This window comes from Protopterus annectens, chromosome 11.part0, assembly GCF_019279795.1.
Source record: "Protopterus annectens isolate FY-2018-M chromosome 11.part0, PAN1.0, whole genome shotgun sequence".
In the NCBI taxonomy this organism is placed as follows: domain Eukaryota; kingdom Metazoa; phylum Chordata; order Ceratodontiformes; family Protopteridae; genus Protopterus; species Protopterus annectens.
The window spans coordinates 34,559,104-34,703,282 of NC_056745.1; the positions used below are offsets into that span (position 1 = coordinate 34,559,104).

General features: G+C 40.3%; 1 protein-coding gene across 1 annotated transcript; it reads left to right on the top strand.

Annotated features, from left to right (window-relative positions):
- Positions 1-23,277: 23,277 nt before the first annotated feature.
- Positions 23,278-106,787, top strand: LOC122815148. The gene is made up of 2 exons (XM_044087403.1): positions 23,278-23,528; positions 105,360-106,787. Exon 2 carries the CDS (start codon positions 105,376-105,378, stop codon positions 106,513-106,515), a length of 1,140 nt encoding a protein of 379 aa, XP_043943338.1. The 5' UTR covers positions 23,278-23,528; positions 105,360-105,375; the 3' UTR covers positions 106,516-106,787.
- Positions 106,788-144,179: the final 37,392 nt, after the last annotated feature.

Sequence of the window (144,179 nt, forward strand, 5' to 3'; positions counted from 1 at the left end):
AAAACAAAACATATCCAGTGTCAGTATGTCTTCATCTATGAATACAAGAAAACAAAATATATCTAGTGTCGGTATGTCTTCATTTGTGAATATGACAAAACAAAATATATGCAGTGTCAGTATGTCCTCACCTGTGAATACGACAAAACAAAACATATCCAGTGTCAGTGGGTCCTCACCGGTGAATACGACAAAATAAAACATATCCAGTGTAGGTATGTTCTCACCTATGAATACAACAAAACAAGACATATCCGGTGTCAGTATGTCCTCACTTGTGAATACACCAAAACAAAGCAAATCCACTGTCAGTACTTCCTTGCCTCTGAATATGACAAAACAAAACATATCCAGTGTCATTATGTTCTCGCCTATGAATACAAGACAATAAAACATATCCAGTGTCAGTATGTCTTCACCTGTGAATACAGCAAAACAAACCATATCCAGTGCCAGTATGTCTTTACCTGTGAATACAAGAAAACAAAGCATATCCAGTGCCAGTCAGTCCTCACCTGTGAATACAACAAAACTAAACATATCCAGTGATGGTAGTTCCTCAACTGTGACTACAACAAAACATATCCATTGCCAGTATGTCCTCACCTGTGAACACAACAAAACAAAACATATCCCGGTGTCATTATGTCCTTACCTGTAAATACAACAAAACAAAACACATCCAGTGTCACTATGTCCTCACCTGTAAATACAACAAAACAAAACATATCCAGTGTCAGTATGTCATCACCTGTGCATACAAGAAAACAAAACATATCAAGTATCAAGATGTCCTCAACTGTGAAAACAAGAAAAAAAAATCCAGTGACAGGATGTCCTCACCTGTGAATGCAACAAATAAAAACATATTCAGTGTCGGTATGCCCTCCCCTGTGAATACAAGAAAAAAAAAAACATATCCAATGTCAGTATGTCCTCAGCTGTGAATACAAGACAACAAAACATATCCAGTGTCGGTATGTCTTCACCTGTGAATATGATAAAACAAAATGTATGCGCTGTCAGTTTGTCCTTACCTGTGAATAAGACAAAAGAAAGCATAGCCCGTGCCAGTACGTCCTCACTGGTGAATACAACAAAACAAAGCATTTCCAGTATCAGTATTTCCTCACCTGTGAATATGACAAAATAAAACATATCCAGTGTGACCTGTGAATATAACAAAGCAAAATATATCCAGTGTTAGTATGTCCTCCTTTGTGAATACAAAAAAACAAAACAGATCCAGTGTCAGTATGTTTTCCTTTGTGAATATAAAAAAACAAAACAGATCCAGTGTCGGTATGTTCTCACCTGTGAGTACAAGAAAACAAAACATATCCAGTGTCGGTATGTCCTCACTTGCGAATACAACAAAACAAAGCAGATCCACTGTCAGTACATCCTCACCCGTGAATACGACAAAACAAAACATATCCAGTGTCATTATGTCCTCACCTGTGAATACGACAAAACAAAACATATCAAATGTATGTCCTCACCGGGGGATACAACAAAACAAAGCATATCTGATGTTACTATGTCATCATCTGTGAATACAATAAAACAACACATATCCAGTGTCAGTATGGCCTCACCTGTAAATACAAGAAAACAAAGCATATCAAGTGTCAGTATGTCCTCACCTGTAAATACAAGAAAACAAACCAGATCAGGTGTCAGTATGTCCTCATTTGTGAATACTAGAAAACAAACCATATCCAGTGTCAGTATGTCCTCACATGTGAATATAACAAATTAAACCATATCCAGTTTCAGTATGTCCTCCCTGTGAATACAAAAAAAATACTACATCCAGTGCCAATATGTCCAAACTTGTAAATACAACAAAACATATCCAGTGTCAGTATGTCCTCAATTGTGAATACAAGAAACAAAAGAAATCCAGTGTCAAGATGTCCTCACCTGTGAATACAGGAAAACAAAAGAAATCCAGTGTAAGGATGTCCTCATCTGTGAATTCCAAAAATCAAAACATATCCAGTGTTGGTATGTCCTCATTTATGAATACAGCAAAACAAAACAGATTCTGTGTCGCTATGTTCTCACCTGTGAATACAAGAAAACAAAACATATCCAGTGCTGGTATGTCTTCACTTGTGAATACAACAAAACAAAGCATATCTGATGTTACTATGTCCTCGCTCGTGAATATAACAAAACAAAACATACCCAGTGTCACTATATCCTCACCTGTGAATACAAGAAAAGAAAACATATCCACTGTCAGTATGTCCTCACCTGAGAATACAAGAAAACAAAACATATCAAGGGTCAGAATGTCCTCACCTTTGAATACAGCAAAACAAAACAAATCCAGTGTTAGGATGTCCTCACCTGTGAACACAGGAAAACAAAACATCTCCAGTTTCAGTATGTCTTCCCCTGTGAATACAAGAAAACAAAACATATCCAGTGTCAGTATGTCCTCACCTTTGAATACTAGAAAAACAAAACATATCCAGCATCAGTATTTCCGCCCCTCTAAATACAACAAAACAAAACATATCAAGTGTCAGTATGTCATCACCTAAGAATACAAGAAAACAAACCATATCTGGTGTCAGTATGTCCTCACCTTTTAATACAATAAAACAAACCATATCCAGTGCCAGTATGTCATCGCCTGTGAATAGAAGAAAATAAAGCGTATCCAGGGTCATTATGTCCTTACCTGTGAATACAAAAAAAAAAAACATATCCAGTGTCAGTATGTCCTCACCTGTGAATACAAGCAAACAAAACATATCCAGTGTCACCTTGTCCTCATCTGTGAATACAGCAAAACAAAACATATCCAGTGTCAGTATGTCTTCATCTATGAATACAAGAAAACAAAATATATCTAGTGTCGGTATGTCTTCATTTGTGAATATGACAAAACAAAATATATGCAGTGTCAGTATGTCCTCACCTGTGAATACGACAAAACAAAACATATCCAGTGTCAGTGGGTCCTCACCGGTGAATACGACAAAATAAAACATATCCAGTGTAGGTATGTTCTCACCTATGAATACAACAAAACAAGACATATCCGGTGTCAGTATGTCCTCACTTGTGAATACACCAAAACAAAGCAAATCCACTGTCAGTACTTCCTTGCCTCTGAATATGACAAAACAAAACATATCCAGTGTCATTATGTTCTCGCCTATGAATACAAGACAATAAAACATATCCAGTGTCAGTATGTCTTCACCTGTGAATACAGCAAAACAAACCATATCCAGTGCCAGTATGTCTTTACCTGTGAATACAAGAAAACAAAGTATATCCAGTGCCAGTCAGTCCTCACCTGTGAATACAACAAAACTAAACATATCCAGTGATGGTAGTTCCTCAACTGTGACTACAACAAAACATATCCATTGCCAGTATGTCCTCACCTGTGAACACAACAAAACAAAACATATCCCGGTGTCATTATGTCCTTACCTGTAAATACAACAAAACAAAACACATCCAGTGTCACTATGTCCTCACCTGTAAATACAACAAAACAAAACATATCCAGTGTCAGTATGTCATCACCTGTGCATACAAGAAAACAAAACATATCAAGTATCAAGATGTCCTCAACTGTGAAAACAAGAAAAAAAAATCCAGTGACAGGATGTCCTCACCTGTGAATGCAACAAATAAAAACATATTCAGTGTCGGTATGCCCTCCCCTGTGAATACAAGAAAAAAAAAAACATATCCAATGTCAGTATGTCCTCAGCTGTGAATACAAGACAACAAAACATATCCAGTGTCGGTATGTCTTCACCTGTGAATATGATAAAACAAAATGTATGCTGTCAGTTTGTCCTTACCTGTGAATAAGACAAAAGAAAGCATAGCCCGTGCCAGTACGTCCTCACTGGTGAATACAACAAAACAAAGCATTTCCAGTATCAGTATTTCCTCACCTGTGAATATGACAAAACAAAACATATCCAGTGTGACCTGTGAATATAACAAAGCAAAATATATCCAGTGTTAGTATGTCCTCCTTTGTGAATACAAAAAAACAAAACAGATCCAGTGTCAGTATGTTTTCCTTTGTGAATATAAAAAAACAAAACAGATCCAGTGTCGGTATGTTCTCACCTGTGAGTACAAGAAAACAAAACATATCCAGTGTCGGTATGTCCTCACTTGCGAATACAACAAAACAAAGCAGATCCACTGTCAGTACATCCTCACCCGTGAATACGACAAAACAAAACATATCCAGTGTCATTATGTCCTCACCTGTGAATACGACAAAACAAAACATATCAAATGTATGTCCTCACCGGGGGATACAACAAAACAAAGCATATCTGATGTTACTATGTCATCATCTGTGAATACAATAAAACAACACATATCCAGTGTCAGTATGGCCTCACCTGTAAATACAAGAAAACAAAGCATATCAAGTGTCAGTATGTCCTCACCTGTAAATACAAGAAAACAAACCAGATCAGGTGTCAGTATGTCCTCATTTGTGAATACTAGAAAACAAACCATATCCAGTGTCAGTATGTCCTCACATGTGAATATAACAAATTAAACCATATCCAGTTTCAGTATGTCCTCCCCTGTGAATACAAAAAAAATACTACATCCAGTGCCAATATGTCCAAACTTGTAAATACAACAAAACATATCCAGTGTCAGTATGTCCTCAATTGTGAATACAAGAAACAAAAGAAATCCAGTGTCAAGATGTCCTCACCTGTGAATACAGGAAAACAAAAGAAATCCAGTGTAAGGATGTCCTCATCTGTGAATTCCAAAAATCAAAACATATCCAGTGTTGGTATGTCCTCATTTATGAATACAGCAAAACAAAACAGATTCTGTGTCGCTATGTTCTCACCTGTGAATACAAGAAAACAAAACATATCCAGTGCTGGTATGTCTTCACTTGTGAATACAACAAAACAAAGCATATCTGATGTTACTATGTCCTCGCTCGTGAATATAACAAAACAAAACATACCCAGTGTCACTATATCCTCACCTGTGAATACAAGAAAAGAAAACATATCCACTGTCAGTATGTCCTCACCTGAGAATACAAGAAAACAAAACATATCAAGGGTCAGAATGTCCTCACCTTTGAATACAGCAAAACAAAACAAATCCAGTGTTAGGATGTCCTCACCTGTGAACACAGGAAAACAAAACATCTCCAGTTTCAGTATGTCTTCCCCTGTGAATACAAGAAAACAAAACATATCCAGTGTCAGTATGTCCTCACCTTTGAATACTAGAAAAACAAAACATATCCAGCATCAGTATGTCCGCCCCTCTAAATACAACAAAACAAAACATATCAAGTGTCAGTATGTCATCACCTAAGAATACAAGAAAACAAACCATATCTGGTGTCAGTATGTCCTCACCTTTTAATACAAGAAAACAAACCATATCCAGTGCCAGTATGTCATCGCCTGTGAATAGAAGAAAATAAAGCGTATCCAGGGTCATTATGTCCTTACCTGTGAATACAAAAAAAAAAAACATATCCAGTGTCAGTATGTCCTCACCTGTGAATACAAGCAAACAAAACATATCCAGTGTCACCTTGTCCTCATCTGTGAATACAGCAAAACAAAACATATCCAGTGTCAGTATGTCTTCATCTATGAATACAAGAAAACAAAATATATCTAGTGTCGGTATGTCTTCATTTGTGAATATGACAAAACAAAATATATGCAGTGTCAGTATGTCCTCACCTGTGAATACGACAAAACAAAACATATCCAGTGTCAGTGGGTCCTCACTGGTGAATACGACAAAATAAAACATATCCAGTGTAGGTATGTTCTCACCTATGAATACAACAAAACAAGACATATCCGTGTCAGTATGTCCTCACTTGTGAATACACCAAAACAAAGCAAATCCACTGTCAGTACTTCCTTGCCTCTGAATATGACAAAACAAAACATATCCAGTGTCATTATGTTCTCGCCTATGAATACAAGACAATAAAACATATCCAGTGTCAGTATGTCTTCACCTGTGAATACAGCAAAACAAACCATATCCAGTGCCAGTATGTCTTCACCTGTGAATACAAGAAAACAAAGCATATCCAGTGCCAGTCAGTCCTCACCTGTGAATACAACAAAACTAAACATATCCAGTGATGGTAGTTCCTCAACTGTGACTACAACAAAACATATCCATTGCCAGTATGTCCTCACCTGTGAACACAACAAAACAAAACATATCCCGGTGTCATTATGTCCTTACCTGTAAATATAACAAAACAAAACACATCCAGTGTCACTATGTCCTCACCTGTAAATACAACAAAACAAAACATATCCAGTGTCAGTATGTCATCACCTGTGCATACAAGAAAACAAAACATATCAAGTATCAAGATGTCCTCAACTGTGAAAACAAGAAAAAAAAATCCAGTGACAGGATGTCCTCACCTGTGAATGCAACAAATAAAAACATATTCAGTGTCGGTATGCCCTCCCCTGTGAATACAAGAAAAAAAAAAAACATATCCAATGTCAGTATGTCCTCAGCTGTGAATACAAGACAACAAAACATATCCAGTGTCGGTATGTCTTCACCTGTGAATATGATAAAACAAAATGTATGCGCTGTCAGTTTGTCCTTACCTGTGAATAAGACAAAAGAAAGCATAGCCCGTGCCAGTACGTCCTCACTGGTGAATACAACAAAACAAAACATTTCCAGTATCAGTATTTCCTCACCTGTGAATATGACAAAACAAAACATATCCAGTGTGACCTGTGAATATAACAAAGCAAAATATATCCAGTGTTAGTATGTCCTCCTTTGTGAATACAAAAAAACAAAACAGATCCAGTGTCAGTATGTTTTCCTTTGTGAATATAAAAAAACAAAACATATCCAGTGTCGGTATGTTCTCACCTGTGAGTACAAGAAAACAAAACATATCCAGTGTCGGTATGTCCTCACTTGCGAATACAACAAAACAAAGCAGATCCACTGTCAGTACATCCTCACCCGTGAATACGACAAAACAAAACATATCCAGTGTCATTATGTCCTCACCTGTGAATACGACAAAACAAAACATATCAAATGTATGTCCTCACCGGGGGATACAACAAAACAAAGCATATCTGATGTTACTATGTCATCATCTGTGAATACAATAAAACAACACATATCCAGTGTCAGTATGGCCTCACCTGTAAATACAAGAAAACAAAGCATATCAAGTGTCAGTATGTCCTCACCTGTAAATACAAGAAAACAAACCAGATCAGGTGTCAGTATGTCCTCATTTGTGAATACTAGAAAACAAACCATATCCAGTGTCAGTATGTCCTCACATGTGAATATAACAAATTAAACCATATCCAGTTTCAGTATGTCCTCCCCTGTGAATACAAAAAAATACTATATCCAGTGCCAATATGTCCAAACTTGTAAATACAACAAAACATATCCAGTGTCAGTATGTCCTCAATTGTGAATACAAGAAACAAAAGAAATCCAGTGTCAAGATGTCCTCACCTGTGAATACAGGAAAACAAAAGAAATCCAGTGTAAGGATGTCCTCATCTGTGAATTCAAAAAATCAAAACATATCCAGTGTTGGTATGTCCTTTCTATTGAATACAAGCAAACAAAACATATCCAGTGTCAGTTTGTCCTCAACTGTGAATACAACGAAACAAACTATATCCATTGCAAGTATGTCCTCACCTGTAAATACAACAAAACATATCCAGTGTCAGTATATCCTCACTTGTGAATACAAGAAAACAAAACATATCCAGTGTCAATATGTCCTCACCTGTGAATACAAGAAAACAAAACATATCCAGTGTCAGTATGTCCACACCTGTGAATACAAGAAAATAAAACATATCAAGTGTCAAGATATCCTCACCTGTGAATACAGGAAAACAAAAGAAATCCAGTGTCAGGATGTCCTCGCCTGTGAATTCAACAAAGAAAAACATATCCAGTGTCACTATGTCCTCCCATGTGAATACAAGAAAACAAAACATATCCAATGTCAGTAAGTCCTCAGCTGTGAATACAAGAAAACAAAACATATCCAATGCCAGTAACTCCTCAACTGTGAATAGAAGAAAACAAAACATATCCAATGTTGGTATGTCCTTTCTATTGAATACAAGCAAACAAAACATATCCAGTGTCAGTTTGTCCTCAACTGTGAATATAAGAAAACAAAACATATCCAGTGTTGGTATGTCTTCACTTGTGAATACGACAAAACAAAATATATGTAGTGTCAGGATGTCCTCACCTGTGAATACGACAAAACAAAATATATGTAGTTTCAGTGTGTCCTCACCTGTGAATTCAACAAAACAAAACATATCCAGTGTAGGTATGTTCTCACCACAGGAAACCAATACAACAAAACAAGACATATCCAGTGTTGCAATGCCCTTACTTGTGAAAACAGCCAAACAAAGCATATCTAGTGTCAGTATATTCTCACCTATGAATACAAGAAAACAAGACATATCCAGTGTCAGTATATCCTCACTTGTGAAAACAACAAAACAAAGCATGTTCGATGTCACTATGTTGTCACCTGTGAATAGAACAAAACAAAACATATTCAGTGTCAGGATGTCTTCACCTGTAAATACAACAAAACATATCCAGTGTCAGTATGTTCTCACCTTTGAATAAAAGACAATAAAACATACCCAGTATCAGTATGTCCTCACCTGTGAATACAGCAAAACAAACCATATCCAGTGCCAGTATGTCCTCATCTGTAAATACAAGAAAACAAAGCATATCCAGTGCCAGTATGTCCTCACCTGTGAATACAGCAAAACAAACCATATCAAGTGTCACAATGTCCTCACCAGTGAATACAAGAAAGCAAAACATATCCAGTGTTGGTATGTCCTCACTTGTGAATACAACAAAACAAAGCATATCCACTATCAGTACATCCTCACTTGTGAATACGACAAAACAAAACATATCCATTGTCATTATGTCCTCACCTGTGAATACGGCAAAACAAAACATATCCAGTGTCAGTATGTCCTCACTTATGAATACAAGAAAACAAGACATATCCAGTGTCAGTTATGTCCTCACCTGTGAATACAGCAATACAAATCATATCAAGTATCACAATGTCCTCATCCGTGAATACAAGAAAACAAAACATAACCAGTGCCAGTATGTCCTCAACTTTAAATACAAGAAAACAAAGCATATCCAGTGTCAGTATGTCTTCACATATAAAAACAATAAAACAAAACATATTCAGTGTCAGTATGTCCTCACCTGTGAATACAACGAAATAAACTATATTCATTGCCAGTATGTCCTCACCTGTAAATACAACAAAACATATTCAGTGTCAGTATGTCCTCGCTTGTGAATACAAGAAAACAAAACATATCCAGTGTCAATATGTCCTCACCTGTGAATACAAGAAAACAAAAAATATCCAGTGTCAGTATGTCCACACCTGTGAATACAAGAAAATAAAACATATCAAGTGTCAAGATGTCCTCACCTGTGAATACAGGAAAACAAAAGAAATCCAATGTCTGTATGTCCTCACTTGTGAATACAAGCAAACAAAGCATATCCAGTGTCAACTTGTCCTCACCTGTGAACACAAGAAAACAAAACATATCCAGTGTCGGTATGTCTTCACCCATCAACACGACAACACAAAAAATATGCAGTGTCAGTATGTCCTCACCTGTGAATAAGACAAAACAAGACATATCCAGTGTCAGTATGTCCTCACTTGTGAAAACAAGAAAACAAGACATATCCACTGTCTGTATGTCCTCACCTGTGATTACAAGAGAACAAAACATATCCAGTGTCAATATGTCATCACCTGTGAATACAAGAAAACAAAACATATCAAGTATCAAAATGTCCTCCCCTGAGAATACAAGAGTACAAAACATATCCAGTGTCAGTATGTCCTCGCCTGTGAATACAAGAAAACAAAACATATCCAGTGTCAGCATGTCTTCACCAGTGAATAAGACAAAACAAATCATATCCGGTGACAGTATGGCCTCACCTGTGAATACAACAAAACAAAACATTTCCAATGTCAGTATATCCTCAGCTGTGAATATAACAAAACAAAACATATCCAGTGTCACTAAGTCTTCAGCTGTGAATACAACAAAACAAAACATATCCAGTGTCGGTATGTCTTCACTTGTGAATACAACAAAACAAAACAGATCCTGTGTCACTATGTTCTCACCTGTGAATACAATAAAACAAAACCTATCCAGTGTTGGTATGTCCTCACTTATGAATACGACAAAACAAAGCATATCTGATGTTACTATGTCCCCACCTGTGAATACAAGAAAAGAAAACATACCCAGTGTCACTATGTCCTCACCTGTGACTACAAGAAAAGAAAACATATCCAGTGTCAGTATGTCCTCACCTGAGAATACAAGAAAGCAAAACATATGAAGGGTCAGACTGTCCTCACCTTTGAATACAACAAAACAAAACAAATCCAGTGTTAGGATGTCCTCACCTGTGAACACAGGAAAACAAAATATATCCAGTTTCAGTATGTCCAAACCTGTGAATACTGCAAAAACAAAACATATCCAGCATCAGTATGTCCGCCCCTCTTAATACAACAAAACAAAACATATCAAGTGTCAGTATGTCATCACCTAAAAATACAAGAAAACAAACCGTATCTGGTGTCAGTATGTCCTCACCTGTGAAAACAAGAAAACAAACCATATCCAGTGTTAGAATGTCCTCACATGTAAATACAAGAAAACAAACCATACCCAGTGTCAGTATGTCCTCAGCTGTCAATACAACAAAACAAACCATATCCAGTGCCAGTATGTCCTCACCTGTAAATACAACAAAACATAAAATATCTTGTGTCAGCATGTCCTCACCTGTGAATACAAGAAAAAAAAAATCATATCCAATGTCAGTATGTCCTCACCGGTGAATAAAACAAAACAAAACATTTCCAGTGTCAGTATGTCCTCACCTGTGAATATGACAAAACAAAACATATCCAGTGTCACTATGTCCTCACCTGTGAATATAACAAAGCAAAACATATCCAGTGTCGGTATGTTCTCACCTGTGAGTACAAGAAAACAAAACATATCCAGTGTCGGTATGTCCTCACTTGCGAATACAACAAAACAAAGCATATCTACTGTCAGTACATCCTCACTTGTGAATACGACAAAACAAAACAAAACATATCCAGTGTCATTTTGTCCTTACCTGTGAATACGACAAAACAAAACATATCAAATGTCAGTATGTCCTGACTGGGGGAAACAAGAAAACAAAGCATATCCAATGTTACTATGTTCTCATCGGTGAATACAATAAAACAACACATATCCAGTGTCAGTATGGCCTCACCTGTGAATACAAGAAAACAAACCATATCTGGTGTTAGAATGGCCTCACATGTAAATACAAGAAAACAAACCATACCCAGTGTCAGTATGTCCTCAGCTGTTAATACAACAAAACAAACCAGATCAGGTGTCAGTATGTCCTCACTTGTGAATGCAAGAAAACAAACCATATCCAGTGTCAGTATGTCCTCACATGTAAATACAATAAAATAAACCATATCCAGTTTCAGTATGTCCTCACCTGTGAATACAAAAAAACATACTATATCCAGTGCCAGTATGTCCAAACCTGTAAATACAACAAAACATATCCAGTGTCAGTATGTCCTCACTTGTGAATACAAGAAAACAAAAGAAATCCAGTGTCAGGATGTCCTCACCTGTGAATTCAAAAAATCAAAACATATCCAGTGTCAGTAAGTCTTCAACTGTGAATAGAAGAAAACAAACCATATCCAGTGTTGGTATGTCCTTTCTATTGAATACAAGCAAACAAAATATATCCAGTGTCAGTTTGTCCTCACCTATAAATATGAGAAAACAAACCATATCCAGTGTCAGTATGTCCTCTCCTATGAATACAATAAAACAAAACATATCCAGTGTCAGTAAGTCCTCAACTGTGAATAGAAGAAAACAAAACATATCCAGTGTAGGTATCTTCTCACCACAGGAAACCAATACAAGAAGACAAGACATATCCAGTGTCACAATGCCCTTACTTGTGAAAACTGCAAAACAAAGCATATCTAGTGTCAGTATATTATCACCTATGAATACAAGAAAACAAGACATATCCAGTGTCGGTTACGTCCTCACTTGTGAATAGAACAAAACAAAACATATCCAGTGTCAGGATGTCCTCACCTGTAAATACAACAAAACAAAACATATCCAGTGTCAGTATGTTCTCACCTATGAATACAAGACAACAAAACATATCCAGTGTCAGTATGTCCTCACCTGTGATTACAAGAAAACAAAACATATCCAGTGTCAGTATGTCCTTACCTGTGAATACAACAAAACAAAACATATCCAGTGTCAGTATGTCCTCAACTGTGAAAACAAGAAAAAAAAATCCAGTGTTAGGATGTCCTCACCTGTGAATACAACAAAGAAAAACATATCCAGTGTCGGTATGTCCTCCCCTGTGAATACAACAAAGAAAAACATATCCAGTGTCGGTATGTCCTCCCCTGTGAATACAAGAAAAAAAAACATATCCAATGTCAGTATGTCCTCACCTGCGAATACAAGAAAACAAAACATATCCAGTGTCGGTATGTCTTCACCTGTGAATATGACAAAACAAAATGTATGAATTGCCGGTTTGTCCTTACCTGTGAATAAGACAAAACAAAGCATAGCCCGTGCCAGTATGTCCTCACCGGTGAATACAACAAAACAAAACATCTCCAGTGTCAGTATGTCCTCACCTGTGAATATGACAAAACAAAACATATCCAGTGTCACTATGTCCTCACCTGTGAATAAAACAAAGCAAAACATATCCAGTGTTGGTATGTTCTCCTTTGTGAATACAAAAAAACAAAACAAATCCAGTTTTGGTATGTTTTCCTTTGTGAATACAAAAAATCAAAACAGATTCAGTGTCGGTATATTCTCACCTGTGAATACAACAAAACAAAGCATATCCACTGTCAGTAAATCCTCACCTGTGAATATGACAAAACAAAACATATTGAATGTCAGTATGTCCTCACTGGGGGATACAACATAACAAAGCATATCTGATGTTACTATGTCCTCATCTGTGAATACAATAAAATGACACATATTCAGTGCCATTATGGCCTAACCTGTGAATACAAGAAAACAAACCAGATCAGGTGTCAGTATGTCCTCACTTGTGAATACAAGAAAACAAACCATATCCAGTGTCAGTATGTCCTCACATGTAAATACAATAAAATAAACCACATCCAGTTCCATGTCATCATCTGTGAATGCAAAAAAATACTATGTCCAGTGCCAGTATGTCCAAACCTGTAAATACAACCAAAAATATCCAGTGTCAGTATGTCCTCACTTGTGGCTACAAGAAAACAAAAGAAATCCAGTGTCAAGATGTCATCACCTGTGAATACAGGAAAACAAAAGAAATCCAGTGTCAGGATGTCCTCACCTGTGAATTCAAAAAATCAAAACATATCCAGTGTCAGTATGTCCTCTCCTATGAATACAAGAAAACAAAACATATCCAATGCCAATAAGTCCTCAACTGTGAATAGAAGAAAACAAAACATATCCAGTGTCGGTATGTCCTTTCTATTGAATACAAGCAAACAAAACATATCCAGTGTCAGTTTGTCCTCATCTGTGAATACAAGAAAACAAAACATATCCAGTGTCGGTATGTCTTCACTTGTGAATACGACAAAACAAAATATATATAGTGTCAGGATGTCCTCACCATGAATACGACAAAACAATACATATCCAGTGTCAGTGTGTCCTCACCTGTGAATACAACAAATCAAAACATATCCAGTGTAGGTATGTTATCACCACAGGAAACCAATACAAGAAAACAAGACATATCCAGTGCCACAATGTCCTTACTTGTGAAAACAGCAAAACAAAGCATATCTAGTGTCAGTATATTCTCACCTATGAATACAACAAAACAAGACATATAAAGTGTTGGTTATGTCCTCACTTGTGAATACAACAAAACAAAGCATGTCCAATGTTACTATGCCATCACCTGTGAATAGAACAAAACAAAACATATCCAGTGTCAGGATGTCCTCACCTGTAAGTACAACAAAACAAAACATATCCAGTATCGGTATGTCCTCACCTGTGAATACAAGAAAACAAAACATAACCAGTGTCAGTATGTCCTCACCTGTGACTACAAGAGAACAAAACATATCCAGTGTCAGTATGTCCTTACAAATGCGACAAAACAAAACACATCCAGTGTCACTATGTCCTGACCTATAAATACAACCAAACAAAACACATCCAGTGTCAGTATGTCATCACCTGTGAATACAAGAAAACAAAACATATTATGTATCAAGATGTCCTCACTTGTGAATACAAGAAAAAAAAAATCTAGTGTCAGGATGTCCTCACCTGTGAAACAACAAATCAAAACATATCCATTGTCGGTCTGTCCTCCCCTGTGAAAGAAAGAAAAAATAAACATATCCAATGTCAGTATGTCCTCACCTGCGAATACAAGAAAACAAAACATATCCAGTGTCGGTATGTCTTCACCTGTGAATATGACAAAACAAAATGTATGCACTGTCGGTTTGTCTTCACCTGTGACTAAGACAAAACAAACCATATTCTGTGTCAGTATGTCCTCAGGTGTGAATATGACAGAACAAACATATCCAGTGTCAGTATGTCCTCAACTGTGAAAATGACAAAACAAAACATAACCAGTGTCACTATGTCCTCTCCTGTGAATATAACAAAACAAAACATATGGAGTGTCGGTATGTCCTGTCTTGTGAATACAAGAAAACAAAACAGATCCAGTGTCGGTATGTCCTCACTTGTGAAAACAACAAAGCATGTTCGATGTTACTATGTTGTCGCCTGTGAATAGAACAAACCAAAACATTTTCAGTGTCAGGATCTCCTCACCTGTAAATACAACAAAACATATCCAGTGTCAGTATGTCTTCACTTGTGAATACAACAAAACAAAACATATCCAGTGTCGGTATGTCCTCACTTGTGAATACAACAAAATAAAACAGATCCAATGTAGGTATGTTCTCACCTGTGAATAAAAGAAAACAAAACATATCCAGTGTCAGTATGTCCTCACTTGCGAATTCAACAAAACAAAGCATATCCACTGTCAGTACATCCTCACCTTTGAATACGACAAAACAATACATATCCAGTGTCAGTATGTCATCACCTCTGAATACAACAAAAGAAAGCATATCCTATGTTACTATGTCTTCACCTGTGAATACAGCAAAACAAACCATATCCAGTGCTAGTATGTCCTTACCTGTGACTACAAGCAAACAAAACATATCCAGCGTCGGTATGTCTTCACCTGTGAATACAGCAAAACAAACCATACCCAATGCCAGTATGTCCTCACCTGTGAATACAAGAAAACAAAGCATATCCAGTGCCAGTATGTCCTCACCTGTGAATACAACAAAAAAAAAACATATCCAGTGTTGGTAGGTCCTCACCTGTGAATACAACAAAACATTTCCAGTGCCAGTATGTCCTCACCTGTGAATGCAACAAAACATATCCAGTGCCAGTATGTCCTCACCTGTGAATGCAACAAAACATATCCAGTGTCAGTATGTCCTCACCTGTAAATACAACAAAGCAAAACACATCCAGTGTCACTATGTCCTCACCTGTAAATACAACAAAACAAAACATATCCAGTGTCAGTACATCCTCATCTGTGAATACAAGACAACTAATTATATCCAGTGTCGGTATGCCCTCACCTGTGACTACAAGAAAACAAACCATATCCAATGTCAGTATGCCCTTACCTGTGAATACAACAAAACAAATCATATCCAGTGTCAGTATGCCCTCACCTGTGAATACAACAAAACATATCATATCCAGTGTCAGTATGCTCAAGTACCAATTCTACGCATCCAAGTAACACCCTCACATCTCCTAAGAAAGAAAATGATGTATAACCATGGCCATACCTTCTGCAGATGCTTGTGTCCACTTAAGCCGAGAATTACCTATAAGTAATAGGTAGAATACATATATACAGTACTTTGCCTGATAACTGGAAATGCCACAAAATCTAAAGGAAGGTCAACATATCTAGGGCATCACTTGTTGAAATTCTTTGTGGCCTTGCCATCTCAGTGCCAGTATCCAACACTGCACTGTCAATTCTGTAGAGTTCTACTGCCTTTGGTAGAAGCCAGGAACACCTCCCTCTATATGATGTGTGGTACAATATATGGCCCACCACCTGTAACTCTCTGCTCCAGCAACATGTCTTCCTCTCGAGTTTATATCACGTTATCAAAAGATGAAAATAGTGAACGCTATTTCATTGTACCTAAAATATCTAAACCACATAATATCGAACATTCAGAACAGCAAATTTTTCCCTTGAGGAAAAAATTTGCTATTCCGAAACACATACACACAACACAAACACACCTAAAAAACATCAATACTCACACATACACTTATAATCCTATAACTAACCATACACTAAACTATACATACACTACTATCTATCCACTTACCTTAACCCAAACCCTAATCTAAGGATGGTCACTATCGCACACTCACCTACCCACGCCCTAACCCTAACTCACTTAACCCGCCCTAACCCTAATTCACCTAACTCGCACCCTAACTCACCTAACTTGTGCCCTAACCCTAACTCACCTAACCCGCGTCCTAATCCTAACAACCACACAATTGCACACTTATCTGAACTTCCACCACAATGCTGAAAATAGCGAAGCCACAGAACCTGCCAACGGAATTCTTTCCCTAGGAAAGAATTTGGTGTTCTGCAGCTTTGCTATTTTCAGCGTTCGCTCAAAACGGGACCATATTAGAATCTTCGACGTTTTAAAACTTCGATGTTCTGATATAGACCCCTCCTCACTGTCTGAATGGCTGCCTTTTACCCTTTGACTGCTTTCTTTACCTTTTCCATTGACTCTGACATATACTCATGTTTCAATACCATACTATGCCCAAAAAATATACAAACCAACAAACAAAACACAATATGCATGCCAAGACTGAGAATATAATTCAAAATAATCTTTGTGTATTGATTGATTGCTTGACAGTTGTTGGAGAAGAACCAGGATATCCTGCAGTCATCATAGGATACTGGCAATCTATGTCCAGTACCAAAATGATGACAGCTTTGTTGTGCACTACAGTTGCAAATAAAGCATAGCTGTTGACAGTATTGGACATTCTTTGATGATTTTTTTCTGTACTTATTCAAGGATTTTTACTATAGCAATGCAAACGTCTGGGAATTTCAAATACCTCTGTGAGGTATATGTCAAGTCATGTCATACCTTTCCATTTGTAGACTGCCACATGTCCCACAATTCATGTCATACCTTTTCTGTTTATAGACTACCACATGCCTCACAAGTCATGTCATACATTTTCCATTTGTAGACTGCCACATGTCCCACAAGTCATGTTATACCTTTCCCATTTGTAAACTGCCACATGTCCAAGTCATATTATACTTTTCCATTTGTAGACTGCCATGTCCCACAAGTCATGTCATACCTTTTCCATTTATAGACTGCCACATCTTACAAGTCATGTCATATCTTTTCTGTTTATAGACTGCCACATCTCACAAATCATGTCATGCCTTTTCCATTTGTACACTGCCACATGTCCCACAAGTCATGTCATATCTTTTCCATTTGCAGACTGTCCCATGTCTCACAAGCTATGTCATACCTTTCCCATTTGTAGACTGCCACATGTCCCACAAGTCATGTTATACCTTTTCCATTTGTAGACTGCCACATGTCCCACAAGTCATGTCATACCCTTCCCATTTGTAGACTGCCACATGTCCAAGTCATGTCATACCTTTTCCATTTGTAGACTGCCACATATTCCACAAGTCATGTTCTACCTTTTCCATTTGTAGATCGCCACATTTCCCACAAGTCATGTCGTACTTTTTCCATTTGTAGACTGCCACATGTCCCACAAGTCATGTCCTACTTTTTCCATTTGTAGATTGCCACATATCCCACAGGTCCTGTTATACTTTTTCCATTTATAGATTGCCACATGTCTCATAAATCATGTCATACCTTTCCATTTGTAGACTGCCACATCTCACAAGTCATGTCATACCTTTACCGTTTATACACAAATCATGTCATACCTTTTGCATTTGTAGGCTGCCACATCTCACAAGTCATGTCATACCTTTCCCATTTGTAGACTGCCACATGTCCCACAAATCATGTCATACCTTTTCCGTGAATAGACTGCCACGTCTCACAAGTCATGTCTTACCTTTTCCATTTATAGACTGCCACATGTACCACAAGTTATGTCATACTTTTTCCATTTGTAGACTGCCACATGTCCTACAAGTCATATCATACCTTTTCCATTTGTAGCCTGTCACATGTCCTAGATAAATCTGGTAGTATCCCTATACTAGGGGTGCTCTAGTGGATCCCCTTTCTAATGCTCTGATGTGCAACAGTCAAGTGTGGGAGCTCTGGTTTCAGCTCCCTTGAAGGACAATATTTTTTCTTCATTGAAATTCATCTGCACATGTCCTATATTGCCCAAGTGTTTTAAGTCCTCTAGCACTCTGATGTCTGATCTGGCTGACCTTGTCAGTCCACAGTGAATAATCTGTCATGCTGATTGCAGTGTTGTATTGACACCTGTTCTGATGGTATAGATGACATTCACAGTATTGTACAAGTCCCTGCTGACATTGCTCCAGTGCAGATTGTTACACCACATTAGTTTAATATATCCTGAATATGACACACAATCTTACAAAATGCTACATTGTCACGGCATCTTCTCTGCTCTTTCTTTCTGCCTGGTGTTATTTTCTTACCTCCCCTACCAGTTTTAGTTGTTTTTGTTTGTTGATTCTTTATTAATTCTGAAAACTCTATTCCAGCCTCTTCATCTGTGTTGTCTTACCTTCCATTGCAGATTTCTGCATGCACAGCTGTGATGCTGTTGATTGCAGCATTATATTATATCATAGAACTGTGCATGCAGACTCCCAACAAGTCTTGGAGATGCTTATGAACACCCATTGAATACCTCTGCCACTTGTGTTTTGACATGCACATGTGGTGCCTTACCAGCTCTGTGCTGAAGCTGTGATGTGGTGCTCTGCTTATGTACACTACCCCAGCCCTGGCTGCATGCATACTAAACAGGCACTGCTGCTCATTGCATTGTAAACATCTACAGTATTAGCACACCTGCATTGTGCCTAAGCTGTTAAAGAATCCATTGACATGATTTCTTGTTTTATCCTGGCAGGGTCAAACCAGATACTATAGGTAGACAATGGATATTGATGCTGTCTGTGGATGAAATTGTCTTGCTGTTCTACTTCTGGCTTTGCAGGAATAATGTGTACTTGGATAATGCAATAAATCTGGAATACAAGTTGTGTCTACTGTTTGTATAAGACAAAAATAGATAAAATAAACCATTGTCTTTTTATTAAAGTCAACAAACTGGCAGTAACTTTGAATGAAAGTGGGCTGTTGTCATTTGTTTAGTTTGCACAGTTATTAAGCTGCATCTTTGCCAAACTAATTTGTGTATTTGAGTGATGCAAGTTAGAATTTGTGTGGCTATTGTCTGAGTAAAACAGTGTTAAGATAAAAATAAAGCTCTCAGCTCTTCCTAATTTGACAGACTGTCACTGATTTTGTCTCATATTTTAGTCTGTTCCTTACAAAGTTTGTAGTTGTCTGGTAAGTTGTTAGGAATTGCTGTAAATATATATTGACAGACAATTGAGTTTGAGACGTTATATCCACCAACATTGTATGCAATAAGTGGCTATCTTTTTAGATCTGTGCAGGATGTATTAGAAGCAGCCATTCACTGGCACAGTAGTGCAGTGAGTCGTGTTGCCATCATACAGAACATGGTTTTGTAGTTAAGTTCTTTGCTGTAATTTCTTCTTTGTGGACTCTGCATATCCATCCAGTTTCTGAGAGGATTTTGTTTAGGTGATCTATTTTTTTTTACCAACACTTCAAAGACATGTCAAAGGTAAGCTGAAGTGCTTCCAATTTGCCTGCAAATAAGCATATACTGTGAGCTGTCATGTGTGTGTGTGGGGGGGGGGGGGATTTCATAGCTGAAAAGAAACAGCTGTTTAGGGAAAACTCAACAAATATCTGCCCAGAGGCTCTTGTCTATCCAACAGAAACAACACCATTATGGAATACTGGAGGGCTGTAGTTCGAATCCCAAATGAGATGCGATACTTCTTTACATTTCTATGATTTTAACAATACCTGAGGCACAGGACTTTCTCTTCATTTTTGTGTGACTTCTCCACTTTTGAAATTTTCTAATAAATCTAAAATTGTAGGCACCACTGACTTTCCTTATGAATATTTATACATGCATTGTACTTACTATGTTAGTAACCCACTTTGTATTGTGTTTATAGTGATTATAGGTAATGCAGAAGTTTAGTGGGCTACATAGTTTGTATTTTTCCGCTGTTCATATCTTCAGTACCACAGTCCCTATATGTCATTATAGCTTGTATGTTCTATACTGTTTGTCATTTCTCTACCCAATCCCCTCTGAAAATGGGCATCATCCAGTACACTTAAATGGGCCCCAAAATGTAAACCAATCAATGATTCACTCACTCACTCACTCACTCACTCACTCACTCACTCACTCACTCACTCACCAGGTATTCATCAGTGGATCAGCTTCCTTTTGGATTTGGATGTCCAAGTTCAAGACATTTTCTGGGGTTATTTCCCTTGAGCAGTCAATCTGATACCTGCAGTTTTAGTTTCTATAGTATATATATATATATATATCTATATATATATATATATATTTATATATATATATATATATATATATATATATATATATATATATATATGTGTGTGTGTGTGTGTGTGTGTGTATTATTGTGCGGAGTTGCCTGTCCTATGCCCAATCCTCCTCTTTTTTCACATGGGTTAGGAACCAACCTTGGTGAAGTTACACAGGGTTTTGCATCACTGAATAAATGGTTGGCTTTGTTATTTGCTTGATGTAGTTTTATGTTAGTGCACCTTTACAGTGGGAAGCACAGTGCTGCAGGTACTAGTATTGTCACCCTCACAGGAAGCAGTTTTCTGGTTTGGTGCTTGGCTAAGGTGCCTTCCTCTTCTCCCTGTGTTCATGTGGATTTTCTCCAAGTACTCTGGTTTCCACCCACATACCAAAAACGTGCAATTGGTAGATTGGGAACTCTAAATTGTTCATAGGTGAGAGTGTGTGATATGGAAGAAAGGTCTGGCAATCTACTTCTATTGCATACTTGCCTAGTAAAGTGTGAAAAGCATTGGCTAGTCATTATAGGAGTCATGTATGTATTAATGAGATTAGATGAATAGATGTTTGTATTATGTGACTGTTATCTTGAACTGGCTCTTGGTAGTGTGGTTCATAGGATTACTATCATTGTAGTATGACTCAAGAACTGCACTTTATGATATCATATGGAAAAACTAACAAAAAGAGTCAAACCTGGCCAGTTCACTTATTTTATTAACAAATTAATAAATGAATTTGAGTACCTTGGAATGCTTTTTATATTCCGTAACATAATATTGTGCACAGAGAGTGTAGGAATTCTTCTCTGTTTTTATTCCTCTGCATTGCTGGTCTAGTATCTTGGAATGTGGCCCATAATAGCAAGAAAATAAATTCAAGTTAATTCAAAAGCACTTAAACCAGACAAATGAATCAGTGGGAGAAAAACATGAAAACTCCAGTCACCAGAGTTCATGAAACAATTAAACAAAGAAAGGTACATTGCAGAGAGGTGGACTGAAGATTCTGACTCGATCTTTTAATGTTACCCTATCTGCATTCATGTTTACTATGTTCTGAGTTTGCCATTTTTGTATATAACATTGCTGACTTACAAAATGTGATACATTTTCTGCTCTTTGGGCTTGGGTCATGGCTGGAGAGGGTCAAAAGACAAATGTCCACTTACATGGGGTGGGAGGTTGACATAATGGTTAAGGTGTTTACCTTGCAGACACAAGGTGCAGGGTTTGATTCTCACATGAGGCAACTGGCTAGGCTTAAAATGGCCCACAAGGCAATTAACCTAGTACTAATCTATGAACATGTGAACAGAGTCAATAAATAATAATCAGAGAAATGTGAGTAGGATTTGTTAGTCTGAAATCAACTAAAATGTGTCTGAAGATGGGAGTGTACATGTTTGCACCCACATCAGATGTCAGTGGTAGTTGTGTCTGTTGACATTAATCAGTGAAATATTAAGTACAGTCATTTCACAATCTTTTGGATTAGAAAATAATAAAGCTTTAATCTGCATATGGTCAGTGCAGTAAACACTGCGTGCTTGCAGGTCCTTCTACAATGAAAATGTTACATCTTAGACTTCACTAGTTAGCAAACCCATAGCTGTTTTCACTTAGAAATCATGGGTGTTGATTATTTCTTACTCAAAAAAGTATTTTTTTTATGTTTCACAAAACTGAGACAGTAATTCAATACATTTCAATAATAAATAATCTGCAAATATTTGTTAAACAAGAAAAAAATAATTATGTATACTATTTACAAAGGCCTGGAATAAGTTTTATCATAATCATATTCGTAGTAAAAGAGGTGCTGATTTAATTTCTCTTGACCATCCATCATAATTCTATTTTTAACAGCAAGATTCCACAGAGAGCACAAGTGAAGCTTTACATCGCTCTCGTCTGTTCAAAAGCCCCCTTCCACCTTCTATAATTCTTGGTTACTGCATCAATAACTTTTTTGCTGCTAAGATTAATTATTCAAAAATGATTTTTTTATTTGTTTATTTATTTATTCATTAGTTGTTTTTTGTTAAGCAGCTAGGTGGACTCGTCAGCTGGTCCCTTTCAGCTAGTATATTGTCAAAGAGCTTACATATAGACATCACTAAAAAAATATATTCAAAACTTATTAATAGTACTGTATCAAATGACTGCTTTCAAAATTCCACTTTGTAATTACCACAAAGCTCAAGACATCAGATTTGTTTTATTTGGTGTACTTGTACATATTCACAGACAGAGAGAAATGTAAATGAAATACTGTTATATGGCAATTGAAAGAAGAGAAAATAATTTACAGCACTTGTGCTAATCTGTCATACTTGGGCTGAGTTATTTCTCTTGGTTTCAGATTACTTATGGAGGAGTTCACTTTCTCTATGCCATTCCCATCCCTCGGATCATCTGCATGAATTATGTTACTCTGCTGTACATCTATAAATATATTAATCAAAATGTTTCTGTTTTCGCACTCTAAGTTGAGACTTCTTTCCACAAAGGATTCATTGCAGCAACTGTAAGTAGCTATTATATTCTTTCACTTAAACTTCTGAATGTTTAGTCTGATATGAATGTAGAGTTTCAGTAAAAATTATAAGATTTCCTACCAACATATGGAAGTACAAATTAAAAATAAAGAAATACATATTGAATTTCTGTCTTTCTTAAATAAGAGTTTGGTATGTCATTTTTCTGTGGACAGCCTGTCAAAATCCTTGCTTTCAATAACTTACATATCAGCCGTTAAAAAAAAGAAAAACAAATCTGTATGTTGTGTGGGAATCTATGACAATCTATAGTGAATTCATGAATTGTTCCATGTCTAATGAAGTTTAAATATTTTTTTGCCTGCTATGACTCTGTAGAAAACAAGATGCTCATAAAAGATGGCTGAGAGATAGTATTGTAATTCTACAATGAGTTACGGACTAGATAATAACTCACACTACTGAAACAGAAAATACAGAACGGAAGCAGAACATTGCACGTTTAATGCATGTCACATGCTATAAGGCTGTGAATACCTATAAGTGCATGAAATAACATAAATGCATGTTCTTGAAGCTTTGGCATAATTGCAAAGTGGAATCCTAAACTCAGTCGTTATACTATGTTATCTAACAATATAGAATAATTAATTGGAGAAGCAACATGTTATCATTGGCTTAATGACAAAGATGATGAACTGTAAACATAGGGGTAAAAAGCTTCAAACATAAATTTTTTTATGAACACTACAGGACTTTGTTGAGCTTCCCTGTAGATCTTGATGTTCCTTATTGAATATTTTCAAACAACAAAAAGTGTAGCCAAGCTTGTATTATGTACACAACTGTGTAAACTTTTGGGAAAAGTTTGTTCTTGTTCGTGTGTGTGTGTGTGTGTGTGTGTGTGTGTGTGTGTGTGTGTGTGTGTGTGTGTGTGTGTGCTTTCTCCATGATATGTGTGTGTGTGTGTGTGTGTGTGTGTGTGTGTGTGTGTGTGTGTGTGTGTGTGTGTGTGTGTGTGTGTGTGTGTGTGCGTGTGTGTATGTGTGTTTGTGTGTGTGCATTCTCTATGGTATGCCTCTCTAATGCCTCTCAACTTGGAAGGAGACAGAACAGAAAAAGAGGGAAAGACAGTGGTGGCCCATGTCATTGGCTATACACCACTGAACATGTTATACTGAGTTAACAAGGGTCTTATGAAAGTTTGTGAATGGGTACCAGAGCACAGACCTCACCTCATAAAGTTTGTGTTGTACAGTGACAGCATGAGGGTCCTTTGGTAAACTGATAATATTATATGGTCTTAAAACTAGCAATAGCAGAGGACGTCTGTGAAGAAACACACACAAGAGAGGCACTAGTGACTTTGCTTTGACAATCACTGTTAATCCCCCCTCTTTTGCCCCACCTACTCTGTAACGTATGACATAGTGCCTTTGCCTTTCATTAGAATTTACTCTCATTGCAGACTTGGAATGTATAATTTTCTCTAATTTCTTCCGATATTCTAGTCACTAACAAACCACTCCAGCATTCTGGTTACAGTACTACTTTCTTGATTAACATTCTAGCCATATACATCACACTTCCACCTTCTCACAGGTCTTTCAGCCTGATTCCTGTTCTATCATATCCCCCCCCTTTAATGTTTCATATTGTAGCTATAATGCACACATAGCAAGGTTGAATTATTTTCAGTTGAATTTACTGTAAATGTCACTACGTGTTTTATTGGGTTTACCAATGACTTGTCAAAATAAACTAATTTGATATTTAAAAATCAATTAAAAAAATCAATCAAAAACACAAAAAAAAATCTTTTGTGAACAGGGATCAAGCCCCCCTGCTCTCTTGTATGGAGGCTCCTTCCTCCCAGATTACATATACTAACACCATGATCACAGCACTGAGGAGAAAAGGGCAAAAAACCCTTCAAAAGTGCAGTGGTAGTTCATACTATACAGCACATCATGATAAAATCCACAGAAACACTACATTTTTACATTAAAGAACACCAGCCATGAAGTATCGGCTATCAGTTTTGCTTATGTACAGCTTTGTAAACGTTTGCTTTTGTACAGTCACTTTATTTATGTTATCTGCCTTATTGGCCTGGCTCATATCTGAGCGGTGTCTTTAGCCTTTTGTATCTAAATAAATAAATAGCAAAAAATTAACCTTGAAAGGAGCCCTTTTAGTGCAGCTGTTTGGCAAAAGGCTTTCTCCAAACTAGATCCTGCCTGATAGAATAGTTGTCCTACAGAAATTAGGTAGAAAGACTCTTCGATCCTTTCAAAATAACTTCAAAGATTTTATTTTCAAAGAATATTAATGCAACACTTGTGCTGTGTAATGTTGGATGGTTCTGCAATGAATAGTCAACTCTTACAAAGTTGACGATCTAAAATACCAAAACAATGACCAAAACACACAAAGGTAAAAATTATAACTTTAAACAATGGGAGCCAAGCCCCACCCCAGACCCACAAATGTGTATGTATCAACTCTATAGTTGTAACAACTTGGAGAAGAGAGGGATCTCCCAAAAGAACTGAATCATTGCTGGTGCACATTTAGAAATCACTTCAGCAATGATTTCCAAACCCAGCCACTGGGGATGCACAAGCCAGTGCATCTGTTCATGCCGGTCCCAAGCCTGGATAAATGGGGAGGATTACATCAGGAAGGGCATCTGGTGTAAAACTTTCACCAAATGACATATGTGGGCAACAAAACAGATTTCCATAACAGATCGGTCAAGGCCCGGATTAGCAACCACCGCCACCAGTACTGTTAGCCAACAGGGTGTTGGTAGAAATTAGGCTACTGTTGGTCAAAGGAGAAGAAGAAGAAGAGGGGGATGGTGAAGAAGTGTAAGGAGATGAGGCGTATGGTGAAAAGGGAGGTGGCGAAGGCTAAGGATAAGGTGTATGAAGAGTTGTATGAAAGGTTGGACACTAAGGAGGGAGAAAAGGACCTGCACCGATTGGCTAGACAGAGGGACCGAGCTAGTAAAGATGTGCAGCAGGTAAAGGTGATAAAGGATAATGAGGGAAATGTACTTACAAGTGAGGAGAGTATGTTGAGCAGATGAAAAGAGGACTTTGAGGGGCTGATGAATGAAGAGAACGAAAAAGAAATAAGGTTAGAGGATGTGGGGATAGTGAATCAAGAAGTGCAGCAGATCAGCAAGGAGGACGTAAGGACAGCTATGAAAAGGATGAAAAATGCAAAGGCTGTTGGCCCAGATGATATACCTGTGGAAGCATGGAGGTGTTTAGGAGAGATGGAAGTGGAGTTTTTAACCAAGTTGTTTAATGAAATCTTGGAAAGTGAGAGGATGCTTGAGGAGTGGAGAAGTGTTTTGGTACCAATTTTTAAGAATAAGGGTAATGTGCAGAGTTCTAGTAATTACAGCGGGATAAAATTGATCAGTCACAGCATGAAGTTATGGGAAAGTGTAGTGGAAGCTAGGTTAAGAAGGGAGGTAATGATTAGTGTGCAGCAGTTTGGTTTCATGCCAGAAAATAGCACTACAGATGCGATGCTTGCTCTGAGAATGTTGAAGGAGAAATATAGAGAAGGTCAGAAAGAATTGCATTGTGTCTTTGTGGACTTAGAGAAAGCATATGACAGGGTTTCCTGGAGAGGAGTTGTGGTACTGTATGAGGAAGTCGGGAGTGGCAGAGAAGTATGTAAGAGTGGTACAAGATACGTATGAGGGTAGTGTGACAGTGGTGAGGTCTGCGGTAAGAGTGACAGATGCATTTAAGGTGGAGGTGGGATTATATCAAGGATCAGCTCTGAGCCCTTTCATATTTGCAATGGTGATGGACAGGTTGACAGATGAGATCAGGCAGGAGCCCCCATGGACTATGATGTTTTTAGATGACACTATGATCTATAGCGAGAGTAGAGAACAGGTTGAGGAGACCCTAGAGAGGTGGAGATAAGCTGTAGAGAGGAGAGGAATGAAGGTTAATGGGACTAAGACAGAATATATGTGTGTGAATGAGAGGGAGGATAGAGAAATGGTGAGGATGCAGGGAGTAGAACTGGCAAAGGTGGATGAGTGTAAATACTTGTGATCAACTGTTCATAGTAATGGCAAGTGTAGAAGAGAGGTGAAGAAGAGAGTACAGGCAGGGTGGAGTGGGTGAAGAGTGTCAAGAGTGATTTGTGACAGACTGGTACCTTTAAGAGTGAAAGGAAAGGTCTACAAGAGGGTAGTGAGACCAGCTATGTTATATGGATTGGAGATGGTAGCATTGACAAAAAGGTAGGAGTCAAAGCTGGATGTGGCAGAGTTAAAGATGCTAAGATGTGCATTGGGTGTGACGAGGATGGACAGGATTAGGAATCAGTATATTAGAGGGTCATCCCAGTTTGGACGGTTTGGAGACAAAGCCAGAGAGGCCCGATTGCATTGGTCTAGATATATGCTGCGGAGGGATGCTGGGTATATTGGTAAAAGGATGCTAAGGATGGAGCTGCTAGGTAAGAGGAAAAGAGGAAGGCCTAAGATAAGGTTTATGGATGTGGTGAGAGAGGACATGCAGGTGGTTGGTGTAACAGAGCAAGATGCAGAGGACAGGAAGAAATGGAAACAGGTGATCTGCTGTGGCGATCCCTAACGGGAGCAGCCGAAAGAAGAAGCAGCAGCAATGATCTCCAATGGAAAGCAACGATCAATGTTTTGTTGTTTTTATGTTTCTTTCTATGGGTAAATAAATCTGGAGGAATTTCAACTCAACAAACCATGGAAGAATCCTACTGAATGGGGAGTTTATACTTTACTTTGCTTAACATGCAGCATTGCATGGTACAATGTGGAATAATAACTAAGACAATCAAGATCGAAAATACAGAAGAGTGACTCTCAAACACCGCTCTTCTCAAACACCGCTCTTCTCAAACACTGCTCTTCTCAAACACCGCTCTTCTCAAACACCGCTCTTCTCAAACACCGCTCTTCTCAAACACTGCTCTTCTCAAACACCGCTCTTCTCAAACATCGCTCTTCTCAAACACTGCTCTTCTCAAACACCGCTCTTCTCAAACACTGCTCTTCTCAAACACCGCTCTTCTCAAACACCGCTCTTCTCAAACACCACTCTTCTCAAACACCACTCTTCTCAAACACCACTCTTCTCAAGCACCGCTCTTCTCAAACACCGCTCTTCTCAAACACCACTCTTCTCAAACACCACTCTTCTCAAGCACCGCTCTTCTCAAACACTGCTCTTCTCAAACACCGCTCTTCTCAAACACCGCTCTTCTCAAACACTGCTCTTCTCAAACACCGCTCTTCTCAAACACTGCTCTTCTCAAACACCGCTCTTCTCAAACACCGCTCTTCTCAAACACCGCTCTTCTCAAACACTGCTCTTCTCTTTTAAATTTCTTTTTTGCAGGGAGAGAAAACACCCTCCATCCTGTGATGTAGGAAGTGAAGCCCTCACACCCAATAACTTATATATACTATCTCCAAGATCACTATACCACAGAGAAAGGTTAATATAACAAGAAATGTATCTCCGACTTAGTCCATGCATGTCCAAGTCTTTGTATATAAATTGCTATGTAAACATTACACATTTAATTTCTTATTCCTCTATTACATTTAATGTATTGCAATATGTTGCTTTTATATTTTGTCCTGTTGTTGCTACTCTCTATTCATGTTTTATTCTATGTGGTTTCATCTCACAGCTGCTGACAGAGCCCAGGATGTGGCTGAAAAGGTCCTATCTACTTAACTAAACCAACTAACTAACTAAAGTGTTAAAGTCAGCTGTTAAACTGGATTGTCATTATATTAGTTTGTCAGTGATTTTGGCTTACCTTTGGGTATTCCATCAAAATCCATCTTTTGTTGAATAAAACTCCATTATAATGTATAAACAACCAACCAACCCACCTAGCCCACTAAGCCCCTACTACAAGTTAATCTACCCTATAATGACTACCTAAAACAGTAGCCTCACTATGAATATAACATTACCTAGCATTCTTTATCTTAAATGTATATATTGTAAATAGCTTTTCAACTATCCTCCTTCCCTTTTCTGGGGAAGATTCTCTCTATTGGCAATGTTTTGATGCTATTAACTAAATAATCCTCACTTCTCTTCCTGAATGAGGATGTACACATTTTTTATCCTGAGTGGTGATGTATACACCCCACCTTCTCTAGTTCTTTTCTGACTGTCTCAACTTGATACTTTTTAAATAATGCACTTTCCACCTACATTCACCCCTCTATGCAAATTTGTGTTAACAAACGTCATTCTATAACTACATCCAAATGAATAACTACAGTCAAATGAATAACAACTGTTATTTTACAACCTTACTCTCATCATCTAACTCCTCGGTGCAACTAATCATCTGTCTCAACTTGTCCCAATCCTAATACAATTGTATGTATAAATATAACATACAAATATATGTTTGCAATACATGTTGCTATTTTCTGACTGTACCCTAATATGTCTTACTATATAATATAACTTTTTGTTTATTGTCACTGTGTATTATAGATATGTAATAATACTTAATTGCTTATTGTTACTGTGTTTTTGGAGCTTTTCTCCCCAGGCCTCCACTAAAAACGGGCTCGCTGAGCCCAGTGGTCCTCCTCGGTCATCAAACTAGAAATAGATAAATAAATAATATGCATGGTAGCATCCTGGCTTATCCACACTTACATTAGTGCCAAAGGTCTGCACTTTAAACAATTTACCCAACGCACAGCCAGTAATATTGACATATTCCTACCATATTAGTGGAGACTGTACAGACAAACAGAGATAACATCTGACAAAAGTGAGACAGGTGAGTGGACACTACCCTTTCATTCCCTGCATACCCCATCAGGCTCGGCCAGTTCCAGGGTCACTAATTTAATACCATCCTCATGGACTGTCCCCAGGATTTTATCGCTCTACACTACAGAGCCACCTGTGGAATACTGTTACGTTGAGTAAGGCATTATTTGTCACAGGCTGTGTTAATGACCACAATTTTGACTGACGTGATGGTGATGCCATTTCATGTGGCTTGATTATCAGACTAAATGCCTGTTTAAAATTACAAGGATACAAATGAAACAGTGAAGTTACAACATCTTTCAATTACAGTTGTCTTTGTCTATTTGAATAGAAAGTAATTTTGAAAATAGTAAATTTTTGCACTGATGTTATAGAAATATAAAACCATAAATTCTAATGCTTTGCAGATAAATGACACACCTACTCTGACAATTTCATTGCCTACTGAATAAAATAGTGATACAGAGAGAGAGCAGCTCCAACAGACACCTGAACCACTATTCAAACCCAGTCTGTCTGGGCTGTAGTCAGGGCTTTATTTGTCTATGCTGACAGAGCTGCCTTATAATATAGCAATTTGGGTCTATATTATGTTGCCAAAATGGCAAAACAATGAATGCCATTTCAGCAACACATAAACAGTGAAATACCACTAACGCGAATGGCCAAGTCACCAATTTTTTTCCTAGGGAAAAAAAAAAATCGCTTGACCGTCACCATGAAATTGCCCTCTACCCCACTGTAGTTTGATGTCAGAGTTGGTATATTTAGTTGGGGGTGTGTGAGGGACACAGCCAACCACTTTGTAATGATTTAGATGATGTGTCGTGTCTGGTTGGTCTACTGATTTTTTTTCCCTAGGAAAACAAATCGGTGAGCTGGCCGTTCACGTCAGTGGTTTTTTGCTGTTTATGTGTAGGTGAAATGGCATTTGCTGTTTTGCTGTTTTAGCAACATAATATAGACCCAAACTGCTATATTATAAGGCATCTCTGTCAGCATAGACAAATAAAGCCCTGACTACAGCCCAGAAAGACTGAGTTTGAATAGTGGTTCAGGTGTCTGTTGGAGCTGTTATTGGTGGATTGGTGTGCCTGTCATGGTGATAAGTGGGAAATGCAGGGAAGCACGATGCTGAAATCCTTCAAAAGATGGGTCTTGATGCAGGGGATGACCATGGTGTGAGCATTTGTCCACTAAGCCACATATATGGTAGCCTTTTCTGGCACATGGGATGATGCACTTGCAGAGGGAAAGCATAGTGTCTTCTGCAGTGATTCATTTTGCACATTCCTTGCCCAGAGAGGGATTAGTACTTACAATGTATGCCCTCATTACAGGGATGCTGGTGGGGATACAAACTACACTTATGGTTACCTAAATGATGATCCCCCTATTGTCTCTCACTCCTGTGATTGGAGATACTTTTCTCCTTCTTTTTCTTTCGGCTGCTCCCATTAGAGGTCACCACAGCGGATCATTTGTTTCCATTTCTTCCTGTCCTCTGCATCTTGTACTGCCACACCAGCCACCTGCATGTCCTCTCTCACCACATCCATAAACCTTATCTTAGGCCTTCCTCTTTTCCACTTACCTGGCAGCTCCATCCTTAGTATCCTTCTCCCAATATACCCAGCATCCCTCCTCAGCACTTATCCAAACCAACACAATCTCACCTCTTTGTCTTTGTCTCCTAACAGTCCAACCTGAGCTGACTCTCTAACATACTAATTTCTAATCCTGTCCATCCTCATTACACCCAATGCAAATCTTAACATCTTTAACTCTGCCACCTCCAGCTCTGACTCCTGTCTTTTTGTCAATGCCACTGTCTCCAACCCATATAACATAGCTGGTCTCACTACCCTCTTGTAGACCTTCCCTTTCACTCTTACTGGTACCAGTCTGTCACAAACCACTCCTAACACTATTCTCCACCCACTCCAACCTGCCTGTACTCTCTTCTTCACCTCTCTTCCACACTCACCATTACTCTAAACTGTTGATTCCAAGTACTTAAACTCATCCACCTTCTCCACCTCTACTCCCTGCATCCTCACCATTCCTCTATCCTCCCTCTCATTCACACACATATATTCTGTCTTAGTCCTGCTGACCTTCATTCTTATCCTGTCTAGAGCATATCTTCACCTGTCCAGGGTTTCCTCAACCCATTCCCTACTCTCACTATAGATCACAATGTCATCTGCAACCATCATAGCCCACTGGGACTCCTGTCTGATCTTGGCTGTCAACCTATCTATCACCATTGCAAATAAGAAAGGGCTCAAAGCTGGTACTTAATCTAATCCCACCTCCGCCTTGAATGCATCTATCACTCCTACCACAGACCTCATCACTGTCACACTGCCCTCGTATATATCCTATATCACGCTTACATACTTCTCTGCCACTTCTGACTTCTTCATACAATACCACAACTTCTCTATAGGCACCCTGTCATATGCTTTCTCTAAGTCCACAAAAAAACAATGCAACTCCTTCTGACCTTCTCTACACTTTTCCATCAACAACCACAGAGAAAACATCACATCTGTAGTACTCTCTCCCAGCATGAAACCGTACTGCTGCTCACTAATCATCACTTTCCTTCTTAACCTAGCTTCCACTACTCTTTCCCATAACTTCATGCTGTGACTGATCAGTTTTATCCCTCTGTAGTTACTACAGCTCTGCACATCACCCTTATTATTAAAACTCTGTACAAATACACTTCTCCACATCTCAGGCATCCTCTCTCTTTCCAAGATTTTGTTAAACAATCTGGTTAAAAACTCCACTGCCATTTCACCTAAACACCTCCATGCTTTCACAGGTATGTCACCTGGGCCAGCAGCCTTTCCATTCTTCATCCTCTTCATAGCTGTCCTTACTTACTCCTTGCTAATCCATTGCACTTCATGATTCACTATCCCCACATCATCCAACCTTCTCTCTCTTTCATTCTCTTCATTCATCAGCCCCTCAAAGTACTCTATCTGCTCAACACACTCTCCTCATTTGTGAGTACATTTCCCTCATTATCCTTTATCACCTTTACCTGCTGCACATCTTTCCCACCTCGGTCCCTCTGTTTAACCAATCGGTACAGGTCCTTTTTTCCCTCCTTAGTGTCCAACCTTTCATACAACTCACAATATGCTTTACTCTTAGCCTTCGCCACCTCTCTGTTCACCATATGCCTCATATCCTTGTACTCTTGTCTACGTTCTTCATGTCTCTGACAATCCCACTTCTTCTTTACCAGCCTCTTCCTCTGTATACTCTCCTGTACTTTCTCATTCCACCTCCAGATCTCCTTGTCCTCCTGCCTCTGTCCAGATGTCACACCAAGCACCTTTCTAGCTGTCTCCCTTACCACCTCTGCTGTGGCTGGCCAGCTATCTGGTAAGTCTCCACTGCCACCCAGTGACAGTCTTAACTCTTCCCTGAACTCCACCTTACACTTATCCTTTTTCAACTTTCACTATTTGATCCTTAGCACTGTGAATGTCATTACATGCAATTGTGGAAGACTTAATTGTCTGCAGACACATAAGCAAAAATACAAAAACTTTATTTATATTCTTGACTTCTTTTACTGTTTAACCATTTTTTCTACACATAAACTAATCTAGACATGCACTATCCTTTCTGTGAAGGAAAATAAAAACTCCCACAAGTCTCTTCTGACTCACTCACTATCTAGCATCAGGTTGCATCCACATCTGGGTGTTTCAAACAGATAATAACCAGGTAGATTCTACTGCTGACAAACATGAGTCATTTAAACATTTCTATCATTATTTCTGCCTTGCATTTTAAGCTTTTGTTAGGTTAGTTTTCACAGCACCTTACAGAGATGTGAACCATTTTTGCCACTTTCCTGGGACCTGTTGTTCTCTTCTTCATGCTTCTAAATAGATGGAATCTCTAGAACTGTAATGAATATCCAGATAGTCACACAAGTCATGTGCTTCCTAGGGGTCCACACCAGAACACATGAAGTAATCCACACCAAATAAGTCAGATGGTGTCTTAGCAGCATTTTATACAGAGGATAATGTTTCATTTCTTTCTGTGATACCTCATGTTGTCCATCTTAATATTTAATTAGCCTTCACCAAAGGTCTTTCACATTGCTTCCATACATTTAGACCGTCTGATCCTCCTTGGTCTCTTTCATTGCTACTAACATATCCTTTATCTGTGAACTCCTTTTATATGGGCTCCCACTTGAAAATGTTGGCAGTTGAAATGCTGAGTGATGACATGCCAAAAAAAAAAAATTAAAACTGCAGAAGATTGGATCTCAAACACCGCTCTTGTCCTTTAAACTTCTTATTTGCTTGCAGGGAGGTGAGCCCCCCTGCACCCTGTCATGTGGGAAGTCAAGCACCCATACCCAAGAAATTATATATACTAACGCCAAGATCACTATACCTCAGAGAAAGGGGAATGCAACAAGAAATGGCCATCTCTAACAGCATATATAAGTCTAGTTTTTGGCTATTCAGTTTCTGCATTAAGGGGCTCTCTATAGCAGGTCCCAACATTTCAAATGGTTGCATCTTTCATCGATTTTGATTGTCAGATGTAGCATGTTGATTTTTTTTTTTGTATTGAAGTCAAGCTGCAAGGTTTTAGACCATTGTTCCAACAATAGTCGTCTCTCATCATTTTATACTAACTTGGGTACTGTCTTTGTCCAATTTCTTCTCATATCATTTGTGGCATCATCTTGTTGCCTAATTTTATGTCAACGTCAAGACAAAAAAATCTTTTCAGTCTTTATTTATATGGCTGCGAAGTGGAAACAAAGGTTCATTTTCAGCTGACTCACAGGTCAATGTGAAGAAGGTATCTAATAATATCAGAAGGTATATAATAATATAAGGAGGTATATATAATAATATCAGAAGGTATATAATAATATAAGAAGGTATATACAATAATATCAGAAGGTATATAATAATATAAGAAGGTATATAACAATATAATGATATCAGAATGTATATAATAATAACAGAAGGTATATAATAATATAAGAAGGTATATAACAATATAATGATATCAGAATGTATATAATAATATCAGAAGGTATATAATAATATTACTAATGGAGAAAAAACACAGCTGAGGCCGAACAGTTGTCTAGCGCTTTCATTCCATTATTGTTGCTAGGAACTTCATCAGAACTGAAAAAAGTACATAGCCATGCTCTATAAATATGCTGTATACAGGAATCCATAATTTGCATATGATGTGATTAGTGGCCAATGGCCAAAGATTTCTTTTCACAATACAAAAGAAGAATTCAAACCAATGATTATGTCCTCATGTTAATACAAAGGCCAAGGAAAATGTTTTCAATTCTTACCAATAGTCATTGTGATGTGTGTGTTATAACAACTTTTGAAACTAACTAAGAGTGAGTTGAACAAATACTTAATACCATTGATTTTTTACGATGTTATTGTGTTTACTTTTAACTGATAGTTATATTTCCAATTAAACTAGAAGCTGGAAAATCATAGGACTGACCCTGTAATAGTAGTGGAACCATTGCTTATGTTCTATCACTGTTTAAGAACTAGTGTAGTCAAAACAAACAGTCAGTACATGTTAATTTGCCCATCTTAAAGCACATTTAATGTTCAGAGAGTCATTAAGTCCTGGATGAGTGTCCGAGTTTAAAAGTAACTGCCACCTCAGTTCTTTTAACTCTAACAGAGTTTCACAGTCTCCAAAAAACTGTCCAACTTGTTCCAGTACTATGAATTTAAACCCGTTGAAGTTTGTGCATAGTGCACTGTGCTTACCTAGCGCATTACTGTCGTCTTTTCGTCTGATGGCAGATAAATGTTCCTTTACTCTATCAGATAATTTTCTGATAGTTTTTCCCACGTAAAATGCTGGGCAGGAGTTACATGTAGCAGCGTACACTAGGAACATGGCAGGACAGTCAAAGTGGTTGTGAAATTTGACTGTTAGATCACAGTGCACGAAAGTGAAGCTGCTGCCAGTCCACATGTGTTTGCAAACTACGCAATGATTACAAGTGAACATACCTTTGGGACTTCTGTTTGGTACAGGCTGAGGATAAAAAAAAGGTTTATCTTTTTCAAAAGACGTTTTGAGCATGGTGGTCCGTTTATAAGAGAAAGTGGGATTTTGTCCCAGAACTTTCTTGAGGTCTGCATTTGCTCGTATGATGTTCCAGTTTTTTTGCAAGACTTCTCTTATGTTTCTCATGTCTCTACTGATGGGGAGCGGGTAACTGCAGTTCCTATCCGTGGAATTATTTGTGTAATCATTGCGTTTAGGGATGAAACCATGCAGTAAGATTGGTTTATGCCATGTGTGTCTTTTTTCTGCTACTTCTGTAAAAACTTCACTTAGTATCTCTTCTCGAACATGTGGGATAAGAATTTACATTCTTGTAAAAAGGTACGGTCATCAGATATAATTCTTGAAAGTCTGCAAACACATGTGGACTGGCAGCAGCTTCACTTTCGTGCACTGTGATCTAACAGTCAAATTTCACAACCACTTTGACTGTCATGCCATGTTCCTAGTGTACGCTGCTGCATGTAACTCCTGCCCAGCATTTTACGTGGGAAAAACTATCAGAAAATTATCTGATAGAGTAAAGGAACATTTATCTGCCATCAGACGAAAAGACGACAGTAATGCGCTAGGTAAGCACAGTGCACTATGCACAAACTTCAACGGGTTTAAATTCATAGTACTGGAACAAGTTGGACAGATTTTTGGAGACTGTGAAACTCTGTTAGAGTTAAAAGAACTGAGGTGGCAGTTTCTTTTAAACTCGGACACTCATCCAGGACTTAATGACTCTCTGAACATTAAATGTGCTTTAAGATGGGCAAATTAACATGTACTGACTGTTTGTTTTGACTACACTAGTTCTTAAACAGTGATAGAACATAAGCAATGGTTCCACTACTATTACAGGGTTAGTCCTATGATTTTCCAGCTTCTAGTTTAATTGGAAATATGACTATCAGTTAAAAGTAAACACAATAACATCGTAATAAAACAATGGTATTAAGTATTTGTTCAACTCACTCTTAGTTAGTTTCAAAAGTTGTTATAACACACACATCACAATGACTATTGGTAAGAATTGAAAACATTTTCATTGGCCCTTGTATTAACATGAGGACATAATCATTGGTTTGAATTCTTCTTTTGTATTGTGAAAAGAAATCTTTGGCCATTGGCCACTAATCACATCATATGCAAATTAGGTATTCCTGTATACAGCATATTTATAGAGCATGGCTATGTACTTTTTTCAGTTCTGATGAAGTTCCTAGCAACAATAAAGGAATGAAAGCGCTGGACAACAGTTCGGCCTCAGCTGTGTTTTTTCTCCATTCGTAATTTTATTAGTTACAAAGTTTTAATTGTTTGTTGGCATTATTCTACTTTGCTTTACAGTCTTAGAATGTTTTTTAGTGTATATAATAATATAAGAAGGTATATAACAATATAATAATACCAGAAGGTATATAATAATATAAGAAGGTATATAATAATATAAGAATATAATAATATAAGAAGGTATATAATAATATAAGAAGGTATATAACAATATAATAATATCAAAAGGTATATAATATAAGAAGGTATATAATAATATCAGAAGGTATATAACAATATGACATGTCAAACTACAATAATCTGAATGTGCACGTGCTATACAGAATGCAAATTCAATGTAATAATAATTTACATAGTTGTACTATAAAATCAGCACAACTGTGCTGTGCACATTACAGTTCCTTTACTTATACAAAACTTTTAAATTCTTCGAAAGCATCAGTACATACTACAGGAAAAATTAACATTTCTAGGAGCACTGCAGTATATTCCTTTATGTTTGCACTTCAGTTAGGAATCTACAGTATTTATCATTTCCATGTACAAATGTTCCTTTGTTATAGTAGCAGTAGTTAAACTGTGTCAGTGTTATAAGAAGACCATATGATAAAGGATTCAGATGTTTTAATATTAGGTCAAACAGGACTAGTGTTGTATTAGTGTAACATAAACTGGGAAGTATTCATGATGCCATTTTTTATTGCATGTTAGACGGTGGTTAGTCGAATGCCTGCATGTAATGTATTTTAGCTTAACATTGATAAAAGTGGTGGGTTAAATATGAGTAGAGCCATCTCTGAGATTTCTAGTTATGTAAGCATGTTAGCTAAATGAAGGAGTGTATTAAATGAGTCGGGGATGGGGAAATGAAATGACGAGCATGTGACACTGATGGAAGGGGGTTATTTCACTGCAGTAGGAGAAGAACAGATTGTACATCAGAGTTAACAATTAATTTTCACTGGTCTTGTTTACAAATGTAGACACATACACTTTTTGGAAACTGCTATAACCTGTTCATTGTCTTATATTATTTGGTAGTTAGTTCCAAAGTGAGTGCCAACTTAAGAATGGTCATTCAGCCCTAGTTAGGCTGACTCTTGGGCTGGCTGTAAGATTAAAGTCCCCAACCTAAAGTATGTAATTTGGGTAGTTAGTTTGCTACTGATGGCAGCAGTCCAAAACAGGTGCTTGTGAATGGCAAAACTGATAGGAAGGGTAGCCTGATATTCTTCTGAAATAGATTTTTCTTTGGCAATGAATTGCAGTACTGTACTGTAGGATGGGAGATATGAAAATCTATATATTTATGACAAAAAAATTGAATTACCTGGTAAATGTAGAAAACAGGGTATAGATAGATAACCCTTATTTTCTAAAAAATTAGGACTGTGAATAAACTGCCTCCTGTTTCTTCTTACTTATTTTCCTATTGCAATTATTATTCCACCTTTCTGTCATAAGTTATTAAAAAATAATTGCTTAGCACAGTGACTCAAGGATATAAAAAAAAATGGTCCCAGAGATTCATAAAACAAAAAAGACCATGCAGGAACAGTGTAGTCATTCCTGCATGAAACATGGCAGCCGCGTGATCCCGGAACGTTAGTTCCTGATGTGCATGAGCCTGCCTACACAGTTTCTGCATGAAGATCCATGCAGAATACTAATTATCGCATTTGCAGGTGAAAACCATGTAAATGAGGTAAAATAGCAATTCTGCAGGCAGGCAGATCTCTGTGCAGGAACAGTGTAATGTGCAGAACCGTATTCAACTACTAGCCGAATACGGTTCTGCAAACATCAAAACGAAGATGTGATAGCTCGTAAAAGACAATGTATTAAGTTAATTAGGCATTGCAATGGCTACATATATAGCCATTGGCATTGCCATAGTTTTAAAATTAATAAAAATATATATTTTTTTTGTGGCCAAGTTTGGCTGTTTAAACGCAGTGCAGTGCCGCACAAACGGGAGGGGTCCGGAAATAAAAAAAAAAGGAAAGCATATTAAAATAAAAAGTCTGAATTTCTCTATTATCATCAATGGCATTCAGAATGTAAACAACAGGAGTCAACACTGGCTGCTAAGGGGAAAGGTTGTGCTGTACTGCAGTAACTATGGGATAAGGCAGTGGGGCATGTAAATGAAGGTAATATAACTGAATCACATATTTTTTCTAAGTGCCACACTGCACCTAACTGTGTAGGAGCAATAGCACTACGGTGTAAGAACAGGGAGAAACAGACGTGAAAGGGGGTGTGTAGTGGTTCCTGTAACCATATTGGAGTTTTGCGCAAACAGGAGGTGTGGAGCTAAGCTTCGCTCAGCAGGATGTGTGTGTCACAGGCTGCTGAGTAATAGGAAGCTGAAGTCAAGAAACTTAAAGCGTGTCAATGCCCAGGGGAGGATCAAATCTGGCTTAGTACTGTTTACACTGGCTGCACGGGTTTGCGTGGAGTGCCACTGGGCTTAAACTGGGTAGAAATAGGGAAACAAAGTAAAGGAACTAGCAGAAAAAGGGAAATAACCCCCCAGTTATGTAGCTGGCAGGTGAATTCATCACAGGCAGCCAATTACACAGGCACCAGTCACAGCACACCAGTATAAAGTATTGCAAACACCCTACAGTCAGGATTTTCCCACAAACTTAGCACTGTAGGTGAGCAGTTGTTGGGAATTTTAACTCTCAAAAATGTTAGGGGCTGCAATTGCTCTTATACACCAATATGTGGAAGAGGCTGAGGGTGGTGAGGAGGATAATGCTGAGAACTGCCTCAGGCTTTGGAGGAGGAGGAGAGTGTTCAGACCCTGGGTAGCCTACCAGGGGCTAAATAAGCTGGAAATAGTAGAGCAATACAGGGTGGACAGGGACCTACTACAGCAAATCATCGAGCTGTCCTGGTCTCGCCTCAGATCCAGAACCAACAGAGGGGAACCCGTACCAGTTGACACCAAGGTATGCCTAGCCTTAAGAATACTAGCTACAGGTACTTTCCAAAGGCCTGCAGGGGACATCATGGGCTCTCACAGGCATCTGCAGACAGGATACTCCACTATTTCCTGGACGTCATGCTATGGCATGCTACTGACCAAATTTATTTCCCTTGCAACCGTGAAGAGAGGGCCAGCACTATGCATCTCTTCCACCATGTGGCAGACTACCCAGAGGTGCTGCTTGCCATAGATGGCATGCATATCCATATCAAAGCACCACCTGGTGACCAGGGTAGAGTCTGCATAAACCGCAGGGGCTATCACTCCATCAACTACCAGGCCATGTGCGATGCCCAGGGCATAATAATTAATGTGTACTGGCAGCCCCGTTAGCTATCATGACTCCCACATCTGGCATGCCTCACAGCTGTACCAGGCATTTGCCATGGGGGGGCATCCTGTATGGCATCTTGTGGGGGATGCTGGCTATTCACTGGAACTGTGGATGATGACACCCATCAGAAGTGCATACACACACACACACACACACACACACACACACACACACACACACACACACACACACACACACACACACACATATACACACTCAAGAATGCCATAATGAGGCACAAGCACAAACCAGAGTCATAATAGAACATCTGTTTGGGATGCTCAAGTCATGGTTCCACTGCCTTGATATATCCAGTGGAGCCCTGCAGTATACCCCAGCGACGTGTGCCCACATGTTCATTGTAAGTGCTATGCTTCACAATATGATTCTGCGGAAACAGCTGCGGCAGGATTAGCATGGGGAAGGGCCACACAGCCCCCCACCATTGATAAGGTTCCCACAGGCACAGAAGGACTTGGAGGAGGAAGCCCTGAGCCTGCACTTGTAGGCAGAAGGATGTGTGCCCAGTATGCCCAGGCCTTGGCAAAGAGACAATGCATAGCACACACACTGACACTGTAAGGGCCTAGGGACTGACACTTCTCTCCGACTCCCACACACAGTAAAATGGATGCCACACACACCACACAACCTGTCACCCACCTTGTATAGGCTGTGAACTGTGTGCATCCAACATATGCAGCCCTTAAGCACCATCCTCACCTCTGCTGCAGGCACAAGGTAAGTGTGTTTTCTTAACAATAACTGCATGGATTACTATGTTCTCCTACCATACCTATGGTATTGCAGCATGCATGCAAGGGACTGGGTTGGGCTACTGGGATAGCAGTATACCAGTGACAACTCTATAGGACATCAGGACGTGTGTGTCCAACCCATCACCACAGTATGCAGTCGTACCCAAGGCAAGTAATACCACAGCAGTATATGTGTGGGGGCCAGGTAGCTGGGGGGTAAGAGGTCACATGCATGGTAGGCATTGTGGGAGTGCCATACTCATCCCACACAGTCCCACCCACCAACCTAGCTGTAGAAAACCATAAACAATGTCTGGCACAGGCTAGGATCACAAATGACAACAATGATGACACACACCCATACAGAATTATACAGTGATAGCACAGCAGGTTCTGTGGTTGCAATAAGGCTTTGAAGGGCAAGAAGTCTGAAACCCACATGTATGCCAACACAGTCTGATCTCAGTCTCTGTACTGATATGCCTGTAGTCTACAACACAGGCCATGATATTATGGGAAATGGCAACAAAAACTAAAGAAAATATCAGCACAGTCACTGCAAATGTGTACAGTTCACAGGTGCCCCCCTCCCCTACAAAAGCAGTAGCATATATATGTCTGCAGGGGAAAGAACAGTACACCACACATCACAAGGGCTGTCACAATCAACATGATAACCTGTGCCATGACAAGACAATTGCCTGAATACCCTTACTGGTGTGCTGCCCGTAGATGTGCATGAGGAACACACACTAAAGTTCTCTGATCCCTCCGTGTCTCTGCTGGACAGGGGCTGTGTTTGCTGACATGCTGTAACCTGGCCTACACCTTCATCTTTGTAGGTGATAAGGGCCTCAGGGTCCATACCCTAGTAATGGCATAATGACCTTTCAACCCACACAGAAGTGTGTGTGTCAGGGGTGACCTGATTGCTCTTCACTGCTCTGCCACTGATACTGTAAGTTACATTGCTATCCTGCTTATACTACACATATGGACATTTCTACACAGTAGACTGCACTCAGTACCCACAGACATACCCACAAACCTGTGACAGCAACACATCTGGACAAAGTCAAAAGTGAAAGTGGGACAACTGCAAGATGATAGGCATGTATACTGAATACCGCCCTACATACTGAGGAAGCTGGTAGAGTAAAGTGTCTTACATTCCCAGGACTTCTCTGCAGGTGAGGAACTTTGATACAGTAATGTCTGTCCCTAGGTTGTAATGTCAGTGTTCAAGTACATGCAACTAACTTGCCATAATAACACAAGTCTATGTAGACTGCATGAAAGTGCTGGACAAGGCACTGAATCATCTGACCGGAAATATAATGTGCAGAGGTATATCACCTGTCAGGCAGGAAGACTAACACACAAGTGGCAGATGCCTAGCCAGTACAGTACCAACTTACTGGAATGCTTATAAAGCTACAGCAATCAAGTGGCCATAACCACACCTGTAAACAGGCTTTATTGGGCAAGAATGTGCATAGTGTCGCTCATGATATTGTTTAGTGCATATTACATCTTGTATTCTTCTGGTAAAGCACTGTGATGATCTCAGGATGTCTGTTAGTAGGGAATGACAGACTACACTGCAGAGTCAAAACTCACATATATCAGAAAACATGTCTGCTAAAACAAACCCAGTACCTGTAGGGCCATTCTGTTTACATTTGGGAGGTATGGTTGTAGCACACAAAATCCCAGACTGGACTACAACTATATGTGGAATGGAGTCCAACAATCACTATGGAGGGTCATACTAGGCATGCTCCTACACTTAGAAAAATCACAGCCCATGTGTACACTCACTATTGAGAATCATACCTCTCAACCTCAAAGAGCAAGGAATCTAGAGAAATCCATAAATAAAAGAGGGACAAAGACACAGAAATAGGAAAAATATTGAAATAATTCTCTTACAAATGTAGAACATTGGTAGAATATTAGATTTTGCATTAGCATGAATGTTCTGAAGGATGTGAAGTCTGAAACTCTGTCTGTCATTATATTTGAATGTCAACCTTTACTGATTTAACAATATATCACAGAAGACCCAAATCTTATGAGAAATGGATCAAAAATATGAGGCTACAGTCTGGACATTCGGTGAAAATCTACACAGTTGGGAGGTATGTGCAGGGTCACACTGGCCATGTTCCTACAGTTAGAGAATCACATCCCATGTTTACAGTCACTATGGAGGGTCATACTGGGCATGCTCCTACACTCAGAAAATCACAGCCCATGTGTACACTCACTATGAAGGGTCATACTGGGCATGCTCCTACACTCAGAGAATCACAGTCCATGTGTACACTCACTATGGAGATTAATACTTGGCCTGCTCCTACACTCAAAGAATCACAGCCCATGTGTACACTCACTATGGAGAGTCATACTGACTATGCTCCTATACTCAGAGAATCACAGCCCATGTGTACACTCACTGTGGAGAGTCATACTGGCCATGCTCCTACACTCAGAGAATCACAGCCCATGTGTACACTCACTATGGAGAGTAATACTGGGCATGCTCCAGCCCATGTGTACAGCCCAAGTGTACACTCACTATGGAGGGTAATATGAGGGTAATACTGGGCATGCTCCTACACTTAGAGAATCACTATGTGTAAACCAAGATTGCCTTCCACTACTGTATTGTGCCTATATGTCAGTACAAACAGACAGCTATGTACAGCTTGCCTGTCTCTCCCAACCCCTATCACACAGCCATACTGTCAGCTACCTGTATGTGGCTCATATATCATAGGTCTGCAAATGGTGAGTGTGATACACATGCATATGTAAGGGCAACACATACACTTATATCAATCATACAGTGGCAGAGACAGGTGGAGAAAGAGAGAGAAACAGTGAGAGAGAGAGAGGGGAGATACACACACACACACACACACACACACACACACACACACACACACAGTCATACAAAGATACAGACACACTGAAAGTCATAGAGTGTCATCCTGCTGCAGACAATTGCACACCTTGTGCTACTACTGCCGTGTCCCACTATGAAGATGAATCCCATTGCCTAAGCAATCTGGCATCACCTACTGTTGTGTGTTTTTGCATGTGACAGTTTCCTGAAACCTTGACCAACAGAACAACACTGTCCATTGCCAAACTTTACAGTGCTGTCTGATGACACTCACTTTAGAAGTAAATTCAGCCCCTCAGAAACCCAGTAAGCTACTGTAGTACAGATAACTAGATAAGCAGAAGTTATAATCCCAGCACTGACTAGTGTGTGTGTGTGTGTGTGTGTGTGTGTGTGTGTGTGTGTGTGTGTGTGTGTGTGTGACAGAGAGAGAGAGAGAGAGAGAGAGAGAGAGAGACAAAGACAAAAGCATACAGTATCTCCTGCATAGGTATTTTGAAAATACACTTTTGAGGCCTGTGGAGGGCAGTAGGGTACCTATTTCCCCACTTTACAAGGCTGTGTAATGACACTCAGTTTAGAAGGTACCTCAGACTATGAATAGCTCTGTGGCACATGTAGTAACTGTGTAATACTGTAGTGCAAGTAACTAGATAGGTAGGGTTCTAATCCTAGCACTGGCAACTGTGTGTGTGTGTGTGTGTGTGTGTGTGTGTGTGTGTGTGTGTGTGTGTGTGTGTGTGTGTGTGTGTGTGTGTGTATGTGCATGTGTGCATGTGTGTGCGTGTGTGTGTGTGTGTGTGTGTGTGTGTGTGTGTGTGTGTGTGTGTGTGTGTGTGTGTGTGTGTGTTGTGCTTCAAAATCATATCCTGTGTGGGTATACCCTTCTTATGTGCATCCCATCCACTCTTTTTGCCACCTCCTGATGGCATTACTTTATTTAGCATGTTACTGGCATCTGCCCCTCATGCACCATGTTACACCATTGCACAGACCATTGCAGCCATCTGTATAGATGTCTACACAATATTTCATAGTTTCATAGTTTCATAGTTTAGTACTAGGCTATCTGCCCTGGGGCATTTATAAGCCTAGCCATAGTGCTGTGGCTTTCGCCACCCCTTGTAGTGGTACTAAGTGTACAGAATAGATTTAGAATACTGTGCCTCCTTCTGGTAGTGACACATTGAAGACCCCTTTGCTTAATAGAATTAGTTAACTGTGCCTCTGTCTAGTAGTGACACAGGGGTGACCCCCGGGGTAAACCTATGATCTCCCATCCACTCGTCAAGATTTCTCTTGAAGAGAGTCAGTGAGGGGCTCTGCCTAACATGAACTGGAATTCTGTTCCAGAGTGTGGGAAGCCTCTGAGTTATGAATCTGTCCCTCCAGCATGTCCTATTCATATTTGTGCTGAGGTTCAAATCTTTAGCTCTCGTGGTTCTGGTGGATTTGGATTTTTTGAGGTGGAGCATGTCCATCAATTCCTGATTGGACATGGCCTTGTACGTCAGGCACAGATCACCTCTGAGCAGGCGGTATGCTACTGAATAGAGCTGGAGTTTCTTTAGTCTGGCAGCATATGACATATGTTTGAGACCCTTGATCCTCTTGGTGAGGTACTTTTGGGGTCTCTCCAGCTGTTGTAAGTGCCGGGTGAGGTACATACCAAATGGGGCATTGTACTCAATCATGGGCCTGATAAGGGAGGAGTATAAGGGTACAATGACCTCCTTTGATCTGGATGTGAAACCCTTCATGATAAGGTGGGCAAGGTAGAAAGACTTTCTAACCACTTTGGCAACGTGGGTGTCAAAAGTGAGGTCACTATCGACTTGGGTCCCCAGGTCTCTGATTACTTTTTCCATGCTCAGTGGGTTACTGTCTATGTGATAATTTCTTGGCATTCAGTTTCAGGCCATGATTCCAGCACCAGTTGTCCGTTTCAGTGAGGCCTTTCTGTAGGATGTGTGTGTCAGCTGGTGTATCGACTATGGCGCCTAGTTTGCAGTCATTTGCAAACTTTGTCAGCCATAACCCTCCCATGTTTGCTTTCACATCTGAGAAGTAAATGCCGAACAAGAGGGGTCCCAGGACAGAGCCCTGGGGGACACCACTTGTGACTGGCTTTGAGTCTGACATGGCTCCCGCAAATTTGACTTTATGGGTTCTGTTCTTTAGCCAGTTTGCAACCCATCTTGTGACATATGGATTTACCTTTAAGCTGTTGAGCTTGTCTATGATGCCTGAGTGGGGTATTGTCAAAGGCCTTAGCCAAGTCCAGGTAGGCTGTATGGACTGCTTTGCCCTCATCAATGGCTCTAGCGACTGTTTCGAAAAAGTCAACTAGGTTCAAAAGGCAGGATCTGCTCTTCACAAAGCTGAACTGGGTGGGATCAAGTGTCTGTAGGTCCCCAATGTCTCTGTTTATGAGTTCCATAATGATTCTTTCCATAGCTTTGCAGACAAGGCTGGTCAAGCTTATGGGGCGGTAGTTCCCAGGGTCTGCAGAGGCGCCTCCTTTGTGGAGTGGGACCACTGTTGCTGTACGCCAGTGTTCAGGTACATATCCTGTAGTAAGGCTAAGGTTAAACAGCATTTTTATATGCGGGTTTAGCTCCTCTTGGAGTTCATGTAGCACGCAACCGGGGATACCATCAGGTCCCATTGACACTGTGTTTTTTGCTTTGCTGAGGGCGGCTCTCACCTGGACATCTGAGATGACAGGGAGGTTACATTCAGCTGGGATAAGTATTTCTTCTTTTGGGGGTGAGGGAGGGGAGAAATTTGCACTGAACCTGTCTGCCAGAATGTTGGCAATATCTGTGGGTTCAGTGAATTTTTTGTCGTTGTGTACTAACTCTGAGCATATCTGAGGGTTTCCACCCAGGTTTCTGACATAACTGAAGAAGGCCTTGTGGTTATCTTTAGTGTCCTTGGCGATTTTTCTCTCAAAGTTGGCCTTGGATATTTTTATGAGAGAACGTAGCTTTTTACTAGTGCTGATCAGAGATGCCTTCCCTTTATGGGATTTTGCTCTGTCTTGCAGTAGCTTCCTTCTTTTGTTATACAATTTGTTTATGGCTGGGGTCCACCAGACAGGATGCTTTACCTTGGTGGAGAGGGTCTTGGTTTTATTTGGGATTGCATGATCCATGCATTCTTGGAGATGTCCATAGAAAGCGTTTGCGAAGGATTCAGCATTGTGGGTTGTGGTTTCCACTGGCCCAGTGGGCTTAAAGGATACCATCTCAGTCCTAAGAAGTGTAAAGTTGGCTTTTGAGAAGTTTTTCACTGTAGTCTTTTGTGCTGGGGGTGGAGGTGGGATATGTATATCCAGGGTGATTAGTTTGTGGTCAGATCTCACTAGTGAGGGGTATACTTGTGGTGTGGAGCATTTTGAACCCATATTAGTGATGATCAGGTCTAGTATCTTATCTCCCCTTGTGGGAGAGGTGACTAGCTGTTCCATTGCATTTGAGTTTATGAATTCCAGGAACCTTTGGGCTAGGGTGTTTGGGCTAGAGTAGTGCACCCAGTCTATGTTAGGGTAGTTGAAGTCTCCCAATATGATGGTATTTGGTGAGACATTCATATCCTCCAATGTCGTCAGGAAGGCTGAATGGGGTTCTTGAGATTGGGAGGGTGGTCTGTAACATGCAACCAGTTGTATAGCAGTTTTGCCTATGGTTAGTTGCACCTGGATGGTCTCCGATGATTCATGTGTTGCCACTAACCTGGAGGTGTGGGTATCCTTGAGGAATATGGACACTCCCCCTCCTTTTGTGGTTCGGCCCGGATTTTGGGGCCGAAAAGCATGATACAAGGTAAAGCCTGGTAGCGCCGGGGTGCTCTCAAGAGCCTTGAACCAGGTTTCAGTTACTGCGCAGACATCAATGTTCTCCATACTGAGGAGTGCTTTGAGAGCCTGCATCTTGAGATTTAGACTTCTGGCGTTGAGCAGCATTACCCTTAATTTTTTTCCATTTTTGATTTCTAAGGAGGTGGGTTCATCTTTTGAGCCTTGCCTAAAAAAGGCACTATGGGGTGGCAAGAGCCTTAGCCAATATCCGGAAGCCCAGTGGTGACAGGTGCAAGCCATCCCTTGCGAAGCAGCATGGCTTGTCCAGCATGTCATCCCAAGCAGACAGACATTGGATCCCCCTAGAATGACACCAGTAATTGAGCCAACTATTAAAGCTAATCATCTTGTCTTTGTATTGTGGCATCATTCTTGGTGAGGGCAAGATGCTGCTCAGGGTCAGGGTCATACCAGCCTGGGCTACATAATCAGAGAGCTCCACTATGTCTCTTTTCATGTAGGCCAGGGAGGTACGTCTCAGGTCATTCACACTGGCATGGACAATGACAGAGTCATATTTGTACGTGCCTTTGAGTGACCTGAGTGTGTGTGTTATGTGGCGGATCCTAGCCCCCGATAGGCAGCTCACCGCTACCCTCTCCTTGTTCAGCCTGGTAAGCGGAACGTCGGTGTGTCTGACTATAGAGTCACCTATCACTAGTGTATCAGGCATAGTGTTTGGCCTTAAGGGCTGTGATTGTTTGACACACTGATTTATTGAAGTATGTGTTGCATGTGTTATGTTTTGAGGTGGATTTTTGAGTGTCTGCTTTGGGAGCCTCTGTTGTTTTGGTAAGTTTTTTATTAGAGCCTCCGAGTATGTCTTTGTGTTATTATGTGTTTGATTTGCAGTTGGGGTATGTCTATGTGTGACTGGGTTTGTTGTGTGTATGGTTACCTTCTCCTCCTGTCTGGTCTTGCCAGTCCTGATTTGAGAGAGTTCAGCCTCCAGTTTGGCTATATAGTTGCATCTCTCACATGTATTTGTGTTTGTTGGGAGGAGGAGAGGGTTGTCTGTGTACATGAGACAATTGTAGCATTGTCTCAAGATTCCCAGATTAACCTGCTGAACAGGAGAGGATGCTAGTAGTCTACCACTCAACATGCTAGAATATTATAAGGGAAGTGCTGTGCCTTTAAGGGAAGTGGGTATTCACAGGGGTGGATGTAGTGCTTACTTTAGTTTGAGAGTGCTTACTTATAAGAGAGGTTTTGAGAACAAGTGCTAGGCTTAAATATAGCGAGTAGACTGATTATACAAAGAGTAGAGCTTTCTTCAGGGAAAATTTGAAGAGCAGACTTGGCGGAGCCAGAAGAAGTTTAACCTTGTTTAACCAGTGCTGCACTATGCGCACAATCGCGCAAAGCTGTGCAAATGCGGATTTTAAACAGGGAACTTCAAAAGAGCTAGAAATGGTTCAAAACAACCAATAACTACAGCTCTTGTGCTGAGGTCACTTCCCTCAAGGACAGGTAGGCTGCTCAAGGCTCCCCACTCCCACTAGTGAGCAAAGAATCTTCCTTCTATCCAAGTAAGGTAATGGACAACACAGGAACTACACCACAGCCCAGAATACAGCAAGGCCTGTAAACTGGTCTAAACTAGTCGAGGAGAGGCAGGAAAACAAGGATTATTTGTTTTTGTTTTTTTGTTTTTGGATAGAAAACACACAGAAATGCAGAAACAGCAATAAATCAGTAGTACAGGCTAGCACACTTTAGTGGGCAGCCTCAACAATTAAATTAAACAGCAAACAAACAAATGTTCGATTAAAATTTGACTAAAATGTAATTTTAAGTGCAGATAGTAATAAATGCAGTAAACAGCTAAAAAAACAGTTAAAGCTTGCTTGAGGTAAGCACTAGAAGGTAACTCAAGTAAAACACAGCAGGATACTTAAATCAAGAAAGTAGTCACTTTTCTGAGTTCTCTGTAGCTAGGACCACTCTGCAGGACCACGTGGAGCTGTGTCTGAGCAGTATAGCTTGAAAAAATGCCAGAAGCGGATTTTAAACAGGGAACTTCAAAAGAGCTAGAAATGGTTCAAAACAACCAATAACTACAGCTCTTGTGCTGAGGTCACTTCCCTCAAGGACAGGTAGGCTGCTCAAGGCTCCACACTCCTACTGGTGAGCAAAGAAACTTCCTTCTATCCAGTAGTTGGCAACCCATAAGTGGTCTGTGTCCCCCAACAATGGTCATGCATGTGATATTGTTGGCAAGTAGGTCACAGTTAGTGTACCCACACATGTGCTAGCATCAGATATCATACATGATGCAACTTCATGGTGATACGAAGTGTTTTACCCTGTCACTTGTCCAGGCTTGTAGAAGCAATACATAACCGCAGTTACTATTCCTGGTGGGTTATGTCACTATCCATAAAGGCTGTCACAACATTAGGTGTTGTAACAGGTACTGGGTTATGTCCCATGAATTTCATGTATGGACTATGTCATGTGTATGTAGCAATATACTACACTGAAGTGGATGTCTCAGTGGAAGAATATGCCCATTGGTAAATGTGTTTGTCTTACTGTATGCACAACTCCTGTGTCAGTCTTTACTGTGTCTGTGCTAAAGATATCCCAGTTTCTCTACATTTTCCACCCTGTGAACTGCAGAATACATACAACAAACCTTTACACAGTGCCATGCATGCCCTCATTAACTGCATCAAGCTTGAGTGTATTTGAAAAGAAATAGCAGTGCCAACAGGTGCTCACATGTGCATCTGTTGCAGTCAATAACATGGCAAAGCTGGTGAGAGACCTACTGATAGTATTCCAAAACCTGTTCCATATGTGTAGTGCCTCCCTGTGTTACTGCACAACACTGAGGTGACATGTGTGATGGCTACCTGTCTGTGACGAAGGATATGTATGGCAGGTCACACTGTCTGTCATCACACACTGTTACATGCATGCACACCTGGTAAACATACATATAAAGCTGTGCCTTGGCGATGAAATGGTCAGTGTATGTCCACTCTGCCTTACTCCATGTTGGTATTGTCTGCAGGGCCACAGCCTGCCAACACACAGACACCTGGAACACAAACAGAATACATCATGTCAGACTACATTCAGGCACTGGTACTAACTGCAATAATGCATCATGGCTAATAAGGGGCATATACCTCTGTGTGTACCCATAACAAATGCAAGCAGACAGCACTTTAAACAAAATTACATATCTACAATGTATGATATTCACCCTGTACATCAGACCCATATTAGCCTGTCCCTGCATTGATGGTATGGATGACAGGGATGTCTCACAGGTATCATCATATGCAGAGGGTGTGGTGTGGGTGTGCCAGAGGCCTAGGCTGGGCCATATGGTTGATATCCACATATGTATGTTAGTACTGCTATTTCATACATGGGCTATTTAGAAGTGCTGTGTGTATGTGGAGGTGAACGCCTGTGATACAGATGGGTGTGTGGGTATGTATGCACACAGTCATGCTTTGTGGCTGCCCTACACAGCTGTATGTTGGACAGCTGTGGACCGTACAAGGCATGGTGTCAAGTTCATCTTCTCTGGTCATGGATATGTTAACTGGCCTGCCAGGGGTCTCACTGGCACCACCAGGCTCAATGCCAGATGCAGTACTGCTCCCTGATGGTGACTGATGTCTGCTGGATCCGCATCCCTGATGGGCCAGGCCAGGACCATATCCCCATGGACTGCTGTGGTGTGCTGTGGACAGCAACCTCCCTTCGGTGGTGCTAGTTTCACTGCCACTACATGAGTGTGAAGGTACACAGCCCCATAGACTCTCAGCTGATGTTGCTGCTGACCTATATCCACATGGCCAATGCCCATCTCTTGCCCCACACTCCAGCACAGACGTGACACAGTTGAGGACTGACAAGGTCTCACCCCACCGTCTATCCATGACCTCAGATTGTGGGTGAGGGGTCTCATCAAGTTCACTGATGTTGCCACGTTAAGCAGCAATACCTGCATTCAACACCCTGAGTATTTGTCTGGTGTTGTGTTCACTAAGTGCCTGTGCATCTATTACAGCCCAGAACATCCATCTGGTGTCACCTGCTGTGGCACTTACAATGGCAGCTCAATGAGCAGCAGTCCTTCTGCAAGCACCCCTGCCCATCCATCTGTGTGGGACCTTACCAGCACTCTGGCTATGGCCAGTGTGTACACTCACACTTGCCATAGTCTCCACACTAACTTCTTCCATGCCACCATCTGACAACTGTCCATCATCTGTGGGCACTGGGGACAGGGCATGTGAGAGCATTGTGACTGTGTGCAGTGACAGTGTGTATGAGTGAGGATGCCAAACGTTGGCACAGATTCAGCCCCTGACAACACCACCTGTACCTGTATAGCAACATCGTCATTGGCAGGGTCTGTGGACACACTGTCATCAGATGCTGAGTGGGAGGGACTGAGACCACCATGACCACCTGTGTGGAAAAGAACAACATATGTAACATAATACCTGCACTACACTATCTTCTGATAAACATGCACACAGTTGCACACACACACACACACACACACACACACACACACACACACACACACACACACACACACACACACACACACCACAGACACACACACACACACACACACACACACACAGACGTGAGGTGGCAGACATGCATCACACAAACCTCACTTTAGGCAAATGCTGACATTCACAACATAGTCAGAACACTACATATCCTGGACATGCACTAAACAGCATGCAGTGCAGCCCTTTATACTTCCTGTTACAACTTCTGTACACCTCTGTGATATGTGGTATTGTTAGTAGGTGATGGGCATTATAGTACCACACACTGCAGACATGCACATATAAGTGCAATTCACCTGTATAGCACAGTGCCAACTCTTACAGGACATACTTCCCAACTGTGTAGAGTGTCCTTGAAAGTCTACATGTGTGGGCCAGATGTCTGCTCTGTCTTTCATAAATCCTGTGCTTGTCTGTCACCTTACTCTGCTGATATGAGTTCTGCTGCCACTATATAGTGACATACATAGAGTCTGACACCTCTAAATCTGGAGTACATATATGTCACAACATAACTGTGCACACTTACAATTTCCGATGTTTAGAGTGGATATTATGTTTACACAACCATGTGTACATGCCAGCTATGTCCCATATATAACATGAGTGCACAGAAATTCTGTGATAATATCACTCAACTTTACTGTGACCTATGACCTGTGCAATCCAATTCCAGAACACATACATTGGGTAGGGGAACATGTTGGAGTTGCGATACGTACAGGCTGGATGCATGACTGTACACACGCTTAGGATAATACGATGTTAAAGTACATTCTCATTTCCTAACAGCAGTCAGTGTGCTTGTGAAGGTGTACATGAGCATGGCACATCTGCACTTTGCGATATGTGTACACTAGCCCTTGCAGAACATGTCAGACTCTGTTGGATTGCAATGGCATGACGTCTGCAAATGCCTCTTCAGGGCACCACACAGATTCTGCAATGTATGTATGTGTACACTGTGGCTGGGCCACTCCAAAACTTTGATTCTCCACTGTGGAAGATAATCTTTCATGGATGTTGATGTATGGTATGGATCAGTGTTGTGTGGAAATGAAGTGCTCTCCATCCACACCTTTCTAGCGGATACATGATGATTGAGTAGCCAAAATTACTGGTAGGTTGAACTGTTCCTAATTCCCTCCACCTTGCCCACAGGCACACACCAGCTCATGAACAGCAACCACAAAGCAGAACACTGCCATCAACATGCTTCAGCATGGGGAAGGCATTCTCCTGCTGATGGACATTGTCATTCTTCTGTCAAACAAAACTGTTGGTATAATGGGCAAAACAAGCAACCTAGATGTCATTACACCATAACACATCTCCATACATAGTAGTGGGAGACCAGCAGTATTATCCCTGAGCCATCAGCCAGACCTGCCTGTTGTTCAGTGTGTGAGATGCTTTCCATCTTCCAGGCCTACACCATAGGCCATACATGTGGAAAATATTGAGATTGTACTCACATGTAGTACACACTGGTACTTGCCACTGATTCCTGCCACTCCTGTAGTGTTGCAGTAGGACCCTTGTCACCCTCAATGACGAATGTGGGTCCTGTCTTTCCGACACATTTGGAAGGCTGTCCTATGCAATTTCACTGTTGGCCCATATGTCCATCTCAATTTGATGAGTGTCTGCACTGTGTTGCATGGTATATGCACTGCTGTGGGAATGTGTGTGTGTGTACCCCATTCTGCCCTGGCCCCTTGCACAAAGGAGATCAAACCTGTTTCCTGTAACAGAGTTGTTTATCTTACAAGTGAGTTGTACAGGTTATAGGTCACATGACAGATCACAAGGGTGTGTAAATGTGTGATAGTGCTGCCATGTTTGTACCTCACAAATGGCCGTCATTCTCATGGGTATGTGTACATCATTTAGATGCAGTGTATAACATTTATGTCCCTAGAATTGGCCCTTCCTCCCCCCATTTTGTCAGTCTTTCTCTGTATGTCTTGCAATTACAGATTGGCAGGTATGGTACAGATATATGACATCTCCTACTAATATGCCCCTGTGATGACCACTGCTATACAATGCAGTTAACCCTACCACAAATAAACATGCAGATATTTGCAAAACAGTTGAAAGTAACAGTTGTGTGCATGCTGACATGAATGACCTTAACATGCCTGTGCTACTGGTAAGGTACAACAACGTAATACCATACTCACCGGCTGAAGGCTGCTGTCCCTCATGCAGACCAGAGGTACTTATGTAGGTGTGGGGGAGAGAAACTGTCAGCAGGCTCACAGTTGGCAGTGGTACTAACATGAATGCTATGTGTCGGCACAGGTACAGTACAAGCTATGATACTAACCATTTAGCTGTCACTCACCATAGATGTGCACTTCTGTGCATTACCAAACCCTACCACAAACGCTGTTTTACTGCCATATGCATGTAGATACTCTATAGTAGACAGTATGAGTAATAAATCAGTACATTGATGTGCACTGTGGCCTTACCTGGATACTCCTCACCTGTTTCCTGGGTGCACCCACCTCCATGACTACCACGTGTTGTTCTGCTGTTCATCTGGGGGCTACTCTGAGGTTGGCAAGGAGCTCCTCAGTAGCCGTGAGTGGGGGCTATATTGGTGGTCTCTGGCCATGGCAGCAGCTCTTCATTGGCATGACAGATCAGGTCAGTGGCACGATGTCTGACCTGATCATATGCATGGCCTTGGTGGCCGATGGTGTTGACTCTGTGGGCAATGTCATCTTACAGGGCAGTCTGCTCCCACATATCTTGGTGGCTCCTTGAATAAAGGATGCTGTGGTGTTCTACTATGGCCTCCACTAGTGCAGCAGTCTCCACCTGCGATAGTCAGGGAGCCCCAGCATGGTACCTGGAAGACATAAACACAGAAACACATCACAGGACCTCAGATATTTTGACAGAGTTATACACAGAAACAGCACATCAGTATTGAGTATCAGCACCCACCACTTCCAACCACATCATAGCCCTGTTGTGTGTCAGCACAGTATGAGCCTGCATTGCTGTCCTGCTCCTGATGTATCATGTTCCCCTCAATGACGGCCAGTACATTGCATAAACCAACATTCACCATCCACGTTTCTGTAGAGAGTTGACAGTGCCCATGTTTCTTGCATATGGGATGTCAATGGTGCTCCAGCTTTGCTTCCATACAGTGTGTAATGGTGCCGGTAGCATATGGCTGTGTTCATGTCGGATGCAGACAGGTATGTTCTCAGGTTTCATGTGAAGTTGCTTTTCTTGATTTGTATTAGGTAGTAAGCACCCACTCCCTGATGACTGAAGAGGTGTGTGTGGTGTGCATATCCACCTGTAGTGATGATGAGCCACAGTTGTGATGTTTGGCCTAAAGCTGCTGCAGCACTTTGTCTGTACCTTTGGTGCATGTGTATGTGGACGAATGACATTGATCACTCACACTGTTAAGGTCTGGGACAGAGTACTGGAAGCTATGTTAAGAAGGGAGGTGAGCAATACTGATCAATACTGATCAGCTGTATGGTTGCATGTGAGGAAATAGCATTACAGATGCAATGTTTGCTCTGACAGTGTTGATGGAGAAGTACAGAGTAGATCAGATGGAGTTTCATTTTGTTACTGTGGTCTTAGAAACTGCATATGACAGGGTACCTAAAGAGGAGTTGTGTTGTTGTATGAGGAAGGCAGGAGTGGTAAGGGAATTTGTAAGAGAGCTACAGGAGATGTACAAGGGTAGTGTGACAGCACTGGGCTCTGCCATGGGAGTGACGGGTGTGTTTATGGTGTAGGTTGGATTACATTATGGTTCAGCTCTGAGCCCTGTCCAACTTGCAGTGCTGCTGGACAGGCTGACAGACAACATCAGGCAGGAGTCACCAATTACTGTGGTGTTTGCAGATGACATTGTGATCTGTACTGACAGTAGGGAACAGGCTACGGAGACACTGAAGAGGTGGATATATCCTCTACAGAGGGGAGTGATGATAGTCAGCAGGAGTATGACACGGTACATGTGTGTGACTGGAAGGGAGGTTAGAGGAACAGTGACTATGTAGGGGAAACACTGGAGAGGTGGAGATGTCCTCTACAGAAGGGAGTAATGATGGTCAGCAGGGGTATGACATGGTACGTTTGTGTGACTGGAAGGGAGGATAGAGAAATGGTGAGTATGTAGGGGAGACACTGGAGAGGTGGACATATCCTCTACAGAGGGGAGTGATGATGGTCAGCAGGAGTATGACAGGGTACATGTGTGTGACTGGGAGGGAGGTTAGAGGAATGGTGAGTATGTAGTGGAGACACTGGAGAGGTGGAAGTATCCTCTACAGAGGGGAGTGATGATGGTCAGCTGGAGTATGACATGGTACATGTGTGTGACTGGGAGGGAGGTTAGAGGAATGGTGAGTATGTAGGGGAGACACTGGAGAGGTGGACGTATCCTCTACAGATGGGAGTGATTATGGTCAGCTGGAGTATGACAGGGTATATGTGTGTGACTGGGAGGGAGGTTAGAGGAATGTTGACTATGTAGGGAGTACAGCTTGGGAAGGTGCATGAGTTGTAACACTTGGGATCAACACTGCAGAGTAATGACAAGTGTGGGAAAGAGGTGGAGATGACAGTACAGGCAGGCTGAGTAGGATGGAGTTTAGTATCAGCAATGATTTGTGACTCATGAGCACCATTACGAGTGAGAGGGAAGGTGTAGAACACAGTACTAGCACCAGCTGTCATATGGGTTGCAGACAGTGACATTGACAAAAAGGCAGGAGTCACAGCTGGACGTGGCACACTTACACATGGTAGGATTTGCAGTGGGTGTCACAAGATTAGACAGGATTATGGACATGTTTGTTACAAAATCTCCCTAGGTTGGACAGTTTGGACAGAAAGCCAGCAAGTACTGGGATAATGTTGTTTTGGATGTGTGTTGAGGAGGAATGCTCACTATATTGGGAATAGGATGGTAGGGATGACAATGGCAGGTAAGAGGTGAAGAGGAAGGTCTACTATAAGGGGTACGGATGTGGTGACCAAGGACATGCAGGTGGTTGTTGTGATACAGCAAAATGTAGAGGACAGTAGCAAATGGGAACAGATGATCCACTGTGGAGACCCCTAACAGGAAAAGCCAAAGGAAAGGGAGGGAGATGTTGTAATGTCAGTCTGCACATGTTGTCAATTAGTTGACAGACACAACACAACTTTAATAGTAAATGACTACAAATATGAAGCACACCTATGGTCAATGTGCATAACACTGCAGATTTGAATGGTACAAGCTCAGTACATCACATGCCTTTCAACAAAAACATTTGCACCACTATTACAGTATGTAAATACCCTGCACAGGTCACTCACATTTCTGAGACACACTGCTATATTAAAGCTGTACTCACAATGAACATATGGATATCTACAATATCCCAGTATCTGACCTACCACTGTCACAGTCAGTATTGTTAACACACACTGCTGTAGTTGGCATATGTGAGCCATCCTTTCCTAGGGTGACTCAGGGACCTGAGCTGTGATCTATGTCATTGCAGACAGACATAGTTGATATGGCCATAGGTACTGTTCTGCAAGATATCAAGACAACAAGGGCAGTTGTGACATATTTGTTGAACCTCCTGTTTTCCCATTAGTACATATCCCGTACTGCATTACATTACAGGCTTACATGTTCGACATGTCTTTTTTTCAAAACTTCTGTGTCCTGCTGGTGCAGTTGTCAGATGTTTGTGTTTTTTTTTTTTTGTTTTTGTTTTTTGTTTTCTTAATTTCTCTCTCTCTTTCTCTCTCTCTCACACACTCTCTCAGTGGGATGTGATTGAGAAATCTGTTTTGCATTGGCAGCATCCTGCCTTTTCTAGGTAATGCTCAAGAGCAGCTGATGGCCTGTGCACCAATTGGTGTCCTCCACTTGCTAATTGCATGCAGAACAGCTGTGTTGTTAGTCCTATAGCCAATGGCATAGCAATACACACCTAGAATTGAGTACATCTTGTGGGCATTGCCTCTTTTCCTTGCCTGTGAGGAATGTGTCATGTAGGTGTGTGAACAACAGCATCAAAGAGGTTCCTTTGTGATACCAGTTACATCGTACACTGTGGAGACAGGCCAACAAATAGGGGGAGAATGTTCCACACATACTGACAGATTCTAAGTATTGCTGTTATACAGCTGTATGGCTGCTAGTGTAACAGGGTTCTGTGGACATGGCTTTTCTGTATGATTTTAAAGTCTGACAGTGTTATGTGGTTGACATAACTCTCAACAATAGGCCAATCTGTAGCATTGCCAGGTATTGAACTCTCATGTTTGGTGAGTTTGTCAGACATGTCTTCTATTTGTAAAATCAGTACCATACTGTGGGGATTGCAGTCAGTAACTTCTATCATCTATTTGTGTTTTTGACTTCATATCCCTCAGGCAATATCTGTTTCAACCCTGTTACACCAGCAACTGTGTCAGTTTATGGCAGCAATATTGCATTTATGCCATTTGTGGGCCTCTGTCCCTCAAGTATGTCAGACTTTGTTCGCATGTCATGCAGTAAGACAGTGATGGGGGGTATTTCATTCTTTAGTGACTTCATTTCTGATACCATCCTACTGATGTATCAGACTGCCAGACATGTCATGTGTAAGAGGCCTAATATATGATGACAAAGCGTGAACATTGTGTGGGACTCTGACCAGTTAACATATCTGTGTATGTATGCTAATTGTTGACAGACTTTCAGGATTGTGTAGCAGTGTAGTGTGTCACTGTTCTGTGGCCTGTGTAGGGAAGGTGGTACATGTATGTCTTATGTCTCTTTTTCTGTCTGTGCATGCTGCTCCAGCCTGTGGTGGTCTCTCAGGTGTACATGTTTGTAGGCAAATAAAAAAAATAAAAAAATACTCCAACCACGGTTTAAATTTTCTCTATTCAGAGCCAGTAGAATATCCAAAAATGAATGAGATAAGAAAACTCACTTTATTTAAAACAAAGCTTTCGGAAATAATCTTTCCTCAGTGCTAGTTAATACATCTAAGTTAAAAGCACTCATTTATATAACAGGAACAGACAAAACCACCTGACACAGCCAACCTATAGAACAATATACGGAACCAAAGTCAATTAAACTATTATTCTAGATAAAGGCTTACAATTTATTGTAAGTGGTAATGATACAATTGTTGAAGCCCTGACTGACTTAAAAATATTTGTGCGAAATGTTAGCTTGAAAATGCTCTTTAAGGATATGTACAATGGTGTTCAAGAGAAGTTTTAGAAATGAAGTGTGTTTATTCTTAATCATTTCCCTATATTGAATGCTTTTAGCTCTGTATGCGAGGAAGAGTTAAGACAGTTATATGATGATGTGTTTAAGCATAAATTAAGAACGCATTCATATAATATAACTTATGGTGAGAATGAGGCCTATTGGTCATTAGTTGAAAATAAAAACATCATAATTAAACAGGCAGATAAACGTGGTGCCATTGTAATTTTTGATAAAATCAATTATCTTGAATTAATGCACAACTAATTGGATGATAAACAAACATTTAAGGAAACTGCTTTAGTCAATGTTAAAAAGATTATTAGTGATGTAAACATGTTTGTATATGATTTACAGACACAAGGTGATATCAGCCTAGAACTTTTTAATTATTTCTCTGTTTCAACTCCAGTTATTCCAGTTATATATGGTATTCTTAAGTTACATAAATCCCTTACATTGTCAACGATGAGACCCATTGTATCAGGGAGAGGTTGGTCAACAGAACCCCTATCTATCTATGTTCAGGAAAAAATTAGTAAATATCTAACTTTATGTCCTGGTTGCATAAAAGACACAGGGGATTTTTTGAAGAAGTTATATCAGTGGTGTGTTACTAACAAAGAACGAGAGTACATAATGGTGACTATAGACATAGCATCTTTGTTCACAGTCAGACGCAATGACTATGGGGTTGATGCTGTCCGTAATGACTATGCGGTTGATGCTGTCCGTAATGACTATGGGGTTGATGCTGTCCGTAATGACTATGGGGTTCATGCTGTCCGTAATGACTATGGGGTTGATGCTGTCCGTAATGACTATGGGGTTGATGCTGTCCGTAATGACTATGGGGTTGATGCTGTCCGTAATGACTATGGGGTTGATGCTGTCCGTAATGACTATGGGGTTGATGCTGTCCGTAGTTTCTTATGTGAAAATACTGACATTAAAGGGAGAGACATTGAAGTATCATGCAGTGTATTGGAAATAGTTTTGGAGAAAAATGTTTTCATGTTTAATAAACAGTATTATTTACAGATTTCTGGCGTAGCCATGGATACTCCCATGGCAAATACATACGCCAATATTGTTTTAAGTCAATGGGAGAAAAGCCATATACATGGCAATAAAAATCTATATATAAATAATATATTATTTTATCAACGCTTTGTAGATGATTGCTTTCTCCTATGGGAAGGAACACAAGAGCAACTAGTAAATTCTGTTTCTTATTTGAATAATACCACCGAATTTATAAAATTTACTATGTGTTTATCTAACATTAAAATGTCCTTTTTGGATGTTGAAATACATAAAACTCATGTTAATATGTTAGAAACCTCAGTATTTCAGGGGAATGTACAAGTTAATAGATACACACATGCAAATAGAATGCATGCTAGCCACGTATTCCGTGGAATAGTTAAAAGTCAGCTATTGCGTATCAGTAGACTTAATGCAGATTTTTACAAATGTAAGCAACAAATGGTAATGATGTATAATGAATTCTACCATAGAGGTTATAAAATGACACAAGTCAAAGAAATAAAGGATGATATATTGAAAAACAGAAGTACTTATGCACGCCCTTTTTTCAGTGATAGTATACATCAAGATAAGGAGAATAATATGTTACAAAATGTTTTACGGTATACCATGACATACAATAATTTAACTAAATATGTTAAATAAATAATTAAAAAGAATTGGCGTATCCTTATGGCCCAACCCGAATTGAATAAACTTTTGGGTACTTCTCCAAAATTTGCATATAGGAATATGTATAATTTAAAGAGAAACTTGTGCTATAAAGATTTTGGTATGAATTTAACACCAACAATTATGAACAAAACTGGCACCGTACCCTGTTACGCTTGTAGTTGCTGTACAGATATTTGTACTGAGAAAATATTTGTACATCCAATAAGTAAAATCAAGTTTGATATACAATGTCAGGCAACATGTAAGACTACTTTAGTTGTATATTTGGCTACCTGCAGGCAATGTTCTGGATTCTACATGGGCAAATGCTCACGGTCTTTAAAGGAAAGAATTATAGAACATAAATCGGAAATGAGAAGACATATCCTTACTAATGCTTTAACACAACATAGTGAAGATGAGAATGAAAAACATAAATTTAAGTTTAAAGTTTTGCAAATAATAAGTAAAGATCCAAGATTAGATGATACAATTAATAAATTAGACACTGCTGAATATAAGTGGATCATCAGGTTGAATGCTAATAAAAAGCCTGGATTAAATAACATGGTCACTGTTAAGTCAATGTTGGAATTGAAGCAGAAACAATATCATTGATGATTCTGTTAATTAATCATCTATATTATAAGATATATGTTTGTTGTTTTATAAATTGTGTTCGTATTTAATTTTATTATAATTTTTTAAACATTGGTTTGATAGATGTATTTTCTCATGTTTTTTAAGCATAGTATCATTGCTTTAATAGTTTAATTGACTTTGGTTCCATATATTGTTCTATAGGTTGGCTGTGTCAGCTGGTTTTGTCTGTTCCTGTTATATAAATGAGTGTTTTTAACTTAGATGTATTAACTAACACTGAGGAATGATTATTTCCAAAAGCTTTGTTTTAAATAAAGTGAGTTTTCTTATCTCATTCGTTTTTGGGTACATGTTTGTAGGGCCAGACTGAGACATGTCCCATACCACAGTCAGCCAAAATAGTACAGTGTGACTTGGGCCGGTATATGTATGGGTAGTCTGTGAGTGGAAAACATACTAGGATATTTCTGTCCAGAAGGTCCTTACACTGTACTGTTCATTTGTTTTCACAGTATGTCACTGTAACTGTGGTTGAATTGGTTGTGGGTATGCACTTTCACAATGGTGTCTGTTTTGCAGTGCTGTTACATCCCTGTAGTGCCTGGTATATTTGCAAATAAAAGTGTAATTCCCCATACTGGATTTTGGTTACTCTTGTGTCAGCCTACCTGTACTGTGGACAATGTTTGATAACATTCTTACCTCATTACCTCCTATAATAATCTCAATTCCCTATGCTCTTCTAGCAAACTGCTTGCTAGCATAAGCAAGTCCAATAACTTGGCAGGTGACTCCCTTTTCTCCAATACTGCCGGAAAAAACTGGAACCTTCTACCAATCGATCTAACTCTACTACCTTCACTGTCACTCTTTAAGCAAAAGCTCAAAAGACACCTAAAAACACATTGGTTATGTCCTTGCAGTAACCATGACTAATCTTCGGCCTTCCCTACTTCTGTCTTCACACTGCCTCTAGATACAACATTCCATACTGCTTACCTCTCTGTAAGCAGAAACTGTCAGTAGTAAGATTAATATAACTTCCAGTATTTATTTAATCTATCAATGAACTTTAAATTACCTCACATATCATGTTGTAAAATGACTTATATTATCCTATATACTCAACCCTTCTTAGTGTAAGTACTTCTCATAAAAATTCCTTGTTTATATTCTAATTTCCTTTCTACTTTCTTTGTTATGTAACTGTAGATGATTTTTTTCTGCTACTTTTGGAGCTTTTCAGCTGTGCCAGCTTATTTACTCCAGTATTTCAGAAATGTCCCTATTTTCATGGCTCCCCCCACTTTGTCACGCTTGGTGTAGATTGGTTGCAGTAAGGGGTTCTGAACCTACCTCTCGACTGGCCAGTTTGTTTCAGACTGTCCAGGTTTATTGGTCATATCTGTAGTGCGTTCCACAGATTTATTATATTATTTCTGTGATCAGTCACTGTGATGATGTGAGGGTGTCTGACAGTAACTGGTGACATCACATTTCATTCTGAGTGGTGAAATCCTTCAGAACATGTATGCTGAAAGCAACCCTGTCACTCTGGCAACATTGTAGAATTTTCAGTGCAATGATTAAAATGATTCCCCAGTTTTTGGCCATTGTCCCCCCATCTGGACAACCTTTGGCCAGATGGGCTGCAGTGTGACTGTTACTGGTGTGCTTCTGAGGTATGAGTCGACTAAATGTTATGAGCATACACACACACACACACACACACACACACACACACATATATATATATATATATATATATATATATATATATTTATATATATCTATTTATGTATATAGTTCTATATTGCTACATGTATATATATAACTGTTTTTCTTTACTTCATATACCATTATTTATATGTAGATATGTATATATTTAATATGTGTATCCGTATTTATATTATTTATATTATTGATATATTCTTCCATATATATGCAGCTCCATAAATATATATGTGCGTATATGTACATATAAAAACCTGACTTTTATTGTACAGAATGTTTCTGTACTGTTGAGTGACTGTACTGCAGACTAGTGAATAAAACCACTAAATTTCCAAATCCTAGTTGTATGTTGTCTGACTATAATGTAAAGGTTCCTGGGTTCAAGCCCTGGCAAGGCCAGTTATTTTTTACTAGGCAGAACACTCTGTAGATGACACAGAGTGATTAAAGCAGTTATAAGCAGCTGTAAGTGGGTTTGCGCGGGATTGCATGGAGCTAAGCAAAGCTAAGTGACACTTGCTTCCACTTACATCAGCTTAGCTTCACTTACGTCTGCTTATGTCCACTTAAACCTGCGCTAATTTTAAATAAAGAAAAGAAAACAAGGGAGACAAGAAAGTGGTAAAATGGGGCAAGCAGGGGGAAAAACAAGATGACAGGCAGCTACGGATGTGCAGGACGGGTGTAGAAAAGGACCATAGCTCTTCATTTCTTCGACAGCAACAGCTGGTATGAAGGTGGGCAATTTGGAATTTAGAGCCTCACACCCCCATAGGGAGGGGGTGTGAGTGACATACAAAACTGATAATCAGTGGGGTAGATTGAGTATGGGGACTGTGTTTCTGGGCATAATGCAGAGCTATGTATGGGACGTAATTTTTTTGGGGACAGTTGCCCTTTTTTTTTTACGGTGAGAGTGGGATGTTGAAGAAGGAGTGTAGGTAAGTGTGGGGGGGATGTTTGGTAGGAGAGGTAGCATATGCAGACAGACAAGACACACAAGACAGCAGACAGGGGCGGTGTGTGTGTGACACATGGGGGAGACACCCTGATGGGGATGGTGGCTGGGAAAAGGATGCCCATGAGCCCCCTAGATGGCAGTAGTGGGACTGATGTCCCCACCCAATGGCAGTCACCACTACTCCTTCACAGCCCCAAAGGTGGTTGTGCTGGGGGGCTGAACTGGAGGGGCCACCTGCTCATAAAGCTGTGCCAGCCTGCCCTCCACCTGCTGCAGTCAGTCATCCAACTCCGACTGGAGGACACTGCGCAGCATGCCATGGACCGCTTGCCAGGTCACAATATCCTTACTGCACCTGCCTGCAGGGGGAACGAGCTTCATCCTCTGCAGTGGTTCCACCTGAGGTTGGTGCAGGACCAGCAGATGAGGGAGGTCTGGGTTGGGTCCCAGACATGCTGGGACCTGGTGCCTCGGCCAGGTGGGGTTGGAGAAGCAGATCAGCTGGGATCAGCCATCCCGAACATGCTATGGAGTGAGAATTAACAAAGTGCATTAGCTAGTCATGAACAAAACATTTCAACATTAGTCAAAACAGCATGCATGGGTGTTCCAATTGACCCAGAACAGTGTAACTGTAACAGTGGCATGGCAAACAGAACACATACAGAAAATGAATGGCAGTCAGGATTGCAACAGCATGCCAGTTACATGTATGGCAACAGGCCAACAGCAGTGGTTATTCAACAAGGTATGTTAGTATGCACACAGTATCAAATATAATAGCCAAAATTAAACAAAGGTCCCAACAGTAAAAGTTTTGGTAAGAACATACCCATGTTAGATTATGTGGAATTACTGGGGCAGATGAGTGGTGGAGGAAGAGAAAATAATTCCATTAACACCTGCATTCACTGATACTTCTCTATATACTACTTTTCAATACTGTACTGTTCTGCCCTCCCTTATGCTCTACCTGGGCCATGGAGCTACTACAGCACACACACTTGTACATATGTGCACCTGGAGTACTATGGGGCAAGGTATGACAACTCAACATGCATAAGTATAGGGAACTCATACCTGTCATACTTACAGGTACATGTAACAATGTGTTCCCTGTGCTGCTGTTCTGTAAGTGTGCTTTTGGCATACTTGTACTGTGATGTTATCTGGGTGCAGGTTTCTTGGCAACAAGAGACTCTATCCTTGACAGTGTGACACATGAGAGCCCTGTATTGGCCAATCTGCATAGTGTAGATGGCTAGCTTGCTTCTGTTTGTAGGACTGGGGCTGCTCAACAGAACATTTATACTCATTTCATACATACACCCATCATATTGCTTCTGCAAATATTTCTTTACCTGTAAGTCCTGTGGGGAAAATATATGTACATGATAGATTACTGTTTCTACCAATATTCAAGTTTACAGCTGTAGAACTAGAAAAAACATGTTAGTAGCAGTCCCTGGATTCAAACCATGGTGTGTGTGTGTGTGTGTGTGTGTGTGTGTGTGTGTGTGTGTGTGTGTGTGTGTGTGTGTGTGTGTGTGTGTGTGTGTGTGTGTGTGTGTGAGTGCAAAAGGGAACTACAGACCTAGTCAGGGTTGCCATTTTTCTGACTGGTCGGGTAGGGACAAAGTGAGGACCAAAAAAAATAAAGGTCTTCAACGTGCTAAGTGTGGACCAAAAAAAAAAAGATCTTTAAACTCGGAGCTACTTGTGTTTAATATGTAACATCAAGCAGTTCCACATTAAACTCAAGTATCTCCGTGTTTACCAATTTTTGATTGGCCCTTATGCTGGTATACGAGCCAATCAAAACACTCGAAAAACGGAGCTATGTTTAATGTGGAACTGCCTGATGTCCGACATTAAACACAAGCAGCACCGTATTTAGCAATTTTTGATTGGCTCGTATGCCAGTATACGGGCCAATCAAAAAAAAAGCAGAGGGCTGTTTCGCCGGGATTTAAACCTGTAGTGTGGGACTCGGGATCGGGCTGCTGATCCCGGGACAATCCCGCTGAAATAGGGACGTCTGGCAACAATGGACCTAATCCTTATCAGGCTGAGCTACTGGTATCTGTTGTTTGAGTTATTTCTGTCTAGTACATACTTTTCTGCACACTCTACTTTTTTATCAAATGTCTTTTTATTTGTTTTCCATAATAACTACAACAAAAATCAGAACAAAAAAAATGTTGATATTACTGTTTACATAATATGAGCATATTATTAAAACTAGATATTTGGACATTTTAATAAAACAGACCAATTTAGAATCAAGTCAACACACTTTACTTTTGCAGTCTACACCTCTTAGTGTCTCACACTTTCCTGTACATTCAGGGCTGCATACAGATGAAATGGAAAGGGTAACACAAGGCAATGCTGACAGGAACACAGTACAAAACATTACTGAAGAAAATATTTACTTTTGTAGTTTGTCAATGATTTCAGATCCACATTCTGAACTATGCAGACAAACAGTGCTACATCACTTCACCTCAGTTACTGCATGCTGCAGCAGCTACACAACTGTACTTTTCGGATACAAAACAGTTTGTGGTAATAAGCTTTATTATTTTTGACATAACACTTTCTATAACTCGGAAATCTACAGTTAGTATTACTGCATAATCTGCACAGGAGGACTGCTTCTCATTTTGTTACTGTTACAGTTGCCCTGACACAGCAGTTTCTTAGCAGGTTCTTTCAGACAGCCTAATACATATTCTACTCTTCCTCTCCTCAACTGTACCTTCTTTGCTACAAAACTCTGTATTACAGAGCAGCTGGCACTACTAAGTTCTAACACTGGCAGCCTGACACATGCATTTATTCCATGCAGTTAGAGCGCAATTATATATACACACACTACTACCCTTACTATTTCTGTTTATAACATCAGATATTAGAAGTATTTCTGTACTCACAAATCACTTGGTGCAGATAGACCAGGCGCGGTGCATGGGCATCTATATTAGCAGCCCTCTCAGCAGCAGCTGTATGGGGAAAGAACACACAGTAAGCACACCTGTACAGTAACATATACATGTTTTAAATAATTATTTAGAAATACACAGACTGGATACTTTCAAACTTCTGGGACTTCCTGCGCTCGTGTCTCTTGGATCCACTAGACCAAGAGCTCACCCCTCCTATGCTTTAGGTCACCATAATGATGATCCACCTGCTCAGCAGTCTGGGGAATGCCAGAGGCACTGGCGAGATCATGTGTCAGACAGTCCCAGGCCTCCGCTATGTACTGGGAGTCCTGGTATTGGCCATGCAGCAGTCTAGCCTCATGGTCTTTGATAAGGAGCCCAGCCATGACCCTGGACTCCTGGATGCCCCAACATTGCACCCATAAGCAAACACCCTCACCAATAATTGCCATTGTTGCTGCCCTGATCAGACTCTAATGGATACAAATAAGGCCATTTTCCTGCAGTTTTCTGTGATTGGCTGATTTTCAAATATGCTAAGCTGTGCTTAGCTCCATGCAAATCCACACAACAATGCTTAAACCAGCTAAGCAGAGCTTACATTACCTAAGGATTGCTTTGATATTCATGTTTAAGCAATCCTTAACTGCTTTCAGCAGAGCTGTGGCAGGCTTAGCTGGCCACAAAAAATTATTAAAAAAAAAAAATTTGTTTTACATTTACATATGGAATTTTCCAAGCCCTACAATACCATACGTAAGGCAAATGACTCACAAATATCATTCCCATTCATAAAATCTAATGTAGAGGGGTTTTCACACATAAAATAAACTGGGAACACCTGGAAATTGAACTATGCTTATTTTGCACACTAAACAGATGCTCTACAAATATGCCAGATCACCAATGTGGATTTTTCCTTCAGAATTCTATTTGACTCTCATATAGCATTTAAGCCGGGCTGAGCAAAGCGATGCAGCATGCAAATCCACTGCGCTTTGCTTAAAGACTTTTTTTTAGGGAAAAAAAATTAAAACATGTTTAATTTAATACATATATTTCTCTGCGAGTTGCAGGCATGTGGGGCAGGGATGTAGCCATTCTGGGGACAGTGGTTACTGTGCAGGCAACTAACTTGTATTTGTGTGCTTAATTTTTTGTTTTTCTTATTTCAGTGCCCGGAGACACTAAAATGCTCACTTTTACATTTCAGTGTCCGCAGGACACTGAAATAATGCATAATATTAGAGCCAGGCTCTAATATTATGCTTCTTTCTTGTTTCAGTGCAGACGGCATGTTTAAGTGTCCATGCAGCACTTATACATGCCCCCTGCACGTGTACACGGATCATGTACATGTAGGAATACAGCAGCTTGCCCTCATTAATATGTAGGGTGCACTGTTGTTGCTGTATTCCTACACGGAACAGTCCGTGCAAGAATAGGCTATTCTTACACAGACTGTTCCTGAATCTGGAGGGGTGTGATCACTTTGCAAGTGACTTTTAAGCCTGAATGGTTCATAAATTCTCAGGCAGTTATGTGCAGTTTCTCAAGCCAGACTCAGCACTGAATGCCACAACAACTAAATTTGTAAGCACTGCTGCAGTTGGAACAAGGCTTTATTAATATATTTAATACACTTGATAAGAGATCCTTTGGCAAGGAAAGATGCTTCCAGTATTTTACATCAGAACAATAAGAGCTACAGCTGTTAATAAAGTGCTAACCAAGCAGTAAGTTAACTATTGTTAATTGCAAAAATGTTATATGTGTTTACCACTGTTATAACAGACTGCATTCAGAACTAAAGCCAAGACAGAACACCTGAACATTTTTAACTACACAATGTATGATTGTCTCCACAATTGCTTCATAATTTCCAGCCATCTCTGTGTCCTCATTCATCACTGGATTTTCTCTGATATATGTATGTGTTTTTGTATGTTTTTGTATGCCTGCATGTATGTGTACATTTGTATTTAAACATGTATGTGTGAATCTATGTGTGCATGCATATGTATATATGTGTGTATGTATCAAGCATATGTACTTAGATGGTATTAATGCAGTCAACTGTATGAAGAGTCAACAGCTTTTTGTTGTTACAGTTTGGTCAACAAAATAATTGATCGACATTTGTGAGAGAATGCTAGAGAGACATGGTTTGGGAATATGCCCTTTCGTTGGTGTTGTGTAATCTGAGAGTTGGAATATATAACTGAGAGTGGAGTGCAGGGGTCTTGGCTTCAGCCCCAAAAAACTTTTGTTTTAAAGTTGCATGTTCTGAGATTATGTCTTAGAGCATATGTGCTGCTATGTCAATCTTATTTTTTTGGTTATTTTGTGTCTACACTACTGCCATCAATATTTGGATGACTCGTTTTCATTAAATATACCATTATATGCATGTCTGTGTATGTATGTATGCATGCATGGGTATGCTTGCATATATGTACATATGCTTATGTGTATGCATATGTATGTATGTATGTATGTTTGTATGGGTGTTTATATATATATATATATATATATATATATATATATATATATATATATACATACATATATGTATATGTATGCATTTATGTGTGTATGTATTAATGTATGTATGTATATATGAGTCTGCAGGCATGCATTTGTATGTATGTATGTGTGTGTGCACATATGCATGTATGTATTATGTGTATGTATACACACACGTGTGCATGCATGCATGTATGGAAGTATATATGATTGTGTATGTGTCCATTGTCATAAGAAAGACCATCTACATTACACAGATTATAAACAAAGGGCATGTGTCTAGATCTAGGAATGTCATTGGGCAGGATTCACGAAGCCTCTGTGTAAGAGTTATAACTCTTACACGGAGGCTGTAGTTAAACGGAGTGATGTCAGCATGCTCTGCATATTCATGAGAGCATGCTGAATCACACCTAAGTCTAACACGGTCCATGTAAGACAGTAGGGGGCGTGTCCGTAGGCCAAGCCCTACAGGCGGACACGCCCCCAGAAGAGTAAAAGTGCCCAAAGTAAACACCCACGACAGAGTCCATGGAAATGTGAATAAACACAACACAACACATGCCCCCACAGACTATGAACAGAAAATATATAAATAAACATGTTATATATTTTTTTAAATTGTAAAAATGTTTAACCGTGAGTGCCCTCGTTTGCGCGGGCATGCCCGTAGCACAGCTACAGTTAGCAGTCAGTGGGAAAGCATATAAGAATTAAATATTCAAAGTAAGCCAAGAAGCAATAGCGTAGCGGTAGAGATGTCAGCTGAAGAGCAGGCATTCATGGTTCGAGCCCCCACACCTCCAACTTTTATTTTTAGCAAAATAAGCATGAAACAAATCCCTGACAAACATGTACACATATAAAATCACATTTCATATAAAATGTAATGAAATAGTCCATTTATTTTGAAGAAATGTGAGGTAACAAAACAATAAAAAAATGCCAGATGTGCCTATAGCTGAGCTACAGTTTAACAAGGTGAGTGCATCTGCCCATAGGTGAGCAGTGGTTTAACAAGTGCAAAATGAGTGCCCGTAGCTGAGCAGTGATTTAACATGCTCAAACTGTGTGCCCCTTGCTGAGCTGAGCGTACTATGTGTGCTGACAGCCAAATGAGGGGTAAGCCAGCGCACCCCATTTGTGCGGAGCTGCGCACCGCGCAAACAAGCCAACTGGCGGGCAACGTTGAGCAAGCTGTAACAAAACTGACTTTACACAGACACACCCCCTAGCCTGTCTAGACAGTCATAAAATATAAAAAGCAGTGGCCAGGTTCGAACCCCGGATACTATACACCATAGTCAAGGTACAGAACCACTAAGCCATGACAGCAGTACCTTTAAATGCAATAATAGCTAATATATAGGAATGAATACAAACTGGAGCATGACAATGCAGGTTTACTGAAGCTGATACAATTCCAAAATGGCCAATCACAGATATGTGCGGGAAAAACGGACTATATAAGCCCCATAGGCAGGAATACACAGCATAAACGATTGTAGAACTGACATGCAGGCAGAATGACAGGAGTAGGAGAGGGTAGTTGCTTTCGAGCACAGAGGTGGGGTGTTGAGGAGTCCAGGTACATGGTCTGGCTCCTAGTCCATAATCATGAGGCCCAACTCATGCAGGGCCAGGTCCTTTGGGGAGCATACAGGGCCGAGGCGTGGGACCGGTTGGCTCATGATCTCACCAGTGCCACAGGGATTCCAAGGACTGGTGAGCAGGTCTGTCACCACCATGCGGACCTGAAGAGATGCAAGCAGGACCAACTGAACCTTTGGATCCAGGAGGCCCAGCAAACACCCAACGCCCTACTACTGAGTAAGTTACATTTAGTTATGTATGTAAGAAATTAAACTAGCTGATATTATGGAGATGTGTATTCCAATATTACTTCATTTATATTACAGCTGCAGGTGTCCGTTCTGCGAACCGCAGAGCCTATGGCGATAGGCTGGTGCGGTTGCGCCACCAGGCAGGTCAGTAATCCACTACCAGTAACTGTAAAGAAATATAAAAGTATGACAGTCAGCAAAAGAGTGCAGTGTAGTCAGTAAGGAATAAAATGTGCAAGTAACAGTGTGAAAGTGTCTGCAAGTATTGCTTGATTACAAAAGTGTGTTTCAGCCTGTAAGTTAAACCGAAAAATGAAACTGTCTGACATATATTCTGAAATAAAAATGCCCTACCTGTAAGAAAATAGTACACAACCTGCAGCAGGCTGAAAAGTATAGCTGCAGAAAATGATGAAATCACATGTGTGAAATATATCCCTGTTGAAATACTGAAACATGACAGAAGTGACACTGCTGGAAAGGATTGTAATAACTACAGGTAAAACATGTCAAATAAGCCTAGAAGTAAGTACCATCCTGAATAGTAAAATGAAAGCAAGTGAGAGAGCGTGAGAAAGTGTAATGAATCCAGCAATACAGTAGTAATAACCCCTGAATAAAGTATACTGCAGTCAAGACAGAATGAAATGCATGTGAGATTCAAAACCAAACAGCAAAATCTGTTCAAAGTGTTGCTGCAGCTGGAATGTGTATCCCAAAATCTGGATATGTTGCTCTCAGTCTGTAATATGCAGAGAGGATGATTGTCTGATATACCAAACATCCACACTTGTCTACAGCTATATAAAGCAAATGTAGCAGGATGATGTAGCTGAACAAAGCTAGATATGAATGTGTATGAAGAACAAGAAAATGTATATTGATGTTGCAGTAACAGTCCTATCACCAAGTTGAAATAGTTATCATATAGGAAACTGTAGTTAGAACAGTAGTGTGTATATAACTGTAGCTATTAGAAATGTACAGCATATGTATTGTTATTCGAAGGTGTTAATATTATTTTCTTTACCCCACCCTATAACCACATATAACCCATTCCACGTGAAAATGGTATGTGCAATCACAATTAACACCCCTGGATGTTTGTCCTGTTGGGTCATATATATTTGCATGTCCGTTGATGCATCTGCCCTGTTCATACATCCACACCTGATGGCCTGTTGCCATCAATTAACCCTGCATGTTGTTGGACTGTGTATATCTGTTCAAATTATGCATGTGCTATGCACGCTGTTCAATGGTGTGAATATCTGGGTGTTTGGTTAATGGGAATACTAATGCATGCTGTTACAACTAATTGTGAATGGTATTATATGTCACTAACCCAAACTGTCACGACATAATGCAAAACATAGGACGACAGGGAAGGCGGGTTCCAGCGGACCCACCTCTTCCACCTCAGCTGGCGAGTGCACCTGGAACTAGTGCCGAGTCTGGACCCTCCTCCGGTGGCCCTGTGCCACCTGCGGGTGGAAGCGTTGCAGGGGATGGGGCTCACCCCCCTTCTGCAAGTGTGGCCGGAGGAGAACCACCACTCACCCTCCGTAGCGTCCGGACTGTGGTGCGTAGGGAGATTCAGGACTCTGTTCTCTAGCCCCTACGCCAGCTCGAGGCATGGGTGGCGCAACTAACGGGCATGCCTGTTGCCCAGCCTACACAGCCCCCAGCACAGCCCCATCCTGGGCAGTGAAGGAACAGTGGCAACTGCCTATGGGTGGGGATATCAGTTCCACTGTTGCCATCTGTGGGCTCATGGGCTCTGGATATCCAAACCTCCGTCCCCGTCAATTGTGTAACCCCCCCACACGTGTCATACACCGCCCCTGTATGCGTCTTCTTTGTCATGTCTGTTTACCTACCCAACCTACCTCCCCAGCTGTACCGACTTCCTTCACCTGACATACCACTCTCACCTGAAAAAAAAAAATGGGCACTCTGTACCCACAAAAAAATTACACCCCATACATAGCTTCCCATTATGCACACATGTCTGCTGGACATGGAATCTATCAATTACAATTGGCTGTACAACAAGTATTATTGTTGTTCTGACACCTCTCTCAGGGGTGGAAGGTTTCAAATGTCACACCAAATTACATACATATGCACAGCTGTTGCTGATGAAGAAATGGGCAGCTATGGGCCTTACCTACATCCCTCCTGCACATCCCAAGCTTGTTTCCCTACTGTCTTACCCTCTTTGTGACCCCTTTTTCACCACTTTCCTGTCTCCCAATTTTCTTTTCTTTCAAAGAAAATAGCGCGGGTGTGTGTCAGAGTAAGCACTGTTAAGCGGTTGTAAGCGGGTGTGTGCGCTGTGAGCTAACCGCCAGTGCGCATGCGTGAGCTCTGCGCAAACCAGCGCTAACCCGGTTACAACTGCTTAAAAGTGCCTTAGTCACTTTGATTGACAGGTCCTGTATTCAGTTCAAAAGCAAAATAAAACCTCACTGTCAGTCCCGAACCCAGGACCTTGGAAACACTAGTCTGTATGACCTACCACTAAGCCATGACTCTTATACAAAAACATTGTGCTAAAATAAATATGACATGTAATAGTAGGGATGAATGTAAAGGGAATATAGGATGTGTAGTACACAAAACATGTCATTTAAAATTACTGTCAAAACTACTGGATTTCCATAATAGTAGTGTGTGAACAGAAACAGCCATGCTAGTTGGTAGCTTGTAGATAATAAGGTCAGTTAAAGTACATATATAAATGTATGTATATGTACATATATATATATATAAATATATATCTATATATATATAGTTGTAGGAGTCATTGTGCATGCACACTTGCTACAGGGAACATGAGAGAGGAATGGAGAAATGTGAATATACAACACAGCCTGAATCATGAGAGAGATACTAACCTTTACACTCACAGAACACTGTCCACAGCATACCAGCATGGTCTCCGCCCTCACAATCTGAAAGGGCAACGCCTATCCCACATGCCCTTTTATAGCACTGACCTGAAATCACAGCGAGAACTGCAATCAGTACACAACTGGCTGTATGCAATTAGCAAATGTTGGCTTACAATTGGTGCAGAGCCCATCACATGGACCTATGCAGATACCTACAAAAGCATCCAGTAATAACACTCCCCACATGCAATACATTCATTGCATTGTCTGTAAGCAGACAGAGGGAGAGCGAGAATTGAGAGAGAGAGAGAGAGAGAGAGAGCAAAAAAAAAAAAAAAGAATTATACACTGTGACTCTGTCACCCGAAGCTGTGAGCACTGACAGTAGCAGCAGCAAGCAGAAGCAGTGGTAACGCAACCAGCTGCGACAAACACAGGTAATGCAAAGTAGCAGGTTAATAGTGTGCATACTGTGAACCCTCCAAATGTGTCATAGGTCTGTATTCATAGGTATGTCCATGTGATATGTTGTGTGTACGTAGTTCCACCAAAAGAGGATGACCATACATTACATGTCAATCAGTCTTAGGCCATGGTCCTGGCACCAGTTGTCTGTGCGTTGGCCCAGCAATGGCTGTAGTGACTGCTTTGAAAGGTCAGCCAGGTTCAAAAGGCAGGATCAGCCCATCACAAATGCACACTGGCTGGGAACAAGTGTCTGCAGGTACCCGATATCACTGCATACGCACCCCATACTGCATAATTCCATAGCTTAGCAGACCAGGCCCGTTATGCATATGATGTGGTAATTCCCAGGGTCAGTCAAGGTGCCTCCTTAGTGGTGTGGGACCACTGTTGCTGTATGCCACTGTCCAGGTACATAACCTGTAGTACAGCCAAGATAAATTATCAGTGTTATATGCGGTTGTATGTCCTCTCGGAGTGCCGGTAGCACACATCCAGGGATACCACGAGGTCACAGTGATGCTGTGTGTTCTTCTCTGCTGAGGGTGGCCCTCATCTGGACATGTGAGATGATAGAGGGGTTACATCCAGCTGTGATAAATATTTCAACTGGTGGGGGAGAAGGAGGGGGGATACGTGCACCGAACATGTCTGCAAGATTGTTGCCAATATCCGTGTGTTTGGTGAATGTTAAGCAGGTGTGTATTAACACAGAGCATATCTGAGGAATGTGGTCCATATGTGTAACATAACTGAAGAAGTCCTTGTGGTCATCCATAGTATTTGTGTCCATTTCCCTCCCAGAGTAGGCCGTGGTCGTTGTTATGATGGACCGTAGCATAGTACCAGTGCTGACCACAGATGCCTTCCCTTAATGTGAATGTGCTCTGTCCTGCAGTAGCCTCCTGCTATTGTTATACAATCTGCCTCTGTCTGGGGTCCACCAGACAGGATGCCTAACCTTTGTGCATAGGGTCTGGGTTAGAAATGTGTGTGCTAGTTCCATGGAATCTGTGGCATGTCCGTGGTAAGCATCTGCAAAGAGGTCAGCAGTGTGGCTTGTGACTTCCACTGGCCCAGTGTGCTGCATAGATACCATCTCAGTCCCAGCAAGTGAATAACTGTCTAATCACATACATATCAAAGTAGTCTACTGTGCTGGTGGTGGTGGGATATGTATATCCAGGCCGAGTGACGTCTGTCCACATCACAGTAGTGGACAGTGTCCCACATATAGTACCTTGGGATGAACCCCCAGAGTGAGATTGTGCATTGCACCTGTCAGTGTGTGCTGACCGATGGGGCATGCTACTATGTTGTGTGGAATGTGGCAGGTATTGTTGCACAGGTGTTGGCTGAGCACTGATATCTGGCCATGTACCTGTGTATCCACCACGACACACACACATGCAACATATGGGAGTAGTAGTATATCACTACACATGAGTATCATGTATAGTATGTGTGCCATATATTGCTGACATGGTCTGCTGATATCCTGTCTGTGTTCTCTTCCAGGGAGATGGTGCAACAGCGTAACCCCGCCTACTCTGTGGCGGAAGATGAGGAGATCCACCAGAGCCTGGTGCGGGAGTATGACATCCTGTTTTCCCGCACCAGTCAGAATCAGCAAGAGAGGGCCGCACTGTGGCAAGACCTAGTCCATAGGGTAAATGATATTGGCATGCATAACAGGACATATGAGCAGGTACAACATCACTGCAGTGATTTAATCCGAAGTGTCCGTCAGCGTGCATCAGATATCCACAGGCAACAGGTCGCCACAGGAGGTGGGGTGGCCACACATCCCCCCATCACCAGACTGGAGGGGCTACTCCTAAGTGTTGTGGCTCCAGCCCCGGAACACCAACAGCAGTATACCTGCATTATGATGGAGGCTGGTTCCACACAGCAACACGACATGGAGCATGCAGGTAATATGCCATATGTACACTTGACTGTTCTGTACACTGTATCATATGCAATATCAATGGCACAGTTGTGCCCACTGACATTAATCTCATCATTTCTACAGGTCCTTCCAGGGTTACAGCAAGGCAGGCCATCCATGCTGGTGAGTGTGTTTAACATAACCTATAATAGTCCTGATAATGCTAGTAACAGTAGTTTAACTCAGTAGTGCTCTGTGTGTATACTGCGGGGTGTGCATGTGTGCAGGTGTGCCTGTGCCCATGTGTGCATGTGTGCATGTGTGCAGGTGTGCCTGTGTCCACGTGTGCATCTGTGCATGTGTGCATGTGTGCATGTGTGCCTGTGTCCACGTGTGCATGTGTGCATGTGTGCATGTGTACATGTGACCACGTGTGCATGTGTGCATGTGCCCATGTGCATGTGACCACGTGTGCATGTGTGCATGTGTGCATGTGTCCATGTGTGCATGTGTCCACGTGTGCATGTGTGCATGTGTCCACATGTGCATGTGTCCACATGTGCATGTCTGCATGTGTGCATGTGTGCCTGTGTGCATGTGTCCACGTGTGCATGTCTGCATGTGTGCCTGTGTCCATGTGTGCATGTGTGCTTGTGTCCATGTGTGCATGTGTCCATGTGTGCATGTGTGCATGTGTGTATAAGTGCATTACTGGTAACAATGTCTGGAGACTGTAAACTGCATTTCCTGTCTTCCTCCCACAGGTTCTGGGGCTGCTCTGGTGACCTCCAGCAGGGACCCTGAATCCTGTGCCACGGCTACTGGTAATGATGATATTTGTGTAATGGTACAGGAAGGTGTGTCAGGGTCTGCCATTGGTCAGCCAATTGACAGTACACAGCTGTCAAACCCATCATTGCGCACAGTCATCCTGCCTGTACATCCTATGTCACCATTGTCCCTAGGTGATGGACAGGATACAGTGGGCATAGACCAGGGTAATGTGGTACCTGTGGCACATGCGTCCCCACACAGCAGCCATGGGCAGGGTCCTCCGATGGTACCACACAGGCAGTTGCCCATGGGTTCTCGTGGGAGCATCCGTGGGCATACTGCCTCTGGCCGACGTGCCCAAAGAGGTCTGTCAACCTCAGCTATGTTTCGGACTGTCATGCAGGCACAGTCACGTACGGAAAGGTACACCAGACAGGGTCTGAGGGAGCTGAGAGCATGTCGCACAGCCATGACAGACAGTATGCGTGACATTGCAGATGCTATCCGTAACTTCACCGATGTCATAGACAGACATTGTGGGAACATATTACAGCAGTTCCACAACCAGATGTCCATGAGCCAGGGCAATGGTGGGCGTTTGCGGCATCGACGTGGCCGTATGCCGGCAGCAGCAGCAGCAGCAGCTGGCAGTCGGTGCGGATGACAACAGGCTCACGCACGCCCCCATAGTGCCAGCAGCAGCCCCAACAATGCTGGGTCTGTGCTGTCATTGGAACGCCCCAGGAGACCACGTGCACGTGGCTCTGGACAGTCCCAACAGAGACTTGTGTCCAGTCAACACACTCCCGCTTCTGATGACAGTACCCAGTCTGGCTTAGTACTGGATACGGTCCGTAGCACCCCTGCCAGGCACAGGTACCGTGTCCATGCACACAGACACTGATCTGTATAGCCTGCCAGGTGTAGTCTGTGGCTGTCCACAAACCCCTGTATATGGCAGCCATGAGGTGGAACTGTGTGCGTGCATACACACATGCAAAATGTTAACATCTAGGGCGACCACATACATGCACACACTGCACCAACACTGCCCCACCCTGTACTGCTGCCCCTCACCAACACACATACACACACATGTCAATTGGTGGTATCAGTGGCTGACTCAGGCATACCTAATCCACACCCTGTGCATATGATGACACTGTGCCACCTCCTGCAATCTCCAACATCATTGCGGGAACAGGTAAACACATTGTTGATGCACAGGGTGACTACATAGAAGTGTATTAGTAGTATCATGTTGGTAACAGTACAGTGTGCTGCTATGACTGTGTGTTTATCCCAGCATGCCTGCTGCAGTAACTGTATGAATGTCCTGAATTGTTATCTGCACCCATAGTACATACCAAAGTATAACAGCTGCACATAAGTGCATGCCGGTGGTAAGGTTGTCAACAGATAGCCGCATACATGGGTAGCACAGGGGGAAAGCTAACGCAAGTAGTGATATGCAATGGTGGACATGTACAGTAATGGTGTCAAGTTGCCCACAACGACTATGCCATGTGGATGTTCACGCATGTAGATATGTGTGCAGTAACAATGTAATCCTAATCACAAATAAGTATGACATAATATCAGTTCTACCATGGGCATCTGCGCTGTGTATTCCTGGGTACATGTTGATAGTGCCTACATATTTGCATTGTTACTTACTGTTATTGTTACCCCTTCTTTGTTGTATAATGCACTACTTCCAGCCCTGATTACTGTAGCTTTGTTTGCATGCATGTTCACTTGGGGTTCCCTGGAACACTGCTTACACCTGCAATGCAGAGTTACAGTGCTTCTGTAGACTTCTAGTGACATCTGCATAGCGTACGATACGTATGTCAACTTTACACATGACAGAATGTCACTGTCTGTCCTGTATGCATGTACGTTGCCTGTGACACATTGCACACGTCTTACCTGGCATTTACCCACGTGTGCAGTCATATTTGTCAGTGCTATGAAACAGTAGCAGTACACCCACACATACACACCTTCAGTATGTTGTTCCCCATTGGCCCTATGTGTTGGTACTCACCATGGCAATCACACTACTAGGGTAGCATGTGCAAAGGTAACCTGTGAATCGCCTCTATGGTCCAGTTGTGGTTTATGTGAGTCATGTGTCAATGTCACAGCTGCCACATGTATGCAGTCAGCCATCACCCTTGGCCAGGAATGTACAACACATGTGTGGGATGCCACCACACAGCCAATCTGGGGACTGGTCTCTCTGAACCCAGTAATGCCATACCCTGTCAGGTGGCATGTCATATATACTACATTCTGGACAAACGTCAACCCCAATCCCTGCTGCTACTATTGATAATACCCCTGAAGATGTTCCTGATAGTTTTGACCAGTTCTTTACTGAGACATTTCAGGCCCTAGCTAGCCATCTACCTCCTAGCTCCCCTGGTCCTGAAAGTAGCACCCCTAGAAAACTACTTGCGTTCAGCTGCCAACCAGTCGCCACTTCACTTCTCCGTACCTTGATTGAAACAGTGAAACCCACTACACTTTCTGCTGATTAACTCCCTGCCGAGTACCTATCAAAACCAGATGATGCTATTGCTTACTCCGTCTCAAAGGTAATCAAAGGAACCATGGTAGAATCTAACTTTCCCACCATCTGGAAAATGTCATATGTAATCCCACTTCACAAAGGAGGCAGCTCTACTGAATTCTCCAATTATAGGCCAATAGCTATACTCTCTCCACTTGCAAAGATTATGGAAACTTTCGTCATAGACAATTCATGCACCACCAAATCCAAAATCGCATTATGGCAGACACTCAGCATGGCGTACGCCCTCATCACAGCACTACTTCAGGCCTCCTAGCCTTTACTAACACCATAAACCATACTTGCAACACTAATTATATATCCAAACAATGATGCTAGGTGAGAGAGCACAGCAGATCAATGAACCAGAGTTTCTTGTTAAACAAAAAAGGCTTTAATCCACGATAACCATACAATGCTGCAGCTGATGAGCGCTTTCACTCACAAAATGAGTTTCTTCAGATCAAAGTGCTGCTTCCCATAGTGCTCATATATATATAATCAGCAAAAATCAATTAACTATCAATTAAGAAATAAAAATGTATATCACATCATAAAACCACTAAAAGTCATACATACATAAAAACTATGAATCAATTCATCTAATTTCTGTAAAATGTTCAAGCAATTATCAAACAATACGTAATATAAATATACATATGTAATAGATGTTTCAAACATATACATGTACATCTATATACTTCCTAACAAGCTATGTCAACTAACATAGCAGTTGAACCATAAGATATCAATAGGTCCAAATATGTGCAATTAAAACACCAACATTGTGATTCATATAAAAACTTTTAAAACATATGTGCAAGACACATGAAAAACATAGCGCCCTATACTATCTATGTCTAATATTTATATTCCTTCTTTTTTTAAGAGCTGGTTTTATTGAAGCCCTTTCATTTAAGCCAGACCCCCTGTCCGCCCTCAGTCTTGTAATCCATTTACTTTCCCTGTCTTCTGTGTGGTTCCTTATGTCTCCACCTCTAATGCAAGGTTCAATTATTTCTAGGGCCCTGAACAGGAAAGTGTGTGTATTCCCTAACTCCGCTACATGTTTGCCCAATGCATTCTTTGTGTTACCTTTTCTCATATGATATGTGTGCTCACGTATCCTATCCTTCAGCTGACGATTAGTTTTGCCCACATAGAATGCATTGCATACCTGGCAGACTGCCAGATATACAATATTCATGGTGGAACATGTTGCATCTACTTGGGTTTTAAATTGTATATTTGAATCAGGATGTACAAATAGTGTACTGCTGTCAATGTAAACACATTGGTTACATTGTCGACAGGCCTTCGTATAACACAACCTAGAACCTTTCTCATCCTTCTTGGAATAACATAGAAGTCTTTTCAAATTTAATTTATTCCTGTATAAAAACTTGGGTTCATTCCCTACCACCTGCTTAATTCCAATTAAAACTAATCATCAGCTGAATGGATTACAAGACTGAGGGCGGACAGGGGGTCTGGCTTAAATGAAAGGGCTTCAATAAAACCAGCTCTTAAAAAAAGAAGGAATATAAATATTAGACATAGATAGTATAGGGCGCTATGTTTTTCATGTGTCTTGCACATATGTTTTAAAAGTTTTTATATGAATCACAATGTTGGTGTTTTAATTGCACATATTTGGACCTATTGATATCTTATGGTTCAACTGCTATGTTAGTTGACATAGCTTGTTAGGAAGTATATAGATGTACATGTATATGTTTGCAACATCTATTACATATGTATATTTATATTACGTATTGTTTGATAATTGCTTGAACATTTTACAGAAATTAGATGAATTGATTCATAGTTTTTATGTATGTATGACTTTTAGTGGTTTTATGATGTGATATACATTTTTATTTCTTAATTGATAGTTAATTGATTTTTGCTGATTATATATATATGAGCACTATGGGAAGCAGCACTTTGATCTGAAGAAACTCATTTTGTGAGTGAAAGCGCTCATCAGCTGCAGCATTGTATGGTTATCGTGGATTAAAGCCTTTTTTGTTTAACAAGAAACTCTGGTTCATTGATCTGCTGTGCTCTCTCACCTAGCATCATTGTTTGGTACATATTACTTCGAATTTAAGTGTGTGGGAGCACTTTTATCCAACCAAGGCACACGTTGTTATCACTAATTATATATCCTCAGCCCTCTTTTTGGATCTTTCCAAGGCATATAATATGGTTGATCACCAACTTGTACTCCACACCCTGCAAACACTGTCTAGATACTGGAGCCTTCCAATGGTTTCAATCCTACCTGCATGGTCAACAGCAGGCTGGCCTCTGGCAGAACAAACCCTCTAACCTTCTACCTAACACCCTCAGAGTACCACAAGGCTCTATACTAGGGCCCTTGCTGTTCTCCATCTTCATTAACGACCTTTATACTGTCATGCCAAAAGTCAGCTGTGTCCAATATGCTGAAGACTCTACTCTGATCTGCTCAGCCACATCTCCAGTAGAGTTATGGTCAGCTACCCAGACCACCTTTAATACAATAGAAAACTGGCTTTCTGAACATCGTCTGATCCTAAATCCCAAATAAACTAAACTGTTGTTATTTCACCAACAAGTAGGTCTACCGCTTTCACCGTTACCATAACGTCAACTGATGGCACAATAATCTCCCCTGACCCATCTCCGAAACTATTAGGTGACCTACATGTTAACCAGATTATCAAAGCCATCAATAGAAAACTAGGGTCACTTTACAGAATTAAAGCCTTCCTAGCCCCTCCAGCTAAAGGTGCCATAGCTCGCTCACACCTTGTTTCAACCCTTCTGTATGCATCCCCTCTACTCTCGAATATGAACAAAACTGTCCTTAACAAACACTCAATTTGCTACAACCACATTGCTAGGTTTGCCACTGGGCTGCCTTTTAGGACACATCATTGCATCAATATAAATCAGCTTGGTTGGCTTGCAATACCCAGCCTAATACAGTATAACCAACTGATTATGGCCTATAAAATCCTCTATAATCCAGACAATACTCCTGCACTTCAAATATTATCACCCCCTATAACAATCCTAGACCGCTCTGATCCTCTAACAAATTACTACTTCAGACTAGCAAGTTTAATAACACAGCCGGTGATTCTCTCTTTGCAAACCCTGTAAGTAGATCCTGGAACTCACTTCCAGCTGATATTACCCTACTGTCCACCTTAGGCCAATTTAACAGTAGACTCAAACAACATTTGTCATTTAACTGGCTATGTCAATGTATCAAGCCTGGTTAACTCGAATGTGTAAAATCTGTGAACCACTGTACTGTGTAATTTTAATTTAATCCTGACTTGTGCTCAGGAGTAACAACCTGTGGAACATGTTTGACTTGCTTACTTATGTAATCTCTGTAAATAATCTGTTTGTAATATGTAATGCTAGTATTATGTAATGCTGTATCTGCTACCCTCGTAGCTTGTCTCCACGGGCCTCCCCTGGAAATGGACATGCATCCAGTCGGACTATCCCAGTCAACAAATGTAGGATAAATAAATAAATAAATAAAATATATTACAGTGACTACAATACAAGTCAGACATTGGCACGCACTGACAGCATGCTGAACACACAGGGGCATACGTGGGGACTCAGAATAGCAACCTGCCTGGGTATCACACACCTCCGCAGCTGGCACACAGGCATATGTTCCGTCGGAACAGAGCACATGCCACACATGGCACACACATCCCCTGTGCCACATACTCACAGCCTGTAGGGCAACACAACGCACCTGCTACAGACGTGTCAGGTACCTGTCTTGTGTGCTGCACTGGGGTCCCGCTCAACAGGCTGTATCTGGTGAAGGTCACAGTGATATGCCTCAGGGGCACTATGGTCCACCACAGCACACATGCATACAGGTCAGTCAGAGGCATGGACACATATGACTCACTCATTGACCATGCCAGTATGGCTGCCTGAGACATACCTCCCTGGACTACATGATAGGGAACATAGAATGGATCCCTCAGCATGTGGCACAGGCCAGTATGAGCCTGAAGTTCGTTGCCAACATACCCTCACCAGGTATTCTACCACTATATGTGGGAAGGGTGTTGTATGGCTACATTATGCTCAGTCTCCACTGTCATTCATAGGGTATCCACTGGCTGTCAACGTGTGCTTACATGCTAGGAAAGCCACAATGATGTGCAAGGATCATCTTGCACGTGACACCCATGGCCTGATGTATAATGGCAAAGCTCCTTGGTACACACATACTGCCTTATGCTGCAGGACATGGTTTACATAGCCACCTCCATGGGTATCACACAGGTTAGGACACTAACAGTGCTGCTACACAACAACAGCAGTGTACACCGGAAGATGCATGCACCAGACACTGCCCTCAGCACGGTGAACTGCAATGTCTGTGCAGTACCAGATTCATGATTCATGGCTCACAGGTGTTACCCATCACTGACAGGTTATGCCCCATACCATGCCAGTCGTCCCCTACACATGTAACACACATGGATAGAGGGGTGGTATCCCAAGGTAACACAGATACACACACCTCCAGGTTGTTGGCACAGCACAAACCATCAGGGCCTACTCAAGTGCAGCTAACAGTGTGTCGGACTGCCATCTGGTTCATAGCCTGGCACACACAACCCTCCCATACACAGGAAGACCACCTATCCTCCATAACAACACTGGCAATATGACAGTCTCAAGAACTGTGTTTATATGGCCGGACTGCATCCTGCCGAATATTGTGTGTGAGCATTACTGTAGCTACAACACACTAGTTGAAGGGTTCACAGCATGTGGTCACTGAATTGCAGTGGAATGACATGTTACCACTAACACAACAGGTGGGAACATGCAGCACCTGTACATCGACTACATGTACACTATATGGCCCAGACCAGATGTGTATCCCCTGCTGTAGGTCTTTCACCATAGACACCCACACTGTATAGAGACATACCACGTGTGGACCCTGCACAGTAAGACACAGTCATATTGGTATACATTGCAAATACCATTTATCCACTCGAGGCATGTGTCAGACATGGTAACTACTGCAGGTCACAGGTATTTATGTGTATGTGTCACACACATACATCATGTGTGCAATGCCATTGCTGGTTTAGGCAATGGCATGCATTGTTATGTACAATCACCCACACAAGGTCATACTGTGTGACACAACCACACGTGACAGTTGTGGGTTACCAAAACATACCTATCTGTACTCTGACAATGGTAATAGACACAGTAGCAGAGCACACTATTGGCATTACTAGCCAACTAGCCCTGTTTGGCTGTGCGGATAGTGTGGTGACATCCCCTGTGTTTACTGGGGGAGTATGCAGCATCTGGTGTATTGTAGTATTTGCCAAAAGGATCTGTTCTCTCACACTTGCATTTACACACAGCCTACTACCCCCACACACATGCACACTTGCCATTTGCAGGATTCATTCCCCTACCTAACTAAGTCATGACACGTGAGAGAGACGCATTAGTGAAGCGCACTATTCGGTTTACTAGATAGTTCCTTTTCTCTGGCTGTACTTATAGGGTGCTGACAACATCAGTATTTTGAAAGGGTAATGTGCATCAGGTAGTGTGATCTCCTGATTGCCAAAACTAACATTTTTTCTATACGGAAATGCACACAAACAAACTCCCCACATCCAAACACACACACATGCCATTTACAGGTTTCAAACTCCTACCTAATTACATTACGATACTCAGGAGAGACGCATTAGCAGAGTGCACTATTCACATTACTGGGAGGCTTCTCTTCTCCTGCTGTACTTATAGGGTGCTGACATCATCTGTGTTTAGAAAGGGGAGTGTGCATCCTGTAGTGTGTTCTCCCAGTTGGCAAAAGGGACATTTTTCTCACACACAATAATCCCCCTCATCCAAACATACACACTTGCCATTTGCAGGATTCAAACCACTACCTATCTATGTTATGACACTCGAGACGGATGCATTAGCAGAGCGCAATATTCACATTACTGGGAGGCTTCCCTTCTCCTGCTGTACTTATAGGGTGCTGACATCATCTGTGTTTAGAAAGGGGAGTGTGCATCCTGTAGTGTGTTCTCCCAGTTGCCAAAAGGGACATTTCCCTCACACATATTTGCACACACACACTAACCCCCCTCATTCAAACACACACATGTGCCATTTGCAGGATTCAAACCACTACCTAACTATGTTATGACACGTGAGACGGACGCATTAGCAGAGCGCGCTACTCGCATTACTGGGAGGCTTCCCTTCTCCCGCTGTACTTATAGGGTGCTGACATCATCTGTGTTTAGAAAGGTGAGTGTGCATCCTGTAGTGTGTTCTCCCAGTTGCCAAAAGAGACATTTCCCTCACACATATTTGCACACACACTAACCCCCCTCATCCAAACACACACACTTGCCATTTGCAGGATTCAAACCACTACCTAACTATGTTATGACACTCGAAACGGACGCATTAGCAGAGCGTGCTATTCGCATTACTGGGAGGCTTCCCTTCTCCTGCTGTACTTATAGGGTGCTGACATCATCTGTGTTTAGAAAGGGGAGTGTGCATCCTGTAGTGTGTTCTCCCAGTTGCCAAAAGGGACATTTCCCTCTCACACACACAAACCCCACTCACCCACACACACACTGAGCATTTGCAGGATTCGAACCCCTACCTAATGATATTATGACACTTGAGGGAGACGCATTAGCAGAGCGCACTATCCGAATTACTGGGCATCTGTTCTGCACCTGTAGTATTTCTAGGGTGCTGACATCTTTATTTCTACAGAGGTATGTAGATGTAGTACTACCTGTCAGGTGGGGGATAGCATATATATGCATTTGCAGCCACCTATGTCAGGGTCAGATATGCACATCGCACTGGCAGGTTATGTTCTATACCATGCTTTGGGACCACAGGACCTGTAACACTCAACACAACCAGTCCAGAACACCACACCCACATCCAGGACACACACTTAGCTTCCCTGGGAACAGTGCCAGGATATGCAGGTATTCATATACACCATTCCAGTTGTTAACATCAGGTACAGGCATATTGTGTGTGAGAACTACTCAGGCCTCTACCACTTTACCCTACAGCCACTACAATTTGTGGGTCCCTGTGCTATGGCAGAACCACACACCATGGCCACATGGGTGAATACATATTGCACCTGTCCATCTGCAATGTGGGTACTCACTGTTCCACACCAGAGGTAGACCACCATTGTTGATATCTGACCATGCCCACCTTTCCCGGGACATCCATATCTCATCTCCACCCCCAGGGAAGGTTGTCACTGCACACAAACTGTGTTTAGCACAAGCAGACTTTACACTTGTGTAGACTGGGGTGGATGACTTCAGAGGACCCATGCTGGAGGACTATACTGGCCACTCAGCATAATCCTTGACAATTGCATCCTATGAGCATGTGTACAGTTTGCATTGGTCATGCTATCCCACATATACCCATGACTGCTCCATAACAAGACACCTGTCGGCTGTACACCAGCCATATATGCGCCGTTCAACAGACAGAGTGACCTAATACATTGCAGAGCTGTAGCCCACAGAGGGAGGACATCTGTGGACAGTTCCAGCATGGCACTTCATTCACACATACTCATTACAACACAGTGTTGACAGTGGAATCATCCAGAGAATGCAGATAGGGCTCCCCTCAGTCTGTTATTGACGGACACCTGCTGTCAGAGATCCTCAGCAACCCTCTCACAGCACACACCGACAACATGGCTGTGGCTTAGCGCATTCAATCCCTGAGACCTCCACGGTGCCCCTGCTTGACAGAGGCACAGCTCACTAGCCTCAAATGTTGCCTTCTGTGACCTACTTTACAGTGGCACAGTAGCCTACTATCCTGGGGATGCAGATGCCAAGCACACTCTGGCTGAGCTGTCATTCCCTGGGGCAAGAAGCCTAGTATTGACCTCTACACCCATATGTTCAGTTGTCAGATGCACAATATTTGTTGTGCTGTTCTACTGTTTGCAGGTCTTTATTGCCATAGCATTCCCTGTTCCTATGACCAACTTGTGTATCTGTGGCAGATGTTTGCATATGACGGCGATCCACTATATCACTTATGTCTCTGTGGTCATTTACTGTGTGCACTGGGCTGATTGCTGTGTTGTGGTTGGTTCCTGGACTGACACGTACAAATACCAGATATGTGTGGCCAACTGCTAAACGGAGATATGGCCTAAGTGTTTGAGCATGCCCAGTTCAGCCTTTCCATGGCATGTTGTCTGACATATGCCTCATTTATCAAAGTGTGTGAGCATGCCCAGTGTGAGCTTTCCATATGTTGCACTCTGAAGTCCACCACATATTTGGGTGTGTGTGACCTTCAACAATATCGCACGTTTATGATTGTGTGTTGGGTGTCATGTTGTGTACTAACTGGCCAACTGCTTCGTGTCTGCCACAACAGGGATTATACTGTGCCTGCAGGAATTGCATGGGATACTTTGCAGACAGTTCTCAACATACTTTCATAATGACCTAACACTGTAGTACCGTATAGTGTACTGGTTCGGTACTTTCACTGTGGTGGACAGTATCCTGGGCTTTAGTCCTATGACTGCTTGACATCTTCATAGTGAGCACAACAGACTGTGTAGGGGCCAGTTGTGCACATATGACCATGTTGCAATATGTTCAGATATGGACTACCTACACCAGGCTCGTCCAACATTGCTAGTGTATTCCACAACATGGGTGGACATTGGCAAACACTAGCGATGTTCCATAGGCCATGTCTGATGCTAGTCACAGGTTGTGTTTGTCCTTCGACACACATTGTAACTGGAGTTTGCCATTACATATGTCATGGTTGGTATACTGTGCCTCCGTCTACCTCTGACATAACAGTGATACCCAGGGTAGCCTACCATCTCCCATACACTCATCAGGATGCCTCTTGAGGGGTGTCGATATGTGGCTCTCTGGCTGACCTGTATCAGGAGTTTACTGAAGTGTGGGGGTGCCTTCTGTGTTATGGATCATTCTGTACAGCTTGTCCTATGTATGTCAGTGCTGGGGTTCAGGTCTCTCATGTGCATAGCTCACTGCCATTCAGATTGCACAAGGTGCAACATGTTCATTCATTCCAGGTTGGACATGGCTTCATACATCAGGCACAGCTTTCCTGTAGCTGGGAAGGTTGGCGGTGTGTGGGGCTGCAGTTTGTTTACCCAGGCAACACATGCATCTGTTAATGCTCTTTGCTACCCCTGGTGGGGTACTGTTGTGGACTTTACAGTTGATGGAGGTGTCTGCTGCGGTATATCCCACAGGGGCTATTGTAGTCAGTTGTGATGCTGATGGAGGATGGCTGCAGAGCCACAGTGAGTTCCCCTTATCTACATCTGCCAGCCTTCATGTTTGGGTGGGTATATGGTACATGTTTCTGTGAACACTACAGCCACATGTTTGTCCAGAGCAGGATATTTACCACCTTTTGTACCCAGGTCTCACATTACATGTTAGGTACCTCATGGGTTAACATCTGTGTGGTAATTTGTGGCCACTTACTGTATATCCACGGTGGTTGTCTATACACAGCTCTGCAATTAGCTTGCTGACCTGGCTATGGCTACAGTTGTCTGTTTGTAGGTGGCCCTTTTGTGGGTTGCTTATGTCAGCTGGGGGTCGGATATGGTGGGCTGTTTGTACTCCTCTGCATACATACTCAGTCACAGTCCTTCCATGTTGGCCTATACCTATGGGACATGTATACAGAACGGGGGTGGGGGGGCAAAGGCCAGGCCTTGTGGGATGCCACTCATATCCGCTTTGTAGTCTGACATGGATGCAGCATGTCTGACCATGTCAGTTCTGTCCTCGGTCTGCTTTGCAACCCCTCTACTGACATAGGGGTGTATATTTAAGCTGGTGAACATATCCATACTGAACTTGTACAGTATTGTCTAGAAGCATGTGCACGGTCCAGCTACACTGTGTGGACCACATAGCCCTCATCAATGACCTTAATGACTGCTTCAAATGGGTCAGACATGTTTAGGGGCCGGTTCTGCAGTTACAACAGCCACAGTGTGTAAGGTCCAGTATCAGTGGGTCCACATTAGCCTTCTGTCTGCGGTACATACTGATCCTTTCCATAGCTGTGCAGAACAAGCTTGTCAGGATCCTGGGGTGGTAGTTTGGAGTATCCATTCAGGCAACACCTTTGTTGTGATGGACCACTGTTGTTGTACACTGCTCTTTGGGTACATATCCTCTGGTAAGGCTGACATTGGCCAGTAGTGTGATCTGGCATTCCATTATTCTTGGGGTCCATGTTGGCCTCAGCACAGGACACCATCACATACCTTTGCTGCTGTGTGTTCTGCTTTGCAGATGATGGCTGTTACCTCAGCATCTGCAATGTCAGCGGGACCATCTGCTGGGATAGGTATTTTGCACTCGGGGGGGTGTTTGCACTGCACCTGACAGGTTGTATGTTAGCAATATGTGTGTGTGTTTGGTATGTTGTTTGTAATATCTGTGTGATTCGGAGCATATCTGTGGATGCCCAACGTGGTTCCTACCATCAGTTGGGTAAGCCTTGTGATTATCCTTAGTGTCCTGTACGTTTTGTATCTTCATAGGTTCATGGGTTCATAGTAGGCTAGACACCCTAGGCCATTAGTAAGCCTAGCTAGAGTGTGTGTGTCTTTCGCCACCCCTTGCTATGTTCAATTATGGCCATTTATGAGGTTCTTCACTGTGCCTCTGTCTGGTCATGACACAGTGGGGACCCCCAGTATACATGCACGGTCATCCATCCACTTGGCAATATTCCTGTTGAGGGGTGTCAGTGAGGGGCTCCACCTACCATGGATTGGGATCCTGTTTCTGGGTGTGGGGAGCCTATGGGTTATGTATCTGTCCATCCAGCACATCTTATTTCATTATGTGTTGAGGTTGACATCTGTGACTCTCACAGCTCCAATGGCTTTGATTTCCTGTGGTGTAGCATGTCCATTACTCCTGTGTTGGAAATGGTCTTGTACAACAGACATACAATGCCTCTGTGTAGGCAGTGTGTGACTGCAGTCAGCTGGGGTGTCTACAGCCAGGCAGCATATGACATATATTTCACACCCTTTATCCTGTTGGTGGGGTAACTATGAGGTCTTCCGAACCGCTGCAGGTGTCACGTACGGTACATCCCATATGAGTCATTGTACTAGATTATGGGTCTGATAAGGGAACAGTACAGCAGCACAGTGACCTCTGTTGATGTTGATGTGAATCCTTTCATGATACTGTGTCCAGTATCAACAGTCTTCATAGCTACATTGGCATTGTGGCTGTCACATGACAGGTTAATGTCGACCTGTGTCCCTAGGTCCCTGATTACTCCTTGCATACATAATGGTTTGACACCTATGTGGTACTTTGTGTGTACCTTGTCTGGTATTTGGTGGGACATTCATACTGTCCAGTGTCTTCGGATGTCTGGGTGGAGTTCTTGTGTGTGAGAGTGTGGTCTGTCGCATGCTACAGACTGTACAGCAGTTTTGACTACAGTTATGTGCACATGGGTGGTGTCCGCTGCTTTGTGCATTGTCAGTTACCTGGCAATATGGGTGTCTGTGCTGCATATGGGTACTTCCCCTCCTTTGATGTCTTGGTGCAGGTGTTGGGGCTATAACACATGATTTGTGGTATACCCTAGTAGTGCTGGTGTGCTATCACTAGGCTTGCAGCAGGCTTCTGTCACTAGACAGACATCAATGTTCTCCATAATGGGAAGTGCCTCAGGGGCATGCATATTGCAGTTTACACATCTGGCATTGGTCAGCATTACCCTTATGTTTCCTACCACTTATGTTTTCTAGGGTGGTGGGTAGTCTTTTTGGCCTTGCCTACATACGGCTCTATGGAGGCGGCAAAGGCCTTATCCAGTATCCAGATGCACACGGGTAACAGCTGACAGCCATCCCTGTAACAGCAGCATGGCTTGTCATGCTTGACATCTCAAGCAGACACACATTAGACCCTCTTGGACTGACAGCTGTAACTGTGCCAGCTGTTAAACATGAGCATTCTGTGTTTGTACTGTGGCATCATTCTTGGTGAGGGTTGGATGCTGCACACTGCCAGTGTCATCCCACCCTGGGGTACATACTCGGAGGGACCATCCTTGTCTCATTTGATGTTGACCAGGGAGGTACATCTCAGGTAATTCACACCAGCATGGACATTGAGTGCATCATATTTCTGCTTGCTTTGGGGTGACCTGCGTACTTGTGTTGTGTGGCATTTTGTGGCAGCCTACAAGCAGCTAACTCTACCCTTTCCCTTGTTCAGTCTGGTGAGTGGGACAGCTGTGTGTCTGCCTATACAGACAGCTATTACATCTGTATCAGGCATGTTGTTTCTCCTTCTGGCCTGTGACTGTTTGGCACACCAGCTTTGCGTACTATTCGTTGCATGTGCTATGTTTGAAGGTTGTGGTTGCTTGTGATCTACTTTGGAGGCTTCTGTTGGTGTGGTGTGTTTGTAATTAAGGCCTCCGGGAATATTTGTCTGTGTTTATTTGTTTGGTTTACAATTGTGGTAGGTCTATGTGGGACTGGGTTTGTGGTGTATGTGGTTACCTTCTCCTTCTGACTAGTGTTGACAGTACTGAGTTGTTGGAGCTCAACCTCTGGTTTGGATACATGGATGCATCTATCACATATGTTTGTATTTATTGGGGGGTGTTGTGGTTGTCTGTGTACTTGGTACTGGCATCACATTGCCTCTGGATTCACAGATTATACTTGTTGTGGCTGGACTTAGTGGATTTTATGTGTGGACATATGTTGTTGCCATACTACTGGTCAGTGATTACTTCCCTTTTTATGTTTGCTGTATCATGTGGTAACTTCCTCATTCTCTTGCATGGTTTGGTAATGGCTGGAGGCCAGCATGCCAGATGCCTGTGTGTATGGCATTGTGTGTTGTTGTTATTTGTGATTGCATACTCCAAGCATTCCTGGCTGTGTTCATGGAATGCCTGTATAACATGTTCTGTGGTGTGTCCCATATTCTGCACTTGCACAGGGCCTTTTGTGGATTCAACATCGGTTTTGAGGGCTGCAACCTATACTTTATGCATGTTTTTCACTGTGGTATTCTGGCCAGGGACTGGGGTCAGGGTGTGTATATCTAGTGTGATTACTCTATGGTCTGGTCTTACCAGTGAGGGGTACACTTCTCATCTTGCCATCCAGTACACATGTTGCTGATTATCACATCCAGTATGCTTACCCCTCTTGTGGGAGTAGTACATTGCTCCTGGGCATTTTGGTTTATGGAATCTGGGTAATTTTTTCCTACTGTGTTGGTGCTAGTACAATGCTACCAGTGTATGTCTCGGTATTTTCAGTCAAGCAATATAATATGGTTTGGGGGGGCTTGATATATTCATGTATTCCGACATAGGCCAGGTGCTGTTCCTGGTATTAGGACAGTAGTCTGCAGCAGGCTATATACTGCGAGGCAGTTTTAGCCATTGGTATTTGACCATGGCTATTCCATGCTGCTTCTTGTTGTGGTACCAACATGGGGGTGTGGTTATCCTTGCCATTTCTTACTAGTCACCCTCCTTTTGCAGCTTGTTCCATGTTTTGCGGCTGTACAGCACAGTATGAGGTGTGACCTGGTAGTGTTAGGGTGCTGATGTGAGCCTTGCCCAGTTCTCTATTACAGGACTGGTATCTACATTCTCCTTACTATGTGCGTTTACACTGCACACATCTTGCTGTTTATACATCTGTCATGGGGTAGTATTACATCTAGGTTCCTATCCCTTGTAGAACCTATGAAGGTGGGTTTGTGTTTTGAGACTTACCTATTCAAGGCATGCTGTGGGTACTGACAGCCTTTGCCGGTATCCATGGGGCATGGCATGATAGGTGCACGCCACCCCTAGCAGGTGGTGCATCATGTCAAGCTCCGCATATCTTCCCAGCCTGTAACACATTGGCTCCCCTTTGACTGACTGCATTACTTCAGCCAATTATTGTACTTGATCTTCTTGTCTTCATAGTGTGGCATCATGCTTGGTGAGGGTGAGATGTTAGGCAGGGTCTTCATGTTTGCACATACTAGATGGTGTTACATTGCTTAACACATGGCAATCATGCCTCAGTTGGTGCTGCAGGGCTGCCTCTGTCGGATGCACATACTACACTCCCTGTACATGTTTGAGAGCAGGTTGTGTCATGTTAGGCATCCCTGTTACTATATGAGTGAGTCAGAGAGGGGTATCATTCCCAGGGTTCCTACTGAGCCAGTGTATGTGCTATGCGTTGCCTCTTTGCCAAGGCCAGGGCATACTGGGCACGCCTCCTTCTGCCTATTGGGGCAGGCTCAGGTTGTTCCTCCTCTGAGTCATGCTCTGCCTGTGATCGCCTTGGCAATGGTGGGGGGCTGTTTGGCCCGGCCCTATGCTGGTCCTGCTGCAGCTGTTTTCGCGAGATCATATTATGTAGCATAGCACATACCATGACATTTTGGGTACATGTAGTTGGTGTGTACTGCAAGGCTCCACCAGATGTGTCCAGACACCGGAACCGTGACTTGAGCAGCCCAAACACACGCTCTATTACATTACGTGTTTGTGCGTGTGCCTCATTATGGCGTTCCTGTTCAGGTGTGTATGCATTTCTGATGGGTGTCATCAGCCACGGCTCCAGTGCATAACCTGCATCCCCCACTAGGTGTTCGTGTGGGATGTCCCCATTGGCAAATGTCTGGTACAGCTGTGTCAAATGCCAGATGTGGGAATCGTGATAACTCCCAGAGCAGCCAGCACACACATTCATTATTATGCCCCGGGCATCACACACGACCTGGCAGTTGATGGAGGGGAAGCCCTTGCGGTTAATGTAGGCCCTACCCTGCTCACCGGCTGGTGCTTTAATGCGTATGTGCGTGCAGTCTATTGCATCCAGTACCTCAGGGTATTCCGCTATTTTCTGGAAGAGACGCATATTGCTGGCCAATACCTCATGGGCATTGGGGAAATATACATGATCACTGACATGTGCTGACATGGCATCCAGGAACTGGTGTAGTACCCTGGAGGCTGATGCCTGTGATATCCCCATCATATCGCCAGTTGGTCTCTGGAAGGTACCTGTTGTTAGTATTCTTAGGCCAACACATACCTTGGTTTCCACTGGGATGGGTTCCCCTCTGTTGGTTCTGTGTGTGAGGCGTGGCCTGCACAGCTCAACAATTTGCTGCAGGAGCTCTCTGTCCACTCTATAGCACTCTACTATCTCCAGCTCATGTAACCCGTGGTAGGTGACCCTGGGCCTGTACACTCTTCTCCGTCTCCTCACTGTGGGTTGTCTGGCACCATCTGCATTGTCACCACCCTCAGCAAGTCGCCTATGTCTCATTATGACAGCTATGGCAGCCTCTAACATTTCTGCACTGAGTTCAGCTTTTTCAGTTTTCATTTATATTAGCTTACTCCTGTCTTGCAGTGTCTCTTAATGGAAACATCCTGCACTACTGTTTGCAGAGTTTTAAGTGCTGGGCTAGGCTACTATTCTGCCTGTGTAATTGCCTGCTTCTAATTGTTTTCACCTGCTAGCTTCAGCAGTTATCCCTGCTAGCTTCCTATTAATTCTGTTGCTTCCTTTTTCCTCTCTGTTTCCTCAGGGGGGAGCAATGTGCATACTATCTGAAACACGCTCACAGTGGCTTACACGTGCACACACGTGCTTACACGGTTCAGAATCTACTTATTCGGGTTAAAACACGCGTACACCCGCACAAACACTGTTACACATCTGCTAACAGCCTCCAACATACTCAGCCTGCCCTACACTCGAGTACACCCGCACAAACAGTGTTAAACATCTCCCAACACGCTCCCACATGCTCAGACTGCCTTACACGTGCGTACACCCGCGCAAACAGTGTTAAACATCTCCCAACATGCTCCCACATGCTCAGACTGCCTTACACACGTGCACACTGTCCTAGTCATGCTTCATGGTGCACACACGTGCGCATGCACGCCCAGCAAGAAACTTTGGTGTAGGTAACTGTGTACACCTTCCATTTCTTGACTTTCCATGACTTATCTAGTGGCACACCTCTTTCCATGATCTGTGCCTGTCATCTGTCATGTTACACTGGCCTCCAATGAACTGCATTTCTTTCTACCATTCCCCCCTGTGATGTCACCTATATCCTTCTCTATTCCTCCCCCTTATGTATCTCTTACACTACTCAGACTGTGCTCATTTGCTATGTGACTGTGAGATTCAGTATCCGAACCCTCATTTATATGAGGTTGCCTACTAATGCTTAGTTACATGTCTTAGACTCAGCTTCCCCCCTTACAACCACTACACGGTGGCCATGTTGGTTTTGATCTGCTGGTCCCTGCATTGTCATTCCATGTATTGCATGAAACCCACATTTGTGGGTTTATAACCTTCTTTTTTATGTTTTTATACAGTGCATCCCGTTTGCGCGGGGATGCGCTGGGTTTAAACATCGCCGAAAAAAATATATAATTTTATCATTTTGGCATCAGGTTGCATTGCCAATGGCCACATATTTGGCCATTGGCATGCTGCCTGAGTCATATGCAACCTTTTTTTGGAGCTGACATCGCTCTGTTGTGGAATTTGCAGAAATGTACTCAGTTGTCAACTGAGTACATTTCTGCAGCTAAAACGTCTCCTACACGGACTGGTTTCTGCTTCGTGGATCGCTAATATACCTCATTTGCATACCTTTTGGATGCAAGTGAGGTATTTAGCATGTCCACGCCCAGTCCGTGTAAGAGGCGTTTTAGCTGGTCTCTTACACGGAGCTTAGGGCTGTTCCTGGATCGCGAGGCTTGCATGGAGTGTTGCACGTCTCTTACACTCCGTGCAAGCCTTCGTGAATCCTGCCTATTGTCTCTTTACTCAGCCATTGTTGGGCCAGTTATAATGTCTGCTTTGTCATGTATCTATCCAGACAAATGCAGTAACTAGAACACCCACAGAGATACCTTAGTAAAAGGATACAAGGCATAGGCAACATGTCCTACATGGATTGACTGAAAGCTTTGTCACTATACTTAGTATCCAACAGACTGCTAAGAGGTGACAAGTGTCTGGCACACAAGACATCCTCTGACCCAATACTGACAGATTTTCTGTACATCAGTAAGTCAAATTACATCAGAAATACTTGGTTTAGGGATCTAAACCTCTTTTACAACATCAACAGAAGGTTTAGAGGCACATATATCTCTCAGAGAGGATACCACTGCTCTGGAATAGATTCCCCATCCATGTAAAACAAAATTCATTCTTGTCCATATTCAAACATAACATTTCATAGATTTCTTAGATTCATAAATTGTTACTAAGCTAACAACCCAGCAAGCCTTATTAAGCCTAGCCAAGTTTTCCCAAAACAATGATGATGTCCTGCATCCAAACAGAACATGGAGGGCCATGAATCTATAAGCTGCCTCTGTCCTTATGGGACAGGGTGCCATGCCTGGTGTAAATTTCCTATTCCCCAGCCACTTGGATTATGGATGTAAAACAGAAAACATAGCCCAGGGCTACCCCCTGTGCAATTTCTGGACAAAGGTACCTCCTAAATGCTTTATCCTATGCATGGGACCACCTAAGTTATCTATTATATGATCTGAGTTATTCTCACCAGAAGTAATATATAATTATTAACTATGGTATGGGTAGGGTCAATCTAATCCCAAATGGGATAGCTTAATTTAAGCACTAAAGGGAAACTGCTTATGCTTACAATGGCCCACAAGGGCAGATAGCCTAGTACTTACCTCATCATCATCATCAGCACCCCCCTTTTTTCCCATTTTCTACATGGGGTCAGGATGTCATGTCAACCGTCGCTATCTCCCTCTCAATTCAATGCCACTCTTCTATCTTAATCGACACTCATGTCTGGCTGTAACAGGTATTCCCTCACACAATCCATCCACCTTATTGCTGGATGCCCTAGTTTCTTCTTGCCTTCTTCATGTCTGTCTCAAATGTCCTTCATCAGTTTATCTTCCACTTTTATGCATGTGCTTGAACTAGAGTAACCTGTTCTCTATGATCTTGTCTGCAATTTGAGATACTTTGGCTTCTCTTCTGATGTCCTCATTTCTTCAACTGTCCCAAAGTGTGCACCCCACCACCCATTTCAAACACTTCATTTCCATCACCTCTAGCTTCCTCATCTGCTCTGCCTTTACTGCCCAGGTTTCTGTATCATATAGAAGTACCGGTTGCATCACTATTTTGTGCAATTTACTTTTCAGCTTCTTTGGAATTCTTCTGTCATACCCCTGACACTTTCTGCCAGTTGGCTAGCCCCTCTATTTCTAGCGTTGACCTTTTCATTCAGACTTCCTTTCTCCTGAACCACTGCTCCAATATACTCGAAGCTATAAACCTTTTCCACTACTTTCCCTTCTACACCAGTACTCAGCTTCTTCTGATTTCCTCATTTGCTGCTATTACAACTGTCTTATCTGTACTCAGTTTCATCCCATGTACCTTTAGTTTGGTATTCCATTCCCCTATATATATATATATATATATATATATATATATATATATATATATATACACACACACACACACACACACACACACATATATCTATATATATATAGATATATATATATATATATATATATATAGATAGATATATTATATATATATATATATATATATATATATATATATATATATATATATATATATAGATATCTACATAATATAGATACCAATATATCAAATATGTATTTAGAATGATGCAGTGGTAGTGTTGTTGCATCACAGCAAGAGGTTCTCCGGTTCGATTCTTGGCTGGATTTCCGTGTCTGTGGATTCTGCATGTCCTCCCTGCATTTGTTTGAGTTTTCTCTGGGTAATCCGGTTTCCTCCCACATTACAAAAACATGTGTCTGGAGCATTTCTCCATGGGCCTCTGTTGAATGTTGGGCTTTCCTGGTAAACAAATTCTAAATAAATAGAACAAAAATGAATCTGTTACTGAAATTCTTGCTCAGAGTATACGTATAATGGCATATCATCTGCAAACAGCAACTTTGTTGATCTGTCCCTCCGACCAGTTTGCTAATTTAGTCCATCACCAGTATGAACAGCAATGGGCTCAAAGCTGAGCTATGATGCATACCCACTCCCACTGGGAACCCCTCTGTGAGACAAAATACTGTTCATACTTGAGACATTGGGCATTTGTGCATAGCCTGCACTAATTCTACCAGTGTTTGTGGGACTTTGAATCACTGCAGAACTGCCCAGTTCAGCTTTCATGGGACCTTGTCAGGTCTGGCTGTGCTCATCAGGACTCTTTCTTAATCTCTTACTTCATTTCAATTATCTGTCTCACTGCAAACCTCGGATCATTTGTACTGCTTGATGATCTGAATTGGAATTGCTCATATGCTATCTTTCGTTCTACTACTCTATATATTTGTTAAACAATCACCCTCTCCATCACTTTCATGTAGTGTGATAAGAATTTGATATCTCTGTACTGCCCACAGTTGTGGATGTCCCCTTTGTTCTTTAACACTGGCCCTAGAATGCTTATTCTCCAGTCATTTTTGACTCCTTAAGTTGGTAGGGTGGCTAAATGGTTAAGGTGTTTGCCTTACAAACACAAGGTACAGAGTTTGAATCTCACAGGGAATAATTGGCTAGGCTTAAAATGGCTCATAAGGGCAGTTAGCTTAGTACTAATCTATGAACCTATGAATGCACATTTCAGTGCTTACTGCTATGAGGAGCCATTTTCCCCCTGTCTCACACGGCAGCTTTATCATATCTGCCGTGACCTCATCTGAGCCTGCTGCTTTCCCTGACATTCCTTAGTCCTATCATATCTGCCGTGACCTCATCTGAGCCTGCTGCTTTCCCTGACATTCCTTAGTCCTATCATATCTGCCGTGACCTCATCTGAGCCTGCTGCTTTCCCTGACATTCCTTAGTCCTATCATATCTGCCGTGACCTCATCTGAGCCTGCTGTTTTCCCTGACATTCCTTAGTCCTATCATATCTACCGTGACCTCATCTGAGCCTGCTGCTTTCCCTGACATTCCTTAGTCCTATCATATCTGCCGTGACCTCATCAGAGCCTGCTGCTTTCCCTGACATTCCTTAGTCCTATCATATCTGCCGTGACCTCATCTGAGCCTGCTGCTTTCCCTGACATTCCTTAGTCCTGTCATATCTGCCGTGACCTCATCTGAGCCTGCTGCTTTCCCTGACATTCCTTAGTCCTATCATATCTGCCGTGACCTCATCTGAGCCTGCTGCTTTCCCTGACATTCCTTAGTACTATCATATCTGCCGTGACCTCATCTGACCTGCTGCTGTCCCTGACATTATTTTCCTCAGTTCTGTTCTTACTTCTTCTAGGGTGGGTCCTTTCCTTTTCTGATTATAGGTTTTAGGGCAGGACAGCTTCTGTGGAGTTTTCTTCATTCAGAAGCTGCAGGAAGTATTCCTAACATCCGCCTTTGATGTCCTGTGGACTGGAAAGCAAGTTGTTGCTGGCATCCATTATGAAGGGTGTCTGACTATCTTCTTTATCTTTTTGTCTTTGCCTTGCAACCTGATATAGTTTCTTTGTGCCACCTATTGAGTCACTTTCCAGAAGTTAGTAGAGTGTCTCTGATGTCTTGTTCTTTACCATTGCAACTTCTCTCTTAGCTTCTTTGTTAGCTGACCAGTATTCCTTCTAAGCTTGATCTGTCTTTCTATCTCCCACGTTTTCCTGCACACCTTCTTTCTTTTGATGACTTCCTGGCCTTATGTATTCCACCACCATCTTTCATTATGCACATTATATCCATACCTGGCTCAGATGCATATATCCTATTGTCTTCACACATGCTGTTATAAGACTCTGCCATTCTTCTTCTTCAGCTTCATCTATTTCGTCTTCTTCCTGAGGTATTGGAGTCCTGAGTATTTCCTTGAACTGCTGTAATTTCTCTCTGGTCAATTTTCACATCTTCAGCCTGGACTCTGTTGACCTTAGACCCTTCTTTGACCACTGCTTGCAGCTAACTGTGGCAACCAGTGGTTTATGCTGTGGACAACTGTTTCAGTGGGGATGACTTTGCCCTTTCCTTACTAGGAGGAAGTCCACCTGAGCTGCATGTTGGCCACTCTTGCATGTGATTTGTGACTGTGTCTCTTGCTGAACCATGTGTTGGCCACCCTCAACCATTGGTCAGACAGAAGTCTAGAATTACCTTTCCTTCTTTATTCCTGTTGTCCCACTTGTGAGGACCCAGGCAGCTCTCATATCTTATTCTGTCTGCCCCAATATGTGCATTTAGGTCCCCCATTATCAACACCAATTCATGTTGTCCTCCTTTATCCAGTAGGTCCTGCAACTGCTGCCCAAATGCATTCTTTTCCTCGCCATCACCACCCATTGGGGCATAGACTGAGATTATGAATACTGCCCTATCATTACACTGGAGTCTGATTGTCATATGTCTGTCACTATTTCTGATGACAACCTTCACTGTCTGCTGAATCTTCTCCCTCACCACAATTCCCATGCTATTTCTAGTCTGTCCAGCTCCTGAATAGTAAACTCTGGATCCCAAGCCAAGTGGCTTTCCTGCACCACCCTATTTGTCTCCATGGGTACATAGGATGTCTAGTCCCCTCCTTGCCATGCTGTCATCCACTTCCAAGCTTCCAAGTTGCATCCTGTCAGTAAACCTACAGTGAATGTAGCAATTCTTAGCTCTTGTTTGGTAGGTTGATTGGTTTAATGTTCAGCTTTTGCTTGGCAGAGCTATCTCAGGTAATCCAAGCTGGGCAACTGGACACCAACCAGCTAGCAGTTTATGGACCCGAGGCTCCTGGGCTTTATAGCAGGCACACACACTGGCTAATAGGGACACATACACCCACCATTATCATTCCTGGAATAGGTTGGAAAAGGCTGGGTCCTCAACCCACTTTTCATTGACAAATACCCATGCCCATTTGGTGACATTAGTCAACATGACTTACTTCAGAACAATGTTTACACCATTGAATGGCTAGCCTTGGCATGGCATGCTGTCTGTGATCATTGTTCTCCTGTTGTGAGGAAAATGTAAACCACAGTTGATGACCAAGGTGGTTGGTCTATACAATTCTTCCCCCATAGGCACCATCTAGATTCTGTGCTGCTGTCCACAGCTTCATTCTTGGGTGAATAAAAACAACAATATATAGTCACGGACTCAGGTAATACACCACTTTAATTAAGAACAAGACTTAGCACTTTGGCTATAAGCCTTCTACGAGTACAAAAACATACAGCTTCCATCCATCTTATATATTTAAAAAAATAAGCAATTAACACGTTAAATAATCAATTATATCATATATTTCCAGCTGCATTCTTTGTTTAACTCAGTGGGTTCCAAAGTATTTCTTCTTCTTCTTCTCTTTCAGCTGTTCCCATTAGGGGTCGCCACAGCAAATCATCTGTTTCCATTTCTTGCTGTCCTCTGCATATAACTCTGTCACAGCAACCACCTGCATGTCCTCTCTCACCACATTCATAAACCTTATCTTAGGCCTTCCTCTTTTCCTCTTAATTGGCAGTTCCATCCTTAGCATCCTTTTCCCAATATACCCAGCATCCCTCCTCAGCACATGTCCAAACCAACGCAATCTCACCTCTCTGACTTTGTCTCCAAACCGTCCAACCTGAGCTGGCCCTCTAATATACTGATTCCTAATTCTGTCCATCCTTGTCACACCCAGTACAAATCTTAACATCTTTAACTCTGCCACTTCCAGCTCTGACTGCTGCCTTTTTGTCAAGTGCCACTGTCTCCAACCCATATAACATAGCTGGTCTCACTATCCTCTTGTAGATCTTCCCTTTCACTCTTACTGGTACTTGTCTGTCACAAATCAGTCCTGACACTCTTCTCCACCCTGCTGTACTCTCTTCTTCACCTCTCTTCCACAATCACTATTACTCTGAACTGTTGATCCCAAGTATTAGCTATAAACATATGCAGCAGGACAAAGAGTAGGCATGTTACTTGTGACTTATGTCAGACAGCTAGGGATGACACAGAGAAGGATGCCTGAACACACACACACACACACACACACACACACACACACACACACACACACACACACACACACACACACACACACACACACACACACACACACACACAGACACACACACACACACACACACACACACACATGGATGGCATAAGCCATAGCAGTGAAGAAAAGAGAGGACAGGAACAGACTGAAAGAGAATGCCATAAAGCAAGCTGGGAAATAGCCATAACAGAAATGGATGTAGAAAACACAGGAGAATGAAGTGTTCAGCATAGTTTGATAATATAATAAGGTTTTTCTATTTTGTTTCTGATGAAGCAGCTTAGGATTTATAGTAATTAACAGGATACAATAATAGTTTTGGTGAGCAAAGTGGTTGAAATGTTACATTCATATAGCATAGGATACAATGTTACATTCATATGGCATAGGATACAATGTTACATTCATATAGCATCAGTAACTTACACATGCAACACACATATTATAGCGCAAGGCAGATGGGGGTACAGACAGACTGGCATACCTGTGGGTGACTATCTTCATCTATTTCTTTGTGAGATCAAGCACATTTCATGTTCTGGCTCCTTCCTTAAAATGTAACCCACATATTGTATTCATTGTTTTGCAAAAAAAAAAAATTAATTGCTTTTTGGAATATGGAGAGCTATGTGAAAGTATTGTCATCATGTGCACATAATAAGAAAGGTTCATTATTTTTAACAATTTACGTAGTGGGAAGCTAAATGTACTGATTAAATATAAAGAAGCATTTAAACATTGCATTAAACTAGTGCATTCACTCTGAAATATTTTTCTTTAGGTAGCTTCAGAGTATAATGGCATCTCAGATTTGTGCTGACCAATATGACATTTCTAAGGCTGTGCTGAATGTCAACAAGGAAGCAGATGTAAAAGAGGAATATGAGCTGGAAATGAAACCCAATGACAACTGGGAAACCTATCTTGTGCCTGGGCCGATAGCCATAGCTGTTTTAGGAGAATTAATTAAAATATCAGTAAAGAATGATTTTTCAATTAATAAAAATTCTCCTGAAGATGGATACAATTACATTAGGTACCCAGTATCCTTCCGAGCCTGTCTTATGCATATAGTAAATGAAGGCTATGAAGCATTTAGTATGGTACACAAGAATATGGATGAAATCCAGCTGCACTCCACCAATATTCCTGACTACATAAAGGAAATTGTTCAGATTCTTGTTCAAGCAGATGATGAGCTTGCAAAATTATTACTACCAGACCATCTGATTAATATTAAAGACATTTCTGAAAAATGCACAGCCTTATCTGCTGCAGCTGAGAACAAATTTTTATCTGTTATTCACACTGTCCTAGAGCTTCTTGAAGCATGTGTAAATGCAAAGAAAGTTTATCAAGAAGAGTTGAAAGATATTAAAAATTCCACTAATATAAAAAAAATGATGAAAGCTTTAGGCGATGTAAAGGACCAGTGGGAAAAAATTGTACGTTTTTTCCTAATGATTTCTGAACTAATAAAAACATGTCTAAACAAATCAGTTAAACGGTTATGTAACACAAGTGAAAATGTTTCAAAATCAATAAAGTACACATCAAATTCATTTGTCAGGGACTTGATTTATCAACAAGCTTTACAAGCCTGCAATATGGCAAACCTCATCCACATGATTTCCGAAACGTATACTGAGGTTTCAGACCGTTACATTATAGACCTAGTCATTGGCCTAGGCAGGCTTTTTGCATTGGACCCTAGTAGCTTCGAGTTTCAGAAACTTGCTGAAGGGTGTAAAACAGCACAGGAAGGAATACTTGACATTGTGGAAAAGAAGAAAACAGAGTTTGAAAACAAAACCGATATGAGAGTCAAGAAGCTTGAAACTAAACTTGAAGCGCTGATGCCCGATCAGCAGATTGAAAAGAACTTGTCAGCGGGCATGAGACCTCTAATTGAAGACAAAATTTCACAATTCTTCTAAATTATGAATGCTGATATTAATGAATCAAAGCCAGAGATGAACCTGGAATTGTAATTGCACTTTTGCAGTTCTATTATTAAGCACTCGATCTTTTGTTATTAGTGCAAATTACAAATACCTGGTCATTATTCCGACTGGCTGTAGCACCTTGCAAATACTTAATAATTTTGCTAATAAATAACAGGATAAAATAATCTTGTGTAGATCTGCAGTTTTATTTACTAGTCTGATGTATGAGTTCATTAAAGTAAAATCCATTTATACATGCTGTATTGATGAAAAAAATCCAGATCAATAATTTACTAACTTTATGTAACTTTCTTTCTGTCAGTGTGATATTAGTATGTGTATTATGTCAATAGGATACAAGGTTAGAAGGCCAGGGGTTCTGTTCTACATTCCTACACACCAAACTAAAAAGCTGGGTTACATTTTCAAAGTGGTGTGACAATTTTTTTCCAGCGCAGAACAGTTTTGAAATGCAAGGCAAATCAGAAAGACTATCACTGAAATGCTTCACTCTACATGCTGGTTACAAGGAAAACATATAACTTTGCAGCATATTGAACTAAAACACAACTCATGACAACAATGGGGGGAAACATATCTCCTAATGATCTAGAATCTCTCAGAATGTCCAGATTTTGTACTTCAAGTTGTTGGTCTTTTACTCATAAAATTTGTATTTTTTTCTGGCAAATCATTAATAACTGAAGACATTAAATAATGACAGACATTTGAGTGTCAGATTTCACATCCTTCAGAAAATGCATGCTAATATGAAACTTGTTATTCTAGCCACAGTATAAATTTGTACGAGCATTATTTAAAATCTGACTCTGATTTTGAGCCTTTGCCACCCCGACATGATTTTTGGCTTTCTTCAGAATTCTTACACTAAAAGCTTGTAGGGTATCTAAAACAACAGTTTACTCTTCCCCTGTTGAACATTTCTAACTTTAAGACCCCACAATCTCTAAAAATATCTGTTGTTTGCCTTGGCTGATATAAGATGCTGTAAGTTTTTTTTTTCTTTTGCATTTTTTACTCTCGTTGTTTTTGATCATCAGTCTCTTCTCAGCTAATCAACCTATATATTCTCCTGGTCGACTGTGAGGGCTCGTCATTCAGAAAACCATCTTGGGCAGTGAATTGAGGACTTTTCTGTTTTTTCTCCCATTCCTAATGGTACATATATCCATTGAAGACTGGGGAACATCAAAATGGGCTGACTGCAGAGGCAGTGACCTTACTGTTTTAAGCGGCTTTCCCTCCAGGCAGCATTGTTCTTTCCCTGAAGACACTTAGTGTTGCCCAGTTTGTCTCCAAGTATGTGCAAACCCCTCCATCACCCAGGAGAGGTGAGTGGGGCATATGTCTTCACGTCTCCCCTTCTCTGGCTTCTACAGTGCCAAGGGTGCTTAACAAAGCCCCCATCACATGGCTGATAGCTGGAAATTCATCTAGTGTGCCACAGAGCCAGGTGATGTTTGAATTTTCAAGTTTAATGCCAAGCTATTATGCCTCCTGATTGAATTTGTTGTTTCATGATAGCAAAAGTGGACATTAATGGCTACAAAGCTATTCTTGAAAGAGTAAGGGATGTTACAAATTCAATTAATCTATCCAGTGTGTTTTAGTAAGCAGTAAAAATGTCAAAAGCTTCAGTAACGAGACAGTGAGAAAGGGATGTTACAAATTCAATTAATCTATCCAGTGCGTTTTAGTAAGCAGTAAAAATGTCAAAAGCTTCAGTAACGAGACAGTGCGAAAGGGATGTTACAAATTCAATTAATCTATCCAGTGCGTTTTACTAAGCAGTGAAAATGTCAAAAGCTTCAGTAACGAGACAGTGCGAAAGGGATGTTACAAATTCAATTAATCTATCCAGTGCGTTTTAGTAAGCAGTGAAAATGTCAAAAGCTTCAGTAACAAGACAGTGCGAAAGGGATGTTACAAATTCAATTAATCTATCCAGTGCGTTTTAGTAAGCAGTGAAAATGTCAAAAGCTTCAGTAACGAGACAGTGCGAAAGGGATGTTACAAATTCAATTAATCTATCCAGTGTGTTTTAGTAAGCAGTGAAAATGTCAAAAGCTTCAGTAATGAGACAGTGCGAAAGGGATGTTACAAATTCAATTAATCTATCCAGTGCATTTTAGTAAGCAGTGAAAATGTCAAAAGCTTCAGTAACGAGACAGTGCGAAAGGGATGTTACAAATTCAATTAATCTATCCAGTGCGTTTTAGTAAGCAGTGAAAATGTCAAAAGCTTCAGTAACGAGACAGTGCGAAAGGGATGTTACAAATTCAATTAATCTATCCAGTGCATTTTAGTAAGCAGTGAAAATGTCAAAAGCTTCAGTAACGAGACAGTGTGAAAGGGATGTTACAAATTCAATTAATCTATCCAGTGCGTTTTAGTAAGCAGTGAAAATGTCAAAAGCTTCAGTAACGAGACAGTGCGAAAGGGATGTTACAAATTCAATTAATCTATCCAGTGCGTTTTAGTAAGCAGTGAAAATGTCAAAAGCTTCAGTAATGAGACAGTGCGAAAGGGATGTTACAAATTCAATTAATCTATCCAGTGCGTTTTAGTAAGCAGTGAAAATGTCAAAAGCTTCAGTAATGAGACAGTGCGAAAGGGATGTTACAAATTCAATTAATCTATCCAGTGTGTTTTAGTAAGCAGTGAAAATGTCAAAAGCTTCAGTGCGAATGAAGTGTTTAAGTATAAAAAAATAGAAATCAGTATGCAGGGGGGCTTGCCTGCAGTAATGCATTGGTCATCCCAAAAATCATCCTGTGCTCACCAATTGCACCAAGAATGTTGTTCATAATAAAGTACAAGAGACAGGGCTAAAAAGCAAACTGGATTCACCACCAAAAATTACAATGAAATAACATACTGCAAACTATACCAGTAACATGGTGGTCCAAAGCTGCTCTCAGTTTGCTATAGCCATCCTTTCTCTTTATTTCTGGTCAGTGGAGAAGTCAAAGTGATCCCGCAGCCTCATTTACTCCTTATGCTGTCCAGACCCCATCAATGACCATCACCATGGAGTCAAGATGGGACTGGTTAATATTTAGGTTCATAGGTACTTACTAGACTAGTGATCTGTGAGGATCTTAAGAAGCCTAGCTTTACATTCTCATGGCAGTTTTTAGCCTTTATATTTTGCATACGATTGACACAGAGTTGGGCAAAACAAGTATATGTTGGGTGCTAAACTGGGGCTGAATTTGCAGTTTTTCATCCAATCAACTAAATTATGTTTGAACACAGTAAGAGAAGTACTTCAGAAGCAGTATTCTCTGTGATACATACATGCCCCTGCAACATGTTTTATTTATGTTGTAAAAGAGATTGCAGTCTCATGAGTGGGTTTTCAGGCTACCACTGGTCTTCTGATTGTATAATAGGTCTAACACAATAGGGTTTACTGAGGAGTAATCTGTGTGGCAGGAGTCACCTCTTAGTAGTCTGTATGGTACAAAAAGGGGACAAGGCTTTGAGAAGGTCTGCATAGTTTTTAGTGAGAAAGTGTGTGGTTGTTCCAGTTGTGACAAGTGTTTGGATATGGACACCCTGAATGAGTGTTTATATTCAGTGACAGGCCTGATGAAATCTGATGGAAGCTGTGTAGTAAAAATAACCTGAATTATCTCAAAGAAATCCCCTCAAACACATGCATGACTATGTATGCAACCCATAGAAATCATAAAATCATGGATTACACAGCCTGTGCAAACTTACTTTGTTGTGTTTTGCTGCAGTTAAGTTCTCTTCATGTAAAGTGGGGTTTCCAACTCTGAAATACACAGTTGTCTTTTCCTTTTACTTCAGTTACATCAATAGAACTATACAACGTTTAATAAATGTAGGTTTCTATTTACAGTATGTTCAGCAGCTATCCATGTTCCTCCTGATTCAGCATCATCTGGCCTCACATTGTGATAATGTAATAGTGGACAGAGACAGTTTATTGTGGTATACATGTTTTCTGTCATCTATAGACACAGAATGCAATACAGTTAGGCATTCAATCAATCAGACAACAAATCAGTAAATAAAAAAATGCAGTTATACTGAAGTTAAAGGCAGCAAAAGCAGCCTGGTAAAGAATAACACTGTCATAAATAGTTGTTTACCATCATTTGGGGCAGAAAAGTAGGGGTATGTGAATCACCTGTACAACAGCCCTACAGGAAAGTGTCACTGTGTGGATTAGACTCCGAGTGGTTTAGTGCTGGAATGAAAACATTTGAAATAATTTATGCATCTGTGAAAATAAAGACATGATGAAGTGTAAAAAATGTGTTGTAAATCACTAACTGTATAAAATGCTATATTAAGGGATGTTACTGGAAACCATATTTGTGTAGTCAGCCAAAACAATTGCCACTATGTGCTATAAAATGTGACCGGGTGCATACTGCATGAAGTGCTTTTGGCCAAACTTTCCATGTAAGAAATAATGGCGCTTTGTTTAAGGTATTTATTTTAGCTACTTACACAAAAGATCATTTAATATTCTTGCAAATTACACATTTTCACTTCTGTCCCACTAAGCTCAGAAATTCCAAATGATTCAATGATGGGTTCATTCCAGTTATTGTGATGTTGATACATTTCTCCAAATCACAGTACCCTAAGTGGATGCTGAATACACATCATCTTTCCCTTTTTGAGACAGATAACCCCCTTAGCTGTAAGAAAATTATAATTAATGTCCTTCAGGTAGCTTCTCTGTGATTCTGATGCAAGGATCTGTGTATTAAGCCTAAAAGAGTACAACACCATGGAACGTCGGATACATGCTAAGCTCTGTGCGGGGCTCCAGATGGGAATAACATCTTTTATGGAGTTGAATCCATTGAGACAGTGACACTACCAATTATATGAGTGTTTGACTTGATTCGCTGCTTTTATTCATCATTCACAGAAAAGTACAAACACAACTTAGTGGTGCACGGAGCCTTTATTACCTTGTATTTGAAGTGACTAGAAAAGTTATGGACAAATGTCTTGTCACACAATGTTTGGACTACATTGTCCCTTATCACTGATATTGCATTCATCACTGACGCCAGCAGACTTCAGTTATTGAACAGAATCTGAAGAGTCATGGATAATAAGTTCCTACTAGATGACATTTGCCTTTCAAAGATTAGCAAACGTTCTATCATATGCACATACCTCCTCATGACAACATGGCTCTTTATAAATTCCTAAGTTACGGCTTCTGTCCCCCTTTTCTTTTTTCCCTTTCTCTTTGCTATAGGATGAGGACCCCAACATTAGTTGCCGTCTGTGTACTAAACCCCTAAATCAACAGTCATAACCCCCTAATGCGGTGGCAAAGCATTTTATGTTTCCATGCCAGGAATGAGGAATGACATGCATCAACAGATTTAAAGAAAATCCTGTTACTGTCAGCTGTTCTCAGTTTGCTTTTACACAAAGATCAGAATGTTTTTTAATGTGTCTACTCAGAAGACTTGAAAAACCAAAAGGCTGAATCCCAAAAGACTGAAAATTCAAAATATTGAATGATTGAATTTGCCCCTTCTCCACTGTTGTGCAATCTTGGAGCTGGTATATATAGTTAGCAGGGGGTGGGGAAATACAGGGGGGCTTGCCCCCTGTATTAAAAATGTGTTCAGTATTTTAAATTTTCAGTCTTTTTGGGTTGTCAGTCTTCTGAAGTAGACCTCTTTTAACAGATAGCTCAGTGCAAAGCCATGGCTATAATGACACCAAAGGCATTTACCTCTCTTCTGACTGCACCATGACATATGAACATGCACATGTAATGCTGATTCCAGTCAATGTTTGTAACACATGGATCTACTCAAAATAATCTAAACTTAAAAATATCTAAACACAAAATAGCAAGAAAATCTAACAACTAAAGACAATGTTTTTGCAAAGGTTCCTTGTTAATTATATATATCATCTCCAAGCTCACGCAACACTGGGGAAAGGGCATAAACCATTCCTTAGTATAACTTGACTTTGATAATATTTTGTGTTTAGATATTTTTAAGTTCATATTAAGTGTGTGTATCTACAGATATATATATATATATATGTATATATATATATATATATATATATATATATATATATATACATATTTTCACTTTATAGTCTCAAAATACTGAAATATCAAATTTCAATATCTCAAGACCAAATTGTTCAATCTGCAGTTGAGCAAAACTGCAGAATATCAAGCCCGGAAATGTCAAACCCACGGTACTGATGGCACGTTAGTTAAGTGTTATGTGTTTTTAAGGGTTTTGGGGAGGGTTTGTGTGTTTGTAAGTATGCTGGGGAGTTTTAGGTGTGGGTTAGGGTTGGTAGGTAAGAGTGTGAGTGTGTCAGTGTTGAGAGTGGTGGTGTTTGTATGTATATGATGTATATTTGTGCAAGGGGGGTGTAGAATGTGTGGTGGTAGGTTTTCTGTCTTTTGATGTTTAGTGCGACCTCGGAGTCACACTCAGTCTAAGCTGCGAACTTTACCTCAACCAGCAGACCTGTCAACTGTGGGGTTCCACAGGGGTCAGTGCTGGGCCCCCTATTGTTTGGAATATACTTCTCAGACGTTCAGGCCAAAAAAGAGGGGCTGTAGCTGACTAACTTTGTTGACGACTGCAAATTAGGTGCAATCATTGAATCTCCAAATTATATCAATACACTTCAAGAGGGACTTACACAAACCAATGATTAGTGCCAAAGCCATAGACTCAAACTCAGTGCTAAAAAATGCATCATCATCCCCTTCGGTAAAAACGGTATCCCTGCAGACTATCATACAGTTAATAATACCCTCAGTAACAACTTAGTAGTGAAAGTTCTGGTAATGCAAGTTGACTGTAGCCTAAAATTTGACCACCATGTGTCTACTGTGGTAAGGAAGGCATTCTACGTTACACACCTCATTAGCAAAGGCATTGCCTCAAGAGCAAAAGAGATTATAACTCCTGTACTCAACCCTTATCAGGCCAATAATTGAGTGCAATGCTCCCTTTGGTATGTAGCTTTCCACGCACCTGCAGCAACTTGAAGGACTTCAGAGATTTCTAACCAAGAAAATTCAGGGTGTCCAGCATGTCATACATCGACAGACTGAAGTCACTGTCACTGCACTCAGTACTATACAGACTTACTTATGCTTGGCCTACAGAGCAACCTCGGACCCAAAGCTAATGGAAATGCTGCACATCCGCAAGTCAAATGGGACAAGGGTCAGCTGCTCCCGGGACCTTAACCTGGCCTGTGACATAAATAGGACCTGCTGCAGAGACAGATATGTCTGTCAGAGGTTGCCACTCCTCTGGAATAGACTACCGATTCACATTAAACAGGGCCCCTCTATGACCCTGTTGAAACATAGCCTGGATGACTGGGTAGGAAACCATAAATTCTTTCTTGGGATTTCACCAATGACCCTCCTAGATATGGGCAGTTGTTGCTAACTAAGAACTCAAGTTTAGGCATGATCCTTATATTGGGTTTCTCTAGTATTATACTGGGTACACACGGCTAGGCTTATAAAGACCTTCAGGTCAAGCGCCAAGTAACCACCTATGAACCTATTGAATCTATGTCATATGCAGACCAATTAAAAGCCCTATCACTATATTCAGTTTCCTACCGGTTACTGAGGGGTGAGCTATGCCTGACTTACATAGCAGTCTCTGACCCAGGCCTGATGGAAATCTCGTATATTCCCAAAACTAACTGCATGAGGATTACCCAGTCTAAGGATCTAAACCTGAACTCTGGCACAAATAAATCATGCTGGAGAGCCTGATATGTGTCCCAGAGATTGCCCCTGCTCTGGAATAGGCTTCTTATTCAGGTGAAGCAAAGCTCTTCCCTGACCATCTTCAAGTGCAATCTGGATAAATGCATGAGAAATCCCAAATTCACTCCTGGGGTGATGCTCATGTCCCTTGTGGACAGAAGCAGTCTGTAAAAATTACCGAAACCCCACTTCCTCACCTTTGTTATCTTTCCCCTGGGGATAGAAAATTGGGTAAAATCTGAGTAAAACAGGCTAGGCTTGTAAGGGCTGTTGAGCTATTAGCAAATAAATCTCCTATGAACCTATATAAAGGGAATTTATTTATTACAGCTGACACTATTGTTGTATTCTCCACTTCAGCATGTATAAACAAGAATAAATGAATCTTACAGCTGTTTTATCATGCACATCAGAAAGGGGTATGTTTTTGCAAATAACTGTTATTTGCTACCAGAGCAGAGGGACTTATTACCTGTAGACATGTAATAGACAAGCATGTGTCACTAAGCAGTAATATAATAACACTCAACATACGTAAGTGACAAATGGCAACACATATCAGATGACATTTCATGATGTCAGTGTCTCCACTGGTAAGTGGCATGTGTCTCATATATCGTTATAACGGGCATGCTCACAAGGAATTAAGGAAACAGTAACATAACAGTAATTCGACAGCACCAACATACAAGAAAATGTCATAATACAGGCCCACTTTCTGATGATCTTGTAGCATTCCATACAGTGAGACATGTTTTATGTAAGCCTTCATCTCCTATAACATTGTACAAAGAAAAGAAAAGAACTGCAGTAAAAAATAAATGGTTGAATTAAGGAATGCAATAGAGACCATAATTATTTTGAAAATAATGCTTTTGAACAACTAATGATATATTCAACATTTGCATCTTGCTAGAATCAAACTAATACCAGGGTAATTATCAGAAAGTTATGTGTTAACCGTTCATGCAAGAGAAATAGTTATACCATCTGTATCATAAAGAACACTTTTGAAAGGATTGCAGCACTTTCCTACTGTAATGGGTATGGATCTCCTACGTAGGTGCATGTTGCCTTAAAAATGTTGCCTCAGATTGTGCCATAATTAATTCCTTTGTCTAAGCCAGTCCTGTCTGAGAAAGTTATCTGACAGAAAGTTATTACCTGATTCAAACCCCTGCCCATGATAGTAGGCACTCCACACAGCTGTGTATTGACTGTGTCTGCCACATGAAATAGCAATGGGTCTTGTAACAAATAAGTGAAATTAACATGTGGAGTAAGAAAGGAGTTTTTATGATACATTGTACAGTATTAATTTGTCTGAGATGAAAATGAGGTACCTATATTAATGTTCAGACAACTTTGAGGTGTCTAGTATAGTGTTGCTTGTCCAAGGAAGCTTTTTTCATTGCTTTATAGACACACTGTCCCAGAACTGAACCACACATTGTCTGTGTAAATATGCTGTAGAAGTCAGTTCTCAATGCTTGTGCCACAGGAGCACTCAGACCATGACATTCCCAGAACAACTATTTCACTGCCATAAAATCACAAAACGTGTTTATGTGTATTTGTCTAGCTTAACAATTGATACTAATAGCTTGATGCAATTGTGTTTGTGTAAAATATCATTACATTCATATAATGTTATAATGTTGCCTTTTTCTTGAACTGAATAGCAAGCTATAAAGTCCACTGACTAAGAACATGTGTATGAATCACTGGAAGTTTTAACACAGCTGTCAGACTCTACCTATGTGAAGTCATTTTAGTGTATGATTGTGCTGCAACAAATTTGTGTGACATGAAAGGGATGAGGGGGCCTCTATTTCTGTAACTGCACACATTATAAGTAAAAAAACAAGGGTGAATCACAACAGTAGGACCACTAAAACTTTATTATAACTGTTAAGCACTTTTGTCCTAAAATCAGGACTTCTACAGAACCTTTACAAACGTATATTTCACACTATTTAAATCAATAGCTTACCCAGACAACAACTCATCAACCATTCAGAAATCTGATACCCCTTTTAACAGATATTACAACATTATTGCATTTTCCTGAATTAAAAAAACTACAAAGTTCCTTAAAAACAGTGACTGAAGCACAATAAAAACTAACAAAACATCACTTTCTATTCTTAAAAAGCAATAAGATTGCAAACTTCCACATCTAAATAGTTAATTTTATCATAACCAAAGTTGTATGTAAACCTTAAAAAGAAGGTTGTTGAATTAATGTAATCAATAAATAATTCAAGTGGTAAATTAATCATTCCACATAATGAATACATTGTCCAAGAAATGTGTGTATAATATGAAGTAATTCATAAATTCACTGTTAAAAATTATTTTTTTCTCCCATTGTAATATAACTATGTTAACAAAAATGGGGCACAGCTTGCCCCCATTACTACACCCTTTTTCTGTAAACAGTATTGTTCCTCAGAGTATATAGAACTGTTCACTAAAACTTACTCCATCAATGTAGTTAAACTATTAATATCATTTTGAGATAAGTTCATACTCTCTATCAAAAATTCATTAAACCAAACCAGTCCCTCTGTGTGGGGGATAATGCGATACAAATCCCTAAAATCAATTGTACAAAAAACAAACTTGTTCATCATCTCATGCTCCCCCAGTTTATTTAAAAAGTCCCAGAAGTCTCTAAGCAAATGGTCAAATGATTCTACAAAATACTGAAGAAATATATGCGTTCTACATCTACTTACATCTACAATGGGTCTAAATGGAGGATTTATTCAATTTAGGTATACCAAATACACATGGTACAATAGGAAATGGGGCACTCAAATAACTGAATTTATTTAGTAATTTGTTCCTGAGTGAACAAGTCACCAGTAATAAAATTAATTTTAGAAATGGAAATATTCACACTATTAATAGAAGGTTCCTCATAGGCATCATTACTTAACAATAAATTTATTTTATTAACATAATCATTCTTACTCATAATAACCACCCCACCACCATTATCTGGTTTCATAACCCTCAAATTTTTGTAAGAGTAAAACTTGTTAAGTAATCTTTGCTCACTTTTAGTTAAATTATATTGCTCTATATGTCTACATTCAGCTGACAATTTTGTCAAATCTAGTTCACAAACCCTCTCAAATAAAACGGATGAAGGCGGGGGCTTGAAGGCGGGGGGCTTGAAAATACTACTTTGATGCAGAGAAAAATTCAGTGGGGGCAACACCCTCCCATCTTTAAATATTAAGTGTAAATTCATTTTCCTAACAAACAGTTTAAAATCCACCACAGTCACAACAATATTTGCCCTTTGGGTTGGTACAGAATTAAATCCTTTTAATTACATTTCAGCCACTTCAACATTCAACACACAAACACAATAAATATATAACTTAATGTCCCCTCATTCATTAGACACAGTTTCAAGATTGTCCATGACTGTCAGTATCCGTTCGAGGGGTAACTAAAAGTCTGAGATGTGGATCTTCGAATGATTTAGTTGAATGTGCCAGGCTTAAATGGCAAATTAGACTGAATGCATATAAGTATCCCAGTTTAAATGGGATGTCAGCTACTGGGAGTATTTTAAAGTTAAAATTATATGCACATTAAAACCGTAAGGCTACACATGAGATATGTATTGGAAAAGACCAGTAGCACTGTACAGCTACACATCTTCTATGGACTGGAAGAGCAAAATAGAAGAACCCAAAACACAAGCTACACATCAGATATGTATTATCAGAGCCAAGTAACACTGTACAGCTACACATCCTAAAACTGTTGAAAAAGCACATTAACACTGTATGCTACACATCAGTTATGTATTGGCACAGCATGATAATACTGTGCAACTGCACATCCTCTTGGTTTTTAAAGAGAAAAATAACACAGAACAGCCACAAATCAGATCTGCATTATTATAGCACAATAACACTGTACAGCTAGACATCATATATGTCTTTGAAGAGCACAGTGAAACTGCACCTACACATCATATATGCATTGGAAGAACCCAATAACACAATACAGCTACACATCAGGTATGCATTATTAGAGCAAAGTAACACTGTACGGCTCCACATTCTGTAAGTATTGGAACAGCAATATAACTCTGCACAGCTACACATCAGGTATAGATTGGAAGAGTGCAGTAACACTGCACAGCTAAAGATCCGATGTTCACTGAGGATCACATAAACACTGTACAGCTGCACAGTAGATATGCTTTGAAAGAGCACAATAACACTGTGTAGCTACATATCCAACATGCATTGAAGAGCATAGTAACACTGCAGAGCAAGTATCACATATGCATTTGAAAAGCATAACATTGTAGAGTTACACATCAACTACATATTCCAAGAGCACAATAACACTATACAGTTATATATTTATTTATTTATTTATTTATTTAAATTTGTTGACCGGGAGTGTCCGACTGGACGTGGGTCCATTTTCAGTGGAGGCCCGGGGAGAAAAGCTCCACAGTAAAATAAACAGACAGTAGTTACACTGGATTACATAGCGATTAACAATTTAACATTGAAATTACTTACAACATATTTACAGATGAAGAACATAGTACATCAGTAGACAACTAGAATCTTTATCTGTGAAGTACATAACAGGCATTAACAAATGTAACAATGAGAAGTTCCTGCTGTATAATAAGTACTAGGCTTATGAGCATCTGAGCTTGCTATCATCAAGATAGTTAGTGAAGGTGAAAGAATGGTAATAGTTGGATGGGGTGGATGATATTAGAGTGGGAGTTGCAAGGGCATAGCCAGCATGTTTTTAGGTGCGCTTTTAATAAAGTTTTGAAGTTGGTGCATGATGGTACGGAGGTAATTGTGGGTGGGAGTGAGTTCCATAATTTGGCTATGGCGCAAGAGAATAGTGCTTCACCAGCAGAGTTATTGGTTTTAGTGATCTGCAAGTGATTTTTGTTGCTGGATCTTAGTGGTCTGGTGGTGTGATAGGGTTGGAGTAGATTCTGGAGGGATGGGACATTTAGTGGATGGTTTACTAGTTTGTGGGCGAGTGAGAGTTGATACCACTGAAGGAGGTGAGGGAGTTCAAGCCAGCCCAGTTCAGCAAGTGAGAGACAGTGGTGACTATGGTAGGATGCCCCTGTGGTGAATTTGGCAATTTTGTTGTAGCAGGTCTCTAGCTTGTTTAGATCACATTGCCTTAGGTTGGTATATACTGGAGAGGCATAAAGTAGGGTGGAGATAAGGTGGGAATTTGCTATTGAAATCTTTGCTGCTTTGGTGAGAAATTGTTTATTTCTGTATAATGCTCCTAGTTTTTTGTGGACTTTTTTATGGTCATGGATATGTGAATGTCAAATTTTAGTTTATTGTCTATTTCCACTCCTAGCAATTTGGTGTGTTCAGTTGGGTATATAGTGGTGTTGTCTTTTGCTGTGATGTTAAAGTGAGAGTTGTTTTGAGTATGTTTGGTGGGTTGGAAGATGAGTAGTTTAGTTTTGTTTGGGTTGAGTATTAATTGGGCATCGGATAACCATGTTTCAACAGAGGAAAAGGCTTCCTGTGTGACTTTTTGCAGTTTGGGTAGGGACTGGGCTGAGCAGATGATGGCTGAGTCATCTGCGTATTGGATGAGTGTGCCATGTTTGGTGGCAGAGGCTAGATTATTGGTGTAAACAGAGAAAAGTAGGGGTCCAAGGATGGATCCTTGGGGAACTCCTATGGAGACAGGTAGTTGGGGAGATATGTCATTCTGCCATACAACGGATTGTTGGCGGTCAGACAGGTAACCCTGAAACCAGTTGGTGACTGATTGTGAGAAGGATAGGTTATTGAGGACAGAGATAAGTTGTTTGTGTGGGACCATGTCAAATGCTTTAGATAGGTCTAGGAAAGTAGCAGAGGAGAGATAGCCATTGTTTTTATGCTGAAGGATAGTGTTAGTAAAGGAGAGTAAGGCAGTGGTGGTGCTATGGTTTGGTCGGAAACCATGCTGAGTACTGGAAAGGAGGTTATTAGTAAGGAGGTAGTCTGAGACCTGAGAGTGTATGCATCTCTCTAGTATTTTGGAGAGTGGAGAGAGAATAGCTATGGGGCGGTAATTGGTTAGTTCTGCAGAGGGTCTGCCTTTGTGGAGGGGAATTATATGTGAGACTTTCCACAATGTGGGAATGTAACTTTCTGACAGAGATCGGTTAATCAAGATGGATAATGGGTAGGCCAGAGCATCAGCTGCGATTTGTAGGTATTCACTTGGGAGGCTGTCTGCTGCTAATTTGGTGGGTTTAAGTTTAGTTAAGAGTTTTTTATGTTGGAGGTAGGTACAGGAGAAAAAGAGAAGGCAGTGGGGAGATTACTAGTTGAAGGTGTGGGTTGGAGGGGAGGGGGGTCGTGTTGTTTAGCTAGTGATAGTATGGTTTGGGTGAAGTGTGTGTTGAATGAGGTAGCAATATTTTCTGAGGAGTGAGGGATGTTAGGAGGAGGGGTACTGACTTTACCTGGGTGGAGGATGGAGTTTATGGAGGACCAGAATTGTTTGGGGCTGTGTTGTGAGGAGTCTAGGGCAGACTGGTAGTATTGGAATTTGTCCTGTTTTATTAGCTTTTTGACTCTCTTGCGTAGTTCTAGGAATGTTTGTCTAGCTGCGGGGGTTTTGGTTTTGCACCAGTGCTCCCAGGCTTTATCCCTGTTTTTCATTTCTGACTTAGTGGTTTTCTGCAGCCATGGGGAGGGTTGTGCTTTGGTTCTGGAAAATCTTATGGGGGCATGGTAATTAAGGATGTTCAGGAAGGTAGTATTAAAAAATTCAACTGCGTCATCTAGACTGAGGTACTTTAGAGCATGCCAGTTACATTCTTTGAGGGATGAGATGAATGTGAGTGGGTTAAAGTTTATTTTTTTACGTGTTTGACGATAGATGACAGGTTTAGCTTGGTACAGGTATTTTTTGAGTAGGAATGTTGGGGAGTGATCACTGAGGCTATCTGATAAGCAGCCTGTTATATATGACTGGGGGTTCTTACTGACTAGTATCCAATCCAGGGTAGTGTGCTTGCTGGAGTTTTTATTTATCCTTGTTGGTGACTGGACTAGTTGGGTGAAGCCATGAAGGTGTACATGATGGGTTGGATTGTTGCCAGAACAGGATTGCCAGTCAATATTGAAATCACCTAAGATGATAGTTTCTTGGGGGAGATGGTGGGAAGACCAGCTGAGGAGGTTTTCCTAGTGGAGGGATGTTTTGGCCAGGTGGGAAGTAGCATCCAATTATGTTGATGGTTTTGTTTTGGTTAATTTTGAGGTTGGTATATATTATTTCTTCATTGCCTATTTGTGAAGCTGATGATTTTAAGATCTGGATGTTTAGATGCTGTTTAAATATTATAGCTACACCACCTCCTTTTTTGTTTAGCTGGTCTACTCTTAGTATGCCGTAACCTGTAGGGAGTATTTGCTCACTGGTAATGTGAGGTTTTAGCCAGGTTTCTGTCAGGATGACAATATCTGGGGAGTATAAGTCAATGGTGGCATGGAGTTCATGGACTTTGTTGGATATACTTCTAATATTTAGGCTTTGTAGAAGGAAGTCACTTGGCTTTCTATTGGCTGTAATATGGGAGAAGTTGTGGTTTCTAGTCTGATTATGAGGATTGGGGTTGGAGATGGTAGGGCCAGGGTTGGGGTGGATGTCTCCACTTAGGGCTAGTTTTGATATGCATGAGATTATTAGTTTTCTCAGTTTTAGAATGTGTTTGTTTATAATGGCAACTTTATGATTGTGCTCTGTGGGTAATAGGTATGGTGGGAGGGTTACTATGTTAAGTTGTAGGGATGCTTTATGTTTGAGTAATATAGTTGGTAGAATATGTGGGGGGGTGCATAGGGATGGTTCTTGAGCTGGTGGGAGGGGAGCTGAGTATGGGTGAGACATGGGTGGTGGTGTGAGTAGTAGTACAGTGGTAGTGGTTAAGTGGGGGAATGATGGAGCTTTGGTAGGATGTAAGATATGCAAGGAGAGTGCATGCAGTGAGCAAAGGAAAGGTATGCTTGTACATGTCAGTTGAGGAGGTGTGAAAGTAGAGGGAATATGGAGGAGATAGTGTTGGGTTAGCGCTGTGGTTGGCTATTGGAAAGATGGGAGGGGTTTGAGTGCAATAAAGGTGGGACCACTGGGGCGGAGGAATAGGGGGCAGGGTGGGGAGCGAAGCAGGTAGAGACCCTGTTAGGGTCTTGTATGAGTGGCTGGAAACAATCACAAACAAGACAAGTATGTGTTAAGAAACAATCACAATTGACCAAGGACTGCTCTGAAACTGTAAGTCTTTTCTTAATTTCTCAGGTGGAAAAACAGGATAACCTTGTATCAGTAGGCTACTGTGGTCATAGTTTAAATTAACAAACACACAGTATTGATCAGTTATGGATACTATTTGCTAACAGAAGGGAATAAGAGAAAGTGGAAGATGTGTGTGGTGGTGGGGGGCTGCTTACAGCCAAAGCACAGTGCTCTCCAGGGGAAAATGAAGATTGGCTCAAACAGGTAGACACATACTCAAAGTTAACTGTAGCTGTTTGCAGACAGTTCAGACCCGGACTGCGCTTCTCTTATAAGAATGTTAAAGGTGGTACCGCAGTTGAATACTTAAGAGTGGTGTTAGGTCTAGAAAAGAAGAGTACAGAGAGGAGTAAGTACTTTTGTGGTGGTAAATATATATTACAAAGATTATAAAAAACACACTGAGCAAATAGCTACCACATGCAGGACAAAGTCCTGAACCACTACGTAGTATATGCAGATACTGAGCCAATTGGAAGAACATTAGAAAACAAAAACCCAGACAGTTATGCAGCCACAGATAAAAATATAGCGAGCAGCAATCTGTCGTGGTTCTCTAATGTGATTCTATCCACCAGTAACAGCACAAACTTATAGAAATAATTTAGACACTAGTATGAGTATATAGTATGAGTATATATATTAGAAGACGTGTAAGTATATAGTATATATGAGTATATAAATATATATATATATATGTATATATATATATATATATATATATATATATATATATATATATATATATATACTATATATATTGGAAAAGCAGAATAAGACTACACAGCTACACATCAGATATGTATTGGAACAGCACAATAACACCGTACAGCACCACATGAGATATGTATTTGAAAAGCACAGCAAAACTGTACAGTTATATATCAGCTAAGCATTGGAAGAACCCAATAACACAATGCAGCTGCACATCATATATGTATTATAAAATCAAAGAAACACTGTACAGCTTCACATTGTATGTGTATTGAAAGAGCACAATAACATTGTACAGCTACACATCCTATGTGTATTGCAACAGCACAACAATACTACACAGCTACCAGATATGTATTGGTGAAACCCGGTAACACTGTACAGCTGCATATCAGATATGTATGGGAAGGGCACACTCACACTGTACAGCTATGCATCATATATGTACTAAAAGACAAGTAACACAGTACAGCTACACATCAGGTATGTATTTGAAGAGCACAATAACACAGTACAGGTACACATCAGGTATGTATTGGACAAACACAATAATACTGTACAGCTACACATCAGATATGTACTGGAAGAACCAAATAACATAATATAGCTGCACATCAGGTATTGTATTATAAAAGCACAATAACACTGTACAGCTACACATCAGATATGTTCAAAGAGCGCAGTAAAACTGTACAGCTACACATCAGATATACATTGGAAGAACCAAATAACACAATATAGCTGCACATCAGATATTCTATTATAAAAGCACAATAACACTGTACAGCTACACATAATGTATGTATGCTCAAAGCTGCAGTGAGTTAGGCCTTCTGCCCTTGCTCTACTGTATTTTACCGCATTTTTAGATTGTCTGCTAATTGAATTTCTCTTTCAACTGTAACTAATATTCATCTGCTTGTTGTGCTTATTTTCTTTGTTGCTGCACTTGAAAAGCACTAGGATAGACTAGGTTCAAGTTTTTGTTGAATCTAGCAATGTTAGTGACCCTTGGAGCTTGGAAAACAGTTAATCTGCTGTCTAGAGAGGCCCAGCTGTGCCCTCATGGGAGAAAGGTACAGTTTGGTCTGATCTAGCTAGAGTTACTGTTGTAGGTTCTGTCTAGAGCATTTTGATTGGATCATTTGAACTTTAAAAAGAGAAATCTTTGGTATCCCTCAAAGTCTCAGAAAAACCCAGTATGCAACCTATACTGGGTTTAAAACAAACTAAGAAGAAACTTCACAATGTGGAGAGTGTGATGTTCACTTCCTGAATTATGGTAAGTAGTCCACAGTAGAGTTAAAAACAGAATATCCTTTACTGAAACCCACAAACAAGTGATCCTAGTTGAATACAACGAAGAGCAAAAAAAAGATTCCTTATTTATACTGTATATAATCAGGTAGTTTGGAGCAAGGGAGTGGTTACAGAGGGTGGTTCTGTTAAGAGCAATAAACGCATTAAAATCATTCCTTTAGCCAAGTCCCCCCTCCCCTTAACACCATAGTGTAAACAAAGACTGCGCTACCTAAAACTGAACCTGAAAAACTAGAGGCAAATTACAATCTAAGATCAGTTTATTTACCCTTTGTATAGGCTAACCACTAACCAACTAATCCAGACTTACTGTCATCTACCTGGATTTTTTGTTACAACCTCTGGTTGAGAAGAACATCTCACGCATAAAGGATTCTAATGATTTTTTAAGGAATATAAAAATGTTACAGTTGATGCTGGCAGTATTTTATTAACAATAGATGTTGAATCATTATATACTGTACTACCACGTACTTATTTTATTGAAACAGTGATTGATTCTTACAGTAAAAACAACAATGGCACACCAGCACAACATGAAATAACAGGTAAACTTTTAGATATGGTGCTTAGCTAAAATTTCTTTATGTTTAATGGAACTTACTATAAACAAAAGACTGTTGTAGCCATGGGGGCAGCTGTGGCACCTAGCCTAGCCAACATAGCATAGTGGGACGAGGATTATGTTTATAAAAACAGAGAATGCATGCAACACATCACAATATATCTGAGCTTTAGTGACAATATTTTTATTGTGTGGAAAGGAGATAGTGCTAAATAAGAAGAGTTTATCAGCTATCTGAATCAAACCACCAGCTTACTGCATTTCACCTCTTCCCACAGCCTCACCTCGACAGTCTTCTTAGATATGCAGATTACTAAAGACTTGGCCCAAGGTAAAATTGACACAGATCTTTACAGAAAACCAGAGTAAACTTCCTGCTACATAACAAGAGTCTCCATCCCACCAGGATGAAATAAAATGGTGTTAAGTCCCAAGGCTATAGATTGGCTAGGATCACCACAAAAATGGAACCCTTCCTTAAGAACCTAAATGATCTTGAAAATGATTTTTTGGTGAAGGGATACAAAGCAATATGTTAAGAAGCATTCTAGAACCTACAATTGAACTAAAAAGTACAAATGTACCAGCACTTAGCAGTTCTTATAGGAGGGTGTTAAAGAAATCTATGAAAAACAGATCTAAAGACAGGTGTATCTTGACTTTTACACTTGACTATTACAGCATCACTAATATTGTTAGAGACAATTGGGCCATAATTACTGAAATCTCATATGTAATGGACATCCTTGGAGATGCTCCTTCCTTTTTTGTATAGGAAAGCCAGAAACATCAGGAGCTGGGTTGAAGTTAGGCCCAGACCATGGGATACATGTACCAATAAATGTAGAGCCAACTGTGTCTTTTGTCAGCAAATACAGGAGGGAGACATGTTTTTTTTGCCCTTATTTAAAGAAAATGATTAAAACTAGTGCAGGAGGTGACTGTAACTCAATGCAGGTGGTTTACAGGGCTAGCTGCAATGACTGTGAAGCATTCTATGTGGGGAAATCACTCAACAAACTTAAAAGAAGGATTTCTGGCCATCCTTCTGAAATTAGAGCTAAGTGGAAGAATAATGCACTGGCTCGGCACCTGTAGCTACACAAAAGACACACTGACTTTAAATTTAAAATTATTGACCATGTAGGCCTTTGGAACTGGAAGGAAACATCAATAATCTTTTAGAAAAATGTAAGCTACTGTGGCAGCTGAGACTGAATTGCTTTAGAACCGGAGCTTAATTATTATTTCTCCATAAAAAGCATACTGGATCTCAGAAAACTGCCCCACTGTTTAAAAGACTATTAAAAGACTGATATGGCACTAATTAATGCTGACATTACTTGCTTATATTGTGTTTAAAAACAAATATCAGTCACTGTTTACTTCTTTTAACACTAACTTACAATGCCATGAAGGTCATACTTAGGTGGCTCATGTATACATTAAGCATTTTGATGGCTCCACATTAAGTGCTACTTTAAATTTTAAATCAAACACTTTTGTTACATTTTTTCCTTCTAGGCAGTGAAGGTCTGATAGTGCACATAATTCACATGGGCCTAGTCTGATAGTGCAAACAATGCACATGGGCCTAGTCTGATAGTGCACACAATTCACATGGGCCTAGTCTGATAGTGCACACAATTCACATGGGCCTAGTCTGATAGTGCACACAATGCACATGGGCCTAGTCTGACAGTGCACACAATACACATGGGCCTAGTCTGATAGTGCACACAATGCACATGGGCCTAGTCTGATAGTGCACACAATTCACATGGGCCTAGTCTGATAGTGCACACAATGCACATGGGCCTAGTCTGATAGTGCACACAATTCACATGGGCCTAGTCTGATAGTGCACACAATGCACATGGGCCTAGTCTGATAGTGCACACAATGCACATGGGCCTAGTCCGATAGTGCACACAATTCACATGGGCCTAGTCTGATAGTGCACACAATGCACATGGGCCTAGTCTGATAGTGCACACAGTGCACACGAGCCTAGTCTGATAGTGCACACAATGCACATGGGCATAGTCTGATAGTGCACACAATGCACATGGGCCTATTCTGATAGTGCACACAATACACATGGGCCTAGACTGATAGTGCACACAATGCACATGGGCCTAGTCCGATAGTGCACACAATTCACATGGGCCTAGTCTGATAGTGCACACAATGCACATGGGCCTAGTCTGATAGTGCACACAATGCACATGGGCCTAGTCTGATAGTGCACACAATTCACATGGGCCTAGTCTGTTAGTGCACACAATTCACATGGGCCTAGTCTGATAGTGCACACAATGCACATGGGCCTAGTCTGATAGTGCACACAATTCACATGGGCCTAGTCTGATAGTGCACACAATGCACATGGGCCTAGTCTGATAGTGCACACAATGCACATGGGCCTAGTTTGATAGTGCACACAATTCACATGGGCCATACCTCTCAACCTGGAAACATCAAAAATCTGGACAAGGCCCATGAAAAATAGGTACAAATCTGTACGCTGATTAACATAAAATCTGCATACATAATTAAACAACCCCGCCCACTCCAACGGAATTGTAGGATACCAACTTTGAAATGCAAACTGAAGAACGGAACCAATCTATAGCAGCAATGTCCCATTACCTGGCTATTTCATCCCATTTACCATAAACGCTAATGTGTGCATACTGCTTTGCTTCTGCAATGATTATTTGGATTTTAGTTTTTTACATTTTATAGCACACTGCGTAAACACTAAGACAGTATTGCTTTTTAGCAGATATCTATAACAATGAAAACAGACTTGGCATTAAAACTTATCTGCCCATGAAACTCACATTCATTGAAACAGCATTGAAACCCACATCACATCCAAAGAAAATGCATCTGGCCAGTGGTGGATAAAGACTACCTTTTCGGCTGTTTTCAAATCAGTGGCCCCTTGCACACAAAACAAGAAACATACATGCATTCTTTGATACACCTTCCTGACTTTATTAAATTATATTCCTTGTATAATAAATTTAGATTTATTGTTTAAACATTTTTTTCCAGTAGGCAATGAAACAAAAATGTATGAACGAATGACACAACTACTGTATGCAGAGCATTTCCATGATAACAGTCTACTTCCACACACAACTGCATTTTAAATTTATTGTTTGAACATTTTTCCAGTAGGCAATGAAGCAAAATGTATGCACCAATAATGACAAAACTGCCATATTCGGAACATCTCCATGATAACAGTCTACTTCCACACACAATTGCATTTTAAATTTGTTTGAACATTTTTTATTGTCTACTTCTACACCTAATTATATATATATATATATATATATATATATATATATATATATATATATATATATATATATATATATATATATATATATATATTTCAAATCTGCACTTGCACAAACACAAAAGAGACAGAAATCTCCCAGAACACAGATCATTGCCAGCATGCTTACAGAAACTTCACCAACAGTGTTTTCTAATGGCAGGCAGCCATTGCCATTTTGACTAAAGGCACCTAATACTTGCCAATTATGCACTTAATCTGTAGAGATGTCATGCCATAGGTCATGTGTAACACAGAGCACACTGATGCAGATCTGTAGCTGAAGACACAAATATATTCTGTAGCAATTCAGTGTTTTGAATGCATTCTTTTACTGCTTGAAATATATTACATCATTTTGTAATCCCCTTATTGCTATCAAGTCTAGCAATTCATCAGCTGTGTCCTACAGGCAGCCAACTCCATTGAATACTATACACAGTGTAGTGTCTGTTAACATTTGCACACTCATCTCATGCAACTGAACATGCTTCAGTCTTGTTCATTTAATCAATTATTTCTGCACATTGTTTGCTGATTCAGTGACCCATGAGTCAACTCATTAGCAGATTTTCTTATCCCCAAAAAACTTTCTTCTTATAATGACTTTCTTGCATTTAAAAGACATTTGTTTTTAAAATAATGTCATTCTATAAATGTTTTCTTACTGAATATTCAATAAACTTACTAATATTATAGAAAAGATCCATTCTTTCACATTTGTAAATGCTGCTTTAAGTTGCAGAACTTTTTTCTTATTTGATTTTTCCACACTTTACATTGTATTTTCAGGATATATAGTGGCACAGTACCAATGCACATTACACTGATTTGGTACTGCAATGGACTGGTCAACAAGGAAAGTAATAACTTTTATCTAGCACCTCGCTGAAGAAAAAAATAATTCTTTCATTTCTCCTGGTCTTTTTTTACATTTCATAGCGATCACCAAATGTTCAATAACATACACTTTCACAAAGTTGCCAATAAAAAATGGAAAGATAAACAACTAAAGAAGTTTACATTTTTCTACAGACAGTAGTTTTATATGAGATCACACACACACAAAACACAATCATGGTTCCTTACTTCTAAATACATCCAGCCAGGCTGCAGAAACGGCGAGCATCTTCTTCTAAATAAATCCATAACTCCATCTCAGCCAGCGAGTGCCTTCGTCTTCTAAATAAATCCATAACTCCATCTCAGCCAGCGAGTGCCTTCATCTTTTTAATAAATCCACAACAACAATCAGCCTTCTAAATAAATCCTTTCTGGCTCTGGCGACTTGCCGCTTGCAAAGAGCCGGAAATGCATGCTACATACGCAAGCTCAATTTCGACAGGCTGTTGGAGTTAACGTCATCGTGCACGCGATGACATTAGCTCAAAAAGCGCGAAAAATTAAAAAATTTAAAAAACAAAGCATGGAAAAGAAAATAAATCGGAAATGAAGGGGTGCCACTCGGGAATCGTGGCACCCCATTATTTGGACCCCAAAACTCGGTAAAAAACGAGTAATTCGGGACAGTTGGGAGGTCTGACATGGGCCTAGTCTGATAGTGCACACAATGCACATGGGCCTAGTCTGATAGTGCACACAATTCACATGGGCCTAGTCTTTTTCTTTTTCTGTTTAAAGGTTGCAACTACTATTGAGTGCACTCTTTCACACTCAGACTAAGTGTTTTGTTAGTTAGATGCCACACTTTAACAGATCCCTATAGCCTTAGTGCTTTATTTTTAACATTTATCACTTTTTTCCAGTGTTTTGCAATATTTTTATGTTTTTCATCCTACTTAGGTTTTCAGTTGTATATCTATACACATGTTCATTCATATTATGATTTGTTTTTGACACACACACCTGATGAAGTATTTACCTAATACAAAAGCAATCTTTGTTAAATGTTGTATATGTATTACTATTTATTCTGGTATATGTCTAGTGGTAGATCTTTTTTGTAACTCAAATCATTTTTCTAGTTAGTTAATTTCTTAATAAAGTTTTGGATTAGTTGGTTAGCCTATACAAAGGGTAAATAAACTGGTCTTAGATTGTAATTTGTCTCTAGCTTTTCAGATTCAGTTTTAGGTAGCGCAGTCTCTGTTTACACTATGGTGTTAAGGAGGGAGGGGGTCATGGCTAAAGGAACAATTGCAATGCTTTTATTGCCCTTAACAGAACCACCCTCTGTAACCCCACCCTTGCTCCAAACAACCTGATTATATATAAATAATGAATGTCTTTAATGCTTTTCATTATACTCAACTAGGATTGCTTGTTTGTGTGTTTCAATAAAGGATATTCTGTTTTTTACTCATATTTTTTTTATTTTAAACATATAGCATAATAAAGATTTGTTTACATTTTAAATGGAAATTACTTAATTATATACAATGTTTACTTTTAGCTTGACAATAGTAGATTAAGATAACAGATCTAAATATAGATCATAGTCTTAGTACATTGTGTGTAAATTATAAGGAAGATTCTGATTCCAGTTACAAGGTGTTGATCAAAGTCAAAACTTTCCTCCATGGGTTATTAACTAATGGCTTAGAATGGATTCTTAATTCCTTAGTTTTGATCTCCATTAATGCAGACTTCTTCAGTAGACATAGAAATTCCTCCATAGTGGACACTGTGTTGGAATTCCATCACCTGGTTATATATTTTCTAACTATTACTAGTATGGTCCATAGTAAATACAAATCTATTTTCTTCAAGTGAGGATTTCTAATTACATTCAATAAAATTGAAGGTTTGGTCAAGACAAATAAATCTGTGTATATTGCTTGTAAAATGTATTAATTCCATTCCAATATGTTTTAATATTGGTACAATCATAAAAAAACATGGGACCAGTCTGTGTTAGTTGATGACTGACATCTTCAGCATAACGTGTTACTAGAGGAAATGATTTTTGAAATTTTATCAGGAGTTAAAAAGGATCTATGTAGATATTTCCAATTAAATATTCTCAAATATTATGAATGCAATGTTTGTTTAACTGACAGTAAGATAGTTGTCTTATCTTTTGATGATAAGGGAGTCTGTATACCTTTAGTTACATATTGGCAATAAGATACTTTAGGAGCTGTCTTATAAGCAACCATTACTTTATATAAGTATGGTAACTCATTTTTTGTATTAGTATTATTGTAAATGTAGAGGTAAAACAACAAAGAAAGTTAGAGACTAGAGAAGTTAGAGGGACTGCTATGGGGGCCTCTTTTGCCCTCATTTATGCTGATTTGTTCATGGGGTACATTGAAGAACAACTTATTTATGATGCCAGCCACAATATATTTTTGGATGAATTGGGTATTTAGCGGTGGTACTTGGATGATTGTTGGATGGTGTGGAGAGAAGATGTGACTTACATACAATAATCTGTACAATATTTAAATGAAAACAAGTGGGGTATTCACTTTACATTAAATTGGGATTGCAATAAAATTACCTTTTTAGATGTGAGTGTTATCCGGGAGAGTGATCACATGCTTAGAACTAGAAGTATTCCGTAAATTTCCCCAATTCAATACCCTGCTTCATGCAACAAGTCATCCTCCTCAACACATCATCCACAACATCCCCAAATCCCAGTTTTTGCAGATTAAATGCATCTGCTCCACTGAACATGCATTTTCATTACAGCAACAGGATCTAGTCAATAGTTTTCTCAGTAGGGGTTGTCATGCTCACAACATAAATAAGGCTTGTTCATTTGCCACAGAACAATCTAGAGCGAACCATTTGGAGTATCAACACACCCCTAACAATTTGGATAGGCATCCACCTCAACCCATATGCCTGGTCACCTCTTTTGGATGCAACATCAACACTTTTAGACAGATTATTGACAACCATTGGGACATATTGTTGGCCAATGAAAGATTATCTGAACTATTATCATCTCAATGTTTATTTTCATATCGTAGAGGTCCCACACTCAACTCCCACTTTACCCATTATAAACATTCGTCCCCCTCCAGTACACAGCAGCTCACATTATTTGGTGACAAATTGGTGGGTAGTATTTCTAGTGGTCACTGTTCTGCATGTGCATATGTTTCAAAGACTAAAGAATTCATCAGCAGTAATACTTCTTAGATATATCAGATCCGCACTTTTGAAAATTGTAGCAGTGACTGGGTCATATATTTAGCTACCTGTTTTTGTTCCACCTTTTATGTGGGACAAACATCTCGGCCACTGAGGTTTCATATAACTGAACACTTCAGTGACATTAGAAACAAAAGAATGTCTAATTCACTATTCAACATACAATGACCCATACCACTGCTAGATTTAACTTTACCATTATAGATAAAGTCCAGGGTGACAACATGTGTAAAGCAGGATGGCACACCATTTTGAACAAAAAAGAATCAAGTTGGATTGTTAGGCTTGGGGCTTTGTTCAAGCCTGGCCTTAATGAGCTTAATTAAATTTGGTATCAACCAATAGGAAGATGTTTCCTATCATGTGTTTTATTATTTAAATGAATTATGTTTTTTGTGTGTTACAGCACTGAAGAAGGCATTACTATTGCAGAATTTTTTTGAATTCTTTTTTAAACAAAAGAATTGTTTGCTTTTATTTTTGGAGTTGCCACAATAAAGGATTGAATAGTCTTCTAACCTCCTTGGTGCTGGACAATTTTTGTATTTTCATTCTGTTGACCATAATTGACATGAATATTTATTCAACAAGGATATTGGTCTGTAAGAGTTACAATAATTAGTGTCTCTGCTTTCCTTTAAGACAGGGGTGATTAAAGAATATCTTTATGGGGGTGGGGGGATTTTTGCTAGTGGTTGGACTTTGAGAAATGTTTTATGTAGGAGAGAAGTTATGGAAGTGTGAAATAGTTTATATAATTCTATAATTAAACCATCTATCCCTGGTGCCTTACTAATTTTACTTTCTTTAATCTTGTCTATAATTTATTTCTGTGTGATTGATTTTTGTAGCTCTAACTTTAATTCTTCAGAGTTTTTTTTAATTTTGGGGGTTATATTTTTTATATTCACATGTAAAGTTATATTTATTTCACTTTTATGATGTTCAGCATAATGGTTTTTAAAAGCATCTAGAATGTCGTCTATGGCCGACATTTTTTCCCCTTCTCTTCATGTAAGATTCTATCAATATCATTGGTTTTGGATTGCATTTTAACTTTCATAGATAGGCTATGTAGATGCTTTGAAGAAGTAGCATAAGAATTTATGTTTAATCTTTCCATGGCTAAGTTAGCTTTATGGGATAGTATTTCATTATATTTTTTACTTACTTCTTCTATTTTCTTTTTATTCTTGGTAACATTTAGATTATTATTGGATTTAAGCAATAAAAGTTGATTTTGTAATTTCTGTAATTCTGATTCCCATTCTTTAATTTTATTTTTGAACCATCTAATGGTTTTGCCATATATATAGGCTTTTAATGAATCCCAAACCATAAGTATGTTAGTTTCTGGTTTGTAATTAAGCTCTAGAAAAAATAAAAGCTCAGAAATTATCCAAGGTTTAAATTCTTTGATTTTTGTAATGTATGAAGGAATCTAGAAGTAATAACTAGTGATTTAAACTCCATATGAATTTCCAGTACAAGGGAGTTGTGATCTGAGAATGGACATGGCAGTATTGAGAAGTTTAAAATTCTTGAATATAAATCTTGTGAAACATATACTTTATTTATTCTGGTTTGGGTGCCATGTCTATAGTCTTGATGTGAAACAAGTAATGAATTAGATCCTATAGCATTATAAGCATCTTAATGTGAACATCTCAGTTAATTTTGTAATAGTTTATCAGTAGATGATTGTCGAGGGGACTTCTTATTTGTGGTTTCTATGACATCTGTAATACAATTAAAGTCATCACCTATTATTATATTGTCTTTACAAATAGTTGTTATGAGATCTAAGTGTTTCTTAACTAATCCTACCCCCATATCAGGAAACCAATATAAGTTCACTAAAGTCCATATTCTGTTATTAAATTTTAGTATAACAATGGCTATAAGTCTATCCCCATCTACATATTTATAAGTAACTTTTGGATTTAATGAAATCTTTTTCCATAAAATTGTTACTCCTCTAGTATTCAATTTATGGGAAGAATGGACTAATATTATATATTTATTAGGGTCCCATATACATTTGTCATTGGTTTTAAAATGAGTTTCTTGTAGAAAAACTACTTGAGCTCTATTTAGTTTTAGATACCTTAATAAGTTGGATCTCTTATTCAAATTATTTAAGCCATTAGTATTTAAAGACACCAATATTAGGCCCAAGCCAGGATTCCTTAAAAAACTTTGTATTATTAAATTTCTAAGTACATAAAACTTCTCCTGTATAGTTAACTCTATATTAATTAACAACTTTCTTCTTATCTTAATCAACAATTTTTTTTCATGAAGATTGATAGAAAAAATATTTAGGTCAGGCTTTTTAAAACTAGAAAAAATGAACAATAACATGTTAACAAAATTTGAACTTATATAAATTTTAGCCCACACTAAACATGGAATGAAAGACATTCCTAGTCTAACAGACAAAAATAAATCTGTTAGACTAACATCCTAACCTCCTTCTCTATTCTTTCTGAGTCCATAAGACAATAAATATTAAAGGAAAATATTTTGTAGATTAAATAACTTGAAATGTTTACTGTTTATCCAGTCAGGCTTTAATTTCCCTTATAAACTAATAATTATTTCAACAATAGTGAAATATCATCACTGCATTACTAATGTGAAGGTGAATAATCATAGTATATAAAAAACAAACAAGAGTTCTTATAATTTGAGATTCAATATGAAAAGATGTAAGTATATACTTGACTAGTAACTTGTCTTTTATACATATTATTCATTTAACCTGTATATGAAGTAATGATATTTAAAAGGTTCATAATTAAATGAAAAGTCATCAAACAAATGATCCAAACTGGTACTAAAGAAATGTGTTAAGTTTATATAGCATATTTAACAAATCATTAATGTACTGATGGTTCTCTTTTCTTTTGCATATTAATTATAAGCACATCTAATTTCCAAGAGGGAGGATAAAAGAATCAGAGTATCTATACATAGACATATGTAAACACTATCCAAAGAATAATATGCTGTCAAGTGTTGCTAGGACAAGTCAGTATAACATATGCATGACATTAGTGTAGTCCTACTCTTATAAGGACCCAGTATAGCTAGCTGATTAATTCTAGATTTGGTTGTTAGCAAGCAATTTGATACAATTTTCAATTTTCAACGCCATTCACGCATGTCTTTCAAAGGCCGCTCTACTGTGGGGAGGACATGCAGACTCCACACAGAAGGTGCTCCAGCTGAGAATCAAACAGGAGAACTTCTTACTGTGAGGCGACAATGCTACCGCTGCACCACCGCGGCTTCATAATAAACCCACGTATTAGAAAGCAGCAAATGAGGATTTATTAAGCTGCTATGACATTTTCATTCTAATTACTGGTAAATATTATTCGCAAGGACAAATCTTGCATAGTTAACTCTGGAATAAATTATTCTTTTTATAACTCCACAAATCAAGCCAGTAAGGATTTTAAACTTGAAATACAAATATATAAAGGAAACTATTTATCAAAGGTACTAGAAATTGTACCTGTGAGTTGAATGGAGCCAAGACTAATAAGGCTTGTTACCCCTTTTAAATCATGGGATGTAGAACAGTTTACTATTAAACTAATTCTAATATACTGCTATTAAATGAATAGAACCAATCATTTTCTTCTCACTGTGCATATATATATATATATATAGAAAAGAACACATACATGATATAACTTATTTGATATGTAGTACAAACACATTTTGGATGTAAGTCAAATTGTAGTAGATACTTTGAGAGATTTGGTAGGGACAGCAATTTTTGATTCAGTTTTTTGTTTTTTCTTTTTAACATCAGTCCAGGAAGACTTATCAGTGACTCTCTTCAAGGAGGGAGATGCCCAATCCATATCTTCAGGTATAGATATAACATTATTATTTTTAATGAATGGAGTGACTTATTTTAAGTTGTTAAAAGTTCTCATTTCATTTAGATGTAGGATTTCTATTCTGGCAGGAAAGGCAAGTTGTGTTTTAATATTATTTTGCTTTAGAAGCTTTAGTAGTGGCCAAGCTTTTTTCCTCTTTTCCATGACTTTAGAAGAATAGTCATTGTCAAACCTTATTGGGTTTTGATTATATTTTAAAGGACTTTTCCACCAGGCTGTTTTAGTACCAATTCTTTATTAAAATAGGATAAGCACTTTATTACTATTACTCTAGGAGGTGTAGAAGAATATGTTGATGCTGGTCTTCCTAAAGGTCTATGAGCCCTCTCAATGCCAAATGAGAAACCTTCCTCTAAGTCTAGGACTTCTGCTATCCATGAATTTAAAAATGTGATGATATCTAAGCCTTCAGTTCTCTCAGGGATACCAAAAATTCTGATATTTGACCTTCTTTCCCTGTTTTCTAGGTCATCCACTTTGTTAAGGAGCCAAATGTTTTGTTTGATGAGGAATTCCTTTTGGGTTTTTTCTTCTTTCAGCCTTCTCTCAATGTCATTCAGAGAGATTTCTATGTTTGTTATTTTAGACTGATGTTGTTGAATAAGATTTTTAAATGTATCTGTTTGTTTTTGACAATTTTCCTCGAGATTCTGTAATATTTTCCTTGAAGTCATCCATTTTCAATGATAGTTATTGTAATGTTGTAGTCACCAGTTGCAGTTCTCTTTTTAAAGCTGAGTCAGAGTGATAATTCTTAGAGCTGCTCATCCCAACAGGTTAAAATATTCTCCTTTGTGGTTTGACAAGAACATGTTTGCGTAAGTCCATCAAAGTTCTAGTTATATACTTAAAACCTTTATCTACCAATTTTGAAATTTTTTGGTAGAAAAAAAAATAAATGATTTCCTGTATTTTATAGTAGTTTATGGAGCTCTGAAAATCAACTGCTTTCAGCTAGCCATTCAGGCTCCACCCCCACATGGATATTCCATTTTTATCTCAGCTGTGGACTACCTACTATTTTCTGTTTGATTATTTTGTAGCACATGTTTTACAGTTATATTTTACAGTTTTATTTTTATTATGTGAACTAAGTACATAATATAATTCAGGAAGTGAACATTACACCTTCCACACTGCAAGGTTTCTTCTTGGTTTGATAGTTTTAACTTTGGCTGGTTTCTGTTGTTCTGCTTAAAATAGCCAACGTTTGAACTGGTTTGTGCTTGTTTGCTCTAAGCTGCAGTGAGTTAGGCCTTCTGCACTTGCTCTACTGTTTTCCAAATACCTGCTGAGAGACTACAAAAAAATAGTTGTTATGTTCAATTTTCAACTGTTTTCTGCATTTCTGATTAACTAAAACAATATTTGCTGCATATCGATTTATCTGTTTGTTTAACCTGTGGAACGGTATTTTACTGAATTTTTTAGATTGTATGATATTTGAATTCCTCTGACAACTGTAATTACTGTTCATTTGCTTGTTCTGTTCATTTTACTTGTTTTGCACTTGAAAAACACTAGCATAGACTAGGTTCAGGTTTTTGCTGAATCTAGTACAGTTTGTGACCTTTGGAGCTTGGAAAACAGTTAATCTTTTGTCTGGAGAGGCCCAGCTGTGTCCTCACGGGAGGAAGGTACAGTTTAGTCTGATCAAGCTACAGTACTGTTGTTTGGCTCTGTCTAGGGCACTTTGATTGGATAATTTGAACTTTGGCTGGTTCCTGTTTTTCTGCTTTAAACAGTCAGTGTTTGAACCAGTTTGTGGTTGTTTGTGCCTGTTTGCATATTGAGCAGAATTTCTCATTTTAAAACATTCTTCTGGATTTTATGAACCTATTTTGCAGGATAAAAATGCCAATCAACCCATAGTACAATAAGGAAATGAAGTTAGTGCAATACAGGGGAATAATGAATTTGGAAATTCATTAACACAAGTAGAAACAAATAACTTCCCAAGCATCTTTATTACTGTATTTAATAATGATAGTCATAGGACTTTGAATATCCTAACTAAAAACTGGGAATTAATTCGGAGATAAAATCATTTGAGAACTATATTATGGGATCAACCTAGAGGGCCCCAGTTTTAAAAAATTCTTGAGAGAAAGAGTAATTTTAGGCAGGTAGGTGGAACATTTAAATGTGGAGCCTGCTCCTTTTGTAAATATATTTTGGGGAAAAATGAAATTATGATTAATAATAAGCAAGTTAAAATTTTTGATAGAACTAATTATAACAGCTCAAGGGTAGTGTATTGTGCCATATGCTTGGTCTGTGCCTGTTTCTATATAGGTAAGACCAAGCGTAAATTAAAGCATAAAATGGCAGAACATTTTAGTGACATTTGTTTGCAAAAGGAAACAAATGCATTATCTAGATATATTTTACAGAATGAGGGGCATACTTTTAAGTATATTGTTCTACAGGTTTTAAAGATCTCAGAAAGAGGTGGGGCATGGCCAGTACAATTAGAAAGAGTGGAACTGGTCTGGCAAGTGTGGTTAAATGCATGGTATTGGCTGGGTTTAAATGGTGCTGAATCAATCCAATGTTTGTTGAAATTAAAAGCTATGCAAAGATAATGGGTACTGAATTAAAGGTTATCTGTCCTGTGTTCGTAGTTTTATATTTTCTGTAAACATTTAAATGCCTGTATTCAATTCTGAAGCATTTTGTGAAAATGGGCCTTTAAACGTATTCTTCCTGTTTTAGGAAATGGAAGGTGTGTGGATGTTTTATTGAATGTGATTGGTGGAATGTGTTTTAAAAGTCCTTGAAGGGTGTGGGCTTTTTTATTTGATGAAGTTCCATTGAAAGTTAATTACAGGACAAAAGCGCTTATCAGTTTATCTTTCTTGAACATCAAACTGGACTTTGTGAATTTTATGCAATTTGAATTAGTGTTTTACTCTTCTGAAGAATAACCGAGTGTTGTCATTTGTTTCTGTTTGGTTTCGTTTTTCATTTGTAGAGTATGTATTATTATCAGATAAAATTTGTTTCAAAGAAGAAAAATAATAAGCATGGCCCATGACCACAACTGAACCGCCTCTATCACCGGGTGTAATAACTATATCTATATACCTGCACAGGTTCATAAAGGCTTCTCTCTCAAGTCATGTTAAATTAGAAAAATATTTCTTATTCTTTTTGTGCATGAATAAATCAAAAATATAATTTTCGCACATCTTAACAAAAGTCTCAATAATATAGTTAGAAGGTGGCATATATAAACTAGGTTTTCTAAAAGAGCTCTTATAACTAACATCACCTTCAGTATAATACAATGTTTACAAAATCAAAGTCCATGCAAACATTCTCAAATCGAGCACAGCGTCCACCAAATCAGCCCTCTGTGCAGGAAAAAAATGATCGCCCTCGATTACGCACAAGGAGAAGTGTGAGTTAGACGATATAGTACAACCAATGTAAAGGAGGAAGGGGGTTCAAATGAGTAGTGGAAGTTTTTTAAATCTTTCTTAATTTACAGGTGTACAAAGCATTGTTCTCTGCTTATTATGTCATTTGCATTGTGATGTTTATTAGTCTTGTTTCCTCTCGCTTCCTTACATGCAGTTATATCTGGGTTGCAGTCTGCAAGACCACCCGTACATCGTAACTGCACCATTTTTATTGTTATTATTGTACATACGGTAGATTTTGGTCTAAGTGAATGCAATATTTATATTGCTTTGTCATCTATTATTGTTTAACACACATTTTGTATAACAAAATTTGATCAGTTTTATTCCTATTTCTCTCTTTCTTGTGTTATCATAGGTGAACCTGACAGTGGCACCATAAAACTTCTACCACCTAATGTTAGACTATCGATAGCCTCTAATGATGATGGTTTCAATGAAAAGGCACAGTCTGGGGGTGCAGAGGTTCATTCTGATACTGATGTTGTGGCTCATGCATTCTCTGCTCATATTTCAGACACAGTCAGTATACCTATGAATAACCATGCCATGAAGCCCACAGATACAGGACAGGCTGAGGGTGACACAATTGATCGGGATAGTGTGGTTACTCCAGTTGCATAGCTAGTCGATTCTGCCCATAGCCATCGTGAGAAGGTGGTGCCACACAAGAGGGTTGCCAGAGGTGGTTGGAGGAGACCTGCTGTCTACCTTACTCCTGATGCTGGTGTGTCATTTGGTGCGACCAGATTTATGTATTAGGCACAGGCATGTTCCACAAGGGCCTCAGAAGAGAAAGTGTGAATAATAAATGTTGTGCATTCTGACGTGCATGACTGGCAGAACTATATGGATGACTTCTTGGATAGGCTGACTGACACATTGGATCAGGCAGTGATTGTGATGGAATGTCTGCTGGGATGGGTCACCATGCATGTGGCTGTAGAATCGCTACATCATCTGTTGTTAGCTGTCATAGACATGCCAGATCCTGCTCCCATAGCGGCACTACTTTTACTGCTTCATCACTGATTGCAGTGTCCACACTCAGAAATGGTAGGTCATGGCCTGGACGTAGTCATAATGAAATTTTAGCCAACAGATGTGGTTTATGTTCAGATAACACCCTAACTTCTAACTAGTGACATGGAACTAACAGTGCAGCTCCTGGCAAAGATTGTCCTTGTGGTCTGGGGCAACAACACTACTGTGCACAGCTCACATCTGTCCGAGCTACCAGGAGGACATAGTGATAGCACAGTGCTTGATTGTGTTCATGCAGACACACACACACACACACACACACACACACACACACACACACACACACACACACACACACAAGCATGCACACACACACACACACACACACACACACACACACACACACACACACTGAAAAAAAAATGCCTATACCACGTCACACACATGCAAACTATCTACGCAGTACTGTTGACTGCTATACATCTTCTACTGGCCCTGGCAACTGTTACACTTTAATAAATACATCCGTTTCTTACTCACACACACTCACTTCTTTGATTCAGCCTTGCCCTCATGCCACCACCCCTGCCCCTGTGCAAATGATGACAATGACTGTACCCTGCCGTTTGCCCATTTCTTTGTGACTTAGGGTTGCATATATGTCTGATGCACAGAGTGGATACCTAAATCTTGCTTATTGACAAGCTTGCTTTTATAAATATGTATTGCAGAATAAATATTTTGATTTCTTGTTCCTACTCAGTTCTGAATAATTGGTTATGAAATTGCTGAACCTCATTATATTTCAGTTACTACTTTAAGTAAATCATTCAAAGCAGTGAGCATTTCAATCTTGCTTACTGCTATATTTGTGCAAATGATGATATGATTGACCTGTACACTGGTTTAAATTTAGTGGTCAGCTGAAAAGCTTGATACATGATATTGGGTAAAACCCATTGCTGTATACTGCAGACATCAGTCATATAAGCTATTACTGACACTGCTGTACACCTCAGACATCTTCTGCTTAGAGACAATGTGCATGTATATGATATGGTTCCACTTCTAACCATCGAAAATTCAAAACATCGAAATTCTGATCATCGAGACCAGAACAACGAATTTTGAAACATTGAAGGTTACAAGTGTAACCAAAAAACAAACCCCATGTGGGGGAGCTATGCCCCTCACCCCCCTACTTTAATATTTCAACTTTGAGACCGCACTACAGTGGAGTAAAGGGAACTCTCCCATTTTGCGCTATATGCAGAAGTGCTAAACGAGAGATTTTCCATACCCTATCTGTAGTGCCATCACACAGTAAAAACACAAACATTCTCCCACCTACACTTACCTTTTTCTTTCCCTTCAAACCTTCGATGTTTTAAAACTCGATGGTCTGGTCTCGATGATCTGAACTTCAATGTTTTAAACATTCTATGGTTTGAAGCAGAACCATATGATACACAGTATCATGTAAAACTCATAGCTGTATACTGCAGACATTAGTCATATAAGCTGTTACTGACATGCTGTACACCTCAGACATGTTCTGCTAGGGACAGTGTGCATGTATATGATACACAGTATCAGGTAAAACCCATAGCTGTATACTGCAGACATTAGTCATATAAGCTGTTACTGACATGCTGTACACCTCAGACATGTTCTGCTAGGGACAGTGTGCATGTATATGATACACAGTATCAGGTAAAACCCATAGCTGTATACTGCAGACATCAGTCATATAAGCTGTTACTGACATGCTGTACACCTCAGACATGTTCCGCTAGGGACAATATGGATGTATATGATACACAGTATCAGGTAAAACCCATAGCTGTATACTGCAGACATCAGTCATATAAGCTGTTACTGACATGCTGTACACCTCAGACATGTTCTGCATAGGGGCATTTCCATATGAGAGTAATCAGTTATATAACTTTTTATTTATTTTTTTATTACAGATTCCACACTTACCTTTTCATTACTGCAGGTGTACAAGTTGTGTCCTCGGGGGATGTCTCTGTCTGATGCTGTCAGTACACAGCCATTACATGGTTAAGTAAAGATTGTGGAGTTTGACAGGCCTTAGTCTTCACATTTGTATGTGCTTAAGATCTTAGGGTTTGACCTAAGTAGTAAGTTTGTGTGCTATCCTCTGCTTGTTAGCCAGAGACAGGGCATGTTATGTAACCTTACATCTGCCAGCACCATCTGCGGCTGCTTTTTTCTCCCTTAGACTCTGTATCTGTATCTGGTGAGGCTGCTGGCCATACCTCTGGTCCTTGAAACTGTGGTCCTGCCCCTTACTGTCGTGTATGCACGTGCATGCATGTGTGTGTGTGTGTGTATGTGTGTGCGTGCGTGCATGTGTGTGTGTGCGCGCACGTGTATCCGCACGTGCATGTGTGTGTGTGTGTGTGTGTGTGTGTGTGTGTGTGTGTGTATGTATGTGTGTGTGTGTGTGTGTGTGTGTGTGTGTGTGTGTGTGTGTGTGTGTGTGTGTGTGCGCATGCATGCATGTGTGTGTGTGTGTGTGTGTGTGTGTGTGTGTGCGCATGTGTGTGTGTGCACATGTGTGTGTAATGGTGCCTATATTCCAAAAGTTTTTGGAGTTCAGGGCAAAAGAAGACACTGAGCGTATACAATCACATTATAGGTTCCTGAACAGTCCCTCCATGTTGGATTAGTTAATTATCATGTAATTCAGCTTTTATGCATTCATTAGCATATTATCACATTACCCTTTGTTTTGTGGCTCACCACTAAGTTTAGAGCTGTTTAATTAATACCAAATAGCAAGCATTCATGTGCACTCTGCACCTCGATGCGATGCGTACAAAAAAGCTACATTTTGTGTAACTGTTCATGATTCTGGCACATTGTGTTACAAGATGCGAGATAAGCAGCCATGCAGTTTCTTAACAAATATGGCTTGCTAGTAAAATTTTATAAAGAATTTCATAGATAACTGTTTTGATGAATTGCATTTTTAAGTATTTGAACTGACAGGCTTGATCTATACTAAATGTATCTTGCCTTAGTTGCAAATGGTGTCCCATACTTTTGAAGAAGGGTGTCTCTGTCTTTGTGTAATATA

Excerpts from the sequence above, each read along its gene's own strand:
- LOC122815148 (XM_044087403.1), top strand. The coding sequence starts at position 105,376 with ATGGCATCTCAGATTTGTGCTGACCAATATGACATTTCTAAGGCTGTG.